General features: G+C 32.3%; 2 protein-coding genes and 2 long non-coding RNA genes across 4 annotated transcripts; 2 read left to right on the top strand and 2 right to left on the bottom strand.

Annotated features, from left to right (window-relative positions):
- Positions 1-79,826: 79,826 nt before the first annotated feature.
- On the top strand, positions 79,827-141,895 carry LOC143047089 (putative G-protein coupled receptor B0563.6). The gene is made up of 2 exons (XM_076220053.1): positions 79,827-80,053; positions 140,446-141,895. Exons 1-2 carry the CDS (start codon positions 80,026-80,028, stop codon positions 141,552-141,554), a joined length of 1,137 nt encoding a protein of 378 aa, XP_076076168.1. The 5' UTR covers positions 79,827-80,025; the 3' UTR covers positions 141,555-141,895.
- Positions 93,282-97,921, top strand: LOC143046231 (uncharacterized). The gene is made up of 2 exons (XR_012969103.1): positions 93,282-94,898; positions 96,462-97,921. It is a non-coding gene; the product is annotated as an uncharacterized LOC143046231 (long non-coding RNA).
- LOC143046230 (uncharacterized) lies at positions 109,795-125,975 on the bottom strand. The gene is made up of 7 exons (XM_076219278.1): positions 125,964-125,975; positions 124,781-124,933; positions 119,113-119,157; positions 118,289-118,347; positions 114,350-114,715; positions 111,874-112,107; positions 109,795-110,971 (listed from the first exon to the last, which is right to left on the bottom strand). The coding sequence occupies exons 2-7, from the start codon at positions 124,818-124,820 to the stop codon at positions 110,783-110,785; spliced, it is 933 nt and encodes a 310-aa protein (XP_076075393.1). The 5' UTR covers positions 124,821-124,933; positions 125,964-125,975; the 3' UTR covers positions 109,795-110,782.
- On the bottom strand, positions 121,535-123,515 carry LOC143046229 (uncharacterized). Its single transcript, XR_012969102.1, has 2 exons — positions 122,421-123,515; positions 121,535-121,827 (listed from the first exon to the last, which is right to left on the bottom strand). It is a non-coding gene; the product is annotated as an uncharacterized LOC143046229 (long non-coding RNA).
- Positions 141,896-144,179: the final 2,284 nt, after the last annotated feature.

The raw sequence follows: 144,179 nt of genomic DNA, 5'->3' as shown, positions 1-144,179 counted from the left end.
TCATTTGCGCCAAATTTTGTTTTCAAAATGTATCATTTGCGCAAATAATCGGAACTCATTTGCACCAATTTACCTGTACACATATCTATCATAAATATTAAAGTATCATATGATTGGAGATATTTCACCATGAAGATGAGCATCTGTAGAGAAATGACTTGAAATGCAGTAGACAGTCCATGTACAGAGAGAGAAGAAAACTTTTGTTTTGCTGAATATTTAATATAAGATATGCCAAAAGAGAAGAAAATATAAGCATTTGCTGATTATGTTTTAGCCACAAACGTTGATAACACAGTGATATGCTCCCACCATCCGTATGGGCTGAAACTCTATCTACCTCAAGACGTATAAGTAATGGAGCAGAATCATTCCACAGGGAATTATTATGAACTGTTTTATGCATTTCATCCTTCAATGTTTGTCTTTTTGGACAATAAAGTGAAGCTACAAGCTACCACATACATTAAATTAGGAAGTACCCATGCAGCAGCAGTAAGAAGAAAGTATGTTTCAGAAAAGGAAACATTGTCCATGTAAACTGCCTGTTCCAAGCCCGAATAAAGGTGGAGGATAGTCATTTTTCTTCTAACTGGCGCAATCGTATGTTTTATTTTTGGTGCAAATGATACCATGTAATTTTAAAACCGGTGGCGCAAACGTATCATTGGGAAAAAAAAAGTTGTGGTGCAAAAGGACGCATTTTTGGCGCAAACGGATCTCTCCCTATCTAACAGGTAGTAAAAAAGATCAGCCACACACACACCAAACCAACCCTCGCTTCAGTATTTGAATGGCCGTATTTGTCCTATTAACGCTAACGCTCAGGATAAAAATCGAATATCACTGCCCAGGTCATGTGTAAATTTCCTACAATCTATGGCTTCCATGAATTATTTCTTAAATAAAGAATGAAAATGAATTAAACGTCAAAGTCGTGTTCAAACAATTGATGTGTATTCGTCAGAAATAAAATAAAAGGAAGTCAAGTATTAACTTCAATGGTATATGTTTACCCGTATCCATAAATTTTTATAACCCAAATGGAAAAAAATCTTAATCTTTTTCTTCTGCGTTATAACTGACATTTCACATAAATAATTTGGAGAGTTGGTAAGATACACCTAGTATTATTCTGTATATTGCAAAATACAGATGATTTTGAAATAACCTTATATTAATGAATTCTAACAAGGGCCGAATATGATATTTCAACTACACATATAACTCTTTGTTTTTTTTGTTTTTTGTTGGTTTTTTTTTTTGTAATTAATATATTTTTTTTTTAATAAAAAACGATGCCGATTACAGGTTATAGCTATATGGTTAATAAGGGACGACATCAAAAGATCGATGTAGGATAAAAAAACTTAAATCAAATAGTGTGTGTGGGGGGGGGGGGTTAAAATTCTGCATGTTTTGTATACCAAAAATCGATTTTTACATATATCCCTATTGGTAAATCAATTTTTCCCAAATTAAGTTAAGAGGGGGCGGGGGGGGGGGGGGGGGGGGGGGGGTCAGTGAAAAAAACTATGTGAATTAAGTTTTTTATCCTACATTGAACTTTTGATGTCGTCCCTAACAGTATAGAGAAAAGCGATATATAGTTGATACAAGAATAACAGAGAGAGAGAGAAACAACCAGGAGTCAATTACTTCAAGGGAAGTGAAGTACTAATGTTGAATATGGTCGATAAAGAGGAACAAAATAAGATGCCATGTAAATGAAATTTAAAATCATAAGTAATTATATAAGAATGATAAGAAAAATGAAGTAAATACAGGTGATTGATCAAAGATTCTATTTAGGAAACATAAAATTGAGGATGTAAATGGGGAATGTATCAAAGAGAGAACAACCTGACCAATGAGCAGACAACAGAAGAGGACTACATATGGGTCTTCAACACAACGAAAATATCCCGCACCCTGAGGCGGGCTTCTGCTGGTCCCAAAACAAAAATGTGTGCTAGTTAAGTGAAAATGGACGTCATACTGAACTCCAAAACATATAAATGAACTAAAATTTAAAAAAAATACAAGACTAATAAAGGCCGGAAGCTCCTGATGTGGGAGTGGAGAAAAAATGCGCCGAGGTTAAACATGTTTTGTGAGATCTCAAACCTCCCCTTTACCTCTAGTCAATGTAGATTGAAAGTGAAAGACACAGCAGTATGCGCGGTAAAGCTCGTTTACATGTTCTGTATTGTGTTTTCAGCCAAGAAGCGCCTGCCATATGCTTTATATGCCCTTATTCAGAAATAGGATATAAACTGAACCGCATTTTAGTCGTTGAACGATCGTTTCGATAAATGTTTGTAGTTGTCATGCAGTTTAAAAGAAACTAATATATTACGGTAAAGTTTTTATAAATTCCTTACTTACTCGAAATTGTTATATTTGTGAAAACAATAACAAGCAAGGCAAATTGCAAGTAGTAGATGTAAATAGGTTCGTTATCTTGAAAACGATTTGAAGGTATACAATTAATCCCATGTACCTAGAAACGACACTGCTACTAAAATATTTACGATACTAACGGCTTACTTATCTAAATGAACCTATGTGTTTAAACAAATAACGAACTAGTGATTATTGATAACACTTGATACAAACTGTAACAGAGGTATACTGATGTATCTAATTTAGTTGTATTAGAAAATTCCCTTATGCCATATCTTCGAGGGTGTAATGTCTAGTACAGTACGTTAACCTTTTAAACTTCGTAGTTCGTTGGTATTTTTGTTTTTGTCTGATGGATGTTATCCGGTATTTTTCTCTTTCCTCTTTTCATTTGTACTATTTTTGTCTTTAAGATCTCCGGATCGTTTAACACGTTATAGACTTGTCAAATAAATATTACTTATTGAAACAACAATGCAGGAAATTGCACTTTGATACAACATTAACTGGATTCCTGCCGTAGTTTCTATAAATTGACCAGGTTGCACCGAGAACAGTGAATGCTTGACAAGCGCGTGGGCATGCTGTCAGGACGGGAATTAGGATATAATTTCATGCGCTCAACCATATATGCAAATCGTCTAACAGTTTTCTTTCAACTTCCCAGAATGTTTGCAAAAACACTGGACATGTTCATCTCTCAATAGATATCTCATGATTTGAAGAATTTTCCCACATCGTAACATTATGAAATAGCAACGTCATCGTTAGAGGACATTATATAGAATAAACTCATCTAGTTCCTCATACACAAATTATGGTATTGGTTTCTTCAATAATAAAAACTCATGAAATCAATGATATGTTATATTTTAAATATGTTATAATTTTCAGTTCTTGTATGTGTTACAAAATCTCAAAATTAAATCATTACTTTATTCATAATGATATTACACCATCTATACTGCAAAGATAATAGACAACAAATAATGATATTGATATGGCCTTACGAAATTTATTGCTATCCATTTTGTTGTTGTCTTTCTTTGATTACCATTCATGACAAGTAACTTTATTGTAAAAAAATGTGGGATTTTAAAATCGTTAACTTTCTATTTTCACTGTTAGTAATTGTGCAGTAATCCCTATTTTGCTGGGGGAGCCTACTTCTCGTTTTAGCAGATATCAGGCTATATTAAAAATAAGCAGTTAAAAGTTTTTGGATTAAAAGAGAGCTGCACGCTACTAAAGTGATATTCAAACTGACAAGTCGAAAACAAACTGACAATGCCATGGAACAAACATGAAAAACGACCAAAAGATATATCATTAGTTCTGATTGCCAACAAAGAAATAAGGGCAATTTACAATTCAAAAGGTCTTATTCCTCTTTTATAGGCAACACAAGCCTCATATAATTCCTATTTTATATTAGATCACGCCGATTTTATTGAGTTAGCTCACTAGGTCCACGGTGAGATTTATCACCGTACATTTTATATTGTCGTCACTGGTGTCACATCATCTGCTTTACATTGTCGACACTTGTATCAAATCGACCATTTCGCATTGTCGTCTCTTTTGTCAATTCATTTGCTTTACACTTTCGTCACTTGAGTCATGTCAAAACCTGTTTTTCATTGTCGACATTTGTCATATGCTTTACACTGTCCTGTCGTCACTTGTTTCAAATGATCTGCTTTACATTGTAGTCACTTGCGTCAATTGATCTACTTTACGTTTTTGTCACTCGTGTTCAATAATCTGTTCTACATTATCGTCACATCACATGTTTAACATTGTCGTCATATGTGTCCAGTGACCTGCTTCATATTATCGTCACTTGTCTCAAGTCAACTGCTTTACACTACCGTTATTTGTATCAAATTACCTGCTTCACATTATCGTCACTTGTGTGCCAATTTTTTGCCAACTGCTTTACACTGTCGTCACTTGTGTCAAATCACTTGATTTACATTTTTGCCACTTATCTCAAATTCTCTGTTTCAAATGACCTGCTTTACAATGTAGTCACTTTTGTCAAATCATTTCACTGTCAATCATTTTCTTTTAATTATATTGTCGTCATTTGTGTTAAGTCAAACTTTTTTTACACTGTCGACACTTGTGTCAAATTACCTGCTTTATACTTTCGACACGCGTGTCAAGTTACCTGCTTTACATTGCCGTCAGTTGTGTCAACTTACCTGTTTCATATTGACGTCACTTGTGTCAAATTACCTGCTTCATATTGACGTCACTTGTGTCAAATTACCTGATTCATATTGACGTCATTTATGTCAAAATACCTACTTCATATTGACGTCACTTGTGTCAAATTACCTGCTTAACATTGTCGTCACTTGTGTCAAATTACCTGCTTCACAATTTCGTAATTTTTGTCAAATTTCCTGATCGAAATTGTCGTCACTTGTGTCGCATTACCTGCTTCACATTGTCGTCACTTATGTCAAATTACCTGCTTCACAATGTCATTACTTTTGTCAAATTACCTGATCTAAATTGTCGTCAGTTGTGTCAAATTACCTGCTTCATATTAACGTCACTTTTGTCAAATTACCTGCTCCACACTGTCGTCACTTGTGTCAAATTACCTGCTTCACATTGTCGTTATTTGTGTCAAATTATCTGCTTCACAATGTCGTCACTTGTGTCAAATTACCTCCTTTACATTGTCGTCACTAGTGTCAAATGACCAGTTTTTCATTGTCGTCACTGGTGTCAAATGACCTGACTACACTGTCGTTACTTGTATCAAATTACCTGCTTCACATTGTCGTCACAAGTGTCAAATGACCTGTTATGCATTTCGTCACTGGTGTCAAATGACCTGCTCCACACTGTCATTACTTGTATCAAATTACCTGTTTTGCATTGTCGTCACTTGTGTCAAATGACCTGCTTCACATTGTCATTACTTGTGTCAAATGACCTGTTTTGCATTGTCGTCACTGGTGTCAAATGACCTGCTTCACATTGTCGTCACAAGTATCAAATGACCTGTTTTGCATTGTCGTCACTGGTGTCAAATGATCTGTTCCACACTGTCGTTACTTGTATTCAATGACCTGTTTTGCATTGTCGTCACTGGTGTCAAATGACCTCCTTTACATTGTCGTCACTTGTGTCAAATGACCTGCTTCACATTGTCGTCACTTGTATCAAATTACCTGTTTTGCATTGTCGTCACTGGTGCCAAATGACCTGATTCACATTGTCGTTACTTGTGTCAAATGACCGGTTTTGCATTGTCGTCACTAGTGTCAAATAACCTGCTTCCCATTGTCGTTACTTGTATCAAATTACCTGCTTCATATTGACGTCACTTTTGTCAAATTACTTGCTTCATATTGACGTCACTTGTGTCAAATGACCTGTTTTGCATTGTCGTCACTAGTGTCAAATGATTTGCTTAACATTGTCGTCACTGGTGTCAAATGATCTACTTTACATTGTCGTAACTTATTTCAAGTTAAACCCTGTTTTATATTGTCGTCATTAGTGTCAAATCTTCTGCTTTATATTGTCGACGCTTGTATCAAATAGACCGTTTTGCATTGTCGTCACTTTTGTCAAATCATTAGCTTTACATTGTCGTCACTTGAGTCATGTCAAAACCTGTTTTACATTGTCGACACTTATCATCTGCTTTACATTGTCCTGTCGTCACTTGTGTCAAATGACCTTATTTACATTGTTGTCACTCGTGTTCAATAATCTGCTCTAAATTATCGTCACTTGAGCCAAATAACCTGCTTCAAATTATCGTCACTTGTGTCAAGTCAACTGCTTTATACTATCGTCGCTTGTATCAAATCACCTGCTTTACAGTGTCGTCACTTGTTTCAAATTACCTGCTTCACATTGTTGCTACTTGTGTCAAATTACCTGCTTTATATTCATTGTTGCCACGTGTATCAAATTCACATTGTTGTTACTTGTGTCAAATTACCTGCTTTATATTCATTGTTGCCACGTGTATCAAATTGACATTGTTGTTACTTGTGTCAAATTACCTGCTTTATATTCATTGTTGCCACGTGTATCAAATTCACATTGTATTTACTTGTATTTTAACACTGTCGCTACATGCTTTAAATGATTTAAAATAGGGTCGAAAGATACCAGAGGGACAGTCAAACTCATAAATCGAAAATAAACTGACAACGTCATTGCTAAAGATGAAAACTACAAACAGACAAACAACAGTACACATTACACAACATAGAAAATTAAAGAATAAACAACACGAACCCCACCAAAAACTGGGGGTGATCTCAGGTGCTCCGGAAGGGTAAGCAGATCCTACTCCACATGTGGCATCCTTCGTGTTGCTAATGTGATAACAAATCCGATAAATAGTCTAATTCGGTAGGTCACATTCATGAATTGGAAGGGGATTGTAGTCACGGCGTAAGGAACATATCTGATATCATTTCCATAACGGTCAACCAACTCGTGATGGCGTCCGTAAAATTTACGAAGGGATAATTTCAACTTCACCATTTGGAACTCTTGGTTTAATAGCTTTCTTGTGAGCAGTAACACTCTATCAAGAAAATCATGTTAGGAAATGAAACACGGGAATATCGTATCAATATGGAGATATATACCCCGTATGCAGATGTTGCTGGAGTGTTGCTACTTAGAAATGGAAAGCTGAAATAATCATTTCTGTCGTAAAGTTTTGTTTTCAATCGACCCTCATTGTCAATTTCTAGATGTAAGTCAAGATATGAGGCCGACTTAACTGTATCTGTAGTATCCTGTATCTATAGTTCGATGGGATAGATGCGTTCCACATAGTCACCACATTTTTAATTATTTAGGGAAAGAACATCATCTTATAGCGGAAAGTAGAGTTAAAGGATATCGCTAACTTCTTATCTTTCTTCCTAAGAAGTTCCTGTATGAAGATTCCCTTCTCATTTAAGAACTATAGTTTTAAAGTTATTACTAACATTCCACAAAACTTGTTAGATAATATAAAAAAAGAATATGTGGTATGTTTGGTGCCAAAGGGACATCACCATCTAAAAATGGAAAATTAACAATAGGGAACGAAAAATCCTCCCTTTTGACGTAAATTTTAGTGTGGAGTTTCCCGTTTAAAACCGAAATATTCAAATCTAGGAAAGGACAATTATTATTGTTTAAATTTGATTTATTTAAAGCAAGTTTCTTGGTATAAATTTCAGCAGTATATTGAGAAAATTATTGATTATTTAACGAAAAAATGTCTTCAAGATATTTATAAACGGTGAGTGTTGTTGAATTTATTAATTAAATGTAATTTCGACGGGTCGTTACTGAGTTTAGTCACACACTGTGATTCGTAACAGTACAAAATCAAGTCTGTTATTAAAGGGGCGCAATTAGTGCTTATAGTGATACCTACAACCTGCCGATAAACTTTGTTGCCGAAACATACATAAATATTAGCAAGGAGAAAATTAACAGCTTTAATCATCTCATCACACCTCCAGTAAGTATATCTAGCATATTTACCTGTCTCATGAGAGAAGAAGGCTTTAAATGAGTTGCAGCAAATATATTTGCATTCAGATTTACCAAACGACCATTTAATTAAATAAGAAAACTTTTGTTTGATAAAATAGTGTGGAAGTGTAGTGGAAAGAGTAGAAAAATCAAAACTGTCAACAGAATCAAAAGGACCATCAAAAGCACGTTATTCATTTAAAACATCCAAAAGAATTTTTTACACTCCAGAAATAATTAATTCAACTATGTTCATATATTTTATTACAATAGTTTATGATAAGCTCTTTAATAGTAGTTAAGGAACTTGTTAAAAGCAATAAAAGATTAGTTGTAGAACACTTACTAGAGGCCGAGATGAAACGGTATTTAAATGTTTTTTGTGTAGTTTAGGTAACCAATACATAGTAGGACCCTTCAAATGTTCAGAAGAAGACTCAAGCTTTGATGTGGTAATAATATGTGTTTTTACTATAAGACTCTCTGTGGAGCGCATGGACTTGAATGTACACGAATCTAAAAGGAGTAGGTCCGGTAAGGGCCGATTATGGCCTCAAATTTCAGGTTCATCTAACGAAAGTTTTTGGACACTTTTTAAACACTTAAAAGAGGGACGAAAGATACCAAAGGGACAGTCAAACTCATAAATCGAAAATAAACTGACAACGCCATGGCTAAAAATGAAAAAGACAAACAGACAAACAATAGTACACATGACCTAACATAGAAAACTACATTAAGTGTCTATTTAAATTAATTCGATTAGTTTGTGTGAAAGATTTTAACTGATTTAGTCATTTAAAACGCTCTGATTCAAGCTTAAATATGAAAAATCTATCAAATATGCCAAAAAACGTCACTCATGGTTTTTGTCAAAAATGAATTTTCAAAGTGGTCGCATCCGTGTTCATCCTCAACCTTTATATATGTTTTGTATTATCATCAAATACAACTTACATTTCAATATTATGAATGAACACGAATGCGACAACTTTCGTTTTAGACGGAAACCGTCTAAAATTTAACTAAAATGCTAAAATTGTGAAGATTTCAGTAATTTAGCATGACTTAATGATGCTAGTACGCGATATTTGTGCATTGTATTGTCAAAAACAGCCAATATTTATGTGGCAGAAGCATTTTACTTTCTAAAACATAGTTTAAAGATTACATTTTCACAATTTTGTAAGACTGCTATATTTTGGGACCAAAAAGGGGTCTTAATGAACCATTCTTAAGAACGTCCGTGTAGTACTTACGGCATTCCACCACCACATTGTAATATGTTTACTTTTATCTTCATAGTAAATGATTCTATAACTGTTACAGTCAATATTGCCATTGGGGAAAATAAGTAATTTTTACAATTTACTTTTACGTGCTTAAATGGCCACAAAATATGTTCCTTTCCAGCAAATGAGTGATAATTGGGTTAAATATACCAAAACAAGACAATTTTATGATACGTGAAGTGTTTCCAAACGAAACTATATAAAATGAAGTTAGCAAACAATACTTTGTCATTAGCAGTTCTGTGTTTGTATTGGAAACGTTTTGGCTACTCGAATATTTATTGCAATCATTACTGTAACCTTATGTTATCAAGTTATTTTATAAACCACTGGTATACTACTTCAATTGATCTTCGTGATTGGTCAAGTGTATGGTTCATTTTTACTACCTTAGTGATTATCATATACAAATCTCATTGGCTAATCCATTCTGAATTTATTTGATTTTCTTTTCCATGTTCTGTCCACAAAAATGCCAGACATCGAGATAATAGCTAAAATTACAGCCTTGTGGCACCGTTAAAGTCCACAATTCCTCTAAAGTCCACAACACCGCTAAAGTCCACAACAATTTTCCGTTAAAGTCCACAACGCTGTTAAAGTCCACAAACTTTCCGCTAAAGTCCACAAGAAAACACCGTTAAAGTCCACAACAAGAAGTTCCGCTAAAGTCCACAAAAAAGCACCGTTAAAGTCCAAACATTTTTTTTTATTTTCAAAAGATCAATTTCTGTTTTTTACATGGACTTTTTTTCTTAGAAAGTATATCTTGTCAGCATAAATTATATTTTTGGTAAATGAAAAGATAATACTATTTGCTTTATCACCATAAATGTGATCTTTGTGTTGCGATTTTTTATCAATCAAACAGACAACATTTCTGAAAAGTTATCTAGCTGTTACACTCTTTTTATTCTTTAGTAAACATTTGTTCATCCACAAGAAACTCCAACATAGCGTTCCCTTTATGTTTATGCTGGAGACATAATTAGGAGCCTATATTTGACATTTAAATTTCCTTTGCAAATATCTATAAAGCTAGGTTCACACTGCCGCTCAGATCAACTCGATGATCCCGATTGTCCAAATTTCCACGACCAAACTCAACCAAATTCTTGATCGGGCCTGTTTACGACTTCTACCTGACCGCCATCCGACTTTACACGACTTTAACTCGACCATTCACGACTCCTTAATGACTCCATCACGACTTCATCTCTACAAAAAATTAATAATATTCGATAATTCCGATCAATTCACGATCTTTACACGGTCTTTAATCGACTATCAAGACCAAATCAACTATTCACGATCTCAGCCTGATCTCGACCAGACCAAATCGACCAGATCGTATATGGGTCGTAGGGATAAACGGGATTTGGCCGGGTATGCATAATTTTAGTATAAAATCGTCCGAAATTTTTATCCCCCTCCGCTTCGGGGTGGGCATTAGGTGTAACCATTGTCCGTACGTACGTCCCAACAATATTAGTTTCCGTTCTCTAATTTTATTTTGCCTCAACCAAATTTTATGAAACGCCGTATACACAATGCTTATTACCATAAAACACGGATCAAATACGAATTTGGGTGGCCGTTCTTCTGTTATAATACTTTATAATGTTATATATACTTGCTGGACACATTCTCCGTTTATTTGGTTATATTCAGTAGAAAATCCGAGTAAAATCATACATTTATAAAACATCTCCATAGAAATAAGGCAGTTGGATATGTGGGCAAGGTGGTAAGAGCTCAGAGAGACAGGTAAATAGTAATGACGGAGATTGGAAGAGTGCATAGAAGAGGGTGTAGACAGAAACGGGCGCTGAGAAATCTAGGTGAAGCAGTGGCTGACACGATGACCACTATGTGTGGGCAGTATGCGAGACTTGCACTCACTCAACAAAGAGGAATCCGATGCTTATAAAAACTTTCTTATATAGTTGACACTGATATGTAATGGTAGTTTCATTGCTCTTTTTTTAGAAATGACACCACAAAATGAGATTTGTCTATGGATTAGCACTTATGATAGACAGCAATATACATAAACTTTACCACCCCCTTGTCCTTGCTATCTTACATATAAAGCGTACCGTTTGTGTCACATATTGTGCATACGTATGTAATCAGTATTTTTCATAGATTTGATATCCAGTAGCTAAAGGGTTAAAGCTAGATATTTCTTTTTCTTTTTGCTGTATGGCAACAACCTGCATGTATTTTCTAAACAATATTGCAAAAGAGGGCAAAGATGTCACATATTTCCCCAAAATTTTATCAAAAGCAGAATTTCAATCCCCTGGAGTGATACCTTTTCTGAAACTGTTACATATATCTATCAAGAGATCGAGAGTGCATTTCTTTCTAACCAAAGTTTGGTAAACGTTGTGTGCCGTTTAATGCATCGTTTAATCAGAGTTTGCTTACCCTGTTTGAACTGTCAAAAACGCATGCACATTTAGTTGTTATTTGAATTTTTACGCGGGGAAAGTAGCCTCCGTAGAAATAGACACAGAAGACATCGACCCTCTATACATATTTAATTAGGTCTTTCCACTTTTCGTGGAAAGACCTTTTGTTTTTCTTCTGATTAAATTAGGTCTTTCCATCTTTCGTGTGGAAAGACCTATTGATTTTGTTCTGATTATTTTTTTTTTTTCCGCCTAATTTTTTTCTTGCGGTGTAAAAATGTTTCAAAAGATGTCGCTTAGTTTTTTTGTATATGAGATCATACAGTCTATACGCTTTTGAAACTCACCCTGTTTAACCGAACACTTTTCTTTGTAAGAGTTATCTCCCCAAACACTGTTTTTCTTGTTATCAGATCTCCTCCGCAACCGTAAAAGAAAGCGACAAATTTATTTTTCCAAATTGCTCGTTATATCCTCAGGATGTTACGTTTTATTTTGACCGAAGCTTTACGAAGACCCCATATGAGAGTAATTTCCCCTTTTGTATTGAAATAAGTGAAATAAATTTGTAACTGGAAAACCATAAGTGATAGAGGCCTAGGGTCTTTTGATTTGAGGCCCTTGCTCAAAAAGTATGAAAATGAGGTCAAGGTCAAAGGTCAAGGTCATGTTCAAATTTTTGATTTTGGCTTGTTATCTCTTATTTTCAGAAATCATACACGATATCGACAAAATATTTTCACACAATTGTTAGTTACGACATGTCGTAACACATGAATTTTAGTCGAAAGGGTACGAAGACATTTGACGCGAGTTTTCACCCTTTTTATATCTAATATCATACGTATGGTAATATAACTCATTAACAATATAAAGTAGAGGACTAGAGTCTTTTGATTTGAGGTCCTTGGTTTATGACCTTGAAATTGAGCTCAAGGTCATATGCTAATTAAACGTTCTAGATTTTGACCTTTGCTTTTGCATTAAGTTGTAAGCAATGTGACCTTAAAAAACACAACCGGAAGTGACCTTTTGTAAACCGGAAGTAGCTATTTTTTGTACTAAATCAATGTAAAAGTATATAGAACCATATATTTTTGGAATCAGTGTCAAGTAAACTATCAAACAATACCGGAAGTAAACTGTTTAAACCGGAAGTAAAAGATTATCTCCCTTTAATATATATTTTTTTTTATAAAAACCATATATTTTTTTAATAAGCTTTCAAAAAGCAGTCATTTGGCGCTAAAATTGACATTTAAAACCAAATTTTAATATTTTCTTAAAAAAAAGGTCTTAACTGGTGGAAAGACCATCAATGGTTCTCTGAACAATTGGTTTTTAATTTTTTTTTTTCTTCTGCCGTCTGAGATGCTTTTTTGTCTTACAACATATCGAATGGATTTTTTGGCCAATGATGTTGTACAGTAATGGGGGTTTCAAAACTCACCCTGTGTGACCGAACACCTATTCTTATAGGAGTTATCTCCCCGCGCCCCCTTTTTCTTGTTATCGCTATATCTCTAAAACCGTAAAAGATTTTAGCAAACTGTTTTCACCAAATTGTTCGTCTACTCTTGAGAATGATTTGGTTTATTTTGACTTGAGTGATCGGAAGACATCTTATGGGAGTTATTTCCCTTTGAAAATTTAAGATAGACGATTTGTTGGATAAATTCATACGTTTTAAGTCGTAGAGGCCTACAGTCTTTTGATATGAAGTCCTTGGTCCATTTGAAGGAAATTGAGGTCAAGGTCAAAGGTCAAGGTCATGTTCTAAATTTTGAATTTTGCTTGTTATCGTTATTCCACAGAAACTGTGACAGTAAATGATATGATGTGTTTGCCAAATAACTGTTTACAATTAGGCGCAACTTCAACCTATTTCAGTGTTTTGGTTAACCCTTATAGGAGTTTTCTCCCCTTATGTATTTCTAATCAATATTTCTCGACAACCATACAAGTGATTGACCTCCGGTCTTCCGTTTTGAGTTCACTGACCTATGACCTTGAAATTGAGATCAAGGTCGAAGGTCAAGGTCATGTTATAAATTTTGTGAATTTTGCTTGTTATCGTTGTTCAAAAGAAACTGTTACAATTAATGGTATGATTTGTTTGCCAAATTACTGTTTACAAAAAGGCGCAACTTCAACCTATTTCAGTCGAAGTGTTTTGGTTAACCCTTATAGGAGGTTTCTCCCCTTATGTATTTCAAATCAGTATTTCTCCACAACCATACAAATGATTGACCTGGGGTCTTTTGATTTGAGATCACTGACCTATGACCTTGAAATTGCGATCAAGGTCAAAGGTCAATTTGACATTCTAGATTTTGACCTTTGCTAAAAATGATTTTCTGTTCATAATAAAACAATTAAGTCTTCTGCATATACCTATTAATCTTATATTTTTATATCAATTTGAAGAACCAAATTACATCAAAAAGGAGTGACATTTTCTAACATCAATTTTTAAATTTCATTCTTATTATCAAGGTGGAAAGACCTTCAATTGTTCTCTGAAGAATTGATTTTTAATTTTATTGGCAATTCTTCATCTTAATCAGATGACTGATATGATGGTCAGAAGTATTTGTCACCTACAATTTGTTGTTATATATATCATGAAAATCTACGTTTTTTTTTCATAACAAATATTTAGGGACTATTTCATGTAAGATTTTAATAAAAATTAGTACCAATAGAAGCAGAACTCTCATAACTTTATTTGGTAATATATCTATTTTGAAGCGTTAATTATCAATTTCTGATGACATAACAAAAAGTTTATGTTTTATCCAAAAATTTGATTTGCACCAGGAAAAAAACAAAACTTACCGAAGAAAAGTATGAACAAATAAACAAATATATATTCAGACAATTCAAATGGTTTGTGAAAATCCAACTGTAAATGCTGTCAAATGTATTTTGTTTTGTTTTTTGCATTCACTTGCCGATGTATTTGTGTGTTAAGAAATCCAGAACTAATATAAATATGTGTCTATGGACATTGGAGGGTGTGGATATAGGATAAAGGCAGGGTGTGGATATAGAATAAACGCGATAGGAAAGTTCATCTTGCATTGAGCCCGAACACCAACAATTGTTGAACTATCCTAATAGTCATATTGATTGATAAAATGTACGTCACATCAAAGTTCACGGTATCGCTTTCAGAGTTAATTTCCTTTCTTTATTCTCTTTTGAAGATACTTTTTTAGTATTTTGAAAAAGCTAAATGGAAGACTAGTATGAAGTTTTAAGCAGAAACTTTTACGAATTATATCAAAGAATGTTTTTGTTCATTTCAATACAATTTTATTGGTTACTGTAGAACATATTTAGCGTTTTGTGATTTTATACATATTAATCTTGTGAGTAATTTTACATGTGATTAAAACACTTTACCAAGATAAACAACTAGTGTATGTATAAATTTTTTAAGCCCCATTTATGGGCGTTGGTTTTCCCGTTTGAAGGGTTTTATACTTGTAACTTTTGGGGACCTTTATAGCTTGCTGTTCGGTGTGAGCCAAGGTTCCGTGTCGAAGCCCGTTCCTTGACCTATAATGGTTTACTTTTATAAATTTTAACTTGGATGGAGAGTTGTCTCATTGGCACTCATACCACATCTTCCTATATCGATCAAATCAGGTTTTATTGTGACATTTTGATAGAAACCCATTCAACGCATCCATTTCCGATACTAATCGATAAAAATGTTATTTAAAGCATAATAGATCTTTTTTTTTATTATGGCTTCGCAACGAAGTTGTCGGTGCCATAAAGTTTTACCCTTTGTCCGTCTTTCCGTAATTCCGTCTTTCCGTCTTTCCGTAATTCCGTCTTTCTGTAATTCCGCCATTCCGTCATTCCTCAACAAACCATTATACGGAGTTTTTTTCTAAACGACTTCAGATATTAGGCTGATTTTTGGTATGTGAGTTAACCATACGATGAGTTACAGATCAAGTTTAAATTTCGTTCAGCTCCACTAATTTTTGCCGAAGTTACGAGCTTTGGACTTTGAGAAATTGTTGAAAATCACAGTTATACGGACTTTTTTTCTAAACGCCTTCAGATATGGGGCTGATTTTTGGTATGTAAGTTAACTATGATAAGTTACAGATCAAGTTTACGTTTCGTTCGGCTCAACTAATTTTTGCCGAAATTACGGGCTTTGGACTTCGAGAAATTGTTGAAAATCACAGTATTACGGACTTTTTTTCTAAACGCTTTCAGATATTGGGCTGATTTTTGGTATGTGAGTTAACCATGATGAGTTACAGATCAAGTTTAAGTTTCGTTCTGCTCCATGATGAGTTATAGGTCAAGCTCCACAAATTTTCGCTGAAATTACGGGCTTTGGACTTTGATAAATTATGGAAAATCACAGTTATACGGATTTTTTCTCTATTCCCCTCCAGATTTTGAGCTGATTTTTGATATGTGAGGCTACCATCATGTTTGTGTCCACATGTGTTTATATTGAAATTGCAGATTTTTCAACTTTTTGGGACGGGGCCATTCGTGTTGCTTTGACACATCTAGTTTAGAATTTTTCATACCGGCTTCATTTTTCCGTTCTGAAAATCATAACACATTATTTTTTGTTGTTTTCTATAGCGAACAAAGATATTAATAACGTTAGATATATTTGGTTAAAAGTTTTGCGACAGGAGAACTTTGGGAATTCATAAACTTACTAGTTTTTTTGTTTAATGGTATAATCTAGATTGTTGCCTGAATGAATGCCGTGTAAATGTTATAGATTATGAGGCACCTTTGCTTTGTACATTAATTATGTCAAAAAGTTATTAAATGTTAAGGATAAGAAATAAAGTACTTGTAGAATGCAGTAATAATATAACTAACGAATTTACAAACTTTTTAAAAATGATGTCCAAATTGGCCATCATCATCATAATACAAAGATCAAAATTAATGGAACAAAATCATATACAGATACTGTACTTCTTTCATGTATCAAACTGGTGCTTTGTATTGTACTAACGGGATAAAAATAACGAATAATATGTCTTTATTAATAAAAAATGGTGTGGACTTTAACGGTGCTTTTTTGTGGACTTTAGCGGAGGTCATTTTGTGGACTTTAGCGGAAAGTTTGTGGACTTTAGCGGCGTTGTGGACTTTAGCGGAAATTTGTTGTGGACTTTAGCGGTGTTGTGGACTTTAGAGGAATTGTGGACTTTAACGGTGCCACACAGCCAATACATAAATGAAAAAAAAATCAGTAAGTTTTTTTTTCCATTTTAGATGGATTTTTGCAAACTATAATTACCTATTTTACACATGCTTGATACATGGATGACCTAAATTTTAGCGGACTCCCAATAGTCACGCATACAAGCTTCATTTCTTAAGTATTTTTAAACTTTTATTTGTCGTTTCTTAGCTCTGCGTTTGTCCAACATAATATCTACGAAATGGCAATACATAGAGCGTTTGTAAATAGTAATAAGACAGTTGAGAGTACTATCAAGTAGAAAATGGCCTTTATTGACCTTTTGGTACACTTTCGGTTTTTCGCCCTGGATTATTGTTATAATTGTCATGGAATATTAATCTAACACGATATAGAATCAATCAATCGAAGTGATATTTTGCATGATTATAATTGATTATAAGTGTTTATAAGTGATTATAAGTGTTTATAAGTGATTATAAGTGTTTATAAGTGATTATAAGTGTTTATAAGTGATTTCACTTGCTTAAAACTTCTCTTGAGATTACTCCGAGAATCATGTCTAGAATCCACAAGTTCATATTAGTATGCAGCTGATGAACGATGTTATATGCGGTATGATATAATATAAATAAACATATGGATCATTTCTGTCAAAAGGAGGATCATAAAAGAAATATCTTCAGGCTTCAGTTTAATGGAAAAAAACAAATTAACTACTCATTTATATTCTTGATGAAGAATAGAAAACATCGAAGGTCGAGTTACAAAAAAACTAAAGACCTGTGTTCATCTCAATAAGATTGTCCAGAAGTGATGTAAACAAACGTATTCGGTCATTGCTCCACATTTTCACAATACATTTTGTAATTAAAATATTTAACTACTAATTCGAAAACGGAAACTATTTTTTGATCGGTGCGATTATTTGTTTATCAATTTCCGGAATCAGAATGATTTAGTGAGTTTGTTTTTATCATATTTTTTTTTACTGTGAAGAGTTTTTTTAATTGTTGTTTTCTTTTTGCCGGTTTTTATTTTCGGCTATGATATTGTCTGTTCTCTCTTTTTTTTGTACTTGTAAATTTTATTGGATGTTATAGCCGTTAAGAAGATTCTTGTCTCGTTTTTATGTCGTCTGCGACCTTGTTGTCGTATTTCGAAACGACCAAAGCGAGGTTCCGATCAAACTGTTAAATATCCAACAGTGAACAACTATCAATTATGGATAACGGACTCAAAAAGAGTAGATTTTAAATTCTTATGTTGAGAATCTGCAGACAAAAATGAAAATGGGAATGTGTCAAAGAAACAACAACCCGACCAAAAAAGAGCAGAAAACAGCCGAATGTCATCAATGGATCTTGAACACAGCGTGAATATCCCGCATTCGGAGGCGAGCTTCAAAAGTTTTATCTTGTTTATTTAGTTCAAACAATTGTATATTGTTTTTAGTAATACTGATTGTTCTTCTTGGGGTGTCTTCCCGATTGTCCCACTTTTTAAAATTACAGGTAAAAAGGTAATGAAATTTTGTGGGACAATTGGGAAGTTTAAATGTGGGACAATTGGGAAGTTTAAATGTGGGACAATTGGGAACTGTTTTTATAATGATTAATTTGTTTTTATAGCGTGTTGCAGTTAATCAAAGGTTACTTATCAATGTAACTTATAAAATATGAACAAAATAAGAACAAATAATAATATTTACATATTTTATTTTGCTCATAGTAGGTACAATTGAAGTATAATATAATATAATATGAAGTCTTTTAAAAAAAAAAAAATTTTTTTAGTCTAAGATGCATATTTTAAAATTTTTTTTTTATTGGCTTTGAACTCGCAGTCAGTACTGCGAGTACTCTCAGATCTATACTTAGTGTCTTTGTTGTGGTGATGTCCCAAGCCAGGAGCCTGTAAGTCAGTAGTTGTCGTTACCACATCTTCTTATTTCTTATGGAAGTCTGGCTCTTCTTTATAATTGGTGAAGAGTCCTGTTAACTGCAAAAACAATGGGAAATTGGAAAAAACAATCTTTAATAGTGATTCTTGGAAAGGCTGATCTGGAAAAATTCTAGACAGCAGCAAATTTAGAGAAAATAGATATGGGTACAAGAAATGATTTTACCAGAAGTATGTGCATCCCATATAAAAAAAAATCTTTCAAATTTCTCAAATATGTATTTTTTCAATCAATTATAACAAAGAAGTTGAAATAATAAGATTAGTGTTCTAAAAAAAGAGAAAATTCCAAAATTGACAAATTGACAATTCTAGAGTCATATATAATAAACCCAAAAATCAGGTTCTGAAAAAAAGTTTAATTCAAGACCTTAAAAGATCTATTTGATAAATCAGAAATATTATATTTTTTTAATCAAAAGTGTATCAATCTAATGATTTAAAAAAACATTTTTTTTATACTTTTATAAAATTACTATTAAATGTGCAATAATTAATTCTTGTTTATTTAGCAAAACAAACAACAGTTACCTTGTTTATCTAAGAACATTTTACTACATAAAATAATGTGGGACAATCAGAACTTTTCATGTGGGACAATCAGAACTCTAAAATTTTAAAAAGTGGGACAAACGGGAATAAACGACAATCGGGAATAAACCCTTCTTGGTGATTGTTGCCATGTTTGAATATCAATAATGTGGTCATTTTTATAAATTTTCTGTTTAAAAAACTTTGAATTTTCGAAAAACTAAGAATTTTCTTATCCCAGGCACAGATTACCTTAGCCGTATTTGGTATAACTTTTTGGAATTTTCGATCCTCAATGCTCTTCAACTTTGTGATTGTTTGGCTTTTTTAATATTTTGATATGAGCGTCACTGATGAGTCTTATGTAGACGAAACGCGCGTCTGGCGTACTAAATTATAATCCTGGTACCTTTGATAACTATTAATTTACGTATCTTAGACTTGTATCTTGCTTCCTAGATAATTGCATGGTGTTGCTATAAACAAGAACAATAAATGAAGCTGAAATAATGAAGATTTTGTTTTTAAAATATGTGTAACAAACAAATTATCAAATAGATGTATGCGTTTATTCATTTATTATGGAAATTATGAATATTAAAAGTGATTGTAAAAGGTAAAACGGACGGGACAAAAGGGCTTATAGTAATTTAAAAAATTTAACGCCATGTAAGATGCAGTAAATAACTTTTTAAGTCGTTATCCCTTTGCAGTGTCACTATTTATACATAACTGTTTTTTTTTCAATTTCTAATCATTATTTGGTTTTTCTCAGTGTTTCGATTAGGAAATTTGTTTTACTCTGCTATTTTCATTTATTTGTTTGTAACATGTATCGACGATACCAATAATATTGTATCAGATCTATGGCATCAATTAAAAGTAGACGTACAAATGAAAATATTTTAAACTAAAACATAAAATGGAAAAGATTACACTTCTTATGACAAAATTACCTTATAAGTAAGTTAAAACCATTGTGTTAGAAAAATATTAGTGTGAACAATGTGTAGGCGTAAAAAAAACCTGGTTATACAGATGTCGCGTTTAATAACGACAAACTGGACCCAAACCAAAGATATCACTAGATCTTTTCAATTCTAGTGTATACTGTTCAAAATGCAGAGAGGTATTCATTATATCTGAATTAGCCGTTAAAACTTGAGATATGAATCCATATACATTGGTATAGTCTTGATATAAAAACTTGACACCTAACCGGGTTTTCTGTGTTGTGAACGTAATAATTTATGGACTTTTAAAGAAGACAGATAACTAGGAATGACATTGCTGTATTATATAAATATATGACGCTTTCAGGTCTGCCACGTTTATACAACAGTCTATCAATATATGTCCGAAACAGTTAAGGTAAAACTAGAAAATATCTATCATCAATCTTTTCACCAATAACAACATATTGAAATTTGAAAAGCATTGGCTGAAACGTTCATACTATGTTGTTCCACACAGACAACATTAGTTGCTGCTTGTTAGTCTATCAAAAGCATAACTCTTGAACGGCAAAAGTGTATAAAAATCGTCAATTCAAACTTCATCGCGATTTTGACATCAGTAACAACATGTTTTAGCTTGAAAATGATTAGTTGAACGGATCTGGAGTTATTGAACGGTTGCTGTCAGTCGTACTTCACCATTAACAAAACTTTTCCTTCAGAAAAACAGTTTATAAATGAAAAGAAAATGTTGTTTTAAATTTCATCGAAAATAACGTTGTTAAAGAAAGTTCTTTAATTTACACTATATTTTAAAGCGCGCTGAATATTTTAGCAAATATTGTTTTGTGTGTTTCTTTAATGGAATTTTTTTTGACTGACAACTTAAATCATGCAAGCATTGATAATTACGAAACATTAAGCTATTATGATAAATGATTGGAATTACTAATTCCTAGATAAAACAATGTAACTCACTAAATGCTATGATTGTGGAAATAATCCGGTGGAGAATAAGAACAAAACCGAATGAAAAATAAAATGTCTTCTGATCGGCATCCCTCATATTATATCTAATAAGTAAATATCATAAACAAAATCAGTCGGACAATGTTTACACGAAATGCAAAGTACAAATATAACAAGAACATTTAATGGACTTAAAGTAATTATAGGATTATACAAAAAAAATACAATAAATGTGACTTCTTTTGCAATTATCACGCTTGCTCATAAACTTAGAATACCGAATTATTATCTATAAAAGTTAAACAGATTTATTTATGGTCAATGATATGAAAAGAAAGTAGATTATCAAACATAAACCCGTTACAGAAAAAAAAAGAAGCCAATCAGTCTTTTTTATAATGTACGGAACTAGTAATTTATCAGATGAGTCTTGACTTTCGATTATTTTTTTAAAGTTTGAACTTTATGTACTACTGTTACACCAATGTCTGAGGTAAAACGAGGATTGAGCGACATAGTTAACCATGTCACTTTATGTGGAGGGGCGTAAAGGGGGTATCTGTACGGAAGAACGCAAAATAAAATTTCCATTTCACGATGCACGGACAATAACAAATGTTTTGCACGTTGATTTTTTTACGGATTTCACGAAACACGGCGATAACGAAACATTTTCACAGCTGCACGGAGATAAAAATGGCAAAACAAATCAAATCCCTCTGTATAAAAAATGGACTGAAAAGGGAGTCTGCCGGGCTAATAAATGATTTGATTGATAATGATGGACATTTAATGAATTGGCAGAAATTTAAAAAAAACCATCTGATATTGATACCAATTTTCTTATATTTCAAGGAGTAATGTCAACTGTTGATTCCTATATGAAAAGTCAGTGGCGTAGCCAGGGTTGAAATGATGTGGATGTTTCGCCGAGCGGAGCGAGGAGAAAAATATTTTGGACCTTTTTATGCAGAAAATAATTTTTTATTTAAGCACATGTATTCCCCCAGAATCCGACACTAGTTAGATTTTTGTTTCAAATCAAAATACCCACGGGCACCAGTTCATATAGTTTTATTGTTAACCAAATTTTATTGTTTCCTCGAAACTACCATCATTCAATTCATAAACATTTGATGTAAAGTTTCCCACCCAATCTCATATTTGACATATCAAAAACGGACCCCATTACAGCGGCACTTCTGTATAGTTTAGGAACTTCGGAATATAGGAACTGAAGTGCTTTCTCTTTCCAGGAATTTGAGTCTACAACCTTGGGTTCTTGATTTTTGATTACTGAGCTAAACGTGTTGCAGGAGACATAAAAATACAGGGCATCCGATCGTCCGGTCTTGTTACATTGTAGCACTCTCATGTGTACAATTCTTGTCATTAAGTGAAACTCATATCATAAGCAATGTCTTTGACAATTTGGAAAATAAGTCGTAATCAGATATTTTTATAAATAACCAGTTATGACCCTTTGAAATATAAATTGTAATGAAAATCCCATTTCGTTTCCTGTGATGCATTTATTTCTCTTAAGATATTGAAAATAAAAAAGATAAAAAAAAAAAGTGATTCTCTTAAAAAATTGTTCCTTGCCCTTTGATAGATAAAATATGACATGTAATTGTGCATGGCGGGGAACATTGGATCTTTGTTCTTTACTAATTAAAAATAAAATTAGTATTTGAACCCAGATAGAAACGGGAATTCATAAGCCTAGGACTTATCACGATCTATTACAAATTGATTTTTTTATCACGTCGTTTACCATATCGCAAGAAACGATATCAGGATATAGTGTTTTAGTTGTCAGTTGCTATAGTCAAATGAGAAGCCATCTCTCCACTAGGTTCAATTTCAGATGAAACATGTCAACGGGTCTGCGTATCAGTCCTCTCTGCTTGCCTTAGCCGATGACTTTTTTTACGAACAAAAGCTAACTTGAAACACTATACTGCGATTCAACTATCTTGTTTACATAAACTAAATTATCCTAAATGAAAGACCGGGCATGCTGCTTCGAAAATGACTGGACGTTATCCCCATATCCTCAGCCTTGTTACATTTGGACACTTCCGAATTAAACTGCTGCTATTTTTTTTGTTGGTCAAAATGATGTGGATGCTTGAGCATCTGAGCATACATGCAAGCTACGCCACTGAAAGTAATCAGCTTATAAAGCCTTATGGGCCAATTATATCAACTACTATTTCTATATTTATGAAATCTACAAAAGGATCAAAAGACATGTACAATGTTTTAAATGAAAAAAATGACAAATATCACTTTACAGGAAAAGGGGTCCCTAATCCTAAATAGACTTAATATTATTTGGAATAAAATATACAGACTGCCATTTTACATTACTAAAAAAATCAAAATTACAGAATTTTGGGAACTGATAAATTACTCTACAAAATTGAAGTCTCACAAAACAATAAATGCACTTTCTGTACGGACTCAATAGAAACTATTGAACACATATTATGGACATGTCCAAAAGTGTTTGATGTTTGGGAAGAACTTAATAAATGGATATATTCAAAAGTCCAAATTGAACTACCACTTAATTTAGATATTGTCTTATTTGGGATATTAGAAAAAAAAAAGAAAAAAACTACATAAGAAATCTCATAATACTATTAACTAAATATTACATATACAAAACAAAAATGCAATGTGGACAAGTAAATAGTGTAGCCTTAAAAAATTATCTTAAAGAAAATTTATTTATTGAAAAAAATAATATTTTATAAAGATAAACCATTGCAAAAAGCGTTCACCTGCTGGAACCCCTGGCTCCAACTAATAGAATGATTTTATAAGTCAACTTTCACGAATAAAAATATACCCAATCCATGCTACCTCAGATTAAGAATTTTTGTTCTTTTTTAAAATTATCATTATTAATTTTATACGTTTATAGAAGGATTCAAAACATCAACTTTATGTACTTATCTCGATTTTGCTGATGTACTATGAACTTATTTACTATTATTATTATATATGTAGTTCTTTGCCAATAAACGCATTACAAAAAAAAAAAAAAAAAAAGAATCTATCAAATATTATATTAGCATTACTTTTCAGATATAATGTGAACATGACCCCTCATTAACAAGAAGTAGTTTGTAAAAAAAAAAAAAAACCACCAAATTATCTACTGTGTCTCTTTTTATGTAACATATGAACATAACCCAATATATGATAGTCTGCCTACACTGATGAGAACATAACCCAATATATGATAGTCTGCCTACACTGATGAGAACATAACCCAATATATGATAGTCTGCCTACACTGATGAGAACATAACCCAATATATGATAGTCTGCCTACACTGATGAGAACATAACCCAATATATGATAGTCTGCCTACACTGATGAGAACATAACCCAATATATGATAGTCTGCCTACACTGATGAGAACATTACCCAATATATGATAGTCTGCCTACACTGATGAGAACATTACCCAATATATGATAGTCTGCCTACACTGATGAGAACATAACCCAATATATGATAGTCTGCCTACACTGATGAGAACATAACCCAATATATGATAGTCTGCCTACACTGATGAGAACATAACCCAATATATGATAGTCTGCCTACACTGATGAGAACATAACCCAATATATGATAGTCTGCCTACACTGATGAGAACATAACCCAATATATGATAGTCTGCCTACACTGACGAGAACATAACCCAATATATGATAGTCTGCCTACACTGATGAGAACATAACCCAATATATGATAGTCTGCCTACACTGATGAGAAATCATCACTTTGCTTCCAAGTCTAAGTGGCATTTGACATTTGTCTTTATTTATAAAATCACGATTTATGATACATTTGATAAATGTGTGAAAAGTTCTCTAAATGTTTGGTTTTGATTTCTTAAATTAAAGAAATAATATTCTGAGACCTCAAAAATTCTTTATTCTTTCTTTGGATTGCAAACATACAACAAAGAGGACAATGAGCAAGTCTTAAATCAACCTGTTTAGCGACACGAGACAAGACTAATCTCTTTCAGTTTGAGATCTTTATGTGAAGGCATTTTATAAATTACGGCAGCTTTATTTTTAAGCATTGGAAAAGAAAATAACAAATAGTATAGTAAATATTGTCTGCCTAATTCTGCTTATGGGTTGTTGTACCACTTTACAAAATAGATATACAAAGTGAGAGGTTCCGCTAGATATAAAACCAGGTTCAATTCACCATTTTATACATAAAAAATGCCTTTATCAAGTCAGGAAAAAGATATTTGTTTGCCATTTGTCTGCCGTGTTTTAGCTTTTGATTTTGTCATTTGATTAGGGACTTTCCGTTTTTAATTTTCCTTGGAGTTCCCTATTTATGGGATTTACCTTTTTGGACTGTGAAACAAACCTTGGTTAGTTGTGATAATAAATTACATGCGAACACTAAATCTATTCGAATGTTTAACAAATATGGTTATAGATATTTAAGGCAACAGTAGTATACCGCTGTTCGAAAGTCATAAATCGATTGAGAGAAAACAAATTCGGGGTTACACACGAAGTCCTTTATAGGATTATACCATTTGTCAATTCGGTGACTAGTATAGCTTGTGATGTGGGATGGAATTAACTCATTGTTGAAGGCTGTATATAGTTGTTAACATCATTTAGTCTCTGTTAGAGTTGCCACATTAGTATTTGTACCTCATCTTCATGTTTGTGACGATGGTATTTCTTTGAATGTCCTCTGAGTTTTATTGATTGTCGTAAATGTCCTGTTATACAAATGTATACCTGGCATTGGAATCTTTTTTTTTTGCTAAGATTGTTTAACTACGCGATAAGTGATATTCTTCAGATATAATGAGAAAACATGACCCCTTGTTTACAAGAAGTAATTTGTAAAACAAAAAAGATTTTAAAAATCGACTGTTTAACCTTTATTTAACGTATTTATATAAACATTTCCCAATATAGATGATAGTCTGCCTACACTAATGAGAAATGCATCGCTTTGCTTTCAAGACTAAGTGGCATTATACATTTGTCTTTATTTAAAAAATCACGATACACGATATATCAATTGTTAAATTATGAATTGTAAACTAAATGTTTACTAGAAATTTCTCAAATTAAAGAAATAGTATGCTAAGACTCTAAAATATCTTTATACGTTTTGTAGATTGAAAACAAACAACTTCAAAGAGGACGATGAGCAAGTCTTAACTCTACCTTTTTAATAGCGAAATGAGACAGTACTAATTGCTTTCTGTTGAGATCTATATATACGTGCAGGCGTTTTAATTTATAATGTACGGTAGTTTTGTTTTCAAGCATTGTAAAAGAAAATAACAAATAGTATAGGAAAAGAATTTCTACCTAAATCTGGTTATTGGTTGTTGCACCACTTTGCAATATTTCTATACTGCTCTGTGGCACAAACCTTGATAAAGAGATATATAACATACCAACACTTAATCCCCACGAACATTGCATGTTCACCAACTAGTGTTGTAGGACAGATATTGCCCCCATTATACAAAATACTATCCATTGTAAAGCCACACTTTGCTCTGTTAGCTCATACATGCTCTTTGCGTTACCATAGCTGAAAAATCCGATTGCTAAAACTTGTATATTAAGTTGGTAACTAATTGTAACATAAATATCATCTATATTGACTGCTTAATGAGAACCGCCATAATACGCCCTTTTCCTTCTGAATAGCCTTCCCCATCGAGTCAAACAATAAAAGCATGATGATGGACATATCAATGGAACTTCTATATTGAGAAACAGACAGTCCTTGGATACATGTTCATTTTGTAATTTGTCTTGTTCTGGACCAATACCACCCTCCCCCAAAGAAACAAAGAAAAAAGTAGAAAGAACCGAAACTGGTTAATTCAATACCGTTCCTTATGACCAATATATCCCCCGTGTCTCAAATTTCCAATATCCTACTTTAAGTTTTGCAACTGAAATGTGGTTTCCATGCTTAACATGCTAGTTTTCTCATAATTCTGTCCACTTCGTTGTGGTATATGCTGGTGCGTTAGCTATTTTAAAGATTGATTTCGTTTAACTTCCAATTTCACGTTGAAGGTGAAAAGTATGTCTTATTCATATACACCAAAGGATTTTTTTACGGTTTTCCTTTATGTTTTAGTACCAGTAAGAAGATTATGACAATTGCAACTCAGATTTTTTAACCGCTTTTGACAAAAACAATATCTCCAAGTTGTTGGAAATTAGGTGCCATATTATTGCTGCAGGAATGCCCAAAATCCAAATATTTTATCAACAAAGATAAAGTTTTATCAACATGGATTTATTTTAAAATTTAGGAATAAATCTCCCTAATGCATAGATCTTGTTCGTTGCTCGGCTTTTTAAACATAAGATGAGGAATAATTGACAATACGGTAATTCTCACCAGAGACCTAAACTATTATAAATTATAATGCTAAATATAAACTAAGGATTTTCTTGTCCCAGGAATAGATTACCTTAGCCGTATTTGGCACAACTTTTTGGAATTTTGGATCCTCTATGCTCTTCAACTTTTTATTGTTTGGTTTATAACTATTTTGATATGAGCGTCACTGATGAGTCTTATGTAGACGAAACGCGCGTCTGGCGTACTAAATTATAATCATGGTACTTTTGATAACTAATGCATAGATCTGGTTCCTTGCTTGGCTTTTTAAACATAACTGTTCCTCTGTTGTTTTGTCAGCTCTTCGACGTTTGTTTTAGATTTAAAATGTCAGACATTTGACCACGAGCATTACTGAAGATAAATACGCATCTGATGCAGTAGGATTGTTGCCGTAAATGTTTTTAGTATTCAATCTACCTAATTGAGGGATTTTTAACATAATTGATATCGCGTGTTTTTAGTTTCATGTTTGTTTACTAAAATAACAAACAGCTCAAATGAGACTTAATCATTTGTAATTGGACTTTACTTCTTAATCTTGTATAAATTGCTACTATAGTTGATGTTTTCCGTGTTAATAGTTGGAAATTGATCTTTCTTTCTTTCTCCGTGGGCCATTGTCTATCTAATTATTCGATGTGATGTATGATCAGATTACACGCTTTTAAGGGGAAAAAAAAACTAAAAACAGATATTGCAGAGTTAAGTGCTTCCATTGAACTAATTTTGATCGTATGGTCATCATTGTACCGTTTGACATTATTACTGATCGAGATATACAGGATTTGTTACACACGGCGCACTAGGTTCCCTGGACTCAGGTGTTGTTATAGGGTTAAGACCTTCATTAGTGTTGAATTTTGTATGCTATTATCTCTGTCTTATGGTCATGTCAGATCTTGGGTAATTTAGTTGCAACTAGTTTTGTGTAAAATAAAAACCTACTGATAGCTATACATATTGTACAAACACATCGTTGTAGATTTCTCCTGATTAATTGATGTCTTTTTCTGGTTTTTCTATGATTTTACATTGTCGTCTTATTAACGAATATTTGACATCAATCTTTATCATAGATATCATCTAGAGTTTGGACAATAAAAACGTAGGAAATCTAATATAGCGCAGATTTTTAACCCTTTTTAATCGCTTATGCATACTACATGTATATACATACTGATCTATGGTACACTTATTGGAACTTAAAATTAAAATAAATAATTATGATTTCATTTTCATCACATATTCTATGAAATAAAATGTCAGTTATGGTATAATAGGTTAGGAACATGTCGTTCAATTGTGTACGGTTTCTTAGTTATATTAACTTTTAATCAGTAAATTCGGCAAATACAAAACATGATTTGATTTGCAAGTTTATTTGTCCTAAGTGGAATTTGAACCCACGTACTTAGGTCTTTTAATCTTATTTATGTATGTTTGATTAAATTTTTCTTGAGATATAAAATGACTGTCATCTGATGCAGAAGTCTGATAATGTGTGAACATTGACAAATATTTGTTTTCCTGGTAAGAAGAACTTAATGGCACAAACGACTTATACATTCGGATGAATCTGTTATTATGCACTTATGGTAGAAGCATCGTTTTGGAATAAAGAACGATAACTCTCTCTACACGACCCATCTGAAAAGTTTCGTCACTCTCGTGAAATCTCGTACGATTATTGTTTTTTAAATGGCGGCCGAATTTAATGTTTAAACGCGATCTTGAAAAAACGGGACAGATCGAAATAATTTCGATGTTAAATACGACATGAATTTTTATTTGTTTGCAAAAACAAGAATTCAGAAATTATGTAACTTATTTAAATTTTATTGTACCACGGAAATTATTGAAGTTAGAACAACATCTGACGCCATGTTTCGTCTGCTTCAACATTCCATTATCAGTAAGGTTAAAACAAATTACCTAAATAATCACAGGTACTTCATTTAAAAGTCACAAAATCATAGTTAAAGGTAACATATTTAACGTAAAAGTTCCGTCCAGCCATGGGAACACAGAAAAAACCTCTGCAAGCAATACATTTCGGATTTTTTTTTATAATGGCCATGCGGCATGCGGGGTAAACTCCGGTGCACTGGTTGACCATGACTACTTATGTAACGTTTTGTTCATCTGCCACATTATTCCCCACATCAAGGAACAGTGATAATTTTACTGTTGAATGTGATCACGGTTATTCATGAAGTCAATGGCGAATCCAAAAAAAAAAATCATAAGGGGGCCCGCTGACGGGGCGCTCCAGTCATGCGTCAGTGCTTCCCTATATAATCAACAACAAAAAAATCCCAGGAAAAGGGGGACCGTCCCCCTCTGGATCCTATGGTAGCCCACAGACTAATTCAAAGCTTACCAAAAGTTTAAAACATAAAATTTCATAAGGGGGCCCGCTGACGGGGCGCTCCAGGCATGCGTCAGTGCTTCCCTATATAATAAAAAAATAATTTCCAAGAAAAGGGGGACCGTCCCCCCTCTGGATCCTATGGTAGCTCACAGACTAATTCAAAACTTACCAAAAGTTTAAAACATAAAAAAATATTCAAATAATTCACAATCTTCTAATTCTGTACTTCCTTTGGCAAACTCTCAACAAATCTTTTCATTGATTATGTCGCACCTTATACAGTCCCAGGAGATGGAAACTGTTTTGTTTTCTCACAAAAGGAGACTTGAGTCTGAGTAGTACATTTAGAACTGACTATTGTATATATTGTATGCTTCCATATTTTCCAAAATTTGATTTTATGGTAAGATAGAGTTATAATGATAACCCATGAGAATACCATGTCTTTAATAGGTATATACAGGGCATGTTACTTGGAAGTATGTGGGCTACATCCTTTAAAATTCAAGCTGCAGAAGTCGCCTGCGTATTTTATGCAGCAGTTTAAACCTGATCAAAACATTTTCACTCTACCAAGTACTTTATCACTATATCACTATCAAGTTCACATTTCAACCTATTTAACAATACACACTTATGGCTATATAACATCACAGTACCAAAATTGTACTCAGTAACCAAATTGCACCTATTCAGAAAAAAAAAAACCTGCAAAAATCTTACAAGTTTTCTTTCACCATGTGAAGTTATCTTATTATCATCTTTTTAAAATGAGCAAATAAAATTTGTTACCAGCATCCTTTTCTTAAAAAAATATTAGTTAAAGCATGGAATAATGTCATATTGTTCGAAATATTTGAAGAAATAAAACAAAATCTCTGTTTATATCCCAGTTTTATGGATTTGAAATTAACCATACATGTAATGATGTATGGAATTTGGGTACTGACCTCATTACAGTATCTTGGATTGTTTGGATTTAATTTCAAACCCATTTTTCAATGACTCTACATGGACTCAAAATTAAATTGGTGTAACTAAATTGTAAACAAGGATAGTATACAAAATAAGCACAGAATAAACTTTTGTCTGGTACATTAAAAAAGTTAGTAAAAAAAACCTGACAATTTAGGTGCAATTTGGGTATTCTCATGTTAGCAACTTCACGACAGAACTACAAATTTTTTTTCATGACCAAAACAAAAAAAACCCAGTACAAACCTGAAGACAATAAAATGCTTCGCCACGCACAGCCTGATACAACCACAGATGTATATTTAGCATATAAAAAACACCAATTTTTTTTTTTATGTCAGTTGAAATCAAACATGTTTTAATTTTGGATCCTTTAAACTTCAATATGGACTAATTTGAAAACAGGTATCAGGTGAACCCACATATTTCTATTTAGCAGAAGTCTCTAACTACATATCTTTTTAATTTCATATGATAGTAAGTCCTACAAAAATATTGAAAATGTGTACATTTAATTTTTTTTCTAGCTTCTCTTAAGTGAAAGCAGTACCTTTTTGGCCACTATTTATGTGTTGCGTCTAAATAAGAATTGTAACACTTTATAGTGACTGAACAGGTTAAACAAATACTTCTCAAGAAACCGAAAAAGAAGACAACTTGAAACAGCATAAAAATAAAAACTCAGACCAGAATAGCATGTTAGTTCTATGTCCTTGTGAATATATTGTGAGGAAAGTTATCAACAATTCTGCAGATAATGCAATTTTCTCAAGTGTTTTGTACATTTTCTGTTAAAATTTCACACAATCAGTGAAACATTCAAACAGGCTAAACTAAAATTTTATTACTGAAAGTTTCAAACAATGACAAGTGTTTTATTTACCGTGGCCAAATAACTCGTGTTTCTGTGTGAGAAAAAAAATCATATGCAATTTTTGGAATTAAAGGGAAAGAAGATCCTTTTACAGCGCACTGGCGCATGTCAATTGTGAATATGTACTTACCAAATATATTTTCTTTATCATGATACTCACATCGACATTATCAAGAAGTACATATGATAGGAAAAATGCACAAATAACAGATAAAATATTTAAAACATCCTATTTTGAGTGCATCTCCTGCCAAATCAGTATTTGTTGCATCTATTTATACTAGATGAGTATAATCAATGTAAATAAGGTAATTTTTGGAAGAAAAACCCAAAATTTTTAAAAAAGCACCCCCAATAATGTTATACCATTACCCCCAAATCAATTCTGATCTTCCTTTTGTGTATTGAACCTTCTAGTAAGATTTCATAGAGACCCATTCACTTATAATTCAAAATTCAGTCTTGGTATCTATGATGAGTTTATTTATACTCAAGTTATTGTCTGGAAACCAAATGTGTCTTCTTGAAAACAACTATGACATGATTAAGCATTACTCGAAAGCAAATTTTTGACATGCTTGTATTTCCCATTTCCATTCTCAATTGTATTTTGCCGTCATATAAAAACTTGAAAAGTAAGCTACATCATGTACATGTAACAAAAAAAAAATATGCAAGAAATGACATAAAACCGACTCTGAATTAGTACATGACATTGATGTAGAACTCACAAACTGAAGATGATCAGAAATGCAAATGTTTTTTTATTCGAGTCAGATTTTTTTTTACCGAAGCCCTTCAGCCCTATCAATTAACATTATTTAGTCAAAATTTAACACTAGTATTAAGGTTTATCATAACAAATTGGCAAATACGGCCTTCTTATCACCTAAAAAACTACTGTGTACATATTACATGTGCGGTTTGGGAAGGTTTTATATTTTTAGATATATAAAAGTTAAATTTATTTTGCATATCTGAAAGATAAAATCATTTTTGGTGAAGATCTGGATTCAAAATATTTTTTTTTGTCCTATGCTTGAACAGATTTTTTTATTCATCAATTTCGGGAATCAAAATATTTTTTTCAGGAAAAATACCACAACCTCTCATGCCTTTTCATGTTCAATGTTCGTTCCCTAAACATTTTCTATCTGAACTTGTAATTTTATTTTAGACATAAACAATATGTTAATGTAGCCTAGAACATTCATTCTGAACATGCATGAAATATTTGCCACTGGACGTTAAACAACCAACAACCAATCAATATATAAGACATTGTCTTAGTATAAAGCTGGTATTTAAGGTAGCGCCTTCCTCGTATTAAATTCTATATACGCCGTATGCCACACAGTAACTCGCGCATGTAACATTAAAAATGATGAAATATGTTTAGTTGTTTTAGATATACTAGAACACACCCGCGAAATCACGGGGAAATAGAGCGTATGTAAACTGTAAAAAAAATTATAACTGGAGAATTCCAGGAGAGGTATCAAAAGTCAAAAGTTCTTTGGGACTGGGCACATTTTTTTTTTGCCCTCCCCCTTTTTTCCAAATACCGAATTTTATTCTTTCTGTTTTTCTGTATACTATGAACATACATATACATATACTATAGTTACTATATAAAACGGTCACTGATAATATTAAAAGTCACCCCAGTAAACTATTGGAATTTATAGTAAATCATAGTATATGTATCAGTGGTGGATCCAGAAATTTTCATAAATGGGGGCCCACTGACTGCCTTGGAGGAGGCCCGCTCCAGTCACGCTTCAGCGATTCCCTATATAAGCAACCATTTTTTCTAAAAAAAAAGGGGGGCGAGACCACTGCCCCGAGCCCCCCCCCCCCCTAAATCCGCCTCTGTGTATGTAGTATACAGAAATATTTCAGTGACCACTTTATCTATAGTATACAGAAAAACGCAAAAAAAATTGTCCTGTCTGAAGGCTAATTCAAATTATGTTTAATTTCAAAACAGGCCTAAAGGGCAGCGGAAGTCTTTTATATTTCTCAAAAAGTCAGTCCGATGACGGAAACAATATGTGGACGCATTTATTTTCGTTTTCCTCCCAATATAACCCAAACTGAAATACTTTAAGCAAGGATGATAAATGCTAGAACACAGCCGCGAAATCGCGGGCATCCAAGGGTGGTTGAAAGTATGTAAAGTTTTGTGGGATGAATTTTTGTAAAAAAATTAATGACTGGAGAATATTTCAGGAAAGCTTATAAAAAGTTATAGGTACTTGGGGACAGGACAATTTTTTTTAACCCCTTCTCCTTTTTTCCCAAAATTTCCATTTTTTTGTTTTCTATTTATTTCAATATGAACATACGTTTAGTATGTTATGAACATGCATTACTATAAATAAAGTGTGTTTGCTTTTAACTATCAATTCTCAGTTAACTAATCAATCAACGGCGGTCATTGATATATTATATAGACCCTCTCTATTTAATATACTTAGTGACCCGATGAATTTTTGTAAGAGACTTTATGACTGAAGAATTTCAGAAAAGGTATCAAATGATTTAGGTACTTTGGAACATGACAATTGTTTTTCTAGCCCGGCTCCTATTTTTTCCTCCTCAGAAACTCCTATAATTACTCTTATATTGATTTCAATAATGTAAGCGTTTATCCGGCTGTATATTATGAACATACATTACTGTAAATAAAGTGTATTTGCTTTTTACTATCAACTCTCAATTTACTAATCGATCCACGGCAGTCACTGGCATATTATATAGAACCTCTCTATTTAATAAACTCAGTGACCGCCGTGGATAGTTAACTTGAAAATGATAGCAGATAGCAAATACACGTTATTCATGAGGCCCCTCATGGGGGGGGTCCTAGTAATCACATAATCACCATTTTTTTGCCAATATAATCACATAATCATTAAATATTTGCTTATCTTTAGTAATCAAATAATCATAAACTAAAAATACAGTCCTAGGTAATCAAATAATCATGAAATATTTGGCTTAATAATCAAATAATCATTAAAAAAACGGCCAAGTAATCACATAATCAAAAACCCCATGAGGGCCCTCATTCATAGTCTTTGGTATGTACAAAGTACACTGAGACGCAAACCGGATGTCTAGTCTGACTTAAAATTTCGTCCAATGACGGAAAAATATCCGGACGCAGTTATTTTCGTTTTTCTCCCAAAATAACCCAAACTGACTAGTCAAAACAATGGATGACAAATGCGACAATATATGGTACCTATAGGACACAGAGGCATGATGATTAATTTATTGTGGAAGGAAGAGAAGCGACACACAAAATGAGGTCTTCTCGTTTAATAGTATAGATGTATTAGTATCAGATAATATAATCAATGTTGCATGGGGAAAAGTTAAATTACAAAAATACTGAACTCCGAGGAAAATTCAAAACGGAAAGCTCATACCCATCAAACGAATGGACAACAACTGTCATATTCCTGACTTGGTACAAGCCTTATGCACAAAATGGTAGATTCATAGCTAGAAAACTAACCACCAGCCAATATATTACATATTAGATAACAACTATAGGTCACCGTGCTGGTTTCAACTCAAACTAGACAGTCAATTATAAAATGCCTAAAATGACAATGTATAACAGTTATAACGAGAAAACTTACGGCCTGATTTATCTACAATGTATAACAGTTATAACGAGAAAACTTACGGCCTGATTTATCTACAATGTATAACAGCTATAACGAGAAAACTTACGGCCTGGTTTATCTACGACAATGTATAACTGTTATAACGAGAAAACTTAGGCCTGATTTATCTACAATGTATAACAGTTATAACGAGAAAACTTACGGCCTGATTTATCTTCAATGTATAACAGTTATAACGAGAAAACTTACGGCCTGATTTATCTACAATGTATAACAATAATAACGAGAAAACTTACGGCCTGATTTATCTACAATGTATAACAGTTATAACGAGAAAACTTACGGCCTGATTTATCTACAATGTATAACAGCTATAACGAGAAAACTTACGGCCTGATTTATCTACAATGTATAACAGTTATAACGAGAAAACTTACGGCCTGATTTATCTACAATGTATAACAGTTATAACGAGAAAACTTACGGCCTGATTTATCTACAATGTATAACAGTTATAACGAGAAAACTTACGGCCTGATTTATCTACAATATATAACAGTTATAACGAGAAAACTTACGGCCTGATTTATCTACAACAATGTATAACAATTATGACGAGAAAACTTACGGCCTGATTTATCTACAATGTATAACAGTTATAACGAGAAAACTTACGGTCTGATTTATCTACGACAATGTATAACAGTTATAACGAGAAAACTTACGGCTTGATTTATCTACAATGTATAACAGTTATAACGAGAAAACTTACGGCCTGATTTATCTACAATGTATAACAGTTATAACGAGAAAACTTACGGCTTGATTTATCTACAATGTATAACAGTTATAACGAGAAAACTTACGGCCTGATTTATCTACAATGTATAACAGTTATAACGAGAAAATCTTACGGCCTAATTTATCTACAACGTATAACAGTTATAACGAGAAAACTTACGACCTGATTTATCTACGACAATGTATAACAGTTATAACGAGAAAACTTACGGCCTGATTTATCTACAATGTATAACAGTTATAACGAGAAAACTTACGGCCTGATTTATCTACAACGTATAACAGTTATAACGAGAAAACTTACGACCTGATTTATCTACGACAATGTATAACAGTTATAACGAGAAAACTTACGGCCTGATTTATCTACAATGTATAACAGTTATAACGAGAAAACTTACGGCCTGATTTATCTACAATGTATAACAGTTATAACGAGAAAACTTACGGCCTGATTTATCTACAATGTATAACAGTTATAACGAGAAAACGTACGGCCTGGTTTATCTACAATGTATAACAGTTATAACGAGAAAAACTTACGGCCTGATTTATCTACAATGTATAACAGTTATAACGAGAAAACTTACGGCCTGATTTATCTACAATGTATAACAGTTATAACGAATAAACTTACGGCCTGATTTATCTACAATGTATAACAGTTATAACGAGAAAACTTACGGCCTGATTTATCTACAATGTATAACAGTTATAACGAGAAAACGTACGGCCTGGTTTATCTACAATGTATAACAGTTATAACGAGAAAAACTTACGGCCTGATTTATCTACAATGTATAACAGTTATAACGAGAAAACTTACGGCCTGATTTATCTACAATGTATAACAATAATAACGAGAAAACTTACGGCCTGATTTATCTACAATGTATAACAGTTATAACGAGAAAACTTACGGCCTGATTTATCTACAATGTATAACAGTTATAACGAGAAAACTTACGGCCTGATTTATCTACAATGTATTACAATTATAACGAGAAAACTTACGGCCTGATTTATCTACAATGTATAACAGTTATAACGAGAAAACTTACGGCCTGATTTATCTACAATGTATAACAGTTATAACGAGAAAACTTACGGCCTGATTTATCTACAATGTATAACAGTTATAACGAGAAAACGTACGGCCTGGTTTATCTACAATGTATAACAGTTATAACGAGAAAAACTTACGGACTGATTTATCTACAATGTATAACAGTTATAACGAGAAAACTTACGGCCTGATTTATCTACAATGTATAACAATAATAACGAGAAAACTTACGGCCTGATTTATCTACGACAATGTATAACAGTTATAACGAGAAAACTTACGGCCTGATTTATCTACGACAATTTTTAACAGTTATAACGAGAAAACTTACGGCCTGATTTATCTCCAATGTGTAACAGTTATAACGAGAAAACTTACGGCCTGATTTATCTACGACAATGTATAACAGTTATAACGAGAAAACTTACGGCCCGAGATATCTACAAAGAACGAAATGAACACTTAAATTATGTATGTATGTGCCTGTCCCAAGTCAGGACCCTGTAATTCAATGGTTGTCGTTTGTTTATGTGTGACATATTTGTTTTTCGTTCATTCTTTTATATAAATAAGACCGTTAGTTTTCTCGCTTGAATTGTTTTACATTGTCATATGGGGGTCTTTTATAGCTTACTATGCGGTATGGGCTTTGCTCATTGTTGAAGGCCGTGCGGTGACCTATAGTTGTTAATGTCTGTGTCATTTTGGTCTCTTGTGGACAGTTGTCTTATTGGCAATCATACCACATCTTCTTTTTTATATTTAATATTGTTCATATTTGCAGTTTCTAACTAATTTCGAACGAATCTGACAACGTTTTATTTAAACATATAAAAAACACACACACCAAACCGGAGTTCATTCATAGCCAAAAGCAATCTTTTATAGAATGTTCATCCATGAATTGCTTTTCCAGTAGATTTAAATGCATTTTGGTCAAGACACTATTTTAAAGTATGCTACATGTATATTGTATCAAAGCTGTTTTAAAGCAATATGCAAGATAAAATGTAGCAGAAAGTAATGCTATTAGATTCCATATCGGAAACCATATGGTAAGATTATACAATATCATTTTGACAACTGCTACTCCAGAGAATTCCACAAGTTGTTAAAAAATACTTCTTCTCTCTTTGATTTTAAATGCGTTTAATTATTCTCCCAGCCCGGTATTTTTTTCAGTTTCAATCGTTTTTATAACTTAAGTTATTGGAAAATCATGCTTTGTTAGACAGTGTTGTATTATATTTGAACATGTAGACTTCTAAATTAACACTAATAGTTATTAAAGTAAAGATTTCCCGCACACACTAGTCTGATATGGTTTCATTTATTGATCTAAATACCTAAGTAGGTCCATGACTTACTTTTGTCTCTTTATAGAAGTTCCTTTGTGGCTTTCTATTTACAACTCCTATTGAAGCACTAGTAAAACAGGTATGCCAAAAGTCTGATACGCAATTGCAGTTTTAATGATTAACCAAACACTCCATTTGCATACTAGGGAATGCATTAAAGATTTGATATTTTCTGTTTAGTGTATTCACAACTTTTAAAGTCTTAACAATTTACAGCTCGATACAAATGTATACTTCCGTCTATTGTTGAAGTCTGAATGTTTCCGCCTAGATGTCTTTTTTGTCTTTTTTTTGTCGTTGTCTTGCTGTCTTATTGATTGATACCCTCCTCTTAAAATATACATATAGAATACAGAAAACATAAATTAGAAGAGAATTGGGGGTTCGCAGACATGCTAAACCTATTTCATGGTGTGCAGATATCAATTCAGGAAACTGTAATTAAGTTGCTGTCGTTGGTTGCTGTAGGTTAATTTTGTTATTTGTTCTGTACATGAATTAGACCAGTTTTTTTTTCTCTCTTTTGAATTTTTTACATTTTGTCATGTCACGGCCTTTTAAAGATAATCAAACAGTATGGCTTTTTTTAATTTTTAAAACTTTGAATTTGTCAAAAAACTAAGAATTTTGTTATCCCAGGAATAGATGATCTTATCAGTATTTGGCACAACTTTTTGGAATTTTGGGTCCTCAGTGTTCTTCAGCTTTGTATTTGTTTGGTTTTATCAATATTATGATCTGAGCGTCACTGATGAGTCTTATTTAGAGAGCACGCGTGTCTGGACTAAATTATAATCCTGGTACCTTTGATAACTATTTAAGGTAATACTGTTTCCGATTGTTTTTTTTTTCAATCTACGTCGTTTGATTTCTGGTGGATAATTGTATCATTGGCAATCCTATTACAACTTCTTATTTCTATATACATACACAACATGGAAGGAAACAAATTTTGAAAGGGAATTTAAAATTCTATTGTTTCGTTCAGGCTCGTATTTCTATACTCGTATATACCGTAATTGTAAGATAAAAAAAAAATAGAAAAGACGTTTAGGGAGCATGGGTTTATGAGATAAGAACACTGACAACTGAGTTATAATTAACTTTAAACTACCGTTTCGGCCTTTCTTAGTCGTTTTCTAATCTTATTTGTGTATGATTATTTTCCTTCCATTTCCCAGAAGAGAATGCTGCTTTCCAACTGATATATGTAGGAAGTAAACAAGAAAATTCACATAAACAACTCGGAATGCAGTGATTTGTAAGGCAGTTGCTTTTTGTCTTCATGCTTTGGTGAAAGTGTTATCGAAGACTGGATCCTCCCCTGTAAAGACTTATTGATATTGATAATTATAAGCATTTATAACTTCACATAAAAGATATTATATATTTATATGAATAACAATTTATTCAGTATATTTTTATGAATTAGGAAAAATTTGCATATATAGTTCATAAATTTTAGTAAGAATTATCTTTCTTTTTTTCAGACAATCATAATTAGAATCAGAATATTCCAAGCAAAATTCTCTTTGTTCCTTTTTTTTTGCGGTTGTAGATAATTTAGAATTATTGAAAGAAAATTTAGGTAAAAAAAACCAAGTGTCCTCCTCCGTACACCGTGATATATCTCCTATATGTCTTATAGCTACAAATATGGTTTCAAGCCAACATTTATTTTTGAAGCAATTTAGTATTTATCTGCATAGTCTAAACTCTTAATATTGTCTTTCCAATTAACAGACACTTAAAAGTTTTCTAATTAATAATAAGGTATTTTCAGCCTAAATGGAAAAGTATCAATCTGGTTAATGGTTTCTGTCTTCTGGGAACGACATTAAAATCAAATAAAATCAATTATTTTTCCAACTGAAGAGGTTTTATCACGCAGGTGGGAACCTATATGCTGCAAGTAATTTAAGTTTTAGATATGAAAATTTAATCAGTTCGTCAATTTAAGTACAGCTGGTACTGGAAGATCGTTAATAACTTTCAAAGTACAGAAAATAGTCATCTATTTACTGAACTACGTGACATATGTTTTATTCCTTTAATCCTTTGAGTTTTGGTGAATGCCCCTTTATCTTAGATGTCTTCTTAATTAGATCATGCTAGCTTTCCCCCTTTCTTTTACACACTAGAGGCGAACACAGTCATTATTTTTATTAAAAACTTCATAACATAATATTTTGTGAAAAATAAAGAAGATCAATAATTTTGTCTATTTGTGTTGCCATTGTGTTGTCGTTTTGTCTGTTTGTGTTGCCATTGTGTTGTCTGTTTGTCTATTTGTGTTGCCATTGTGTTGTCTGTTTGTCTATTTGTGTTGCCATTGTGTTGTCTGTTTGTCTATTTGTGTTGCCATTGTGTTGTCTGTTTGTCTATTAGTGTTGTCTGTTTGTCTATTTGTGTTGCCATTGTGTTGTCTGTTTGTCTATTTGTGTTGCCATTGTGTTGTCTGTTTGTCTATTAGTGTTGTCTGTTTGTCTATTTGTGTTGTCATTGTGTTGTCTGTTTGTCTATTTGTGTTGCCATTGTGTTGTCTGTTTGTCTATTTGTGTTGCCATTGTTGTCTGTTTGTCTATTTGTGTTGTCTATTTGTGCTGCCATTGTGTTGTCTGTTTGTCTATTTGTGTTGCCATTGTGTTGTCTGTTTGTCTATTTGTGTTGCCATTGTGTTGTCTGTTTGTCTATTTGTATTTTCATTGTGCTGTCTGTTCGTCTATTTGTGTTGCCATTGTGTTGTCTGTTTGTCTATTTGTGTTGCCATTGTGTTATCTGTTTGTCTATTAGTATTGTCATTGTGTTGTGTGTTTGTCTATTTGTATTTTCATTGTGTTGTCTGTTTGTCTATTTGTGTTGTCATTGTGTTGTCTGTTTGTCTATTTGTGTTGCCATTGTGTTGTCTGTTTGTCTATTTGTGTTGCCATTGTGTTGTCTGTTTGTCTATTTGTATTGTCATTGTGTTGTCTGTTTGTCTATTTGTGTTGCCATTGTGTTGTCTGTTTGTCTATTTGTGTTGCCATTGTGTTGTCTGTTTGTCTTTTTGTGTTGTCAGTGTGTTGTCTGTTTGTCTATTTGTATTTTCATTGTGTTGTCTGTTTGTCTATTTGTGTTGTCATTGTATTGTCTGTTTGTCTATTTGTGTTGCCATTGTGTTGTCTTTTTGTCTGTTTGTGTTGCCATTATGTTGTCTGGTTGTCTATTTGTATTGTCATTGTGTTGTCTTTTTGTCTATTTGTATTTTCATTGTGTTGTCTGTTTGTCTATTTGTATTGCCATTGTGTTGTCTGTATGTCTATGCCATTGTGTTGTCTGGTTGTCTATTTGTATTGTCATTGTGTTGTCTGTATGTCTATGCCATTGTGTTGTCTGGTTGTCTATTTGTATTGCCATTGTGTTGTCTGTATGTCTATGCCATTGTGTTGTCTGGTTGTCTATTTGTATTGTCATTGTGTTGTCTTTTTGTCTATTTGTATTTTCATTGTGTTGTCTATTTGTCTATTTGTGTTGCCATTGTGTTGTCTGTTTGTCTATTTGTGGAACCATTGTGTTGTCTGTATGTCTATTTGTGTAACCATTGTGTTGTCTGTTTGTCTATTTGTGTTGTCTGTTTGTCTATTTGTGTTGCCATTGTGTTGTCTGTTTGTCTATTTGTATTGTCATTGTGTTGTCTGTTTGTATATTTGTGTTGCCATTGTGTTGTCTGTTTGTCTATTTGTGTTGCCATTGTGTTGTCTGTTTGTCTTTTTGTGTTGTCAGTGTGTTGTCTGTTAGTCTATTTGTGTTGTCATTGTGTTGTCTGTTTGTCTGCTTTGTTACCATTGTGTTGTCTGTTCGTCTGTTTTTGTTGCCATAGTTTTGTCTGCTCGCCTTCAGCTTTTTTAAAAATTGTGGTATTTTTTTTGGTGTCTTATAATTTTTCAAGTTTCAGTAGGTTTATCCCATCAGTTTCTTTGATTATGATATCGTTGAATGCGAATGATCATTAAATGTGTACCTACGACACGATGGGTGCCACTAGTAGATAGAGCAGGATATGCATATCATTTTGGAACACTTGAGACCACCATGTTTTGTTATGGGTTTACATTGCTAAGTTTTAAATTCTATGAAATATTTTGCAGACTGATCGTCTGTTCTTTTGCTATAATATAGTCTGATTATTATTCATATATTCTTCGACTTCGAATGTGTATAGTGACTGTCTCCTTGTTATTGTCTGTCTCTATTGTGTTGAGTTCTGTAAGGTTAAAAAAATAGCTTTCTCTGCTTATTTTTGCATACGCCTTTTTGAGTGCATTGTTGTCAACAGGATTGGTTGACCGAATAAACAAATAAACTTTACAAAATATCCTATGAGAGAATATTTAGTACAACGATTTATCTTTACTCCAAATCTACTATAAGACAATAACAATCAAAACCAAGGAGTAAACAAAGACTCATAAAACCAAAAGACATTTACATCAACAGTTATAAATATTAAATAAGAAACAACACGAAATCCACTAATAACCGGGAGTGAAATCAGGTGCTCCGGAAGGGTAATCATTTCCTGCACCGTGTACGGCACCCTTCGTGTTATTTCTTTGTTCAGTTCGGTAATGCTATAAGAGTCACATAGCGCTTAACATATATTTAGCAATCTAGGATTATTTAAATTTAAGAGAGTTATATTAGTAATTACTATGAAATTGTTAGGTTAAAAGATAAGCAATATAGAATTAAAAAACAAATTCAAAATGTACCTAAATTCTTTTAATTAACATCCTTTTCGTGTAAATAAGTTTCAATGGTAACGTACCGTTTGACTTTCGGCCAACATAAGAAAATATACCCGATATAACAACACCAGCTATAAACAATTAACAATAACAGAAGCCAAATAGTGGGGTAAAAACCTCGGGAAATATAGGGAATTAATCATAAAATGTCAGACAATTAAGGACATAAGAACACGAAAATAGGTTAATAGAAAATGTCAAGCACTAAATGATATACAACAAATGGACTTGTTCAAGGGAAAACAAATTATATTGATTAGCTAAACAGTATATTGTTTCTGACAAGCTTATATATATCAGAACAAATAAAGTATCAACACTTGACAGTTGTATCATCCGCTAGTAGTACAATTTGATCATTTTTCTTTAAATGATAAGTTATAAATGAAACAGTACCTAAATGACACCGAGAACGCAAATTGCCTTAATTCTGCAAAGTAAGTGAAGGATATCTTATAGATTGACATCGTAAAACTGAGTGAAATACACAAAAACATTTCTTAATTGTTATTTCATATTTGTTCATTTGCGTCTCAAAGATAACATTGATTTAACAATAAGTATGGTAGACTAACATATTATGACTTTAACAATAAGTATGGTACACTAACATATTATGACTTTAACAATAAGTATGGTAGACTAACATATTATGACTTTAACAATAAGTATGGTAGACTAACATATTATGACTTTAACAATAAGTATGGTAGACTAACATATTATGACTTTAACAATAAGTATGGTAGACTAACATATTATGACTTTAACAATAAGTATGGTAGACTAACATATTATGACTTTAACAATAAGTATGGTAGACTAACATATTATGACTTTAACAATAAGTATGGTAGACTAACATATTATGACTTTAACAATAAGTATGGTAGACTAACATATTATGACTTTAACAATAAGTATGGTAGACTAACATATTATGACTTTAACAATAAGTATGGTAGACTAACATATTATGACTTTAACAATAAGTATGGTAGACTAACATATTATGACTTTAACAATAAGTATGGTAGACTAACATATTATGACTTTAACAATAAGTATGGTAGACTAACATATTATGACAAACATCAAAGTTTGTGAATGATATACTCATTAGTTTAAGCTTGCTTTAGTATGTAAGTTGTTTTGGTAATGTGTATAAGGAGAAAGATTTCAAAACGACATTTAAACTCAGGGTCGAAAACAGACTTATAACACCCTGGTAATAACAGAAAAAGAACAAAAGTCAAACAACAGTAAACATAAAATCAACATAGAAAACCATAGACTGAGCAACACAAACCCCATCAAAAACCATAGACTGAGCAACACAAACCCCATCAAAAACCATAGACTGAGCAACACAAACCATATCAAAAACCATAGACTGAGCAACACAAACCCCATCAAAAACCATAGACTGAGCAACACAAACCATATCAAAAACCATAGACTGAGCAACACAAACCCCATCAAAAACCATAGACTGAGCAACACAAACCATATCAAAAACCATAGACTGAGCAACACAAACCCCATCAAAAACCATAGACTGAGCAACACAAACCATATCAAAAACCATAGACTGAGCAACACAATACCCATCAAAACCCGTTTCCGATTTCAGATATCAGGAAAAGCACAAACAGAAAAGTTTGAGAAAACCATTAAGACTACAGTGAACTTTTTGATCAAGTATAATTATATTTTCTCAAAGGAAGTAATCATCACTAATCAGTCAGGAGTTTAACAGCTATTGAGGTAATTGTATACCGGCAGCAAGAATCGATAAAATATAAGATGATTGAATTATCTCTAGTACTATTGCTGACCACTCTAGATCTGTTTTGGTAAATTAAATTCTTAATTATGTCGGTTACTACGAAAGAGTGAATCATCTCTTGTATTTATGTTGACCAATCTTTTTTTTCGTAAATTAGATTTTCAATCATGTTTGTTTCTACAAAATGAAGAAGTATCTCTTGTATTTTTTGTTGACCAATCATTTTTTTTTAATTAAAGTTTTAATCATGTTGTTAATAACATACATTTCCATTTTTATTGATTGTAAATTGATAAATATATAGTAAGTGCTCTTACGATTTGAAAAATTAATACTTGATAAACCACTGTCCTTTATATTGGTTTATTTGGCAAATTTGGTTTATAGTATCATACTATATACTTGACAAAAAAGAAACGTTACATTGGCGTTTAATCAAACAAAATCACAAAAAATATTCAAGTTAAAATTATTGACCTGAATAATTTATCCATCAAATTTACGCATTTGTAAAATAATCGAAAATAATAGAATTTATGTAATATACATAAATTCGGTTATTCTAGTGGAAAGTTTTAATCTCGGCCGTTGCAGTGCTTTCCTTTATAAACTCATATGTAGTCGATAAGATGTATAGTGGTGACGTCAATTTGACGTTAGCGTTCTTTTTAACTTTGAGCTGCAAGTGAACAGACGTGTATAATTACAGAGAGAAGTATTTTGAAAATATCAAGTAGATTACTATAGTGGATATTAAAGTTGGTATTTTATATATGTATAATATGCAAAGAGATATATGGATAATACAAAAAATTGTTTAAAAAAAAAAAAAAATAATTGTAAAATAGTTAGAAATTGTTGAATTTCGAAACGGCGTGGCCGCCACGTGATGCCGAATATGAAATAAAAGAAAATTTATTTAATCACAATACGACTTAAATTAAAGAAATGATATTTTTGTTGTGACTTTATATTTGGTGAATAATTCACCCAGTGCGGAAGTAATTACTTCGTAGAATACGACATACTATCAATTCAACAAAAACGATACACACATCGTTTGAACGGCTACAGCTTTAAGATATATTGTCATTGATTAAAGACTTTTGGTTACACACACAAACAAAACGAATAAATTTGAAATAAGTAAATAAATAAATTTAATAAAAATAAATGAATAAATAAATCTATTTGTGAGTTTCAGTATGTTGAGAAGAGGTACCAGGAAGCGTACAGCATCAGCGAGAGCTGGAGTAAGAAGGACCCCGGTGGTGTCGAAGGGAGTTTCGTCACGGGCGTCAGTACAATCATCTATGACGGTTACAAGGCCTGAGGCTATCTATACATCTGGACATGACGGCGCTGCCATACCAACAACTGCAACAGTATCAACGACAAGAATGTTGATGCCAACATTTTCTAGCAATCAGGACAACTCCGTCCACATTCCGGACATGATACCATGGCAACCAAGACGAGCAATAGACCTCCAGTCAACTGTTGATAACACACAGTTTGTGTCACAAACAGGTAATGTGACCAATAATGATTATGTACAAATTCCCAATAGAATTGAAAGTGTTCATGAGAATCTAGGCATAAATGTAACACAGTCAATTAAAGAAAAAATATTGAAAGGGGAATTCATAGATTTAGCTTGTCTATTAAATAATTCAGTCAACACGGGTTCTGACAAACAAAAGTTGACATGGGCTCAAGGGGAATTCATTTTACAACCCATTTCTCAACAATCAAAAATTACAAATATTGAAAAGTGGACATGCTTTCATCATTTTTATTTATATTTATTGTGCTGTGCACGTAAACCGATTTAAGGAACTGTTAAAATACATGCACACAATACGCCTTGGGGCTCAAAGAAACCAAGGTATGGGTTGGAAAAATTATGATGAGCAATATAGACTAAGAAAAGCTCATGAACCATCCAGTTTATGGAGTAATATAGACAATGAGCTTTGGTTGTTATATATGCAACCAGTGAATACTATCTCAAATGTGTCCTTAAATGTATCTAATAGTAATATTCAAGACAGTAGTGGTCATGGGAACAAATGCTATAGTTATAACTATAACGTAACGTTATTTTCGAAATTCAAACAAATCAGCAATTGTTCAAAAAGTTACCTGTTTAGAGATGGAATTGGTTTGTCCTTTTGGTCATTAATGTATCAAACATTATTGTTACCAAATAAAGGTCGCATTAAAAAATTGAAAAAGGGACACGTAGGTCAATGCCCCACCTTCGCCAAGGTGAAAGAGAACAAGATATTGGAATGTTGGCAGCAGAAACGACTCAAATGCAGGTTGCAAATCATTTCAATGTCTCAAGAATGAATATTGCAAGGCTAAAGACTCGTCTTAGAAGTACTGGCACTATTAAAGATCGTCCCGAAGTGACAGCCACATCCGCATTATTCATCCCTGGAATCGATTTGTAAATGCGTCACAAACGGAAGTAATAACAACAGAATATATGCCCAAACAGTTCGTAACCTATTTCGTCAAGTTGGTCTATGTGCTCGTTGTACCGGTCCTACTTAAAAGCGCCAGGGAAAAGAAAAAGCGCCCGGGGGAAAGAAAAAGCGCCCGGGGGAAAGAAAAAGCGCCCGGGGAAAAGAAAAAGCACCAGAAGAAGGAAAATTAGTGCACGGAGAAGAAAATTAGCACCCGGGAGAAGAAAATAATTATATTTTATAACAATATTTTTTTCCTTAAAAAATAACTAATCATTGCTTGTTTTGTCCTTAATATAAATAGGGATATGTACGATGCTACATTTAAAGTGTTGTTGTACTTTTACATTTCAGATTTCAAAATTGTATATAAGTAAGTAAATAAATATAAATAAGAGTATATAGAAGAATCATGAAAGACATTGTCCTCGATCAAAATGTATATTTTGTAACTAAAAATAATCGATGCCTGAGGTCTTATATTTTCGCAACTGCATGGTGAACACTGTTTCAATGGCTATGGTTATCGGGGTTTTAATGCTTAGACTTAAATTTAAACCAAACACCTGCTTTTTACCCCCTTGTTTTAACTACGGTACATGTATAGTACTGCTTTTTTTGCTGATTTTTTATGTGTACCTCTTTTTATTTTGATTAAATTAATATTTATCTGTGAAATTTGTCTTATACATTTTTCATTTTGATATCGATTTTGAAAAACATGTCTTTTGATATCTTACATGTTATAAATCTTCCGCATAAACTGTGATCCATTATTATCAGTCTTTCGAAATAGTAGTCATATATTATTGTTAAAATTGAAATATTCATACTTGTTTTTGTGCTTTATTACAAATGTCTATTATCTGAATTTGCAAATTACTTGTCTAAAACAAAAAAAACAACAAAAAAAAACAATGTTCATAACTTAATAAAGTTGTCTCATGCACAATGTCAAAGTTGTCTCATGCCAATATAATATCTATATATTTTACCTGGGCGCTTTTTCTGTTCCCCAAGGACTATATTTTCTTCTCCGGTCGCTTTTCTTTTTCCCCGGGCGCTCCCGGGCGCATTTTAGTAGGACCCCGTTGTACGTTGAAGGGACCTATCCTTATGCAGCGTCACAGGATGACGCGACTTCAATTTACTCATGTACGGTTTTGATGGAATTGGCTTACATGTAGATAGGTTCTTTTTCTCAATGAATCGAAATTCAACTTTCAATTTAACGACAGGAGGACCAGTATTTTCGGATGCATGCGTACAGCCGTTTTTCCGAAGTCATCGTTTTAACCGCGTTTTTCAGCAGGAAAATGCCCGTTGTCACGTAGCACACATTTCGATGAACTTTTTGGAGAATAATCAAATTCGTGTGGTGCCTTGACCAGCAATGTCTCCAGATTTATCGTCAATCGAACATCTTTGGGACGAAGTCGGACTGCGTATTAGAAATAGCCAAAATCCTCAGGAAACGCTCGCCCAGCTCCGAACAGCGCTTTTCAGGGAATGGAACATACACGTTTTTAACATTTTAGCTTGGAACTTGTACCCGTCCTTTTAAAGGTTTCCGAAAATATACAGTCTCGTTTCAATTAGAGAAAATTGTTATTGTTCTCTTCACAATGATGCTAGCTAACTACACTCCATAAACTTGTTATGAAAAATACAAAGGATCTTACAAACATGTAACGTTTCTGTTTTTGCTTAGTTTATTTTAAGTTCAATAGTGATTAAATCAAATTATGTCAGCTAATCAAGACGTCGAAGAAAACTAACCTCTAGATATCGCAGTGTAACTTCTAACTTCGAATTCTGTATTAAAAGCCGTATTGTAATAGCATTATGCCTTTTGTTTTACACTGAGGTTTCTATCGAATGGTAATTCATTATAAACATCAGAATTGTTCTTACTATCCGAGCCATTTATTACTAGCAAAATTACTGATAAACTGATGATCATTTTTAATCTTGATAACGTAATCGTCATTTACTAACTAGACAGCTTAGATTGGATCTAAATATATAAGTCCACGATAAACATGTCGCCAGTTAATGAAGACAGAAACACATTGTTCCGGCCGCAATCTCGTGATGATGACCGTCAAACGAAGATTTCTGTCGCTTTTTGTTAAACACCACAAAACACTCTATATGCAAAATATATAAAATCGCCATGAACACTACAGCTGCACGTAAATATCGTACTTGGTATTCAGCTTGAAGATGGAATATTCTCATTCTTCTTGTTAAGGTTATATAAAAAAAGTTGTGTTTCGTTGTTTTCCTCTAATAGTTGATGTGTGTCCCTTGGTTCTAGTTAGTAACCCGGATTTGTTTTCTCTCAATCGATTTATGACTTTTGGTATACCACTGTTACTTTTATTTTGTATACCGTTGTTCAATAGTCTTGAATCGATTAATGTTAAACAACCCCGACTTACAAACTAAAACCGAGGAAAATACATCCAATATTAGTGGAAAACAAAGTGACAACAGAAACAGTGACCTGCAACAAAAACAAACACTAACATACAAAGAAACGGACTATTTGAAAAAAAAACTGCCATTTGCCTGACTTTGTGCTGTACATTATAACAAAAAATGTTGGCTTGAACCTGGTTTTAAGGCTAGACAAACCTCCCGCTTATATAGCAATTTTAAAAAATACCATTAAATTAGTGATTAAGATGATAACATAATGTTGACTGCTGTACCCTTGTACCTGTTTTTTTGTTCACACATCGTTGTCATTATAATGTAATTTTATGCTACTGTCATACAAACGAGAGGTCTAGCTAGCTATAAAACCAGGTTTAATCCACTTTTTTCTTCATAAGAAAATGCCTGTACTAAGTCAGGTATATGACAGTTATTATCCATTCGGTTGATTTGATATAGCTTTTGATTTTACCATTTCATTAGGGAATTTCCTTTTTGAATTTTCTCGGAGTTCAGTATTTTTTTTATTTTACTTTTCACAACACTTTTAGTGAGAGGAATACAAAACAAAGGTTCTTATTCTGGGGACGATGTCAGCTGTTGTTGGTTTTAATCATTGCATTAACTCTATTTCTATTATTAGCAATCTGATAAAATGTAAAAGCCTGTAAAGCTAAGGGAAATATTTGCAGGAAGGTTCAAGTATCCTTGATTAATTCAAAATATCCATCTACACGTGGGTAGATAGCGCTTAAGGTACATGTAGTCACCAAGTAATCCATTCATTGCTTTATACGGTAGATATTAATCACAGATGTACCAAACGTATATAATTATCTTTTATTGTCGTTACATTTAAGAGTTTTTCTTTATCGAAGGACAGAAACCAAATATGTTTTTAAATTGACGAGTTGGAGTTAAAGAACGGTAAAAGTTGAAGCAGAGATAATAATACCATCAGACACTACGAAAAAGATAACTTTTGAAGGAACACACCATTCCAATAATTGTATGGAGATTTTTTCAATTTTCGAAATGATGAAATAGAAGAAGGCCAATTAGTTTATTCCATTGAATCGTTGTCCAGCTACTTCGACTTAGATCGGTGATGTTATTGAAATACCGTTGTCGGTCTGTCCGTGTTACACACCTTACACAATAGCTATCACATGATATGCTTTTGTTGTATGAACGCATTCAATATTTGAATTGGCCGGAAAACATTTCTTTCTATTAAAAATGTGTTTTGTATATTCATCAATAGTTACAGGTCTTTAAAAGTCAGATTTAGAGCATTTTTCTTCTTTTAAAGTATGCTTTGACCTATTATTGTTTACTTTTACAAATGATGACTTGGATGGGTGTGGCACTCATACAACATCTTCTTATATCTATATTTTATATCATATTACTTTAATTAACATGCTTTCATGATCTATAAATGCATATCTGATTTGGCATTTCAACAGTTTCATTAGATTTAGATCGAGCGTTACTGACGATTATTGTGTAGACGAAACACGCGTCTGGCGTACTAAATAATATGCCTGGTACCTTTAATGAGTTTTTTACTCAACGTTAGTTTTTCAAAGAATACTAAATAATTTTCCATATGATTAATTTACAAAATTTCAGGATTCTTGCTCCTGATTATTCATAATTGCTTTTTTCAATTTATTTTTAACATGTCCTACTCTTACACTGTTATACTCGAATTGATTTGATTAATGAATAAGCTTCCTTTTGTTTTGAATTAAAATCGGAAATTGTTTCTCAGACGATCTGCCACCAATTTACTGCAGTGGTAAAATTGTGATTTTAACAACAAGTGGCATCGAAAATGGTCTCAGCAGTAGCTGTAACAATTGATGCTGATGAAGTTCCGTCTTCGTCATAATTGAAATGTTTGCTTTTAATCAAGGTCTGTTATATAAACAAACTGGACAACTTAACTGATAAACTGAAGGTATTGCATTTTGAAAAATTGAGTCAGGTAACAAGTTTACATAGCAATAACCGCATAAAAATAGGGTTTATTTTTTTGTCATTTTCAACCCAAACTTTTTTTTTTTGTTTACTTCTACTTCTTTGAACCACAGAAATCAATTCAAATGTTCATGTATCGCGCATAAAAAAATCACAAAGAAATCTACAGATTGTTTAATACATGTGTGTTGCAAAAGTATTTTCGGCATTATGGTCTGTCGAACTAACAACAAAAAGTATTAAATTCTAACAAACAATTCTAAATCAAGTTTTTTTTTTTCAACGAGAAAACATAAAAGTCAGGGGAAAAGGTGATTTTTATAAATAACATAAAATTGAGAATGGAAATGGGGAATGTGTCAAAGAGACAACAACCCGACCATGGAACAGACAACAGTAGAAGGTCACCAACAGTTTTTCAATGCAGCGAGAAATTCCCGCTCCCGAAGGCGTCCTTCAGCTGGCCCCTAAACAGATATATATACTAGTTCAGTGATAATGAACGCCATACTAAACTCAAAATTGTACGCAGGGTGCATTTCTTTCTATCACAAACGATGCAAACGACTAAGCGCGCACATGTTTTGATCATTTGTTTCTAACATACGTTTGTAAAGTTTACATAATCTTTGACAAACGATGCAACCGCTAAAGATGCGTCTACATTTGTCGTTCGTCGTTTGTTAGTACAAACGCTACATTTGTTTCTAACTTGAACTTGATAAAACGATATATGTTTTCTACGTTTGTAAAAAATCTGTTTACCAACAACATGTGCATGTATAATTGAAAGTTCAAACCGGATCAGTAAAGACTTATTAAACATTGTATTTTTTCTACTTTCGTAGCGTTTAGAAAACACCAACAAACGCCACAGAACATTTACAAAATTTTTATTAGAAAGAAATGCAGCCACAATAAACTGAAATCAAAAATAATACAGACTAACAGTCTATTGAAAGATTTTACAGGCGACTTTTAAATGTCAAATCTAAACGTAAATATGAAAAACAATGCAATTATATCTTTCATTTTAAAATTTGTAATATAAGAAATTAAGATACAGTACTGACATTTACAGTTTGACGTAAACAAAGAAACGTCTTTTAAAAAATTACAATATACAAAAAAGAAAATGAATAAATTTATTTAAATAGTGTATGGATAAATGAAAAGAACTCTTTTTAATCAAACGATCCAAATAAATAAAGTAAAGTTCTTGATTAGTGAAATTCTGATTTGTAGAATTTGCTTTAATTGTAATGTTTGTGTCGTATATTAATTTTATACAAAATTAGCAAAGTCATCTCCTAGGAGTTCTAATCCTTATCTTTAATAATAACAGTGGAATATAATTTTGCTACGACAAATTAAAACGTCTACGAAACCAATCAAGTATTAGTTCGACTTTTATATCAAAAAAACTTGCAAATTACTGTGATTAGTTTTTTTAATGTAGGGTATTTGAAAATAACTTTAAACTGTGGCATCGAAAAAAAGTGACGAATATAAATTTTTGATATAACTTCTGTCATTTTTGTATTCTTTGGAATCGTGCGTCACAGATGTGCTTTCAAATACTAGAAACACACTTTACTCAAAATAATCGATAGAAAAAGGGAAGTGAAAAAAAGGGACGAAAGATACCAGAGGGACAGTCAAACGCATAGATCGAAAATGAACTGATAAGGTAATGCCATGGCTAAAAATGAAAAAGACAAACATTCAAATAATAGTACACATGACACAACATAAAAAACTAAAGACTAAGCAACACGAACCCGACCAAAAACTAGAAAAAGATATCAAGGCGGTATGAAGAAAATATAGTATTTTTTTTTAGATTTGAACTATTTATCATTGCTATCATTTAATTAATTTATAACCATATGTAGATCTTTGTACTATGAACATCAAAATTATTCAATTTCTTCTTAAATCTGTACAGAAAGTTCTATTTAGCTCTAATTGTATAGTTTTATTGTTGATATTCACCCATATGTACCAAATGTTAGATTATGTTTATTTATATTGCAGAACTTTCTTGGTATTTTCCCAATAGAAAGATTAGTATACGTAACGACAAAATCATTTTTATTTACATGTGTAAAATATGAAATCGTGTTTTTTTTCTTCAAAAGTGAGGATATTCTACAAGTTGTTAAGTATTTCACAGTTATATCTTACCATAGAATTGAGAATGGAAATGGGGAATGTGTCAAAGAGACAACAACCCGACCAAATAAATAACAGCAGAGGGTCACCAACAGGTCTTCAATGTAGCGAGAAATTCCCGCACCCGGAGGCGTCCTTCAGCTGGCCCCTAAACAAATATATACTAGTCCAGTGATAATGAACGCCATACTAATTTCCAAATTGTATACAAGAAACTAAAATTAAAATAATACAAGACTAACAAAGGCCAGAGGCTCCTGACTTGGGACAGGCGCAAAAATGCGGCGGGGTTAAACATGTTTGTGAGATCTCAACCCTCCCCTATACCTCTAACCAATGTAGAAAAGTAAACAAATAACAATACGCACATTAAAATTCAGTTCAAGAGAAGTCCGAGTCTGATGTCAGAAGATGTAACCAAAGAAAATAAACAAAATGACAATAATACATAAATAACAACAGACTACTAGCAGTTAACTGACATGCCAGCTCCAGACTTCAATTAAACTGACTGAAAGATTATGATTTCATCATATGAACATCAGGCACAATCCTTCCCGTTAGGGGTTTAGTATCATACCATCATAACATATATGAGAAGAACATAACCCGTGTCATGCCAACAACTGTTTTTAGAATAAATGTGTTTAGTTCCGATGCAAAGACCTTATCAGTGACTCAATATTAACGCCAAAATATGCAATCTTTAATGACTTGACAACAGTATCGTAATTATATCTCTTCTTAATAAGTCTATTCAAAGGTTTTGTAAGTTTCTGAGGTGAATACTGACACCTTTGTGCTTTATTAAGAATATTTCCATAAAAAATTGGATGTGAAATACCTGAACGTATTAGAAGTCTGCATGTTGAGCTATATTTACGAATGATGTCTTTATACCGATGATAAAATTTAGTAAATGGTTTGACTAGTTTGTGATATCGAAAACCCTGGTGTAATAATTTTTCAGTAATACATAAATTTCTCTCGTTAAAATCTAAAACATTGTTACATACACGAGCGAATCGTACAAGTTGAGCTTTGTTTAAACTTGTTTAACAAAGTCATCTGTACCAAGTCAGGAAAATGGGCATTGTTACATCATAGTTCGTTTTTATGTGTGTAACATTTTTACGTTGTGTTTCCGTTGTGTCGTTTGTTTTCTCCTATATTTGAGTGTGAATTAACATTACTATAAGACGTGTCACGGTACTTTTCTATCCCATATTCATGTATTTGGTTTTGATGTTATATTGGTTATTCTCATCGGATTTTGTCTTATGCTTAGTTCGTTGCTATGTATGTTACATTTGATTGTTGTGTCGTTGTTCTCCTCTTATATTTAATGCGTTTCCCTCAGCTTTTGTTTGTTTTCCCCGATTTTGTTTTTTGTCAATAGATTTACGATTTTTGAACAGCGGTATACTACTGTTGCCTTTATTTATTTACTTTTGACCTTAAATATTTATCCCTTAAAAACTTTATTAACTATGTGTTTGCATTCAGGCATCCCAGATCAAATTTATTCGTTCATAGTGTGTTAATTAAAGTTTTTTGATTGAGTTAAGCCTTCCAATTGATATTTCATCTTGTGTTTTTCTATGTTGTGATGTTATACTATTGTCTCAGAAAAAGGGAGAAGGTTTGGTACCATTAAAACGTTTAATTCCGCTGCAAATGGTTGCACCTGTCCTAAGTCAGGAATCTGATGTACTGTAGTTGTCGTTTGTTTATGTGATTTATACGTGTTTCTCGTTTTTATTTATATAGATAAGACCGTTGGTTTTCCCGTTTGAATGGATTTACACTCGTAATTTTGGGGCCATTTATAGCTTGTTGTTCGGTGTGAGCCAAGGCTTCGTGTTGAAAGGCCGTACCTTGACCTATTATTATTTACTTTTATAAATTGTTATTTGGATGGGGAGTTGTCTTATTGCCACTCATACCACATCTTCCATCTCTAATTGATGCAAAATTAATCATTTGTGAAATTCAGAAAGTTGCAAGAAATACCATAATTGTTTAATTTTCTTATTTTTACGACTCAGCTGAAATCGGTGAGGAACATCATTATATTTTGTCATGCATTGTTTCAACAAATGAAAGAAACAAATACTTACAAAAATTGTAATAATGATGTACATGACATTAATTTAAAAGGTATATTCAAACCAACATTGTGTTAAATTTTAGAAACTGTGCGTGTTTCTTGAATTTATTTCTGTGAAAGTATGTTTATGGGTTATGAGAATAAAGATCATTCATTTATTCATTTATTCATTTAGATGGTTTCGAACCAAAGAACCAGGATAGAACCAAGGTTCAGAACCAAAAAAAACCCAGATGGAACCAAGGTTTAGAACCAGAGTGCCCGGATAGAACCTAATTGCTTCGGAATTCTCATGACTTTTTATGCCTTCAACGTATTTTCCAAATCATTTATTTATTTAGTATTTTTATACATATAAAAAAGAAGATGTGGTATGATTGCCAATGAGACAACTATCCACAAAAGACCAAAATGACACAAACATTAACAACTATAGGTCACCGTACGGCCTTCAACAATGAGCAAAGCCCATACCGCATAGTCAGCTATAAAAGGCCCCGATAAGACAATGTAAAACAATTCAAACGAGAAAACTAACGGCCTTATTTATGTAAAAAAATGAACGAAAAACAAATATGTAACACATAAACAAACGACAACCACTGAATATACAGGCTCCTGACTTGGGACAGGCACATACATAAATAATGTGGCGGGGTTAAACATGTTAGCGGGATCCCAACCCTCCCCCTAACCTGGGACAGTGGTATAACAGTACAACATAAGAACGAACTATAAAAATCAGTTGAAAAAGGCTTAACTCATTAGATGGTCAAAAATATAAGTGGACGTGGCCGGGTACTTATACATCCCGACACAATGAACAGATCTGAGAGTACTCGCAGTTATCTGACAGCTAGTTCAAAGCCACTAACAACTAATAAAACAATCATGCATCTACGACTAAACTATCAATCCGTACACATCCAACATCCAATGGATTTAGTGTAAAGACATCATAAACAGCCAGAGAAAAACATGACCTTGTGCAATGCCAAGTTACAGGTATCGACAGATTGTAGATCCATGAATATGTATATATATATCACACTAGTAAAATTTAGTTAGCTTTTAATCTACTGATAACAAAATCAATATTTATTCCAATAAAAACAATATTCAATGATCTTATTACGGTGTTGAATAGGTAACCTTTTAGAATAAGTTTTTTTAAAGGAGCGACAAGTTTACATGGATCATTTCTAAATTTCCGGGCACGGTTAACAACATTTCCGTAAAAATGAGGATGTGCTATCCCGTTTGAAATAAGTTTTCTACAGGTACATCCAAACTTCAAAACCAAATCTTTATATCTATGGAAAAATTTAGTAAAGGTTTTCAGTAATTTATGGTAACGATATCCCTGGTTTAATAATTTACCAGTAAGACATAGGTTGCGTTCGTTAAAATCAAAAACGTCACAACATACACGGGCATAGCGAACAAGTTGTGAAATATAAACACCGTAAGATGGTGCCAAAGGAACATCACCATCTAAAAATGGAAAATTAACAATAGGAAACGAAAAATCGTCTCTTTTGTCGTAAATTTTAGTGTGGAGTTTCCCATTTAAAACCGAAATATCTAAATCCAGGAAAGGACAGTTATTACCGAATAAATTTGATTTATTTAAAGTAAGTTCCTTGGAGTAAATTTCAGCAGTATATTGAGAAAATTCTTGATTATTTAACGAAAAAATATCATCAAGATAACGGTAACTGTTGTTGAATTTATCAATTAAATGCAATTTCGACGGGTCTTTACTGAGTTTAGTCATAAACTGTGATTCGTAACAGTACAAAAACAAGTCTGCTATTAAAGGGGCACAATTAGTGCCCATGGGGATACCTACAACCTGTCGATAAACTTTGTTGCCAAAACGTACATAAATATTATCTATCACACCTCCACGTAAGTATATCTAGCATATTTATCTTTCTCATTAGAGAAGAAGGCTTTAAATGAGTTGCAGCAAATATATCTACATTCAGCTTTACCAAACGACCATTTAATTAAATAGGAAAACTTTTGTTTAATAAGATAGTGTGGAAGTGTAGTATAAAGAGTAGAAAAATCAAAACTATTAACAGAATCAAAAGGACCATCAAAAGCCCGTAATTTATCTAAAACATCCAAAGAATTTTTTACACTCCAAAAAAAATGGTTTATACCACTATGTTCATATATTTTATTACAATAGTTTATGATAAGCTCTTTAATAGTAGTTAATGAACTAGTTAAGAGCACTGCCAGATTAGTTGTAGAACACTTACTAGAGGCCGAGATGAAACGATATTTAAATGGTTTTTTGTGTAGTTTAGGTAGCCAATACATAGTAGGGACCTTCAAATGTTCAGAAGAAGCCTTAAGCTTTGATGTGGTTGTGATATGCTTGTTTACTATATGACTCTCTGTGAAGCGGATGGACTTGAATGTAGATGAATTTAAAATTTCATTCTTAAGAACGTCCGTGTAGTATTTACGGCATACCACCACCACATTGTTGGCTGATTTGTCGGCTGGTTCAAACACAAACCGCTTTGAAAGTATTTGAAGTTTATTTCTAATTCTGGAAATAGGTGTATTATGTACTCTATTATTTACTTCTAAATTATTTTCAAAATGTGATATTCTCTTATCTACCACATTCATACATTTATTCAAATAAGAATCAAGAAATTTTTTATCAGATTTTTCCCGTTTACACCATTTTTTACAAAACGAGGAAAGAGCATCTTTGGTGACTTGACGACATTCTTTCCAATCTATTTTAGATGGAAGACGATATTTTGGTCCTTTTTTCAAAAAGTTTTTAACCTCTCTGTCCTGGACGATATTGAGGTCCCCTGTAATAACATGGCCATAGGGAACATATCTAAACCTGAACGATTCACAGTTTCAAGTTAAGAGAGTATTACTATCTATATTCACGTCTGATGTAACCGACGTATAATTAAAAATTAAACTTCTGCTTGTTTTTTTATATGTAATTTATTTATTCATTTATTCGTTTACTCATTTATTCATTTATTCATTCACATATTCATTTATTCATTCACATATTCATAGAATGTACAGAAAAGTTATAATGTAAATAAATAACTTAAACCAAACTCTTTGTAACAACAAACAAACAAAGCATTAATATCAGTCATAATTTCACGAATGGAGTAGGCCAGAGTGTGTTTACCAGGTTAACAAATCTGCATGCGTCACTCACCATGCGATTGCAACATCATATTCAATGACTACGGTCAAGAATAAAAGTAAGCAATAATGTAAGATGGAGTATAATAACTACTTTTATAAAGTAAAAAATTTTGACTGAGTAACTGTAACATTTTGAATATCTAACAATTGGTCGACAATAAAGCCTATATGAAGATAGTTTGACTTACGTCGCTGCCATTGAAACCTTCATAGAGCATACATGTGAAAAATATCAATACACAAATAAAAAAATCTAAATAAGACCTTATACTAGTTATAGTTTAACTTTTGTTTAAGATAAAATAACAGCAAGTAGACAAAAAGAACAAAGTTTCAATTTAATTTCCGTGGTATGTTTATAAGTTTGCTTATGGTTTAAAGGAAAGAAGTATCGATTAGTGAGAGTTAAGAATGTTATCATTGTTATTAGTCTGAAGAGATATACAATCATCCGAAAACAGGACACAGATATCATCTACTGAGTTAGGATACAGTTGTAAGTACACAGTTTTCACCTGAGTTAGGATATAATTGTAAGTACACAGTTTTCTATTCTAAAATGAAGTACTTCACTTTTTCAGTTCTGTGAGTGTTAGTTTTATGTAAAATATAATTTGTTTCTTTATGAATTAAATATTTTTTATTTTGTATTAAATAAAACTTGAGATATTACTGTTTAACATGGAAGTATTTTTTAGTTCAAAACACTAATCCATAATTATTTTTTGAATTTTAACTGATGCATAATCTAGACAGGAACATGATAGTTTGATATGAATATAAATCCAGCTTTGTGTTAGACTTAAGCACTGAACTGGATTTTTAACGTGTTAGTTTACATGGCAAACAGCCCAGAAGAAGATATGTAGCCATACCCGGACACATTATTTGGACCGAGTCCAATTAGCGTTTGCTCTCGCTCCTTAATTCCACGTGCTTAGGTGAGATAGCAAGAGTTAGTATCAATCAATTTTCAACTCTTTAGCTTTTTTCTTATTTAGCCATGGCGTTGTCAGTTTATTTTTGATCTATGAGTTTAAATGTCCTTCTGGTACCTTTCACCCCTCTTTATTTGGGCCTTGACACAACCTCCGTCATTTAGGAGAACACTAACACGGGATCAACGAGGCGGTGACAGGTATGACAAAAAGAGTTCAGAAATGTTCGATAACACAGTCTGACCAATATATCTATTCTATTTCGAAAAAGTCCATTAATCTTCAGTGATCTATGAAAAAATATATAATCAATAACTAGTAACCACTTTGGATTAATATTGCATCAATTTCAACTATGGATTTGATATTTCAATTTATTACATTGGTTGCAATGAATTACATTGAATTCCCAGTTGAATAAAGACCGATAATTTCACATGTGAAATAAACGTGGTTATTTCACTCTCTGACGTCATACAACAATAGGCGTTGTCAAGACGTCGATAACGTCGGATCAAAACAAATTGTCAATGCGTAGGAAAAAGATATAGCTCCTTACATTTTCTACATTAATTTCATAAAAAAAGGCATTTGCCAATGTAATAAAAAGAATAACTAATCGCCGTATTTAAATATCAAAAATAAGACAACTTGTGACCGAACGCCGCTATGGATTAAACTCGTGCTGCGCACTCGTTTAATCCATGCGTCGTTCGGTCACGCGTTGTCTTATTTTTCATATTCAAATACGGCGATTAGTTATACTATAATTATTTTAACGAGAAAAACATATTTATTGGAAAAACAATTCTTTAAACAGATACTCATAAGCAGGGTGACCGATTAAACAATAGTTTTTTTTTCTTTGATAATGTCTAAAGATCTAAAAGGCATTATTAAAAAAGTTTTTTATATGAGTATAAATCCATCGTCATTTTTTTTTGTTCTACTAAAGGTTCATTAACTAACTTAAAAAATGTATTCTGATAAAAACTAATAAATATCAGAATTAATGAGCTTATATAGATTAACGGCGATCCGTTAAATATCAATCTATGGACTATAAAGGAATTTATTGTGTCTAGAATTCCAACGTACCAGGTTTTTTTCTCAATTATTTTTTAACTTTAACTAATCATCTGTCTAATTGGGTTCGGAGTTTATTAGACAATAAACATAAGTGTAGGCCATCGTGATCACAGAATAGTTGTTTCATTAATACAGTTTATTTCGTGCAAGTACGTAGACTTTTAATGTCGCTGCTTCTTGAAATATCGTTATGAATAGACTGGAAAGCAATCCTCCACAACAACTATGACATAATATATTGATAAAAGTGTAACGAATTCGTTAGACTAATAAGTTTTCAATGATTTGATATGTACTGTGTTCGTTGTGATTCCATTAGAAAACAATACTGCGTTTTCTAATTTAAAGTAAGACATTGACATTTCAAATATGTCTTACATATAGTTCATGTGGTGTTTGTTCTGAGGCTGAAACCGAGTTTTTCTCAGTTGCTCATGATCAGTAAGTAGAAAGCGGTTATTTAAAGTCTGTCTTATATGTAGAACATAGTATGTTATTTACAAGGTTTGCCAGAATTTAGAAAAATACAACGTTAATAACAGTTCATTTGAAAATGACACACACATTGATATATCCCAACCATATTTTACCAAAAAATCATGTAAGCGCAGTTTATATAACATTTCAGTTAAACTAATTTATTATATCATAAAAATAATGCTGAAACCAATGGACTCCTTAATTTTTACAACATCAAACAAACAGACTATTCTATTTCTAATCCTACCAATTTTACTCTAACTACAATATTAAAGTCTTGCAATTTACCCGGAAAGATTTTGCATCTATAATTTGCCTCCATTGAGGCGATCAGGCTTCACGGGATCAAGGAGGCAATGAAACGTATACCATAAAGTTTCAGGAACGTTAACCAAATAAATTCAGTTTTTGTTACCTATTCTGACATCGGACTCGGACTTCTTTTAAACTGAGTTTTACTGTGCGCATTGTTGTGTGTTTTTTTCTATATTAACTAGAGGTATAGGGGAGGGTTGAGATCTTAAACCACATGTTAAACCCCGCCGCATTATTGCGCCTGTCTAAAGTCAGGAACCTTTGGCCTTTGCAAGTCTTGTAGGATTTTTGATTTTAGTTTCTTTTATATATTTCGGAGTTTCGTATGACGTCCATTATTATTGAAATAGTATACATTTTTGTTGAGCGGCCAGCTGAAGCACGAGTCCTGGTGCGGTATTTTCTAGCTGCATTGAAGACCCATTGGTGGCTGTCGGCTGTTATTTGCTCTTTGGTCGGGTTGATGTATCTTTGACAAATTCTGCATTTCCATTCTCAATTTTATTATTTGAAAATATATTTTTTAATCAGAATTAGAACAATCAATAGTGGGGCGAATAAAATGAATGTACATTAAGGAATTTTAAGAAAACGTGTTCATCATATCTTACATGCAGTGATCTGTGAAGGAATATACTGCAGCAAATTACAAAATTACGAAGAGTGATTTACCATTTCGTAAATACTTCATTAAAATTAAAAAAGCTGATAATCAAAAGTTTTTAAACATCAATGCTGTAAACGCTACTGAATATTATCTATATTCCGATCTAAAGATTAAATCAATTTTCAATTTGTGTTTCTCAACTGACAATTTCTAAAGTATTGTTACCAATTTTTGGTTTTTATTTCTTCATTAAAGCAGTGTATAAAAATCATCCTATAACATGTTCATTAACGTTTTTGGATTAAAACTAATGAAATTATAGAGCTGATAATCATAAAAGACAATCCCTTAAATATTAAGATAAGGACTTTTAATGAGTCTGTCAAGTATTGAGTTACCAGTTCCAGTTTTTGTTTTCTTGTCTTATTGTATAATAGCGTGACTAGAAATAGACAAAATATTAGCCATACTTTTTTTAGCCCATCGTACGAAATCTTAGCACATCATGCAGCATTAATACAGATTATTATTTCTCGTTCATGTAAGTTCTTGAACTTTCATTGTTATCTTTTATTAAAATGAACCATTTAACAGACTAGAAAGCAATGTGAAAAAACATTGCAACATAGACACTACGACATCATATATGTGTCTCTTTAAAAAAAAAATCATATGAAAAACATTTTCACTAACAACTTGACAGTTAATTTGTTTTAAGGCCATCTTCCAAAACTGAGTCCTCATTAAAATTGGAAACTTTAAACCTAAAATATCTCTATATCTAGAAAATAGTACATATCATTTACAGCCCAAATAACGAAATAAAAGAGATAACGTCTATGATATGCTTGTTTGAGCCAGACATGTCAAGAGCGTTACCCAATAGCACATGTTAACTACACATGACTGTAAGTGCAACTGGTATAGTTTTCCGATTAAACTTTATTAGACTCAAATTGTCATACTGTCATACAAGATAGTGTATTATAGGAAATAACTTATTCGTCGATTTGCCCTCCAAAAACATAATTCTGAATAATGAAATAATAATGACATTACCTTAAATCTTAAACCAGGGAACTTTAATAAGACTGTCAAGTCTAGTGTGTCAAGATTAAGGTTATTTTTACTTATATAATTGTATAACTTCGTGATTCTTCATTAGACATAAATTAGACTCATTTTTAACGCGTATCAAAAATCATTTAAGCTGATTATGCTCTATCGTGCTTGTAAGTACTTGAACTTTCAATCTCATCGTTTATTAAAAATGGACTATTAAATATACAATATTTAATAAATAGATATATAATACTGTTACTTTAATTATTCATCCATTATGTTATTGATTTTGTATTTACATTATATCATAGATAAAATTTCTTTGTTCGGAATATGTCCACTTGTATTAATATGTCCTTTGATTGCGTAAACCCATTTCACTCGATATTTTATAGTGTGTTTTTCTATGCTGTGATTTACACTATTGCTTCAGATAAGGGTAAAAGTTTGCTACCATCAAATTGTTTAAACCCGCTGCAATTGTTTGCACGAGTTCTAAGTCAGAAATCTTATTTTCAGTAGTTGTCGTTTATTGATTAGACCATCTGTTTTCCCGTTTTGAATGGTGGCACATTAGTAATTTTGTGAGGCCCTTTATAACTTGCTGTTCGGTATGATACAAGACTCCATGTTAAAGACCGTACTTTGATTTATAAAGGTTTACTTTTATAAATTGTTACTGGGATGGCGAGTTGTCTCATTGGAACTCATGCCACATTTTCTTATATGTATACGACAGTAATAAAAGAGGGACGAAAGATACCAAAGGGATAGCCAATCTCATAAATCTAAAACAAACTGACAACACAATGGATAAAATGAAAAAGACAAACAAACAACAGCACACAAGACACAACATAGAAAACTAAAGAATAAACAACACGAACCCCATCAAAAAAACTAGGGGTGATCTCAGGTGCTGCGAAAGGGTAAGCAGATCCTGCTCCACATGTGGCACCCGTCGTGTTGCTTATGTGATAACAAATCCGGTAAATAGTCTAATTCGGTAGGTCACATTCATGAAAGGGAAGGGGATTGTAGTCACGACGTAAGGAACATTCCCGATATCATTTGTGAAACGGTTATTCCATAACGGTCAACCAACTCGTGATGGCGTCCGTAAAATTTACGAAGGGATGATTTCAACTTCTCCATTTGAAACTCTTCGTTTAATAGCTTCCTTGTGAGCAGCAACCCTCTATCAAGAAAATCATGATAGAAAATGCAAGCATGGGAATATCGTATCAATTGGGAGATATATACTCCGTATGCAGGTGCTGTTGGAATGTTGCTACTTAGAAATGGAAAGTTCACAATTGGAAAGCTGAAATCATCTCTTTTGTCGTAAAGTTTTGTGTTCAACCGACCCTCATTATCAATTTCTAGATGTTAATAAACTACAACTATACATATGGTAACTGTTAAAATAAATTGGTCATTATTACTATATGTAATCAACCTATATATTCATCAGTAAAAGTTTCATAGGTACACTGTATTGTGTTTATTCTAGCACCATCATTTTGTAACGTTTGGCACACATTGCATTTTCTCATTTAAAGTTGAAAATTGACAATTCAAATATGCATTAGAACATATGGTGCGTATTTAATTACCGTGTATTTAGAACCAGGACATTTAAAATGTGTCATATATCTAGAAGAAAGTGTTTTGATCTACGGTGTGCACACATACAAACTAATGATAAAGTAAACATTTACTGAACAGCTGCATGTGCAATATTCTCCTTTCAGTTTTTTAGACAGACATTTGGTCAAAATCAAATGTTAATATCTAATGCGGCATTTTTTTTTGGGGGAGGGGAATCGACATAAATCCTCAAATTATGATCGTAACTTACCAACTTAATACAATGCAACCTGATAGTACGCATTCATGAAAGTAGCTCATAATTTTTTATCACAATTTCCGTTAAACTCCTTCTTCAATTAGACATATTTGTACTGTCTACTGATCTAACTAATGTGAAATTAAGATTAACGAGAGTCAGTTCCTGTCATTAGCGACTACAAAATTCATATATTTCATTGACATTTAAATTCAAGTTTCTGGAAATTATCTTGAAATTACTAATGGTTAGACATAATGCGTCGTTTGAAAAACGTTTTGATCGGACAATTGATATATTTTCAGACTAATTATATATTTTTTTCTGAATAACAGACCTTATTATAAGTAAGGATTAAATGAATATCCATCTTAATGACATTTTAATGACTTGTAATTTAAATTATGATTATAGAATAGTAAAATCCTTGTAAAATTCCTTTTTTAAAGATAAACGAAATTACTATCTTGCGTGTTTATGTAATACAGTATCGTTTCGTTTAGTTCAGTATGAAGTTTCTCAACATTTATGGTCGTTAGGTTGCATCTCTGTAGAAGAAAACAACAACAACATCATTGTAATGAGTAGTAGGTTGTAGTTCAGTGACAGGAATGTTTACATTAAAACTGCCCCTTTTAGATTCTTCTGAATTAAAAACAAAAGTAAATACATGGTTAGATTCAAACTTCTTTAATTACAAATTATCTTGAAACGACATATAATTAGGTATATTGTGTTTTGTAAAAACATTTTCGATCGGCGAAAAATAATTTCCAACTTATTACTTTGTTTTCTGTAGTTTGCTGAATGCATTAATATTAACGCTGAGTCAAAAACACACGTCCTAATATTTTCCCGTGATATGTATCTATATAAGTAAAAAGAGACTTGGAATGATCGCCAATGAGAAAACAATCCACCAGGGACTTTTGAACGAGGAGGTAAACAACTAACGATCACCTTTTGACCTTCAACAAATATATTTGTTTTTCTATTTTGTTACTAAAAACTACCCTTAGTTTTCATTTTTGAAATTCTGATTTTTCATGCTGATGAAATAGAAAGATTTTTTATTCACTTTTGTAGGCTTTGAACTAGCTTTCAGAAACTACAAGAACTCACAGATTTGTGACTTTTGTTATAAGTTCTGATTTGTATCGATCTGATAAGTTAAACAATTTGAACTGATTTTCATATTTTTTTCATATGGTGTGATGTTACAAATATGTTCCAGGTAAGATGGGATGAGAAAAAAAAAAGAATGTTTGGCTCCCAGAAACATGTTTACCTCCGCCTCATACTTCATATGCCTGTTCCAAGTACAGAGCCTATACTTTAATGGAACTTTGTTTATCATGTTGATTTTCGATCATTGTTTTGCAGAGTTTGTTTTTGAGTTATTCTATTGTTCCACTATCCCAGGTTAGGGGAGGGTATGGTGCCCTTTAAATTGTTCAACCTCGCAACATTCTACATGTGTCAGTCCCGAGTCAGAAGTCAATAATTCGATGGTTATCATTTTTTTTTATGTTTATTCCTTGAATATAAATCGGGTCTTTAGTTTTCTCGTTTGAATTGTTTAGATTTCTAATGTCAGTATATTTTATAGAGTGTTATCCAGTAAGAATTTTGCTCATTGTGATGATTTTTTTTTATCTATTTGGTATCTGGTGGACAATTATACCCAATCTGCATATGCCACGTCTTGTTATTTTTATGTACAAAGTTGAAGTTAATCGTCTTTAGAAACATGACCAAACAACGGGACATAATATTTTATGTTTATTGAGGAAAAAAAGAGATAAATTTTAACGTATTGCTATCTGGATGCAAGCTATTTGGAAGGCAAGAATGTTTAAACGAGATTGGTGGTACCTCTTTGCACAATACACATTTACCTTCATTTGTGACTCTATCCTTGTTGATAATTATACATCAAGTTTCATTATATGTTATGTATCAGCCGCGATGTATATGTAGTTTTTAACATTTTTGTATTCATTTTTGTATCTTGAGTTCTGGTATCTTATCTTAAAAGCAATCATGTTTTATGACGCTTATTTATTTTAAAACACACACATTATGTCCTTGCTGTGCAAAAATACTTTGAAGCATTCATTGATATACTTTTGTATGAACTTAATATTTAGACAACTTGAATGTCAGATACACTAGTTCGCCCATTCCAAAAGAACATGATTGGTTTGTTGAATTTAATTGCTACATGATGTGAAACACGGAATAGGTCGATAACTCCACTTCAAAATTAATGAATCAACAGTTATAAAATTCTAAAACATGTTACGAATTGAAATTTAATTGACATATAAAAGTACAATTGGACAGAACTTAAATACTGTCTGAACTTATCAACTAAAACTGATGTCATTATTGAAAACTCAATTGTTAAAAGAACTATTCGTTCTGTTTTTTTGTTGTTGTTGATTTGAATGTATTTTGTAGGTATAGATATACCATTATTATTTTCTAAAATTTAATTACACTTGTAAACGCCTGATTGAATAATAAACGATAGTATCTTGAAATTTATTTAAGTACAAGGATCATCTAATATCAAATAACATTTGGTAAACCGTGATGTTGTTTCATCTATTGAAATTGCAACAATCTGGATTGAATAAAAAGTTGAGTGAAACTATTTTATGCAAAAGTAACAAAATATTGTTCTAGGATGAACGATTTTACAAAACTTCATTGTTAAAATGCCTTAGTTGTACTCGTAAAAGGAGGGTACAAACATTCCAGTAGCACATGCAGTACTTCTGTATTGACATAAGAATAAGTATTTTTTGTTAATAGTGTCTGCAATTGATACAGCAAAATGTTAATCTTACCGTAATGGTTATAAATTACCCAGCACGTAGACTAAAAATTTTTTGTTTATTCTATATTTATAATATGCTAATTACTCTCAATGACGATATAGGTTGCAATTCTGTGAAAATACACAATGCAATTTTCCATACAAAATCCTTTTACGAGTAAAACTAAGGCATTTTAACAATGAAGTTTCGTAAATAAAGGCAACAGTAGTATATCGCTGTTCAAACTCATAAATCCATGGACAAAAAACAAAATCGGGGTAACAAACTAAAATCGTTCATCCTAGAATAAAAGTTGAGTGAAACTATTTTATGCAAAAGTAACATAATATGGTTGTGTAGCATATTGTTAACATGTAATGACACGCCTCCAACTCATACGAGTTAGAAATTATAGTGAGTTTCTATACTACCCATCCTCTTTACTTAGAGTCTTCCCGAAAAGTCATTTTGAAAACTATCGAATAGTCTTCAAATTAGTAAAATTCACCATATGTATCTCTCTATGAAATGAAATATAAATACCTTATCTGGAAATAATTAGGTTACCAATGTAACATATCTATAAATACTAAACATATCCCTAAAACATTTGTTTGTGAATCGGCTATATTTTCAAAAACAACGTTTAACAGGATATTCAGTGAACATTGTGAGTACTATATCCACTTTGTATGTCCGATTATTCAATCATAGAAGTGACAGTAGTTAACTACCCCTGACACAGTTTACCCTAACGGTGTTTATCAAACGTTTTCGGAAAGTTAGATTCTCAATGCCCTTCACCTTCGTACTTGTTTGGTTTTTATTCCAGTGTCACTGATGAGTCTTTTGTACACAAAACACATATCTGGCGTACTCATGTTAAGCCTTATATCTAGGATGAGTTAATTTGCAACTACTGGTCGACGCCACTGCATATGATAATGTCAGCGCATGCTAAGTAAAAATCCGACTAAAAGTTTTACGATGAAAGGAGATTGTGGATACCACAAGTGGAACAGATCTATGGTCATGTATGATACATTAGAAAACCAAATGATAATGACTTCCGTTAAATTTTCCAAGGGATAAGTTCCTATTTATCATTTGGAACTCTTGATTAACAGATGAAACCCTTTTGAACAACCCTCGTCAAGGGAATCGTGATAGGAAATGCAAGCTCGGAAATCAAATCGGAGAAACATACATCATATACTAGTTTTACTTAAATGTTGCTTGTTAGAAACGGAAAATTTACAAAGTGAAAATTGAAACATCTCTCTATTGTCGTTAAGTTTAGTCGGAACCAACCTTTTTGTCTATTTCTAATGCAAAGTAAGATAAGAAGCAGACTGAACTGTGCATTTGTAATTGTATTACAACATGTATCCTTTAATTTAGTTAAATAAATAACCTTAATAAAAAAAACAAGAATTATTCAGTGAGAGAAAATCCTTGTTTTGGCAGAAATTAAAAAAAGAGTTTTTTTTACACTGTAATTCAGTGGTTGTCGTTTGTTTATGTGTTACATATTTGTTTTTCGTTCATTTTTTTTACATAAATAAGGCCGTTAGTTTTCTCGTTTGAATTGTTTTACATTGTCTTATCGAGGCCTTTTATAGCTGACTATGCGGTATGGGCTTTGCTCATTGTTGAAGGCCGTACGGTGACCTATAGTTGTCATTTTGGTCTTTTGTGGATAGTTGTCTCATTGGCAATCATACCACATCTTCTTTTTTATATTCCTTATAATCAAATTTTTTACATGTCTTATTCATGAATTCTAGGAAAGTTATTTTTGCCCTTTTCATGTGCCGTTTCAAAATTATATATAATATATAAATGTATGTCATTTACTTGTTATTTCAAAGTTCCCTTTATCATGTTTATTATTAAGTTTTCTGTAAATTGGATTTGAATTATTCACGATTTACAACTCAGCAAAAATACTAGGCTTACAATTTTAATCACAAGTAACGTGTTTTGTCTAGATAAGACTTGTTATTGCCGCTTGAATCAAAACTGTTGAAAAGACAAATTAGATTCGAAAACCGTTAATTCTATACAAAAACAGGTAAAATGGTTGCGGTTTGAAATATATTTATTCTGCACCTGTTCAAATTGATAATTTTACAACATAAGTGGTTCGTTGTTCTCTAATGATTTTTTTGCGAGATAACTAGTACTACAATGTTCTAGCAGAAACATATAAAATAATCAAACTGTTAATATGATAAGTATGTATACCAATACACACACTGATGATGCAACGATTTAAAAGGTAAATTAACAAAAATGCTGAATTCCAAGGAAATTATAAACGGAAAGTCCATCGGCAAATGGCAAAATCCAAAGCTCAAAGACATCAAATGAATGCATAACAATTTTGACTTGGCATATCCATTTTTTGTTTAAAAGTAGACACTTGTGGATTAAACCTGTTTTTTGTAGCTAGCTGAACTTCTAACTTATATAACAGTCGCATAACATTTCATTATATTGACAACGATGTGTGAACAAAATAAACAGACACAAAGGGTAAAAATGTCAAAAATAAGGATACAACAGTCAAAATTGTGTGTTACAATCCTCACCACTACAAAACAAACACATGTCAAAATGAAACACAAAAATTCATTTTTTTATACAAATTAGACCGTTAGTTTTCTCGTTTGAATTGTTTTACATTGTCATATCGGGGCCTTTTATAGCTGACTATGCGGTATGGGCTTTGCTGATTGTTGAAGGCCTATGCGGTATGGGTTTTGCTGATTGTTGATAGTTGTTAATGTCTGTGTCATTTTGGTCTCTTGTGGACAGTTGTCTCATTGGCAATCATACCACATCTTCTTTTTTATATATATAGACATAGAACATTACCAAAAACGAAAGACAACAAAACAAAAATTTACCATAAAACAATCACATAATGACGGAATGTAAAAGTACCGAGCTACGTCAAATGACTGTTGTCAAAAATAGACAAACAGTTTATTAATAATTAACACAACAAAAAAGAGTAGTAAAACACGTAAGGAAGATGATAAAAAATGTCAGTACCTATAATCTATACATCCAACCGTCCTGTATTATTTGTGAAGTTAAAATGAAACATTTATCATCAAGGTCTTCATATCTTCCGATTATTTTTTTTTTTTAGAAAAAGACGAGACGTTCTTTGACATAGTTTTGGTTAATCAACTTTCACCTCAGACACTTGTGACGTTTAACAACCAAGAATGTCTAAGTATAGCAGCTGCGACCTCTTAAATACTGAATGAGTTGGGAAATGTGTATCCCATATGCAGACGAATTACTAATATGGGGAAAAATTGATAACTTCAAAATTGAAATCGTCTGGTTTGTCATAGATTGTGACACTGACATAATCGCTAATATCAAATTCGAGGTATAAGTCTAGAAATGAAACGGATGAAGCCGTGTCTGTTTTTTCCTTTAATTTCTAGTGTTGGAGAATAACTTGATTGAACCAATGCCGATAAAAAAAAAATTGTCAATGGAAAAAACAGGAAAAAAATCAATATATCTGAATGCGAAATAAAACGATCTGGCTTCTTTGATTTTTTTGTGTCTGAAGGAACTCCATGTAATATGTAAAAAGGTCTGCAATGAGAGGCGCACAGTTCGTTCCCATAGGAATGCGACAATTTGTTGAATTTTTTTACCTCAAAATTCAACAAATATGTTGTCAATTATAAATTTCATTGTACGGATTACTTGTTCCTTGTTCCTCTGTGTAGCATGTTTTACATGCATCGCTCATAACAGACTTTCACACGAAATTGTTTTTCTTCACAAAATACGCAAATAATTAAAGACTGTTTTTTCGTCGATTTTGTATTTGGCCATGACGTTTTCTACTTTATTTCTACTAATGATTGTTTTATTTGTCTCTTGGTATATTCTGTTTGTTTTTAATGTCAGTTCACATATCCGTAAGGTATCATTTCAAAACTATACAAAGGCAAAAAAAGGTGTATATAATAAAAAAAGAAATTAATAGCAAATAATATGTAAACAAAAACTTGAAATATTCTAAAAAAAAAGATGCATTGTATTTCATATGTTTCCACAAAACCAGAATTCTAATTAATCCAGTTAACGTTTTGATACATACTTGATATAAACAAGACTCAAAGAATTGGTCAAGATCATTCTTTTGAAAAAAAAACTATTACGTTGTTAAACGGGCATTAGCTCCGAGTTCTATAAAAATTCTATTGTATTATTTTTTTTGCTCAAACATTAATGAAATGCAAATAGTGAAATAATTATTCACTTTTAGCAGCCAGTATGGTTTAATTTTGTCAAAATGAGCTAAAAAAATTATGATTATAAATTATGCACTTGCAAGTGAATAATTCGACCTCATTAAATCCGTATTCAAGTGAACTTCAATTTAACCTCTTAGCTTGAGATGGATAACACGTGAATTGTATGTGTAAAGTTATTTAAAGGAAAAGAATGGCAACATTGAAAGAAAAACAATGTAAATCATTTGATTGAAAGACTCGATTCACAATAAAAGCATTCTTATAAGATAAAAACGATGCTAAATAACCTAGAAAAATCCAACATCACCAGTTTGCTTAATCTATATTTATGTTTACATACTAACATGGTCATCGAATGACTTTAGTGGTCAACTCGATGGTAAATTAGATGGCGTATAGAATGAAATACACACACATACGTATTTTCATGCCAGTGCCCTGTTTATTGTTTATTTTAGACTTTTGATAGTTTGGATAAATGTTTTACATTGTTATAAATCAAATATTAGAACTTGATTAAAATTGGTGAACATGAATTTGACAGCTAGTGCCCCTATAAAAAGAAGAGACACATAATATTTTCTACAAAATTGAACAATATCGCAGTAATTGTTATCATATAGATTTTCAATGTTCGATTTACAGCTATTACATTCTGTAATCGGGTGTTGTAATAGAATGATGTCCTGTATATGTTTCTTCATTATACTTCACCGAATTGGACGTCTTAATGAAATTTTACTTGCCATAATAAGCAAGATGTTGCCTCGAGTAGAGCAGGAATTACATTCTCTTTCAGGAAATCCGACTGCGAAGTAGGTCTTGCTGGGATCTGTGTTACTCAATGTCTATTTTTTGCATGTTGTGTCAGACAACTTTTGTCTTTTGCTTATTGCATCTTTTTTTTCTGATACTACCGCTAATTTTTTTTTCTAATTGTGTGGTGACAGAAGAGTAAAACGTCATCTAGATTTCGAGTTTAATCTGCCCAAATAACACACGGCTAGGCTAGAAATAGTCTTGACTTAAAGACAAATATATATTCTTTATTTTCTGCCCTGTCGTAAACATTTTGTAGGGTCATATTTTTCTAAAAAGTCGTTTTAATGACTAGTAGTATATTGGGAAATTTTCAAACCCACTTTTTCAAAATGAAAATTTAAATAAATTTGCTTACATTTAATTAATATATTTTTTCCTTAGCTATCATCACATGTCAAAATATTCTATTCAGTATTTAAATTTCTTCTAATCTATAAAAAGTTTTGACTGTTTAAATGTGAGGTAATTTTTATTGCAAATTCAGCAAACTTCAGTTTCTACTTCAAAGTAGTAGTAAAAGCTATTCCATGATATTTTGAACATACCGTACTTCATAAAACTAGTTACTGATAAAAATTTCAGAACCACAAGAAATCGACGGGAAAGAGTAAAAAAGCTTTAATTTCAACACAAAACAACATCCCTTCCCTTCCATCACATTTGTATATTATAAAGCCTGATTATTTGCATTTCAAGAAATAAAATTACTACCTTTTGTCGCTTTTATATACAAATATTTTCAATCAAGTAAACTGATATATGATACAAACTTTTTGTTAAAATTCCGCGACATCTACGATTCGTTGAAAAGTCGGGAAGATAATATTGCATTCCACTGCGAGTATACCTAGAAAATAAACTGAACATCTACAGATTTCCACAGAAGAGTACCCAATCTCTGATGAATTGTCTCTTCCTACTTTAATTCATTCTATTGCTCCATCTTTATTACAATTCATTTCATTATTACTGTATAATACTGCATACAATCAAGTCTATAATCATGGAATGGCACCAGAAGAATTACGTAAATGCTTGGCAATTGTTGAGTCAGTTATTTCTTTTGTTATAAACAGTTTTACTACTTTTTATTAGAGATTGGCTTTCCATGTGTAACATAAGTTTGGTTTTAAACATCTTGTGATGGTTGATTGTAATAAAGATAAGGCTTGATTTTATAGCTTTTTGTATTTGACACACTGTTCCAGATTAGAAATCACCAGCCTGTAATGCAGTCCTTGTCATTAATTTCTATATTTTCAATATTTTTTGGCAATATTTTGTACATAAATCAGGCTGTTATATTTTTTGTTTGAATTGTTTTACATTTGTCATTTCGGGAATTGTAGAGATGACTCTGCAGTATGGGTTTTACTCATTGATGAAGGCCTTATCGTTATCGTGTGTTTTTTTATGTTGTGATGTTATACTATTGTTTCAGAAAAAGGGAGAAGGTTTGGTATCATTACAACCCGCTGGGAATGTTTGTAACTGTCCTAAGACAGGAATCTGATGTACAGTAGTTTATGTAATTTATACGTGTTTCTTGTTTCTCGTTTTTTATATAGATTAGACCGTTGTTTTTCCCGTTTGAATGGTTTTACACTAGTAATTTTGGGGCCCTGTATAGCTTGTTGTTCGGTGTGAGCCAAGGCTCCGTGTTGTAGGTCGTACATTGACCCATAATGGTTTACTTTTATAAATTGTTATTTGGCTGGAGAGTAGTCTAATTGGCACTCATACCACATCTTCCTCTATCAAGTTAATATGTTCCTGGAATAAGAAAAAATCCATAGTTTTTCGAAAAATTCAAAGTTTTGTAACAGGACATTTATAAGAATGACCATACAATTGATTTTGATGTCAAAGCCAAAGTTCTAACTACTGAGCTGGTGATACTTTAACCTTGTTTTTTTTTCTGCGCGTGTTCAAAGTCAAGATTCGCAGACCTTTGTTACTATATAAGTAAGTAAAAGTAAGTAAATTATTTATTATAGTGACATGTGTAAATATGTACAGATTATAAATTACAATATATGATAAATATTAATGCACCCGGCCCAATGGACATATAAGTCAAATGAAATTATGTAATTCTATATGTTTTTTTTTAAATTTTAATCCATATGTATGTTTAGGAGTGACGTTCACTGAACTAAAATACTTTATTGTTTAGTGGCCATATGTGGCCCGAGGGTTGAACGTTTTTCGCTGTGTTGAGGCCCAATGGTGCATGGTCTACGGTGTATACTACTCTTCGGTCGGGTTTTTGTTTCTTTGACGCACTTCCCCTGTTCATTCTCAATGTTATGTTACTCGGCAGGAATCGAATAATATAAAATAGGAAAAGAAAACTGTAATAGTATAAACAAATATAGAAGTATTTAAAACCATTTTTTCCTTCAATATTTTTTCGAAAAGAAAACTTGAGACGAATCATTCTTCTGGCATATATGTACTGTCAATATAATCGAATAAATAAAGTATCAGTTTGGCAGTTAAACCGTGTTGAGGGGTATACGTCTGGCTCGGTGGGTGTACATAAACATGGCCACTTTTGATTGGCATGAGAACGTTGATTAAGAAGTAAGAGTATTTGGAGATTATCACACACTCTTATGATAGTAAAACGAAAACACTAGCTCTAATTTTGGAACGGTTTGATGCTGACCCTAGACAGGCAACATTTTTATTTCATTTTTCCCCATCATCGACCAAATTGTTGGGCAAACTTCATTAGTGTATTGTTTTAAAATATGTATTCTTATTATTAGTGAACTTCTTGGTACTATAAACGAGATCGGTTGTAAATAAAACTTTACGACAAAAAAGAAGATTTCTGCTTCCGCGTTGTGACATTTCCATTCCAACAGCGACTGCATACGAAGTAAAAATCTGTCATTTGATACGATATTAGAGAAATTGTGTTACCTATGATAATTTCCTTGATAGAGGTTTACTAGGAATATATTATACCAAGAGTTCCATCCCATAATAAATTTTACGGATCCCATCACAAGTTGGTTGAATATACTTTTCACAGATGATAGCGGATATATTCCAAATTACAATCCTGTACCTTCCCCCTTGCATATGAACTCCCGGAACACATGAGATCACTGATTGTGTTGGGTTTGTGATGCTCAATCTTGAGCGTTTTTTATGTTCTGATATTATATCATAGTTGTATGATTTTTAAAAAAAATAGAACAAGCATTCAAGTACCGATAATGGCGCGAAAGGACATAGAGAAGACAATTAATACATTAAAAATGAAAAGACAAATAGCAATATGTTTATATTTTTTTCTGAAAGAAATCTAGATTAATTTTATTGACTCACACTTTTAATTACCTCCACCAAGACAGTCGTTTCAGTAGACAAAGTGTTTTTGTTTCTGAAAAAAGAAAATCATTTGGGATTGCCTTTGGAACTTCAATCAAATAAATTGCGCCTTTTTTTTTTTATGTTTTATGTATTATTCTTAAAAAACGTCTCCTGTTATTCATAAATAATGGATTATCCGTTAGCCAAGGTTGACCCAAAATGATTTGTCGTACAAATTATCCGGTTTAGTCTAGACTAGCTTTTGAGAGTAACCAAAAGATAAGACATGAAAAGGAACTAAAAATGTGTCTATAAGGTATAAAGGTATTTTTCTATTTCTGGAAATTATAATTAATTCGTTATTGACATTTTAGACAAAGCGATAAACAAACAGTGTATTGATGCAGGAAAATACACCAGATTGACAGTAACATTTAACAAAGATTTAAAGTTTGACGGCAATTTGGCAAACGACAGATGTACGTTGCTTTTTATTGGCGGTTCTTATGGTTTCAGAAAATTGTATTACAGGTAGTAAAAATGGCATCAAAGATGAATTTTTAAGTCGTTTATAGTTAAGCGTATATGCTTACAATAATTTTTGGTTGGTGTTGTTCACTAATCGTTGTCAATATAATGGAATTTTTATGAAACTGTCTTACAAGTGAGAGGTTTAGCTAGCTTTAAAACCTGGTTTGATCCACCACTTTCTACATAAGAATATGCCTGCACCAAGTTAGACATATGACAGTTGTTGTCCATTCGTTTGAAGTGTGTGAGCTTTTGATTTTGTCATTTAACTAGGGACTTTCCGTTTTGAATTTTCATTGGAGTTCAGTATTTGTGTGATTTTAAATTTTGAACTTACAATTTTACATGGTTTTAGATTGAGAGCACATGTCTTGAGAACAAACTAAACTAACTAACGACAATTTAACCTCGCCTTAGGTTGTGGTTTATTATTTATGTCCTCTGTCTACTCAGTACCGAAATTGACCTATTTCCGAATCTATTATATTAGTTAGATGAAATGTGCTCAATATTACTAGCATTGTAAAGTTTGGTGTTTGGTTCTCAGAGTATCATTCCAACACGCATTTTAATGATCTATCATTTATAATGGTTGTTCTGAGATATTATAATATTTGATATGTAGAACTTTTTTAAGAAATAATATTATTCCAACCATAGTCACAGTCACTATCCATGTTATGTTAAATGATCATAAATTCAGAAAAAGTGGTTAAAAGACGTGAAGTAACAATTTGAGGGATCGATCCGATGAATGTACGATATTGCACTATTTTCTGCTTCACAGAAAGGAACCTCAAACTATAAAAAGCTAATGTCGAGAAAACCAAAACTTGATAATAAACTTCGGAAACTCATCTTCAAGATGTAAACACATCATAAAGATATAATGCCGTTTAGATGTAATAAAGATTGTATTTGGATTTAAAAAAAATGATATAAAACTTATTGACCGCCAAGAACATATAAATTATCAATGATAGAAATAAAGATATTTGGAGTGCAGTGCTTTTTACCTGTAATAATATTTACTCTAATAATAAAGAATTTGTTCTTCTCTAGAAAAAAAAAACTCAGACAAGATATCTGTATTTATTCATCAAAGTTTGTTACTTACAATTCTTTTACTTAAAGGGTTGGTACATTTCACATTTTGAAAGTATTTTATTTGGGTGAACACATTCATGACGAATACTTTCATTATACTTACACATCAGTTAATTTTGCGTCCAGCATCTAGAGATTTATCAGTTGAACAAATATGCCTAGTGGCGTTGCGTTAACCGCTCAGGCAATGCTTTGATTCCTTCATGGTTTTGGATTGCTATTGGTCTTTTTGTTTTGGTCTATAACCTCTTTTTTTATATATAAAGTTTTTGATTTTTTTTTATATATTTTGACCTCGAACATCTTTAAGAGACATTGCTATGTATTGTCGAATTGGACATCTGGTGCAGATATATCGGTACCGTTCATGTTATTGGTGTTCAGATGATATTTCCAAACTTTAAAGCTTAGTTTGTCGTATTGCTGAAGACTGTATCTTGATTTCTAGATGTCTATTTGTGTAGTTTAATTGTATCATTGACGTTAACCTGCATCTCTCTTATTCGTCCGATGTCTATTTGTGTAGCTTAATTGTATCATTGACGTTAACCTGCATATCTCTTATTCGTCCGATGTCTATTTGTGTAGTTTAATTGTATCATTGACGTTAACCTGCATATCTCTTATTCGTCCGATGTCTATTTGTGTAGCTTAATTGTATCATTGACGTTAACTTGCATCTTTCTTATTCGTCCGATGCATTGATATAAAACCATTTTGTAGCAAATAGTAACAAATTAAAGAGGAGATGGGGGAATTACTATAAAGTGTTACCAAGTTACACAAAAATGTTGTATATATTCGTTTATTATTCATGCTAGACATCACAACGATATGCATATATAAAATTATCTGATTAAATCAGAGACGAGATCTGTAGCATAATATTTTGATTGGAATAGATACAACCTTAATGATAAACATTCGTCGGGCAATCTTTAATGTGATCGATCTAGTTGATGTTTAAGCAGTTTATTTATTGGTACTAGAAAGAGTAAATTTAGGATAATGTTTAGGAATATATCTTATTTCTTTGGTAAGTTTTTAGCATTATTATTTATTGACAAAAATATGTATTCAAATAAACAGAAAATTAATTGATTCTTTATAATATACGAACAGCCTCTTCTCGTTGTATTTGTTTAGTGTTTTAATTTCCATTTATTTGTTAGTTAGCTTGTTTTGTTGGTAATTGGGTATGTAATTAATTCGTGTAATATCCATAAGAGTCAGATAACTATTCATTCTTTATATAATTATATTTTTATGATTTGTTTTCATTAATTTTTGTGAGACGACGTATCGGATAATGCGATTTTTTTACATTAAAGATCTACGATACTGAGACACTAGGCAGTTTTAGACCAAAATGTGTGTACTTAAAACCGAACAAAACTGATATCCAGTGTCTTTAAACTGTCATTTGACCACCAGTGTCAAATATTCTTTTGAAACTACTTGTTTTAAAGTATATTATAATGTATTGTATTAAACAAAACAAAACAAAAAAGTATGCTGCAGAGTTTTATTTTTTCATGTAAGATACGAAACACATTTAGTTGATGTGTTTCCCTCGGGTTTGCAACCCAATTTGCTTTTTCTCAATCGATTCATAACGTTTGAACACCGGTAAATTACTGACGTTGGTTATCATCTTAATAACGTGTTATAGTATTCTTTTATTTGTCTTTATTAATATTACTTGTACTGTTAAGTCAGTTTTTTTAGATATTCTTTTGAAGTGACTCTGTGGTTATGTAAAACATCATACTCTGAACGACAAAATTATTTCATTTATTAATATTGCTTTTACTTATGGATCTTGACATACTATGAATGACAAAACTATTTTATTCAATAATACTACTTTTTTTGTTAAGTCTGTTTTTTTTTTATGATATACATTTGACGTGAAACTGTTCTTATGTATCCCGTCATACTTTGAACCATACAATTATTTTATTTATTATTATGACTTCTACTGTTAAGTCTGTTTTAATTATATCTACTTTACGTGACTCTGCATTTATGTATGCCGTCAATCGAACGACAAAATTATTTTTATGTCTACCTGTGCGAATTTCAAACGCGCAATTTTACACCAGTACTGAAAACCTTCTATCCTTTACGGGTAGACTTTACATAGATAAATTAAGTCGTATAAGAAAAGCAATATGAGTATGTTAAATTTGATGTATGCCTTTTTGTGCTTCTTCGTTACATTTGTTGTTTTTATAGTGATATTAAGGTGATAACACAATATTGACTGCTGTACCCCTATTTTTGACATTTTTACTCTTTGAGTATGTTTGTTTTGTTCATGCATCGTTGACAATGTAATGGAATTTGATGCGACTGTCATACAAGTGAGAGGTTTAGCTAGCTATAAAACCAGGTTCAATCCACCATTTTCTACATTAGAAAATGCCTGTACCAAGTCAGGAATATGACAGTTGTTATCCATTCGTTTGATGTGTTTGGACTTTTGATTTTGCCTTTTGATTTTGGATTTTCCTTTTTGAATTTTCCTCGGAGTTCAGTATTTTTGTGTTTTTACTTTTTACTGTTGTATTTATTTTGAGCAAAGTAACCGTGCGTGCACGCTGAATCGAGGTAACAAATCAGACAGGTCTGACTGCCCTCATCAATCTGACTGGTGTTTTCAATAGGAAATTATATATTTAGGAGCAATATACAAATTTTAAAGTATGTAATAAATATCTGTGTATCATATTGCACTAATTTCTTTTGATCATTCTTATAATTTGTAACACAGCAGGTCTTTTAGTTATAAATTGACGATTATTGACATTTTGATCAAATGTTAGCAAAATTTAAATTGCTGATTTGTTTTAATTAGAATTAAGTACCATTCAATGTTCTGTTGTAAGTAAATACATATATGTATATAGTGCAAAATTTTAAAAAAAATCCATAGAGCAAATAATATAGATAGGTCGACGATTAATTTTAATAGAGTTTTATATATTTATGATTTGATTTTTATGAATATACATTTATAATAAGTCATTGTAGATACTACATACCATTACACAAAGTATTTTTATTGGACGTTTGTTGACATTTTCGCACTTTGGATTATACTTTTGTCTAGCATAACATTTGACATTTTAGCGCAATTAACCATTTCACCTTAACATAAGCAATCGTACTGTAGATTGAAAAAGCGTTTATTATGACTCGGCCTTTAATTAGCACGCATTTTAACACAAGTTTTAACAATAATCTTGTGTTTTTCATCTAAGAAACGAGCGCTACAGGTACAGGCATTTTCTTATGTAGAAAGGTAGAGAGATAACGTACGTGAAGATGTTAGTGATTAAAGCGCTAGTCTCGTATTACTAAAATAGTCTCATGTATGTGATATTTGTTGGTAGATATTAGGAATTTTGACAACTCTAATATGTTTCAGATTGTGAATTTACGAACATGGTGATAATCAGCTTTTATACTTTTTACTGTGAGAGCATTTATATTTTTCTTTTTTATTATTATATTGAAATGTAGTTTATCATGACACATTTTTGATCTTATACAAGTTTTTATTTGATAAACAAAAACGTCATTTTATAATCATTATGGTTCAGTGGTTCGACAAACAGTAAATCGAGATCTTGAGTAAAACTTTAATGTGAAAAAATCAAAAATGAAACATGCTTTTATTAATTAAATTTATTTCTAACTATCAATGTTAACATTCAGTTTTGTATCTGCCATGATTTGCGAGTGTCGAAATTATATGACTCTCCCTACATTCGATATCTCACAAAACATTTTTAATCCCGCCGCATTTTTGCGCTTGTCCCAAGTCAGGATCCCGGAGCCTCTTGCCTTTGTTAGTTTTATAATTGTTTTAATTCTAGTTCATTTATATGTAGATATGGTCTGAGCGCCAATGTGACAACTCTTCATTTCAAGGAGTTCGCTCCTCAGTTTCAAAATAATTAGCTTTTCAACACACTAATATATATTGATAAGGGATTGATTAACTCAAAAGAGCCAAAAAAAATATATACAGGTCAATGTGCTTGTTTTTGAGATATAAGCCTTTGAAATCTTGACGGGAAAATGTTTTCTCTTGACATTCATAGCTTTATCATTGACAAGTTTAAGTTCTAAAAAACTATTGAAAAACAATTAAAATTTTATAAGACTTTTACTGATGGCTTATCATTATACATGTAAAAGGTTTATAAAAAGAAAAATTGGGGTTAATGGGCAAAATTTTTTTAAGGTATTCAAACGGATAAAACCAGATAATTTCGAAAATCTGACAAAAATTCTAAAACATGACAAGCGAAAATTCTTAAGTCACAGTTAGTAATAGTAAACCATTATATGTCAAAGTACGGTCTACAACACGAAGCATTAGGTCACATCGAACAGCAAGCTATAAAGGCCCCCCCCCCCCCCCCCCCCAAAAAAAAAGAAAAAAAAGTGTAAAACCTTCAAACGGTAAAAAACATCGGTATAATTTACATAAAAAACGAGAAACATTTCAACAAACGACAACATCTGAACACCAGGTTCCTGGCTTTTGACAGGTGCAAACAAATACAGTGGGCTTGAACATCGTTTAAATAGGTACCAACCTTCACCCTTACCTGAAAAAAAAATGTACACATTATTTTTAGATGACAGCTGAAGCCCATCTTCGGACGCAGGATTTTCTCGCTTCAAGACCCAGTGGTAGACTTCGGCTCTTATCTTCTCATTTGATTTGTTGAGTTGTTGTCTCTTTTACATACTAGTTTTTCCCATTTCTACTCTCAATTTGATGTTATTTTACAGTGTTGTTGTCATTTGTTACCCTTGTATTTATATTTTATTTAATTTGTACTTTTATCGAATAGGTATGTGCTGTAATAACAACTGTAAACACTATTTTCATCAGCGTCTTTGTCATTATAATAAAACTTTAACATTTTGTTGCTGGCGTCTTATATTTTTTAGTGACATTAAGTATTAACTACTTGTACAACACAACGTGTTTGTTATATGACAATGTATGTTTGTTTCAGTTTGTAAGTCAATGATCTGTATCTCAATTATTGTCATATTTACCAAAGACATATCCGTTTATATTGCTCATCCAATTGTTCAATACAACTATAGACGAATGTCATACTAGTATCAGCTAGCTATAAACCAGGATTAGCCAAATCATTTTCTCATTTTAATCGTTTCGTTGATTGATAACCTTTGATTTTGACCGTGTGTATGGACTTCCTCTTTTTAAATTTGTCATAGAGTTTGGTATGTTGTGTGTTATGTTTTTTTATTAGTTTGGAATAAACATTAAAATGATTAAAATTTCTTAACTATTTAGATTTTTAACAACACGATATCTGTTGTAGCGATTGTACTACTAGTCTTGTAGATGATAAACATCATTTACATGTTTAAAATATGCTTGCATATTGACGTGTTACTCAAACAGGTGCACGTAGTTTGGAATGAACACCATTCGAACGGATGCTCTCCGTTTTCCGTACAAACCTACTAGATGGATGCTCACAGTTTACCACTGACATCTACACGAACGGATAAACACAGTATACCACCGAAACCCACTCGTACGGATGCACATAGTAAACAATCGATACCTACTCATGCGGGACCATGTATTCCGTTTACGACTGAAATCTACTCGAACAGATGCACTCAGTTTACCATTGAAACCTACTGGACGGAATGCAAACAATTAACCACTGGAACCTTCTCCAAGGCAGGCGCACAGTTGACTACTGAAACGTACTCAAACAGATGCACTCACTTTACTATTGGAACCTTATCGAACAGAAACACCCAATTTACAATTGCAACTTACTCGAACGGATTAACACAACTTCACCTGAAATCAACTAACAAGGCATAATATCCTTTCTACTGTAGGTGTTACTTGGTTTAACGAGTAAACAAAAAATTCGAAGAAAAAAAGATTGACAACATTAACACAAATGTATGTTGTGAATTAATGACTTGCGACTATCTATGTACCACGATCTCTACCTGGTAGCATATTATAGGCCGTCTGACGGCTTGAACTAGCACTTTGACAAATATCAATGCCCTACAATAGCTACAAAACGCCCCCCTCATATAGCCTTTTTCTTCTCTACATGAATATTTCGAAATACGCATCTGGTGCAATGAAATCGTACTTGTTATTGATATGAACAATGTGGGTCAAAATAATTACTTCTACAGAAGACCTTCACAGGTTAATAAAGTTGTAAAAAGGGAACAAAAAACGTCTCCGTTTAATTATTAAACTCAACTAGTGTTGATATACTCTATTGCAAAGGTTCACTATATTAAATATATGATAGCTAAACAAACGCTTTGATAAAAACAACACATCCATTTACAATAATATTATTTGACAGTCGACTTCTATTATTGTATATCTAAGGTCATATATAACTTTACGAATAATTCAGATAGAAAATGGCAAATTCACAAGATAATACTCCCATCATTCTCAATAATGCAAGAATTTATCTTTGAAATGAAGTTAAGTTTTGGAGATAAATAAGATATTGTATATTTAGTTAATTCGTTCCATTTATGGATTCTTTTCTCCCTCTGTAATACTATATACTTGTTCCTCTTTACAATGCATGTGGTCCCATGAGATTTTAATGATATTAATTTAGCAAATGTCCATATTAAATGATTAAAATGAAACGATGGCTGAACTCTCACGACGGACCTGTTTATTATGTACTGTTATCCCAATGGAAATATCTAAAAGGTAACAGTATCAACTTGTATTGGTTGTGTGTTATTGAAATACAGGATACAGGACGTATTCCGTTGCATTAAGTTATAATTGTAATTACATTTGGACAAAGAGATACCCAAATCTTTCAGTTTTTCATCCCTTGGTGACTCTCGCATTAAGGTGAGGGAAAACATTATGTTTGTGCAGTTGTCAGTTAATTTTCAATTTATGAGTTTGACTGTCCCTCTTGTATCTTTCGTCCCTCTTTTGGCACAAGCGGGTTAAAATATTGTCTTAAACCACATGTGCCTTTTTTTGTCAGTACGAGGTCGGTCTACTTTTCTTTTTCATGTTCGTGTCCTGTTGGGAGCTTCTTTTGTTGTTCATCCAATTGGCATTCTCATAACGTTATTTTCTTGCATTTACTTATTTCCAGTAAATTTATGTTTAGCCAACATATTTAATTTTAATTTTGGTTTGACAGTTGTAAAGTTTTAAAGTATTAAAGATATTATACGTATCGTATGGAACTTTGTATAATTTTCCAGTAGTCTAGTTTTGTGTCAGGGCTGTTGTTTAGACTTCAAGATGAGTTGTTGACTTGCAAATTCTAAAAACCCCTCGAAAGTCTGCATTGGATGTCTTTCCAAGCTCCATTGTCGATTCGGTAACTTTCCAATGTATTGTCAACATGTTCAAGTGGTTTGATATTGATGGTAATCTGATCTTGTAAAGAGGTGTTTATGAATATAGGTTTTGACGTTGTAAAGAATGACTATTTGATTTTTCCGACTGGTAAAAGCTCACAATAAACAGAGGTGTGCAAAAATGAAAATTTTTTTTTGCCGGCGGCCCAAAATATATCCGTTGCAGCAGATTATAACGAATAATCAATCTGCAAAAAAAACCTACTCCTGTTCCCCTCTCCAGAATGTAATATGTTCATCCCCTATTGTCTATTGTCGATGCATCTATCAGTGGCGGATCCAGACATTTTCATAAGTGGGGGACCACTGACTGACATAAGGGGGCCCGCTCCTGTCACGCTTTAGTAATTCCCTATATAAGCAACCAAATTTTTTCCCAAAAAGGAGGGGCCCAGGCCCCCTGCTCCCCCCCCCCCCAAATCCGCCTCTGTCTATGTTCAAAGGTTTTATTTGCATCCGTGTTTAGTTGTTGATACTATAGGGGCGTCTTAATTAACCTTGAATTTGACTCAAATAGAGAAACAATTTGAAAGCAAGAACCTACGTAAAAAGTAATTTGTTTACAAAGCAAAAACAAAACAAAACCAAATTATCGGTTAATTACGTACTATGTCTTAAATTAACTGAAGGATGTTGGCATTACTTCTGTGCACTCGTTTGTCTCCACTTAACATTATAATCGATAAATAAAACCTTTGTTAAAAATACTTGCCCAGTGGGCATTTAGTGACTTAGTTGGGAATTTAGAATACATTATCATACATCAAAAATACAAAGATGTCCAAGATCTAGAATCAGATACAGAAATGAATTGATTAAATTAGAATAAATATACTTAAAATTTAGATCTACATTGTAAAACGCTGCAATATTATTGACTGTTGTGCAATAATGAATACTTATTGACTGGGTATGAGTGGAATAGTAAGTTTATTGTCCCGAGGAGCAACTATTGTCCTGAGGCGTAGCCGAGGGCAATAGTTGTATCCGAGTTATAATTCCTCCTGGTGTGCCTTAATTTCCTCTTGTGACACTTTCGACTAAGTGTAAAGAACATGAAATATAGATATACCGAGTCTCAATTCGTTTGAATTAATGCGCTACCCTGTTTTGTTTCTCTCTTGGTTTTTATATTCCAATTGTTCATCAAGTTTGGATGTTGATGCATTCTTGTCGCTAATACTTGATCATTTTTTTCTTTTTTAACCTATATATGTGAATCATAATCGATTTAATCTTCCCTTACAAAGTAGGCTGATTATTAATGTCTCAACGGTAGAACTATCTTACTATTAAGATAGCTTATTTTGCGATATATGTTCTGTTCATTGTTGAAGTCGGTAACAGTGACATGCAGTTACTTATTTCAACATATTTTGGTTTCTGAGAGGTGACTCATTTTCACTAGTATATAATCTCTTTATTTTTATATTCAATAAGTGTTGCCAGTTATTTCTGTGTGAATAAGAAAAAACGTTCCAGATTAAAATATAGATATGGTATCGACTGCAGTGAGTACAAAAAAAAAAAAAAAAAAAAAAGAGCATAAAAAAAAAAACGGTCAAAATAAACACACAGCAGGTCATGCATTTTAATATTGTGGAAAATAGCTGTATCCAGTATGCTAATTCAATACAAGTGAAATAATGAAATTCCTAAGACATACCAGATCTTTTTTATAAATTTGATTCAAATTTACATTTACTATTTATAGATTTCTAATTACTATTTATATATTTCTAATTGTGAAATAAATCCAAAAGTGTAAAATAGGAAATTAAATACTTTATCAGACTTAACGGTAACAAAAACCTTTTACTCATTGGCATATCTGATTAGAACTGCTTTATAATAAGGATTTAATTTCATTAAGTCCCGTCTTGATACAATAGCTATACATAATTTATTTCGTTCAAAATAAGAGGTTGATATCGAATTGTTATGGTTAAAATAGTTAATCAGCTTTTTTATTATGGTCAAGGAAAATAAAATGCCTCATCATTCCATAATGATGTATTAATGCATTGCATTGTATTTCCATAATATGCTTTTATTTTTACGGTAGTTGCTTGCTTCTTTCTTTTTTTTTGCAGTCGATATACGTCTGGTTATTACATGTATTATATAATTTGATAGAAATCAGATATAGTTTCATTTAAAATTCAATTGCATAGAATCAAGTCGTTTTATTCGTGATATTGTTTCATTGAAGTATACCGCTTGTCAAATATACAATTTTTATATATCTACAAAACTAATCCTATCAAATTTAAATGGATTCAATATGTAAAATCTATATTTGATGATACAGGTCTTAGTTTTATATGGAACGATCAATTAGTTGTAAATATTGATTGGTTAAAAAGTATGGTTAAACAGCGATTAACAGATCAGTACTATCAGCATTGGTTTTCGCAGATACATAATGCATCTAGGGGTGAATTCTATTCTTTATTCAAACTCGAGTTTGGTTTGGAACCGTATCTATTGCGATTATTACCCAAGGACAGATATTACATATCTAAACTTCGATGCTCGAATTTGAAGTTACCTATTGAGACGGGTAGATGGGCGGGGATCGCGAGGGAAAATAGAATATGTACATTATGTAATGAGGGAATAGGGGATGACTTTCATATATTGTTTACCTGTAAAAATGCTGATGTTTCTGCTCTTAGATCAAAGTTTATACCAAATTACTATGTAATGAATCCAAGCAAGAACAAATTCACTGGCTTGTTGTCTATATGTAACGTACAAGTTCAAAGGAAATTATCAATTTTCGTGAAGAAAATCATAAAATACTTAATCTAATTATACCAATTGTCTTTTAAAATATACTATGTATTTGTGTTTCGTTTGTCCTGTCTCGCTATGTATTATCTTAATATGTTTGTATGTATTGTCCTCTTGTACACAAGTATGTGTCTGAGGTTATGAATAAAATCTTGAAAAATCTTGAAATCTACATGTTAGCGAAATAAATAAAGAAATGTAGTAAAAAATATTATGTTCAGTAGAGAACAAATGCCGTCACATTCTGTATCAGGTTTTTAAACAGTTGACTTTTAAACAGAAAAAATAAAAAGTTAAATAACAAAAATACTGAACTCCGAGGAAAATTCAAATCACATATTTCAAAATCAAAAGCTAAAACACATCAAAAGAATGGATAACAGCTATCATATTCCCGACTTGGTCATTGAGAAAGGGGTAATGACCAAATAAGTAAACTAATAGAAAAGAAATAAGGAGCTGCAGAATAATTGTCAATGAGACAACTATCCACCAAAGTTCAAATGAAGAGGATGCATTTTTTACAACTGTTTCTGTGGGCTTTAAAATTTAATTGAAGGTGCAAAAAGTTAGGACCTTAAGTGTCAAATATATGTAATTATACCTGTTTTACTTAAACTATTGTATGGAGTTTTGACAAATTTCAAACTTTTTAACAGATATACACAAAACAGTAGGTTGTGGTAGGTGCAAAAACATGTAAATTTTCTTGGGCATAAATATAAATTCCGCCGATTAAAATTCAACAGAAACATATAAGATTGATTTATTTAAAGCATATTTACGACGTAATTTCACTTTTCTATGTTCTCTTTTGTAAAATTTCCCCAACAGAAAGTATCACTTTAATGGTTAAGTGCATCATATGTAATGTTATCTAAACGCAATATTTTTTGAAAAACAATTACATGTAGCGGCGGACGGAATATCCTTTGTCGCATTCAAGGTGTAAATTAATGAAAAAAAATGCCTTTTTACAATTGTTTAATGTGCGATATAACATCTAAAATGTGTAAATATTTCCGTTCTGAATTTTCCTCGGGCGTTCGGTATTTTTGTTATTTTACTTTTTAATTTTGAACATATCATTGACATGAAGAAAGGTATAACCCTTTTTGTAAAAGTTATTTTGAATTTTGAATAAAGACACGCCATATTATTATACGTCACGTTAAAATGTAAGATTTTGATTGGACATAATTTACTCTACTATATGGCCCAGGAGAGAACAAATAGATTAAACAAATGCAACAAGTATGTAACGATATTTCTCGCCTTGAGACTGTTGAATTTTAATATTCAAAGCGCGAGGCTTGTGTCTAATGATTTGTATCTTTCCTTTTTAAAGATTTTCAAAAAGTTGTGTTCTTTTTAAGTGACGTCATCAGGCATGTATATGGTCGCCCTTTTTTATGACGTCACAATAGAAAAATTCAGAAGAAACCGAGAAATGTTGACATCATAATCAAATTACGACTAATCATTTTCCGAAAACAGATATTTTACTAGTGAGGAGAAATATTTTTCTGACACCGCTCATGAAGTGTAAAAAAAGCACAAAAATAAGAGAAATTCTTATTTTTATTACGTACAGACCAATCAGAAATCGATAATTTTACGGAAATGAACATCACTTATTGAAGAATAATTGAAGAAAATGTTCCAATTTTACATTTTGTCATTTGAACGCCTTCACACACTATCAAAATAAAAAAAAATTATATGTCTTGCTTCTATGGTGGCCGGATGCGGCCATTTCGCCTTTTCGCGTTTTCGCGTTTTCTCCTTTCACTTTGCAAACGCGAAATCGCGAAATCGAGAAATCGGGAAATCGAGAAATCGAGAAATCGAGAAATCGAGAAATCGGGAAATCGGGAAATCGAGAAATCAAGAAAGCAAAAACGCGAAATCGAGAAATCGGGAAAGCGAAAACACGAATCGAGAAATCTATTTCATTTCCCGTTTTCGCTTTCCCGATTTTACGGAAGCGTATATTACCCTCGTTTTAATACTTATAATCCAAGATGGCGATATAACTTTTAGCGAGAAAATGCTTTATTTCTCATTACTGCGATTTATTTTTTTCGACAAAATGCCTAACAAGGCATTTAGGCGCTTTGTTTTTTATCGCCTTAAAAATAAATCGTTTTAAATAACGCGACATATTATCAAAACGAGAAAAAAAATTACGATTAATTTATAAGTCAATAAAAATATCATGCAATAATAATAAATTGCTTTTTTTTTCTTATTACTGCGATTTATTTTTTTCGACAAAATGCCTAACAAGGCATTTAGCCGATTTGTTTTTTATCGCCATAAAAATAAATCGTTTTAAATAACGCGACAAATTATCAAAACGAGAAAACATTTTAAGATTAATTCATAAGTCAATAAAAATATCATGCAATAATAATAAATTGCCTTTTTTTCTTCGATATATTGTTTTATAAAGCAACAAATTGTTTTAAATTAAGGCGAGCAACGGGAAAGTTTTCAGCTAAATCGAGATAAATATGGCACGATTTTAACCTGTTCATTTTCATTTTGATTTTGGAAGGATCAGGTCGCCATCACATTTGAGCATTTTATTTCAAGCAAATGGAGGTAAGATAAGAAACAATTTATTAAATGATATCTCGCCGCGATATAGCCTTGTTGTGCTCATGTGGCGTTAAACAAACAACAATCAATCAATCAATCATTAAGTTATTGTTGTAAAAAAACTTCTATAAAAAGGCTTTTCCACGTGTCTGCCGTAGTATACACACGTTATGGGAATTTTGTTTTTGATGCAAAAAAAAAACACAACCCTTTTTCTCCAGCTGTGAAAGTAAAATGGTCGCCTCATAAAATAATCAGGTTTAACTATAAATTAACATAGGGTGTCACGAAATTTACGTTGGAGAGAGCCAGTCGAGTTCTGATTTTTTTAATTCACAGTTGCGGCAAAATAAGATCCTTTGATGTTTTAATACTGAGTCACTACGAGTTCATTTGAACTATATAGACCCCCTCCCCCTATATAAAGTTCCAATGACTGTTCTTGTGACTCTTGTTACTTCGAAGTGTTCAGCGAGAAAAAAAATCTCGTGCAGTACTGAAAAAATGAAGGGGCAGATTAATTATAATTGTTCGGTTAATATAAAAAAGAAGATGTGGTGTAATTGCCAATGAGACAACTCTTCACAAGAGACCAAATGACACAGAAATTAACAACTATTATAGGTCACCGTACGGCCTTTAACAATGGGCAAAGCCCCTACCGCAATGTTTTTGTGTGTGCAATAAACAGTACAAAGACGACAAATTTTGTCAACTGTTTTCTGTTCTTTAGTCAGGTTGTTGTCTCTTTAGCACATTCCCAATTTCCATTCTCAAATTTAGTAAACAAAAATTTCCCTCTATGATCTATCCTTATTTTCCATATTTTTTTTACAATAAATACTGACATGACGTATTGTTAACTTCGTATTAAAAATAAGCTGTTTTAGTCCGCCATACCAGGAATAAATAAATGACTGTCTAATCATGTTGAACATTACAGCCATCGGATTTGACTATGTACGTTCAATCAAAAACTTTGATTACCTTTCTTGCTGGCTGAAGCGTAACATCGTTCTTAGGTTTACCTTTACTACCCTAATTTGAGAGTGGACTAATCAATTTATCGTCTTTTGGACTAAACTACTTCAAAATAAGGGTAATAAAGGTAAACCTTATAAGCTAATAACGACTTTACGCTTCAGCTAGCAAGGTTGCTAACAAAAGATTTTGTTTGAACCTGTACATACTCAAGTCCGATTGCTGTAATGTCTGTATTATAAGCTAGTTTAAAAAATGAGGGAAATTTGATGTCACACGCCAAGCTGACAAACTATGGCACTTTATAATGTGATTAAATCTTTTGATCTGTTCTTGTATTTTACAGGTCAGCTTAGAGATCCCTTGCAACTACTGTAAGTATAATATGTGTATGAACAGAGATGTGGTAACGTTATATCATCGTATATGGCAAGCAGTTCTCGTCAAAACTATGTTTAAAACATTTTTCGAAAAATTAACACACTGAGAATTAAAAAAAACCACAGATTAAAAAACCTGAAAACACACACTAAGAATAAAAACATACACATTGAGATATCAAAAAGACGCACTGAGATTACAAAAATATAAATAACACACAGTGAGCTTTGAAAATTACACACTGAGACTTCAAAAATTACACAATGAGATTTATGTACATGTTGTGTGCAAGTTGTAAAAAGTAAAATAACAAAAAATCCGAATTCCAAGGACAATTCTAAAGAGAAAGTCCTTATTATCACATGGCAAAAACAAGGGGATGGCTCAAACACATCAAACGAATGGAGAGCAACTGTCATATTCCTGACTTGGTACAGGCATTTTATAATGTAAAAAATTGTGGATTAAACCTGTTTTTAAAGTTTTAAATACATACAGATGCATTAGAACTCTCGAGTTTCCTAATAATGTCAATTAAAGATACAGGAGATTTAGGGAAATTCTTCACATCTTTACTAATCGTAACTTAAACAGACCTTGGACTGCTGATGACATAAACTTAATCGAAATAACAATTTGAGCCATGAACTCAGGCTACAAATTAAAAGCGAGTTCTGTCTCCTAGTTGTTTAAGATTGTAATAGATACAGATTAGATATGCAAATTAGATCTGTGCGCAGAAAAAGTGCGCACAAATCTCATTGTGTAATTTTCAATTCTCAGGATGTGTTTTTCAGTTTATTTCATCTCAGTAATTTTCTTTCTAATTCTCAGTGTGTAAATTTTTCGAAAAATGGTTTAAACATACTGAGTTTTGACGTGAACGGCTTGCAATAAACGTGGCAATTATGGGTATCCCATACCTTGTTTCCATATCAAACGTGGAATATTAGTAAAATTAATTAACATGAAAAATATACATAATTAATTTATCAATATCTAAAATTGGTGAATGTTGCATACTCATTTCTGAGTAATTTACCTTTGAACCATGGTCTCCAATCATTGGAGTTTTTTAACATAAAGTGTCTTGAAACTTTATGTGAGTCACTGAGTGGCTTGATATATATTTCAGTGCAGATATCTAGCTTCTACTTCTTTTAAAAACAGCGACAAAAAGACTCAAGTCAACATCATTGGAGGTTTTATTATGTTATATTTTCCATTTGTAAACTCAGTTAAAATGTCAAAATATATCTATAACTTTTGAAGCTATTGATACATTTTAATTTTGTTTTAATTTATAAAATGGCAAATATAACAAAACAACGCTCTTCGGTCTTCACCTGAGCACTCGTACATATAGAATAAAAGTATATTAGATTCTTGAAAAAATAAGTATGACATTTATAAAATATAGGTGTTTGCAATAATTCACTTGTTTAATATTTTCAGCTAGTCTATTAGACCTTCCTGAAGAATTAGTGATAATGGTACTTAGTTATATTCCTGTGTCGGAGTTACTTTATACAGTCTGTAAAATATGCAGAGGTCTAAAGGATGTTGTGCGAAAAATGCAAAGCTTGTGGACTATTGTAGAATTTGACGATTCCTATACTATAGACATTGCAATGATGGAAATGATCGTGAAAAATAATCAGCTTGTATGTCTCAATCTAAGTAACCAAAATATTACTTTTGGGTCACACAGATTTACCAAATTGATGCTAAAGCTTACTCCTACTATTCAAGAATTGTATGTAGCAGAAACACCGCTAAACAATCTTGCATTTGTAATGTCCTTGCGAAATTTAACCACCCTTGATATAAGTGGGACATCAATAAATGATAACCAAGTAGTAATATTGTCACATGCTTCACAACTGAGACACCTTTATATTTCATTCACTAAGGTTACTGCTGCAACCATTGCAGATTTGTCTCGAAATTTCAAATTTCTTGTCATTTTTGATGCATGCCAAATTTATTTTATGTTTACTGATATTTGTTTGATTGTATCATCATGTGAGCAACTTAGATTTTTACATGTTTCATTCTTTTCACAGTTTGACATAGATCAAGCTGTTCAGTATGTAAATCAACAGCTTTCAATTGAAAGACAATTGAAGCTGACTGTATTTTAAGTTATATATTGTCGCATATATAGGGTATGAACTTTAAGTTTATATATGTACAGTGTATAGACATATTTTGACAACAAATAAGTAAAACTACGCCACTACTCGGTTCAAGTAGAAAAATATGTTTTTTATGACGTTTTTAGACACATATCTTCTTGCACCAGTTGATACAAGTTTATCTTTTAAAACGTATCAACCCTATGTTCTTACTTCAAATCCTAGCATTTAGTGCTGGTCGTTTTGTCCTAAAACTGCAAATACAGATACTTGAATGGTTCAAACAATATTTTTATGTTTACCAAAATACTAAAATCATATGATATGAATCAAATATCATTTTTTGCATTTATATTTTTTTTTAATTGTCGAAGTTCAAATTATTTGAAAATATTTTTATATGGGTATTTATCTGTGGTCACTACGATAAAGATATATATGTGTATAGTGCATATATCTTAAATGTGTTGCATCAAATTTGGAGAGAGGAAATCTCTTATTTTTTAATTTTATTAACAAAAATGCATTGTTTGAAAGAATTCACGGCAATTTTTGAAAGCGTGAAATAAATTATGAAAGTGCTGCTCAGAGTAGGATTGGGAATGATAATCTAAAATTCAGATTTTCAAGATATTGTTTCTCCTTTATTAGTTACAACTGCATTTACTGGTAGTATTAAACTTCAGGGATTTTTTCTATATGTTTGTAAGATGTATGTAGATATGTTTGCTGAATTTGTAAATAAACCAAAAAGGTAACTTCCATGTTCGTTGGCTCATATTTTGTTTTCTGCAAAAAAAGTTGTGAATTTGCGAGATCTGCAACATATTCAGAAAATAGTAATGTAGAAGGAACTGATAAATTAACAAGGTCATAACGAAAGTATTTAAGTACGTGCAGTTGCGTCAACAAAAAGTCATCATGAAATGTACAATACAATATGAACCCCTAATTTAAATAGAATGAAAAGTTGAACTTAAAAATGGCTTTATTCTCAATCTGTGACCTCCAACATGCTTGCCTCATTATAAGCATGTTTTAGTTACGATTTTGCTTTTGAAGTATATAACCGTTTACTTTTTTTTTCAGAACATATTATAAAATGGCTGACACTGTAAATCCTTTGCGTTACCCAGGTGACACTGCTTCAACGGATGAGTTAGTTGCTTATTATTTTACTTCTTCATATACGGCTAAAGAAATAGCTGGATTTTTACTTTTCGTTCATAATAAATTTGTTAGTGTTAAGACAGTCTACAGAATGATGAAAAGACTTCGACTGAGAAGATATGGTGCAGAGAGTCCATTGATTAATATCGTTCAAAAGATAATTCAACTGCACAAACAAGGATACTCTAATATTGGATATAGAGCAATGTGGAAAATACTTAATTCTTGCTGTGGCATCAATGCTACTCAGGAAACGGTGATAATTGCACTGACAGCTATACATTATGATGGTGTAGTTGCAAGATCTCGACGTCGACTTGTGCGAAGAAGATATTGTAATCTAGGACCAAATTTTTGTATTCACATAGATGGATATGATAAACTCAAACCCTTTGGAATATCAGTGCATGGAGCAATCGATGGCTTTTCTCGAAAAATCATTTGGCTAACTGCAAGTCATACGAATAAAAACCCACGTAATGTTGCGCTTAATTTTGTAGAATTCCTTAGACAATCCAAGCGTGTTCCACGATTGGTTCGGTCAGATGCTGGTACGGAGAACGTTATTATAAGGTCGATACAAATAGCGTTACGTGCAGTTCACAATGATAACATGTCAGGGTACAGAAGTTTTTCTGAGGGGCGATCAACTGGGAATTAAAGGATTGAGATGCTGTGGAGTTTTCTGTGTCCTTACTTCACCACATTCTGGAGAAATATGTTTAAAGACATGATAGATAACGGAGAGCTCAATAACACAAATCCAGTTCATCTAGAGTGTGTACGTTTTTGTTTCCTGCCAGTTATACAACAACATTTAGATATTTTCAAAAATATGTGGAATAGTCATAGAATTCGGTCACAACGTCAAGTTGATCAAAACTATGGCGTCCCGGATGTTATGTACAACCAGCCACTACTTTATGACGCTGTCGACTATTCCTATGACATACCATGTGACGAAAGTTTCTTTGATGACATTACTAGGCTCTACACCAAACCAATGCTGCCCAGAGGCTGTTCAGAAGAGTTCTGTCAATTCATCCAGCAAATTACAAGTGTGAATCTGGATGATTTCAACGTCGTGGACACACCACAGGAAGCAAAAACACTATTTTGTATGCTTACTTCTGTTCTCCCTTGAGATACGAATCATAAACCTTTACTATTTTGAAAAAAAAGTGTTTATGAAAGCTGTGTTTTGCTAGGTTTTTGATTATTGATTTTAGTTTATTTCTCATCAACGTGTGAAAATGTTCGAGATATATATGAATTCATGGATATCGACTTTTATTATTCTATCAGAAATCAGTTTATTTTGGAAAATTGTTAACCAACCCACATTTCTGTTTTCAATAGTGAAGAATTAAGTAAACTTATATTATCGTTATGAAAATTATTTGTTATTTGCCGCTGTAAGTAAAACAGCAATCAATTTAATAAAGACATATAAATCTATAACAAAACAGTTATCGTTATGCCACAGACCGTGATGACGACAGCCTAATACATTCCATAATGTACAAATTGTTATATAATTAAACAATATACTAGGTGTCTAAATCGCTCATTCGATGAATCTCTGTTATTGGGCTGTGAAATTGAGGCCAAGATAAGGTCACACTTTAACGATTTCCGGTAATCTAACTTTACTCATAGGAGCCTGAATCGCTAACCTGGTTTTAATAGCTATATATATATATATATATATATATATATATATATATATATATATATATATATATCAATTTGCAGGAATTGACCGAAAAGCAACAAGAGTGGACACACTTATATTTGTCGCCTGTTCTAATATTCTCATTTTAATTTATGTTGATAATACAAAAAAGATTTTTTTCTTCAAGCATTACTTTAAATTAACATGTAAGTGATAAATGTAATGCATTAAAGTCGAACTAAACCCTTTCACACAGACATGTAGGCTTTACAATCATTCCTAACATCGAATTCCGTTAGCATATTGCTAGAATTTTCTCAGAAACAAACCTCATAGAAAAAAATGAACCATGAAATGATGTCAAGGTAAAATGACACATGCCGGACAGATTGGTACACCCTACAATTATTAAATACGCCATACATAGTTTGACTATCCTAAAGTATCTGAAAAACAGACCAATTCAAAGAAATCCAACATTGGCATATGAACCATGAACGTAAGGTAAAAGTTCGACGAAACAAAAATATTAATTTTAAATTACCCATTTAGGTTGCAAAATCCCGGCAATTTTCCCAGGAGTAACGAGAGTTATTGCCTGTTTTATGTATACTAACAGCATTACATTTTTATCCTATTAAGTATGCAAAAACAGCGTTAAAAATACACAATTCCAATACTTGAAATTCAGCTGATTGGTTGATCTGTCGTGATCCCAAAGATTCACAAAGATACATATAAATACATTTCCTCCGCTGAAATGTAACTCCTCAGTGAAGCTATTGTAAAGGTAATATATTAATGTTGACGTAATCTTCAATATCAAATGACGCTGAAACTGTATACCAAGAGAAGAGAAGACAATGAAATGGTTAAAAAAAACATGAATGAGACTTCGTAGACTTGAACCATTGTGCACCTCTTATTGGATCTGCTTATCCTTCCGGAGCACCTGAGATCACCCCCAGTTTTTGGTGGGGTTCGTGTGTCTCAATCTTTATTTTTCTATGTTGTGTTAAGTGTTGTTTGTCTGTTTGTCTGTGTCTGCTTCTTTTTTAACCATGGCTTTGTCAGTTTTTTTTTTTTTTTAATTAATTATGAGATTCAACGTCCCTTTGGTATCTTTTGCCACTCTTTTTCTTATTTCGTTTTAGTTCAATATAATTTTTGGGATTTCTATTTAAAAAACATGGACTTTGCCATTGCCTAAAAATGAGGGTACCAATGTTGTATCCGCAACTTCTCCTGAACCACTTAATATTATTTGATAAAACTTTCTCAGATTCTTCATGATGTAATGCTATTGAGCACCTCCTATTTTGTTTTTGCTCAAAATAATTTTTGGGTTTTCCCCTGCAAAACCATAGACTTTTCAATTGTCCAAAAAACAATCAATACCCAGGGATTCTTACATAAGGTGTAATTAAGAGTAAAATTCAAATCGGAAAGTCCCTAATCAAATAGCAAAATAATAAGCTAAAACACATTAAATGAATGGATACCACCTGTCATATTCCTGAATTGGTACAGGCATTTTCTTATGTAGAAAATGGTGTGAACTAAACCTGGTTTTATAGCTTGCTTAACCTCCCACTTGTATGACAGTCGCATGAAATTACATTATATTGATAACGATGTGTGATCAAAACAAACAGAGATAAAAGAAAAAAATGTCCAAAATAGGGGTACAGCAGTCATTATTGTGTTATAATCTTAATCACTATAAAAACAAACAACTATGTCACCAAAGAAGCGGGAAAAGACATACAGACACAGCACACCAGCAAAAAAGACAAGCATACAAATTTCACCAAAGCACAACAACACTATATGACGGGATGTATAAGTACCGAGCCACGTCAAATGGCCATTATCAAAAATTAACTAAACAGTGAAGGTAACAATACACAGTTAGAAGATTAGTTTCGCATTTTGGCCATGTGTAAGCATAAAAGATTTTGTACAATAAAATTGAATTTAGATAGTTGAAGAATAATATAGCCTTCCAATATAAAAAAGAATATATGGTGTAATTGCCAATGAGACAACTCTTCACAAGAGACCAAATGACACAGAAATTAACAACTATTTGTCACCGTACGGCCTTCAACAATGAGCAAATCCCATACATCATAGTCAGCTATAAACGGTCCTGGAATGACAAATGTAAAAAATTCAAACGAGAAAACTAACGACCTACAAATAAATGTACAAGAAACATATATGTAACACAGCAACCAACGACAACCACTGAATTACAGGCTCCTGACTTAAGACAGGAACATACATACATAATGTGGCGGCGTTAAATATGTTAGCGGGATCCAAACCCTCTCCCGAACCTGGGACAGTGGTGTAACAGTACAAATAAAAATCAGTTGACAAAGGCTTAACTCGTCAGATGGATACACATAGAAAAAACAAAAAAAGAGTGATAGTGGCTGGGCACTTATACATCCCAAAAACAAAAAGGCCATTAGTAAAGATCTGAGAGTACTCACAGTAACTGGCAGTAGGTTTATATGTCTAGAATGTTTTAGCATGTTTTATATGCTATTTTGATTTTCACATCCGTACCGCCCATAGGTCCGGAAATTACTGTAGTATTTTTCAACAAAAATTTGACCCTCGATCTTTTCAATTCAATTTTATGTAAAAACGGGGAAAAAGGTATAGTTTTTTTTTACACGTCTATAAATAAATGTCTATAGTTTCAGGAAAGGTATCACTAAATAATGGATTGAAATTCAACTTTGAACCACACTTTGGAGACTTGTTCATCCCCTTTTTGCAATATTTTGTATTAAATAGATGTAGATTGTTGCCATAGTATCACCAAAAAGAGATTACATTTCACCATTATAACTATGCATAAGAATAATAGTTACGCTAGGTCATCCAACAGAAACGGTTGAAAATGTATATCTAAGCGAAAAAAGTACATTATTTCACGAACGTTACATATAGTTGATACAGGGTAAACAGAATAAAAGTGATATTTTTGCAATATTCGTGCATAAAACATTTTAAAAAACATTGTTATCATTGTTTCAAACTGCAAAGAAAAAAATGTAAAAATTAGAAAACTTTGAAATCTGCTATCCGCTTACAATTGCATTGGGTTACATCTGGTCACCTTATACACATATATATATATATATAAACAAGTCTAAATTGAAAACAACGTTCAAACCTATGATTGCGTTGGATAAAAACCGCAATTTTTATACGTGTGCATGTAAAACAATTTCTTGGTAGAGGGGTCTAAATACAGCACAAACAACATTTTCCAAAAGACCAAAAAAGTGAGAAAGAATATTTTAACAAAACGCATTTGACTAGCAGGTCGAACAACTGATGTTCTTAAACTCTGCTGACTGCCATTGGCGATTTCCAAATAAACGGATCACCAGGTGTTACAAAATGGATCTTATTATTAATTTATTATCAAACAGAAAACAACAAACTTGCGGAAAAGATGGTATACCGCAAACATAAGGTGCAAAAATTTGTACACCATATCCGGATTTAGACAATTGATGTCTCTTCAGTGATGTTAGGAATCGAAACGGTATTTGGAAGGCCATAAAACTTACCTCAATTTAGGATAGACTCTTGAATTTTGAAAGAGTCAAAATAGGATGAACGGATCATATAAACCCGAAGGCAAATATAATACAAGCCCAAACGAAAAAATATAAACAAGTCTAAATTGAAAACAACGTTCAAACCTATTTATATATATATATATACTTTGGTAATCTGTGGTCACCTTACACATATATAGACTTTAGTTAAATCTGGTCATCTAACACAGCTATAGTTTGGGGATACCTCTCGTCAAATTATACAGATATATACCTGGGTTATCTCTAATCACCGTACACAGATATACTCATGGTAACATCTGGTCACCTTACACTGATAAAAGACATGGGTTACGTTTGGTCACCTTACACAGATAAACACATGATAACACCTCACAGAGATATAGTCTTGGGTTACCTCTGTTTACTGCACACAGATATAGACATGGGTAACATCTGGTCACCTTACAGTAATATAGACTTGGGTTATCTCTGTAACCTTACACATAGATAGTCCTGGGTTATCTCTGGTCACAAAACACATATATAGTCTTGCTTTACCTCTGGTCACCTTACAAATATATATAGTCTTGGGTTACCTCTTGTCACCGTACACATATATAGACTTGGGTTATCTCTTGTCACCATACACATATATCAGTCTTAGATGACCTGTGGTCATCTTACACATATATAGACTTGGGTTACCTCTGGTTACAGATATAAGTCTTGAGTGACCTTTGCTCACCGTACACATATATCAGTCTTTGGTGACCTTTGGTGACCTGTGGTCACCTAACACAAATATAGTCTTGGGTTACCTCTGGTCAGCGTACCAAGATGACCAGAGGTCACTCAGTTTATATATGTGTAAGGTACATATGAACGGTGACTAGACGTTACCTAGTATTTATCTGTGTCTGTATCGAGATCTATGTAAGGTGACCATAGGCAACCCCATTCTATATCAGTGTAAGGTGACCAGATGTAACCAGTCTATATACATGTAAGGTTGCGATAGGTAACTTATGTCAATATCTCTGTAATGTGACCGGATACACCTGAAGTCTATATCTAGAAATGTGTAAGGTGGCCAGAGGTAACCAAGGGTGTGTTTGGATATACACCTGAGGCGGCCTATGGCCTTTATGGGTGTGTTTGGATATACACCTGAGGCGGCCTATGGTTACCAGTAAGTACCTTTAGTTTGATATTTTATACACAAAATATCAAACCATAGGTACCTATGGGTAACCATAGGCCGCCTCAGGTGTATATCCAAACACACCCTGTGTATAAAATATCCAACCATAGGTACCTATGGGTAACCATAGGCCGCCCCAGGCGTATATCCAAACACACCCCAAGTCTATATATATGTAAGGTGACCAGAGGTAACCACAGTCTATATCTATGAACGATATTTAAATCTGTGGGTGTGTTTGGATATACGCCTGAGGCGGCCTATGGTTACCCATTGGTACCTATGGTTTGATATTTTATACACAAAATATCAAACCATAGGTATATATGGGTAACCATAGGCCGCCTCAGGTTTATATCCAAACACACCCTGTGTAAGGTGACCAGAGGTCACCCAAGTCTAAATAAGTGTAAGGTGACCAGAAGCAATCCTTCTATATATATGTTAGATGACCATTGGTCACCCAAATCTATATACAAATAAGGAGACCACAAGTAATCAAGGTCTATATCGGTGTAATGTGACCAGATTGAATCCAAGTCTATACTTGTGTCTTTATCTAGATACGTGTTAGGTGACAAGAGGTAACCAGGTCTTTATATGTGTATGTTGACCAGAGGTAACCAAGTCTATATATGTGTAAGGTGACCAGAGGTTACCACAGTCTATTTCTATGAACCGTGACCAGAGGTTAACCTAGTATATATCTGATTCTTTAACTAGATCTGTGTAAGGTGACCAGAGGTGACCAAAGTCTATACTTGTGTTAGGTGACCAGAGGTAACCCAAGTCTATACTTGTGTAAGGTTACCTGATGTAACCATAGTCGATATACATGTAAGGTGACCAGGGCTAACTAAGTATATATATGTTAAAGGTGATCAGAGGTAACCCTTGTATATATCTGTGTAAGGTGACCACAGGTAACCTAAGTATATATCTGTATTGAGTAACCAGGGTTTATCTTATTTTATATATGTATCACTTAACCAGATTTTGATAAGATGTTTTGATATAAGACCAGACATAACAATATATCGTCTGTTTCTGTGTCAGATGCCCAGATGTTGCCAGTCCCCCCTTTATTGTTAAGTTAAATGGTTGTTTTAAAATAATTTGCTGTTTATATGATGAAATTAAAGAAAATAAATATATAGCTGTGTAAGGTGGCCAGAGGTAACCATAGTCTGTATGTGTTAGTTGACGCTTTGTAATCAATACTTTGAAACATCATTTGGTTATACCTTTCTCGTATGATAAAATGGTTATCGTTTAAAGGGATATACAGACATTGACTGGTTATCTGTTATCTCCAAACACCGATTATTTTTTACATTGCCCTTGCTAATACACCGATATTGACATCGGTTACCTCTGGTCACCTTACGGCAGAATTCTATTTTTAGAACCTTAATATTACTACGCAAATAGCACTTTTTCAGAGGTGACCTGTGGGCACCTTTCAGCGTAACTATTATACACGTGTATAACTATTGGAAATCTATGGACGATGCTCTTTCCATAAATATACTTAACGATTGAATGCTTCTATTTGTAAATGCATTGGATTGTAAAATGCGTATATTTTGTATGAAGCACGCTTCCTTCTATAAAAATGTGCGCACGGTCAACGCTTTTACAACTCTATAGAACTACTAAAAAAAGCATTCAATACTTCTTATTACATTTTTTTGGCTCGGATCATGAAAGTACAATTTCTATCAGGTTCTTTCTTTTATTTATCTGTGCACTTTATTGTGGAAGCCAATAGCCTACATATACATTCATGTGGAAGGTTATGACATCATGAATGTTACATTTCATTTTGAAATGAAGGTTAATTTCAGAATAATTATAAAAAAGGAAGATTTTGGTGTAATTTCCAATGAGACAACTCTTCACAAGAGACCAAATGACACAGAAATTAACAACTATAGGTCACCGTACGGCCTTCAACCATGAGCAAGCCCATACCGCATAGCCTGTCAGCTATAAAAACACGAGATTGCTGTTTGCTGATCAAATTAACGTATTATAATGAAATACTAGAACACACCCGCGACTTCGCGGGCATTCTATCACATGAATAATTTTAGCGCATATCTGTGTATTATGAACATTCATATTACTATAAATATAAAGTGTATTTGCTTTTTACTTTCAATTCTCAGTTTACTAATCGATCTACGGCGGTCATTGATACATTTCACAGACCCTGTCTATTTAATTAACTCTGTGACCGCCGTGGAAATGATATCAGATAGAAAATACACTTTATTCGTAGTATATACATGTATGTTCAAAGTATACTCCCTGGAGGTAACCGTAGCCAGTGCCTATTCCATAACGGTCAACCATCTCGTGATGGCGTCCGTAAAACTTACGAAGAGATGACCTCAACTTCACCACTTGGAACCCTTGATTTAATAGTTTCCTTGTTAGCAGCAACCCTCTATCAAGAAAATCATGATAGGAAACACCAGCCCTGGACTAGCGTATCAACTGGGAGATATATACTCCGTACGCAGGTGCTGCTGGAATGTTGCTACATAGAAATGGAAAGTTCACAATTGGAAAGCTGAAATCATCTCTTTTATCGTAAAGTTTTGTTTTCAACCGACCCTCATTGTTAATTTCTAGATGTAAGTCAAGATATGAGGCAGACTTTACTGTATCTGTTGTATCCTTTATCTCAAGTTCAATGGGATAGATGCGTCCAACATAGTCACCAAATTTTGAATTATTTAGTGAGAGAACATCATCTATATAGCGGAAAGTAAAGTTGAAGGATACAGCTAACTTCTTTTCTTTCTTCTTAATGTGCGGCTGCATGACTATAAGGGGATGTGTGACATCTTTAAATGACCTTTGTGTAACCTTAACCTTCTACATCATGGTCAAATAATAACCTCTTAATAAAGTAATATATAGAGACGTTATGTTTTAGTCATCTAAATAAGTGTTCTCTAGTTGTAGTAAATATTTATCACTTCCTGAAAGTTGACGTTTACGGATTAATAACTCCTACAAGGGTTATCATAGAACCGGGCCCAAATAAAGATTGTAAAGCTTAAAAAGAAAGGTCTCCTCAATTTTCCTTTATATGCAATTGTTTGAGATTTTTGCAAATAACTCGAGTTTCCCACCTATTTTGGGGAAAATAAGGATCTCAGAATTTACTGTTTGTCACTTGCTTAACCACAATATTTTCAATATTTTCTCAGAATCTTTTATAAAGAAAATACCATACCCCTGTCCCCCCCTTAAAGTAAGATGGTCGGTCTTTTAATACATTGTTACTTGGATGGTGAATTGTCTCAATGGCACTCATACCACATCTTCTTTTTATGAAAAAAGATCAAGGATTAATGACACATGTCAGACTAATGTGAACTAGTGGAGCATCTGTATACCAAATATTAAAGACCATGCCTCATACTTCACGAGATATGGACCTTAGCAATAAAATTAGATGCAACAGTTATACCACCATCGTCAGTAAAACAGTCCTATGTATTGTAGGCGAGACATAAACCATTGTACTATCAACTGAATGGGGACTTAAGTTTAATTCAGTATTAATACCCTGTCAAGTGAAAGAAATACATACATATTAAATAAAATTACACAAATAATATCTTTATTATCGTGGTCTCAAAACAATAAAATAAATGACAATTTCTCCTTGCACTAAGGGGAGTTTTTCTTTTAAAAACTCAAAAAAGTCAAAGCATTAACAGAGAACAATATAAAATATTGCAAAAATGTCTTTCAATACATGAATAAACTTCTAATTTAAAAAAGAAACCAGAAATGATCCCCTAAACATTTTAAAACATTTTTTCATTCAGAGACTGCTTGAGGAGCAATAACATTAACTTACAAATAGAAACTTGACATGAATATTGGTAGATATCAAAACCTAGTGTACAATTGTTTTAGATTTTAATTTTATATATACCAACTGTCAATCTAATTGTCTTATGCTCATCAGGAACAAAACATTCATTAAACCAAAATGTGTGGTTGTTATGATACACAGCTTTAAATAAATTTTTGATAACTGTTCAGACATTTTATTGGGTCTTACAAGTTCAAACTAATATTTGAAACATAACCATGTGTGAAATATAGATAAGGATGGTTTAATATTGGTAAATAGCATTATGCTATCTAATAATTATGCAAAATATAATGTATTAGTTTAAAAAGTTATGTGAAAAAAGTCCAAAATCGAAGAGGTACATATATAATGAATCTGATGAAAAATGAAATTTAGATGAAAGTGACATGTCAAAATAAACGGTCAGTGAATATGTTGTGCAAATGAATTAGTTAAATATCATTAATATTCTTAAAACAACTAATAACAAGAGGCTCTCAAGAGCCTGTATCGCTCACCTGTAAATTTTGGCTTAAATCTTTCATCAATGATTATTTTTGAATTTCAATATATATCAATGAGTGCTTAAAATTGACACATAACAGTTTGTATCTTTCATATTTTCTTCAATTTTAAGCAAAAAACTGCATTTGACCCCTATGTTTTATTTTTAGCCATAGCGGCCATGTTTGTAGAAAGATCAAAATTTCGGATATAATTTATAAACTAGATACTCTAAGGAACATTCATTTTAAGTTTGGAAGCATTTGGCCCAGTAGTTTCAGAGAAGATGATTTTAAAATGTTCACAAATAAGATGAACAAATTGTGTAAAATTGTCTTTAAAGGGCAACAACTCCTTCAGGGGTCAATTGACAATTTTGGTCAAATTACTTTTTGGTAGATTTTACTTTGCTGAACATTTTTGCTGTTACAGTTTATCTTTATCTTCAATAATATTCAAGATAATGACCAAAAACTGCAAAATTTCATTAAAATGACCAATTATTAAAAGTGGCAGCAACCCAACAATGGGTTGTTTGATTATTCTGAAAATTTCAGGGCTGATAGATCTGGACCTATTGAACATTTATACCCTATGACAAATTTGCTCTAAATGCTTAAGTTTTTGAGATATAAGCCAAAAACTGCATTTGACCCCTATGTTCTATTTTTAGCCATGGCGGCCATGTTTGTTCATGGATCAAAACTTCGGATACAATTAATTAACTAGATACTCCAAGGAACATTCAATTAAAGTTGGAAGTATTTGGCCCAGTAGTTTCACAGGAGAAGATCTTTGAAATAGTTTACAACTGACGACCACAGACAACGATGGACCACGACGGACGACGACTGACGCCAAGTGATGGCATAAGCTCACATGGCCCTTTGGGCCAGGAGAGCTAAAATACCTGACAGACAAGGACCCATCTTTTGGCCCCTCGAAATACCCCTAAATAGACCCCAATACACAAACGAAGCTCCCCTAGACATATTAGTCTAACATTTTATGGGCAAAAACAATAAGTCATCAAACTTTGTTTGGGAGACTAAGATATTAATAAAGAATATCTCCTGATATGTTATACTAGATAAATTACCTAGAAATTAATCATATACAAATAAGAAGCCTTTTAAAATCAACAAAATAAGTTTAAAGGTGTTTTGTTTAAAATGAATACAAAGGCCTTTGTATTTGGTATGAGGAAAAATATGACAATCAAATTTGAAGTTATGGACTGGTAAAAATTTCTCAAGGCATGGGACTGGTGCAAAATTAAAATGAGCTATAATAAAAGTTGAAGTCCCATGGTTATACAGATGAAAAAATGTTGATGTCCCATTCTTTTTTGCAACAAAAAAACTTGGTGTCCCATGTTAATTCATAAAGTATATCAAAGATGTCTTTTGCTCCAGACAGCATACATCATTCAAATAAAACTGACATGTGATGTGATGACAGTGCTGTTAAAATGTGTTGCAAAATTGTTTAAGACAGCCATGTTTAACAGGTTAAGTAACTTCATATTTTGTAAGGATTAATGAAACTCCAAGTTAATTTTAAAAAGTTATAGAAATTTTTAAAGGTAACAATCTGAATTATAAAGTCTGAACTGAAAACTGTACCTTTTTTTTAATCTATCAATTAAAACATTGATGTCAAGTTTTATTTGAAAAAGTTATAGAAATTCTTTAAGGTGACCATCTGTATTTAGTCTGTATTGAAAATTGTTGCTTTTCTTAACCATTTATTAAAACCTTATAGGTTTGACAGTATTTGACAAAATACTAAATAACTTTGTTATTTGTAAGAACAGTATATAATTAAGATAATAATCAAGTTTATGAAAATCAAAGTTGATTTGACAAAGTTATGGATTTTTTTACAGGTGACCATCTGTATTTAGTCCATACTAATTTTGTTTTAGATTTTTAACTATTTATTAAAACATTATAGGTTTGACAGTAATTAAACAAATATTAAATAACTTTGTTACTTGTAAGAACAGTATATGATAAAGATAACTTTCAAGTTTAATGAAAATCAAAGTTGATTTGACAAAGTTATTGATTTTTTAAAGGTGACCATCTGTATTTAGTCTGTAATGAAAATTTAAGCTTTTTTAGCTATTTATTAAAGCCTTATAGTTTTGACAGTAATTAACCAAATACTAAATAACTTTATAATTTGTAAGAACAGTATATAATTAAGATAACAATCAAATTTTATGAAAGTCAAATTTAATTTGACAAAGTTATGGAATTTTTTAAAGGTGACCATTTGTGTTTAGTCAGTACTTTTTTTTTAGCTTTTTTAACTATTTAAAAAGCATTATAGGTTTGACAGTAATTAAGTTAACCAAATATTAAATAACTTTGTAAATTGTAAGAACAGCATATAAAAAAAAAATAACTGTAAAGCTTGTTGAAAATCAAAGTTGATTTAAAAAAGTTATAAAAATATTTAAAGGTGACATCTATATTTAGTTGGTACTTGAAGTTAATATTTTTGCTTTTTTAACTATTTATTACAATATTGTAGATTTGACAGTATGTAAGCAAATAACTTTGTAATTTGTAAGAACAGTATCAAGTTTTAAGACGATCAGTGTTGATTTGAAATAGTTATGGAAATTTTTAAAGGTGACCATCTGTATTTAATCCGAACTGAAAATTATAGCTTTTTTTTACCTATTTCTTAAAACATTATAGGTTTGACAGCAATAAACCAAATTCCAAATAACTTTGTAATTTGTAAGAACAGTATATAATATACAAAAAAGGCAAGTTTTATGACAATTAAAGTTGATTTGACAAAGTTGTGGATATTTTTAAAGGTGACCATCTGTATTTAATCCGAACTGAAAATTGAAGTTTTTTTTACTATTTCTTAAAACATGATAATAGATTTGACAGCAATAAACCAAATACCAAATTACTTTGACAGTATATAATTGGGATTATAGCTGTCAAGTTAAATGGAATTCCAAACTGATTTGAAAAAGTTATAAAATTAAAAAAAAATTACTATCTGAATTTTGTGCAAACTGAAAATTCAACCAGACAGGAATTTTATTGGGAGAGTTTTCATGATTATCATTTCCTTGCAAAGAAATATGTGGAACTATCCTTAACCTTGTGGCTGTGCAGTCGATTATACATAGTTTACAGTCAGAACTTTTTTTAATTTGATTTAATAAAAGAAAAGTCAATGTCCCATGCAGATCTTAGATGAAAAAAATCTTGGTCCCATTGAAATTTTGCTTTTAAAAAGTCCATGTCCCATGCTAATTTGCACCGGTCCCATGCCTTGAGAAATTTGACCGGTCTCTTTAAACTACATATTATTATTTCTCAAAAACATTGTTTTGTGTCCAATATCTAGAATTTAACAATAAAATATTGAGCGGACATTTTCAATGTTGCCTCTGCATATTGGGCATTTCCTGCCATGTTCTTGTATCTGTAGTCCACATACCAGACACAGGCTGTGGAAACATGGCTGTATGACGGCATCAATTTCCCGATCAGCACATATGATACATTTTCTCGCCGTATTAGGTAGTTGCATGGTTACCTGTTAAGATAAGATTAAAAATGATGTTAAGTGCCAGTCTATGAAGAATCAGGCAAATAATTCAAAAATTGAAACATGATGAAAAAAAAGTATACTATTTTATAGTAAATAACCTCCTGAGTTAGAAATGTTAAGTCTTTTGTTTGGAAGTGTCTGGTAATAATAATTAAATAAGTTATAAAATTGGTTAGAAGGACAGCAAATAAGTTGAAATTACAGAGTTATTTCCCCTTATCTGTTCATTTCTAATGCATTCAACCAAAATGTATCTTCTATTACCAAAACAGAATACAGAAACACATGTTATTTTTGTGTATAACTACATATGATAAGGTAAATAAAATAAACAGCTGTGCCTACAGTGCATGATACACCTGTATTGCGCATATAGAAATTGGAAAAGACAGCATTAATAATTTCCTTTAATTCACATTGTTTAAGTCCTGTAACTCCAGAACAACAAATAAATAATAAAAAATCAAAAGGGAGCTTCATTATATCAATCCCAACAGTAATGTAAAGTTTCAAGGAAATCAGGAAATTTAGAAACACTACAGAAAGTGTGAAAAATGGGGAAAATTGCCTGAATTCAAATTGTTAAAAATTCTAATTACTCTGAAACAACACGGCAATTGCTTTTTCTAAATCAAAAGGGAGCTTTCTTCTGTAATTCCTAATGTTGTGTTATTATAATGTGAGGAAATATAAGGTTAAAAGGAATTTGAGCTATAGTCCGATAAAGTCCCATTAATCCAAAACACATAATATGAAATTATATGATGAACAACGGTATACCATAATATGTTCCGTCTAAGACAGGCCTATAAAAACACCAAGCAACATGCAATGATGCAGAACATACAAACATTGAATTTATTCTTGTGATTGTAACAAATACTTACTGTTGGTGTACCTGCATGAACAAGAATATTAGAGCTTGTCTGAGAAATAGGTGTGGATGTTGCAGGTGAGGTTACATGTGCTGTGAACTGTGGTGCAGAATTCGAAGGAGTGGAACATGTTACTGTAGGCAGGGTAGATGAAAGTAGGTTTTCTGTAAACTGGGAACCAAGATCTGGCAATGATTCCTCAGAATCAGAAGTAATAGAAAAATCTAGACTTGTTATGTGCTGAGCCTATGGGAAAAGTGAAAGATACACAAATAAGTCGCTCCTTTATAAACATTTAAAAAAAAAAAAAATGTTTGAAAACAAATATTCTTGATTTTTCTCTCAACAAATTATTTGTTTACCAAAAAATTTAATTTCCTGTAACTTATAAAAAAAAATGTAATTCAGTGGTTACTTGTTTTATGAAAGAAACATAGCCTTTTCACTCTTATTGTCATGATCATGATTCATTTGTTATATCTGTATACTTATAGCTTAGTTTACAGTCATAAAAATTGAGAGTTTTACACATATTTAGGATAATCATGCAGCACATCTTCTCTCAGATAGGAAAATCCAGTATAGCAGGAGTGATTGTGGATTAATTTGGTTTCATATTGTTTTCCATGGTTTCAGGGAAGATACTTGATAAAAAGTAGATAACAATATGCATTAACTTTCTTCTATATGTTTGTTATAAATTTCTTGAAATGAATTGAATGTGTTTATTGCTGTGCAGAAATTACTTTGAAACAGATTTTTTAAAAAACATGGTTTTATATATGAAAAAGATAGTGAAAATTGAAAATGATGAATACTTTTGGCCACACTAGTTATTTTTTGACAAATAGGAAGTTATATTCATCTTATTTACAGCAAACATTGCTTGCATAAAGTATACAAATGCCTATTGATTAAATGATTTTTTTTTCAATACCACTAGTTCAATTATTTAGATTGAGAAAAATGCAGCTGATTCATCAATATTTAAGCATAACTGCACAAGTTATGTAATTTTCTTGACAAGTTTAACATCATTTTGTAACTGGAATATCTGAGCATACATTTCATTGATAAATTTATGGATATGTTCATGGATAGGATGTTTAGAATGTTATGATCAATGCAATATATTTTGTGTATCTCAAAAGTAGTGACAAGCCTTGAAATATTTAGATATCAAGTCAGTCCCTAATAAGATTTCTTAAATAAAAAGAAATCTGACATTTAAATCACTTTGTAAATCATGATTAGCTTAACAATTTGCAATGAAAATTATGGCTCTTACTCTACCAGATGTCATGATATTCCCAAAATCATTTCGAAAATTTGGGAAATTGTTATAAGAGTGCACACGCTGAAATGTCTTGCCTTCTTTACTACTAATTGATATTATGTTGATAGTCCTAAATATATACTATCACATTAACTAAATATGATCCAAGAAATTGAGGTCAAGGTCAGATAAACCAAATTTGAAATACATATACACCCTACAATCATAGTCCATACACCAAATATGCTTGAAATATAGTTGAACTTTTTCACATCCAAGAAACAATTTTAACTTTACCAGGAAAACTTATCTTTGATCAATAAACCATGAAAATGAGGCCAAGGTCAGATGAACCCTGCAAGGCAGACATGTGCACCTTACAACACTTTACATGCTATAAATATAATTAACCTTTTGCATTTAGTATCTTAGAAACTAACATAACCAGAAAAATTTAAGATTGACCAAGGAACCATGAAATGAAGTCATGGTGAGATGATAATTGCCAGACACACATATAAACCTTACAATCATTCCATACACCAAATATAGTTGACCTATTGCCTATAGTATTAAAAAAACAGACACAAAAAAAACCAACTTAACATTGAGCAATGAACAATAAAATGAGGTCAAGGTCACATAAAATATGCCAGACTGACATGCACATTGTAAAATATTATTACACTACAAATAGTTGACATATTGCATACAGTATTTGAAAAAAATAACCAAAACACAAAAAATTAACTTTAACCACTGAACCATGAAATCAGGTCAAGGTCAGATGACAGTTGGTGGTAATCAATTTACCAAAATTAGTATACACCAACCTAAAGATGATGTGTATTGAGTTTGAAAGCAATCTCTTAAGTGGTTTCAGAAAAGAAGACCTTTAAAGTAAAGTTTACCACGGACAGAATCTGAAAGCAAATGATCATGCAACAGCTCACCCTGATCTTTATTCAGGTGAGCTACAAATAGATGTTTTTGGAATCAAGAAGTGAGCTCATAATAATTAAATTTTGTATTTACAATAACTAGTGTAGTAATCACATTGTCATAAATTTTCTGAAATGTCTCTATGACAATATTCTGCAGCAAATTAAAATTACAAATACTGCTATAAAACTGAACACTCCTTGATTATGGTTAAGTGATAATTCAATGTTGTATTCCTGTTAAAAAGATGGACAATTATATATTTTTTACCTTGATTTTTGTCAATAAGTAGATTCGTTTCTTTTGTGTCTGACAACTTTCAAAATATTGTTTTGCAGTGAACCCATCCCTACTGATTTCTCTCCCTGCACTATTACCAATCCTCAACTCCATTTCACTAATTCTGCCTTTAAAGTTTCTGCCATTTTTGAAAAAAATGTCTTGTAAACATTGAAGAGTTTCTTCGTAGTCTTTATTATATGCCAGGTTGATATCATGTGATGGAATCTGCTTATTTCGGGAGCTTCTTACTTGGTGATAAGATGAAGTGTTATAGGAATAATGCTGCCAACCGATACCTAGTTTAACTATATCTGGTTTTGGCAGTTTCTGTGCAGATGTTCCTGGTAAATTGGTCTGAAACAATATAGATAATACAACAGTTTGAAAAGTTAAATTATGAACATTGCACAGTTCGTACTGGTACCTACCGTCAACTTTTCCACCCAGAGCAACTGGTTACAGGAAAAGAAGATGCCGCCAATAATTACGCTACAGGACATTACACCATCAGGAAAGAAATTGTAGATTTAGTACAAGCAATCTGGCATACCATGAATTTAGCTTTATCAAATTTTAATCTCATACCAAAACAAACAGAGTAAAACTAGTCCATCTTATTCATACTGACAAAAGGTGCAGATACTTAGTTCAGATAAATACTAACTGACACTATTAAGAGATTTTTTACCTGCTTATGATGTGACATTACTACATATGGGATATAGGTTTTACATCTACTGGGGGGTAATCCGAAGTAAATTTGCTCTTATGTCACCTTTTAAGATAAACTGAACATTATTTTCAGGGCTGTTCAGGGCCAGTCACTGTTAAATTCCAATTTGGCAGGTAGAAAAATTTTGTCCAACTTATCATTTTTGTTTTAATATCCAATCTTTCATCTGCTATGGATTTGGCGATAAAAGCCAAAAACCTAAACGAAAATGTCATTTCAAGAGGCACAACTCCTGAAGGGGTTGACAGATTGTTCTATTATGAAGCAGGGAAATAAATTTTTCCTTCAGATAATTTTGTGTTGATCATACATTTCATGTATCTTCCATAGATTTGGACATAAAAGCCAAAAGCCTCAAATAATGTGATTTCAAGAGCAATAACTCTTAAATGGGTTGTCTGATTTGTAGGAAAGATAGTGGGTTGATAGATTGTATCCTTCTGGTCATTTTTGCATTTCATAGCTTTCATCTATCTTCTATGGTTTTCCAGATAATAGAAAAACACTTCAAACATTTGTCAAAATTTAAATTTTTAAAAGGGACAATAACTCAAACATTTAGTATACGATTTTTCTGAAAATTTCAAAGTAGACCATCTTCAATTTCCAATCATTTTTACCTAGGCCAGATTTACTATATCCGATTCAGTTTTATTGAGCTATAAGCAAAAAACTTAATTTTACCTCAATGTTCTACTTTTAGCCCTTGTGACCAATTGCTTTTTTTTTTACAGAATTGAAATTAGGAAATTTTGCAAAGGATATGAAAAAGATCATCACTTTAAAGTTTCAAAACATTTGGCTCAGTGGTTATAGAGAATACTATTTTTTTTCTAATCTAAATGATGGCAAAAGCTCACACTGGCTTTTAGTCAAGTGAGCTAAAAAGCAGAAGAGTTAACAATATACTGTCCATTCTTACCTTACTCAGTATAAATGGAAAATATATCAGTCTAACAGAATTTTAGTACTTAAGCTTTGTTTTGTGTAAAGTAATGGTAAATGTTTATCTGGCAAATTTATACTTAACAAGAGCTATCAGAATGACAGCTAAACCAGATTTTTTACATGTATTTGTGTCCTGGCAATTATCAATATCACAAGGACCAAAACTCCTAAATGGTAAAAGTTACAATCACCAATATCAAACTTGACCTCAATTTAGTCATCAGTAACAACATATTAAAATTAGATAAACATTGGTTGAACAGTTCAAGAGTTAATGCACACACACACACAACAGGAAACGCCATTTTTTCAATATTTCAAGAACTGTAACTCGATCCTTAACGGTAAAAGCAAAATCGTCATAATTGAACTTTACCTCCATTATGTCAGTAACAACATATTAAAATTCAAAAGACTTGGTTGAACAGTTTATGAGTAAATGCACGGACAACATTTCACTGCAACCAGCCTTACCACATGCCTTACATCCCAAAATCAATAACGTTTTTTTCCTCAACAATCCGGATAAAAATGTGTATTAACATTTATGAAACATTCAATCAACAATCATGTAAAAAGAAGAAAGATTTTTTACAAAGGCATTATATTATTTATAATTTAAAGCAAGCCTACATTGTAACTGGAAAAACAAAATCTCACAAGAATCCTAAGTACTAAGCCTCACAACTCTACAAAAGTCAACTGATAAAATTTTTCTGGATATGCACATTAACATATCATGTCCGCATTAACTTCAAAGTTTCATGAAATTCTGTTATGTGGTTTCAGAGGAGTTGCACTTACAAATTGTTGCAGTTGTATATTTAGGCCAAAACTCTAAGTTCAAAGGGTCATAACTCATAGAAAAACAAGAGTGGACACAGATGAGTGTGGAAAGTATTATGCATTATGAGAGTACCCGGGTATTGCATAAAACTGTTAGTCAACTCACTAAGGATACTCCCCATGCCATTATTGCATATTTACTACACTATATTCAAGCTTGATACAGCTCTGAATTTGGATTGAGATTAAATAATTAATACATCATTGATTTCTGACACACAATGAATGTGTCACTACTATTAATGACTTTAAATAAAGGGAATATGCATACATTTACATATAGCTATATTAAACTGACAGAACATTTAAAATTAATAATGATTAGAGTAATCTATCTTTGCATATTTTAAGTAGTGTGTGGAAATAAATATAACTACATCTATATAAAGTAAGTTCAATTATCTCCCTTTAAATACTTCAGACAAAGAAAATCTTCCTTTATGCATATTCTCTGGTCATGTATTCAACTGTGTAAAGTGTCATTAATATTGCTACAGCTATTTAGGAGGAGTTGTGCTTACAAGACCTATTGCCAAATACTGTGAAATTTAAACTAAGAAATCGCAATTATCTCCCTTGTAAACATCTGACAAGAAATATCTTCTTTCATGCACATCTTCAGGTTGTATACAACAACAGTGTAAAGTTATTTCAATATTGATAGATCTGTTAAGGAGTAGTTGCGCTTAAAAGACCTGTTGCCATTTATGGCTATATAAAAACAAAGTTAATTTAATTATCTCCCTTAAAACAATTTCGACCAGAAATTTTTTACTTTAAGCACATTGTTACATTGTGTACTACAACTGTGTAAAGTTTCATCAATATTGGTCCATCCGTTTACGAAATATAGACAGACAGACAGACAGACAGACAGACAGACAGATAGACAGGCAGATAGACAGACGGACAGGCAGAAGGGAGGACGGTTGTACAGAATTATTTCTATATACTCCACAAAACTTTGTTTTTTCTGTCGATATGTACACCTACATAGTATGTCCTTATTATATACAAAATTTCATAAAATTCGGTTGTGTGGTTTCATGAAAAGTTGCCATGACAAACTGTTGCAGTAGCTAGTATATTGAAGCCAATAAGTTCAAAGGGGCATAATCATAAAAAAAATGAATCATAATTTCCTGTCGATATGCACATCTACATAGTAAGTCCTTATTATTATCTACAAAGGTTCATGAAATTCTGTATTGTAGTTTCAGAAGAGTTACGATGACAATTACAGGACTGACAGACTGTAGTATATTGAGGTAAAAGGTTCAAGGGGGCATAACTCATAGAAATAAAATTTGATCATAATTTGCTGTCAATATGCACATCTACATAGTATGTCCTTATTACAAGAACAGGACTGACAGACGGAAGTATATAGTAGAACTTACACATTTTCTTTTTGAAGCTCTGGCTTGTTCAATGAAACCCATTATTTTTGAGGTAGACACTGAAATAGAAACGAAATGGAGTTAAAAATGTGATTTAATTACAAATCACAATAACTAAGTATAACAGTTACTTTAGTTGGAGCATCTCTTCTTTTAATGAATAAATAAAATTCTGCGGATCATGGTGCACACTAATAATTTCAACCACATGCATCAGAATCACATGTTCTTTTGGAGATGTGAGCTAAAAAGTATTCTCAAAATATATAGTGGCTATTAAAATGACCATATTTGCAAAAAATGACATATTTTGTAAACCAAAAAGCAGCTCAAAATGGTCAATATTTTGACATTTTTAATTCAAATGCACTACAATTGGTTCTTTGTTGAAATATTTTAGGATTTTAAGAAACAAGAGGCTCTCAAGAGCCTGAGTCGCTCACCTGTAATTTTTTGCTTAAATATTTTATCATGATTATATTTGATGTTTATATCTTTATCTATAACAATTTTCTAGACAATAACCAAAAACTGCATAATTTCCCTTAAACATGTTAAATCATTAACAAGCCACAAAAACTGCATTTGACCCTTATATTCTTTTTTTAGACATGGCAGCCATGTTTGTCGATGAGCAAAACTTCAGATATAGTTCATAAACTCAATAACCTAAGGAAAATTCAGTTAAAGTTTCAAAGTATTTAGCCAAGTTGTTTCAGAGCAGAAGATTTTTAAATGTTAGCAAACATGATGACAAAATTGTGTAAAATTCTCTTTAAAGGGCAATAACTCCTTAAGCGGGGGTATAAAAATATTTCACTAACCTTCCATGCCTGGTGCTGATGTGTCTTGCTCTCTACCACTGGATTCTACAATAAATTGAATGTTTCCCATCAACTGTGTTTTAGGACAAAGATGTTCGTGTTTTGTTTTTTTATCTTTTTAGTTTCAAGAACTGTACCCAGGAGCTGGCAACTTCAGTAATGACATTTAACACATTTTCAGTTATGAACTGAGTTTCTCAATCAATCAGTACAAAGTTGCATTTTTAATGCTTAAAATAAATATTAATTAAAATTTTGTCTGCTTAGACTCCCACAAAGTCAGTATGTACCTCTCTGTTCCTTTAATTGTTATTTGGTTTTAGAGAATAAACTTATCCACTCTATCTTATTATCTATATATATATATATCTGTGTGGTGACACAGTTGACAATCACAACATTCTCACAGCTCAATTAAGTCTGACAGATTATTGGTGCAACACATCTGTTGAAGTTATGAAATATGGACAAGCTTTAATTGTAGCATAAGGATAAAACAGTTTTTTAAACATATACCTGTATATGCAGGGGTCTTTAACGTATTATATCGTCCAACATTAATGTCATGCTGCCCCCCCCCCCCCCCCCCCCCAAAAAAATAAAGATTATGAGAAAGTGTCAAATTGATGCTATGAAAACGTCACGCAAGTGCAGACGGCATTTGACAGTTTTTAGTGTTTGATTTAACATCGCTAATTTCTGTCAGTTTCATTAGAATGGAGATAACAATATTGTATTTTAATGCTCGACGGCATCAATTGGGGATGTCTCTGCTAACATGTTGCCAGTAAACTCCCAATCCCAATTGATGCTGTCAGAGCTTTTAAACATCTTATAATTCTCTGTAAGAATCACCCAAATATGAAAAATGTTGGCCACATTTTTTTTTTCATTATTATACTTTTTGGGTTCAAATTAAAGTATTCAACCATAAATAAGGTCATGAATCTGACCAAAATTTTCATCCCTGTGGTCTCCTTGCCATGGTAACAAGACTTTCCTTGGTTTCAAAGGTATTTTTGCATATATTCTAGTAATTGACCTATTTGAGGAATAAAATCAGACAATTAAAACAAACAAGAAATTCCTCGACAGAAGTTGGGTTGTGGATAATATTGGTGTAATATATCCTTAAAACCATATTTGATAAAATTTTCTGTCTAATTATAAGATTTAAGGCCCGTTCTCTATATTTTTCTAACTGAAGAAATAGTTGAATTTTGATAATTTTGATAATTTTGAATATGGGATTAACTGCAAATGCAGAATTCCCCTCAAATATCATTATGAAAAATGAAGAAAAGGTTGTTTTCTTATCAAATTCACCAAAACATTTTTTTGGGTAAATACCCCTGAAACCAACTACATGGTGCTTATTAATAACGCCCTACAGGCAAAAACAATCCTTTCTGTCCTGTCAATTTATGCCAAAGCTGACCGAACAAAGAAAAAATGGCAACATAATGTATTTTGGGCTTTTTTTTAAGATGGCAGTGCCTACTATCACATAGTAAAAATCCCCATTTAGCCAAGTTGTCTTTTATTTTGGTTATTTTTGGGGTAAAAGTCTGGTTTTTCACCCAAAATCGCTGAAAACCGGAAATTTATGAAATTCCTCTAAGTTTAATTGCAACATAATGTTTTTTTGGCTCATTTTACAGCTGAAATTGCCCACTATCATATATATACTAAAATTGCTACACTAATCTTGGTAGTCATTTTTTGTTATTTTGGAGGTAAAAGTATATTTTTTAACCAAAATTGCTTAAAACTTGAAATTTTTTAAATACCCCAAAGTTTAATTGTAACATAGGGTATTTGGGGCTCATTTTTAAGCTGGATATACCAGGTTACCCCCTATCACATTCTTAAAAACGCAATCAATACCTATTAGAATTGATTACAAATTTTATGTTTACAAATAACGGTAATAAACTAAAAATCTGAAAATGGACATTAATGAAAACCCTCGACGTTTAACCCTTGCAAGAATCTATTGGGATATCCTGGGATATCCCAAGACCTTCCTGGGATTTCCTGAGATATTTTCTTGGGATATCCCAGGACTTCCTGAAATGAAATTTCAAGACTTTTCAGGAATTTTAGGGAGAGTATTGGAACAGGACTTCCTGGGATATCCCAGGAAATCCTGATCCTAAAAGCATAGGACCAATTGGGACATTTCAGGACTTTTCAGGACTAGTAAACCTGAAATATCCCAGGATTGTCCTGAGAAGTCCCAGGGTTTCAGGACTTTTCAGGACTAGTAAACCTGAAATATCCCAGGATTGTCCTGAGAAGTCTCAGGTTTAAAAAACTTTTCAGGACTTGTTTACATGTAAATTATTTTAATATTGTCCTGTGAACTCCTGGGATGTCCTGGGATATTTCAAGACATACCAAAAAATCAACAAAAAAAAGCCATGGGGATAACATGGACTCTTATCCTTTTAATCTATGAAAAGACAGTATTCATTCTTCCGACTTTTTTCTTCACAGCACATTTGATGGCATTTTTAAAATCAAATCACTTGAAAACAAATTTATTTTCTATAGTACAGTCACTGTTTTGTTCATTGTTATCATCTTCTATTCTCTCAAATTTTCAAAAAAGCCGTCTTGTCTTGACTAGTTTAAGATGGTCACATAAATGTATCTTGGCCCTCACTATAGTTTTTTTTTATAAATCAGAGCTGCTGGTCTTTAACAATAAATCTGGAACAAAACAAAAGTTTTGGATCTAAAGTTTGATAAAAAAAATTAAATACCAAATCTCATGCATTAGTATGTCAGATTTGTTTAAGTCAACATGCTTTTTTCTTTATTTAAATGAGTACATACATGTATATATTTTGTGTATAAATGTACCCTGCCATTAAGGACCAAGCCATTTGATTCATTCATATATCATAGACTTTAAAATATCTCCTGACAATTATTTTTAGCATTTTTCCTCCTACTCAATCATTTATTTAAAATTTGTAAAATTAAACATGTACTAGTATTCCAGAAGTATGTATCTTAATGAATTAAGCAACTTATTTCAGAGATATTGCAGCAAACTGTTTGTGGTATACATCTTAATGTGAGTTTTTTCACTGTTCTATGTTTAAGTTTTTTATATTATTATTAAAAGCATACCTATACAATTTAAATATTTTTTCATTATAAGTAATAACATTGTATTGCTAATTCCTTATGATTGTGATGAAAGTAAATCTTATGTGAACATTCTATAACTGTTTTCTTTACTCTTATTGTAACATGCACATATTCAAAATGGTGGAATCTAATGTATTTGTACTTACCAAAAGATATTATCCAAAATGCATGAAATCATCAAATTAATGCTCCTTAAAATCAAAGTCATGTCACCAGAAGAAAACATCTGCACTATTAATATAATGTTAAAATATAGAACTGTTGGAACTTAGTTAATTTCATTTATCTCCATTCATTTTGTGTTTAGGATATAAGACATCTTTGCTTGTTGTCCAAGTTCAAATTCTAATTGTGTCAGGGGTTATTTAAGGAGTTAAATTTCTATTTTCTTTGAAAGGTTCCCTGGTTGAATAAATTAAATTTATCTTAAATATTTGATATATATATTATAATAAAAAAATATCCATTTATTGTTTATTTACCATCTTAATGTTTAAAGTTATAATAGTAATTGCAGAAAATGTATAATTTAGCCATATGTGATCCCCTGCATTTGGCCTCACACTTCCTGTCCAGTGTCTACACTAAAATAAATATAAACCAGATGGCACATTTATACATTTCATTCACTCTGGCTCACATTTCAAAGATAAAGAATTAAAGCATGAAAATTATTTGTGTGTTCATTTAGATACTCGCAATTATATAAATTTAACCTGTTTACAGTTAATCTATTATCTTGGGTATTACATCTATGGTTGTATGATCATGATCTTTAATATTGGGCTTTGAAAATATTAATGTTTAATTAAAAAAAATCATGTTGTGTTGTTCATGTTGTTACTCATATTTTGGCTTTCGGCATGTGACATGATTTGTGATATGTGAGTTTTGCATTTTCCAAAATTGCGTCCTAACATTTTTCATCAATATGATCATATACAAGTTGAACTGTGCACAAACAATTCTTGGAACTTAAATTTTAAATGGAATTGTAAATATACTTAAGTGGAATTCAAATTGCAAAAAAAAGACTAAGTTTTGAAAAGAAACCCATATCTTTAAAGTCTTGAAATATCCCAGTAATTCCTGTTAATAATCTAAAGTCCTAAGAGTTCTTGAAAAATCAGGATAAACCCGTGTTCATCAAATATTGTAAGTCCTGAAATATCCCCGAAATTCCTGAAACAAATTTAAAGTCTTGGAAATTCCTGAAATATCAGGACAACAGATTTCAGGACTTCATGGGACTTCCTGGAACACTTGAAATTTCAGGATTTACAAAATTACCAGTGCTGGGATTTTTCAGGATATCCCAGCACTCCCTGGGATATCCTGAAAGACAAGATTTTTTCAGGACACCATTTTGCAGGGGTTAATCGCAACATAAATGCAGTAATTTAGTTTCATTCTTCTTATCTGATCGAAGTTTTAGACCTTCACCTTTGATCCACAGAGTTGTACATACATTAAAAAACATTTTCTAGTGGAAATAAATATATATGCAATGTATAAAATTTGTAATTATACGTGTGGACATGATGTGTTATGGACATAGGCAAGGATGGACATACTGGTCTTTTAAGGGCGACCATTGGCCCGCCTGCCCTTTAAAATTTAGCAATATATATCATTGTCTTAGGCCAGAGTCCCATACTAATGCAACAATTAAACCATTAATTCATTAATGTTAGTAGCATGAAGTAATATTTGGTGAATTACAGATCTCTGTGAAACAGTGTGTTAATAATAACATCATGTTTGTGTGAAAAAGGGGGGTTGTGATACCTTTTTTAGCAATATTTTTCTAAATAAATGTGTAAATAAAAGGTGATTCCAAATGAAGTTAAAGTCCTTTATGGTCTACATTTCTGCAAAAAAATATTTAAGGGTCAAAACATGCCCATTTTCGGCCAAATTAAACTTATCGGTTTAGACCTGACTTTGTGTCATGTATACTTAGTTAAGATTTCACAAATATCAAAGTATCTGTATGTTTTATTACGAATAATACCATGTTGTTCATCACTGATTATCTGTTTTTAACCTTAATTGCAATTAAAAAATAGTTTGACCATATTTAGAATATCAGTTTTGAGTAAAATTTTTTAGCTGGTTGCTAAGGTAAAATTTGTCCCTAGCAACAACAAAGAAATCATGATAGAATCAAATTTTCTTCTTTATTTCTAGTGATAACACAACTATATTGCATGGAAAAATACATTTTCAAGTTTTCTCAATTTTTTTTGGTGGCCACCTGTTGGTTGATTCTTATAGAGAATTGATGTTAAAATACAATACAATAATGTTATCCCCTAAGTCTATAAACAATGCTAAGGACATTTGTTTATGGTCGTACAAAATAAAGAATTGGATGCTTTTAGTGTTTGTTCATCTTTACAACAACTCCATGCTATAATTAAGCACATTGGAAGCAATTATAACATCCATTTTGAACCTTTTAACCATCTTGATGCAAATTTACAACAAAACTTAAAAATCATACCAAACTGCTTGTTCCATGTTTCACCCTCGTTCAAAATCATGAGGATTGTGTTTGGTGTGAGAGTTGAAAAAAATTCGTCATCTATTTCCACACCATCTTCATTTAGAACAAATGTTATATGGTTGCCCTCTGCAATAGTAAACTTTTCCTTACCTAAAAAGAAATGACTTTATTCATATAAATGTGATTATATTATGTAAATTACAGCAAATGATCCCAATTCCAAAAATTAAACAAATGACATGCTCATTTAATATTTAGTAATTTAATTTTGACAGACTGCCACACAGACCTGTGTTGCTCCTACCAATTTACTTACTTCATGAACAATCTTTATCCTAGATGGATTTTGATAATTGTTTCATTAGAATTTAAGACAATCTTTATATATATTGTGTCCTTTTTCTTTCTAACAGAGTTGTAAAAAATGGAAGAATGTGTCCATTGGCCACAGATGCCCCCACATGTAAATATATTTGTTTTTGTTTTTTTTATGTTTATAAAGGGGCATAACTAACCAACCAGTAAATTTGACACTCACATATTTGGAACTTTATCTGTGTGTTTATCTGTGTGTTATGATAATGAGTATTGTGTATAAGTTTCATAATATTTGATTGAAGCAAACTTAAGTTAGAGATCGGAAACTTAAAAGTTATAGCTATTTTTATGTTTATAAGTGGGTATAACCCAAGAACGATAGAAGTGGCACTACTTGATCTGTGTATTATGGTAATAAGCATTGTATGTAAGTTTCATAATATTTGGTTGAGGCAAACTACAGAACGTTAGAGATTGGAAACCACAGATTTAGCAATTTTTATGTTAAAAAGGGGCATAACTCAGTAACAGTTAAAGTGACACTCTCCAATTTCGAACCTGATCTGTGTTTAATGGTAATAAGCATTGTGTACTTTTTCACATCAGGACAATAAAAGATTTTGAGTAGGCAGCTATTTTCTAGCTAGGTAGCCTCACTAGTAGGGTAGGGCATTTTTACATTTAGGTATTTTTAATGGACTCAGAGGTTTCACAAAAGAAGAATTCTTTAAAGGAAAATTTGCAACAGATGAGACAGTTGGACAGAGGACAAAGTTGATGGCAATACATCACCCTGGATGTCCAGCTTCTTGTTTTGTTTATTATTACTATTCAAATTCAAACCATAGCAGTATAAACTTACATTTATTGACCATATCTGTAAATGAAGAGGCAAATACACCTTTTCTTATCCTCCTGTCATGCGTAAAAATCTTTAACGGTATTTTTGTCTTCTCTGTGTCCTTAAAAAAATGCAATCAAACTCAGGTATACTTTATGTATGGACTTCTATGTATAGAAACGTGATTTTTGTATGATAATATAGTCTTTAGTCAACTATGAGTATGGATAAATGCGATTCAGAGAAGATCCAAGATCTTTGAAATAGTTTACGACGACGGACAACGGATGACAGACGACGCCAAGTGATGGCATAAGCTCACATGGCCTTTTAGGCTAGGTGAGCTAAAAATGCATTTAAAAAGTTTTTATTACTTTTAAACACAGGGATACAACTTTTCAAGCTTTTTTACTAAGTTGAAAATGAGTTCAAAGTAATTTGATAAAATGCTTAAAAGTATGTAGGCTTTATATTAGAAGTTCTTTATAAAAGGCAAAATTAGAAAAATTAAAATATCTAGCAAATTCTACCTTCAAACACTATTTAAGGGGACGACCATGTTGAGGGCCAGGAGGATTTTGAATAATAAATAACTTGTCCTGAAAAAAGCTGAAAATAACTAGATATCAGTGAGATGGCCATTGGGAGCCATCACTGTGGGCCCGCTGTCAATAACAGACACAATCTTTACCATAGGACATGGGATTCCCAACTGTAAGTGTTTTACCTTGACCTTTGACCTACAAAATTGTTGCTTAATAAACATGTCAAGTACAAACTTATCCTAATGGTTCTCAAGGTATGGAGCGGACAGGATCTTTCCCATAGGTCATGGGGTTCCATAATAAAATCTAAATTTTTGACCTTGACCGTTGACCTACAAATTTGAACAAACATTATGACACAACTCTTGTGTTGGTTAATATACATGTTAAGTATAAACTTTGAAATCATAATGGTTCTCAAGATATGGAGCGGACAGGATCTTTCCCATAGGACATGGGGTTCTATACCAAAACCTAAGTATTTGACCTTGACCTTTGACCTACACAGTTGAACATACATTATGACACACTCTCTGGTATTGGTCAATATACATGTGAAGTATAATTTTGAAATCATAACAGTTCTTGAGATATGGAGCGGACAGGATCTTTCCCATAGGACATGGGGTTCTATACTAAAACCTAAGTTTTTGTCCTTGACCTTTGACCTACAAAGTTGAACATACATTATGACACACCCTCTGGTGTTGGTCAATATAAATGTGAAGTATAAACTTTGAAAAAATAACGGTTTTCAAGATATGGAGCGGACAAGATTTTGTTATGGACGGACGGACGGACGGACGGACGGACGGTACGACGGACAGACGGACTGATCACTATAGGGCGACCCGCCTTTGGCGGGGCCCTAATAACTTGAGCCCAATTGTCAGGAAAAAAATAATCTGGCATGACAAGAGGGGAATTAGTTTTAAATGAGGTTGAAAATAAATGGTCGTGTGCACAAAAAATAAACCACCACGCAAAAAGTGAAAATAAAAAACTCATCCCAAAAAATTCTTGAGACCCCCTACCTCCCTCTTACAGTACAACCCAGAGTACAACCTGGAACAAACTCTTAGTATATGGTCAACATCTGCTATAGTCGCATCAAATGGTGACCATTTATTTGAGGGGTCATAAAACCTGGGATGTTGGCCATTTATTGGGGTCATAAACCATGGACTGGTGGTCAAGCTAATCAGTTTCATTATTTTTTATCTATTTATTTAAAAGGTGTGTAAATGTTATCCTGCATCAGTACTTTACCTGTACAGGTGAATTGTTTTTTTTCCCATTGAAGTTGTCTACATGTGTATAAGTTTTGTTTAAAGATTGAAATAGAATTTTTGTATTTCTTCATTTCAAAAGGTTGGAAATCATCTACATGTAAAGGCCACAATGTATTATTATTTATTCTCTTTACATGTGATTCTTTTTTTCTTATTCTGTATTTTTTGGGATGCAAATAAATTCCCTCTCTCAAGCAGTTTCAAGTGTTTATATTGCAGAAAATTCAGTTCAATCTTTATCACAATGCTTAAATGATAAAGAGCTATAATTATTCAGTTTAAGATAATTTTTCCCTTTACAAAAGAATACAAAGTTGAACAACATCTTATTTATTAATAAAATCAAAAAGAAATTTAAATAAAATAAGTTTTGTAAGAAAAAGCAGACAAAATATCTCAAAATAAAGTTGTGACTTTTTTTCCTCTGACTTTTTATCCCTGATTTTTTTGTATGTGACTTTTTTCCTGTGATTTTTTTCCTTACATTCGTTTTTTCCCAATTTCAGTGTATGCTATATAAGAATGGGTACAGTTTTTAATGGCAAAAATGGCACACTCCTACCAAATAAAATCGAAGTTACCCCCCGTGGCCCCCAAAGACAGAAATCATACTACTATATATATATATATATATATTCTCTTGTGCGCCCTCCTTCACAAAACAAAATATTCGGATATTCAATTTATATACATATATGTTATTTATTTTGTTATTTTTATAGTAACTAAAATATACCTGATTATACATATCTACTGTAGCGCATTTGATGGAACTCACAGAGGAATATTCGGTGAAAGGGGAATGAAACGATCTGTATTGACTGTCCCCAGGTACGATCATCCACATGATCCATATCATAGGGGCCGGTAACATACTGTTTGAAAAAAAAATTACACTGATATGTAATAATATACAATTATGGCCTTCATCAAAAGTTTTAATATCCAAAATTATTAAATCGAGAAAAGAGTTATTTTCCTCGAGGTCCGTAGGACCGAGGGAAAATAATCTTTTTCGAGATTTAATAATTTTGGATATTAACTTTTATAAAGGCCATAACTGTATTATTATACTGAACTGAACGTTAAGTTGTTATTTGAAAGACGTCGTGCAAATTGCCACCAAATGAGTTATTTTGCCTACGCGCTCATTCCCACACAGTTATTTTGCATACGCGCAGTTGCCCGCGGGAAATATGGGGTTATTTTGACAACGTGCATATTCCCTAACAGTTATTCTGCCTATGCGCAGTTACCCGCGGGAAAGAGGGGTTATTTGTGAAGGTTATTTTATTATAGTGGTTACTATAGTAAAGTATAATAATACGTATTATTACATATCAGTGTAAACATTTTTTTTTCAAACAGTATGTTACCGGCCCCTGTGATCCAGACATGTATATATGGCGGCACAGGCACTTGTCTCAGAAAACGAATCCTATATTATGTAGGGTTATTGTATGAATATTGGGGAATTGTCCGGAGTAGAATTTAATATTATTGCACGACCTTGTGAGTGTACAAGGGACAATATTCCCCAATAGTCTTTTTGTTGTTGGGATGTATAAGTGCTGAGCCACTCTGTTTTTGTTAGATGTATTTCTATCCATCTGATGTGTTAAGCCTTTTTCAACTGATTTTTATAGTTCGTTCCTATATGTTGTACTGTTACACCACTGTCCAAGGTTAGGGGGAGGGTTGGGATCCCGCTAACATGTTTAACCCCGCCACATAATGTATGTATGTGCCTGTCCTAAGTCAGGAGCCTGTAATTCAGTGGTTGTCGTTTGTTGTTGTGTTACATATTTATGTTTTGTTCATTGTGTTACATTTGTCATTTAGGGCCTTTTATAGCTGACTATGCGGTATTGGTTTTGTACCGTACGCGTACGGTGACCTATAATTGGTAATTTCTGTGTCATGTTCTTTCGTTCTTATGTTGTACTGTTTCACCACTGTCCCAGGTTAGGGGGAGGGTTGGGATCCCGCTAACATGTTTAACCCCGCCACATTATGTATGTATGTGCCTGTCCCAAGTCAGGAGCCTGTAATTCAGTGGTTGTCGTTTGTTGCTGTGTTACATGTATTTGTTTTTCGTTCATTTATTTGTACATTAATTTGGCCGTTAGTTTTCTCCTTTGAATTGTTTTACATTTGTTATTTCGGGGCCTTTTATAGCTGACTATGCGGTATGGGCTTTGCTCATTGTTGAAGGCCGTACGGTTACCTATAGTTGTTAATTTCTGTGTCATTTGGTCTCTTGTTTAGAGTTGTCTCATTGGCAATTACACCAAATCTTCTTTTTTATATATATCATAGAGGGAAATTTTTGTTTACTTAATCTGAGAATGGAAATTGGGAATGTGTCAAAGAGACAACAACCTGACTAAAGAACAGAAAACAGCCGAAACACTGATAAAATTTGTCGTCTTTGTACTGTGTATTGCACATACAAAAACATTGCGGTATGGGCTTTGATCATTGTTAAAGGTCGTACGGTGACCTATTATAGTTGTTAATTTCTGTGTCATTTGGTCTCTTGTGAAGAGTTGTCTCATTGGCAATTACACCACATCTTCTTTTTTATATTAACCGAACAATAATTAATCTGCCCCGTCATTTTTTTAGTACTGCACGAGATTTTTTTTCTCACTGAAAACTTCAAAGTAACAATAGTCACAAGAACAGTCATTGGAACTTTATATAGGGGGGAGGGGGTCTATATAGTTCAAATGAATTTGTGGTGTCTCAGAGTTAAAACATCAAAGGATCTTATTTTGCCGCAACTGTGAATTAAAAAAATTAGAACTCGACTGGCTCTCTTCAACGTAAATTTCGTGACACCCTATGTTAATTTATAGTCAAACCTGATTTTTTTTAAAGCGACCATTATACTTTCACAGCTGGGGAAAAAGGGTTGGGTTTTTTATGCACCAAAAACTTAATTCCCCTAACGTGTGTATACTACGGCAGACACGTGTAAAAGCCTTTTTATAGAAGTTTTTTTACAACAATAACTTAAAGATTGATTGATTGATTGATTGTTGTTTGTTTAACGCCACATGAGCACAACAAGGCTATATCGCGGCGAGATTTCATTTAATAAATTGTTTCTTATCTTACCTCCATTTGCTTGAAATAAAATGCCCAAATGTGATGGCGACCTGGTCCTTCCAAAATCAAAATGAAAATGAACAGGTTAAAATCGTGCCATATTTATCTCGATTTAGCTGAAAACTTTCCCGTTGCTCGCCTTAATTTAAACCAATTTGTTGCTTTATAAAACAATATATCGAAGAAAAAAAGGCAATTTATTATTATTGCATGATATTTTTATTGACTTATGAATTAATCTTAAAATGTTTTCTCGTTTTGATAATTTGTCGCGTTATTTAAAACGATTTATTTTTATGGCGATAAAAAACAAATCGGCTAAATGCCTTGTTAGGCATTTTGTCGAAAAAAATAAATCGCAGTAATAAGAAAAAAAAGGCAATTTATTATTATTGCATGATATTTTTATTGACTTATAAATTAATCGTAATTTTTTTTCTCGTTTTGATAATATGTCGAGTTATTTAAAACGATTTATTTTTAAGGCGATAAAAAACAAAGCGCCTAAATGCCTTGTTAGGCATTTTGTCGAAAAAAATAAATCGCAGTAATGAGAAATAAAGCATTTTCTCGCTAAAAGTTATATCGCCATCTTGGATTATAAGTATTAAAACGAGGGTAATATACGCTTCCGTACGATTTCTCGATTTCGCGTTTTTGCTTTCTTGATTTCTCGATTTCCCGATTTTCCGATTTCTCGATTTCTCGATTTCTCAAAACGCGAAAAGGCGAAATGGCCGCATCCGGCCACCAGTTGCTTCACTTCTACCTTCCTAATAATTGCAAAGTTAACGTGATGTCAATTTAAGATTAAGCAGTGACAAACCTAATGATAGAACATCATGCATGATTTATATAAGTCAAATAATACGTAGCTGTGAGGGGGATAAAGTGGATTGTTAACCCTCGCAAAAAAAACGTCAATAACATAAACGGTACCAATTTATCTGCACCAGATGTGCATTTCGACAATCAATGTCTCTTCAGTGATGCTCGAAACCTAAATATTTGTCAACTTGTCATCTTGTAATAATGTCAACCTTGGCATTGCCTCAGTTTTTCATGATTTCTTGGGGTAACACTATGCCCTTCCTCCCTTCTACGTGTTATTTAGATAATATTGGGAGTAAACATCTGCTTTGTTATCCTGCCATACAAGGTAAGTTACGAATCTTAACTAATAGTTGAAAGCTCAAGGTTTCTCTCTTAAATCATTTCTTTGAATAATTGACGAATAACCTACTAGGAAAATTACCAATTAACGAGGATAAATGAGCGTTACTCTTTATGGCCAGACGTCACTGTTGCTTCTCCGTCAATCTCGTTAATCAAGCCCTGCCGAGAGAGAGAGAGACTATCACAATACTGTTTTATTTATCACTTTACAATTCCAGATAATTACAATAGCTTACATAAATAACAACATAATAAAAGTAGCTGTTAGGCTGTCTGCAATGGTACAAAATTGATCATTAGTTATGAGCTCTGTAGTATTTCATCTTCATAATTCATAATTCTTAGGAAATTGTAGAAAATCACTGGTCTGACAAATTAGAAAGTTGTTATTTTCATATTTGTCCTTCAAGCACTTTCTAGTGCTGGTACGTCATAAAGATTACTCGGTGTTGAATCTTTAAATGAAGTGCGATGATTAATCTACAAATTAATATCCCATCATACTGCATTATTGGGGAGAAGTATATTCCTGGTTGTTGGCCAATTAAAACTATCCTTGATTTTCAGGTTAACAACACCTCATTTTCTAATTCAAAAAAAGAAATCAAATGGGCAATCAAAAACCCATTTATCGGATCTAACAAAAACTCCCGTGGCGTACTTAATATTCATGAACATCACTTTTTTCTCTTTATTTTTCAAAGTTGGTCTTCTAAAGGCTTAATTAATTTTGCATTTGTTTTCTGGTTCCTTTTAGAAATAACTCATCATAGATATCACTGCATCATATCAAGATCTGTATATCAGACGCCCGTTTCTTCTACAAATGATTATGTAGCCCCTAATGATTGCTTTTAGTTATTGTTAACATTATGATTAACTCATTCGAGACACGTATCAATATAGCTGCAAAGTTGTCTATTCACTAATCACTAATCATGTTAAATCAATTATCAGGGCTTTATTTATGATTTTCCTTATCTTTTTTTCCTGTTTTATTTTTAAAAGGACAACGTTGATGGCATCGATATGAACAAATGCGTTAAATTGCAAAATAATCAGTCATCTATTAATCAAGTGATCTTATAGATTGGTTTTGTGGCTTGCTGAGATGTTATACGAAAGAAAAAACATAGTTTTGCGTGTATACATTCTAGCATTGCCTTCAAACGGAACACTCCTCCCACGGTCGAGAGAATAATAAAACTGACGCAAAGAATATCACAGGATAATACAGAAAGTAAACTACAAGTACAGTTACATTAGACATTATAATCTTATTTACCAAACGGGAAAAGGTTTAATTTAAGGCACTAATTTCGATTTATAGATACTACGCATAGACATTAAGTGCTGTTTGACAAAATGATACTGTTAGCTGTAAAATCTTTGATAAAAAATGTTTTGTTTTTATGGACATTAACGTTTGATTTTAACGGTTTATAAAGTTAATAAACTATTAACAAGATACAATTCTGATATAACTATAACGTATACGTGTATATTCAATTCAAGAATCAAGTTTATGTGATTAACAATATCTCTTAGAATCAATAGATACAAAACGAAGCGATGACATATTTCTTATGTATTCTGTGTGATAGTAGTCGGCGATGCGTCCATACGTCAGTACGTCAATCCAACACAGCAATACAGTTTTTAGCGGTTGATCACAAGTAAATGTGATAGTATGAGAAAGGCATGATGTCATATAGACACATATTTTAATCTTGTTTGGTTAACTATTTTCTCATTTTTGGGAAGATGTAACGGAGTATTTTCAGTATTTCTTTTAATTTTTGTGATTGTCCATTTTTGAATTTGGTATTTATGTTTTTTTGTTTTGTGGGGTGTTGGAAAATGTGTTAAAATAGTTCTTTTTAATCCCCCAGTTTTACTGTATGATAAAAGTAGCTATCGTTTTAGTGTTAAATATAGATTATCACATGGGTGCCAGTGCACAATCGGATTTATTTAATCGAGATATTATATACATGCACCCACAAGTCAACTGGGAAACATATTCTCACAACGAGGAACCACTAGTGCATCATCTTTAAGGGAAATAAGGATTAAAAGTTGCGCTTATGACTTGGTATGAATACGAATGAAAGAGATTCGTGTAAAAGTTTTTGCGACAGCAGTTTGACGGCGCAAAAGTTAAAGAAAACCTTACAGTGTTTAATACATAGTGACACAGAATAAATAGTCCATTGCATAAACAAATACTTTGAAACTTAAAATGTTTTTCTGATAAAATGAAACGGAATAAGTAAAAATGATATCTTAGACTTTTATATGGTATGTTTGGTTTAATTAGGTCATATAAAAATAAATAGTCGATTAATTGATATTAAAAAAAAAAGAATCAAAGATAGCAAAACTATAAATGAACAAAATCATTACGTGTTTCAATAAAGAAGACATTGATGATACCAAATCAAAGAGTATAGGATGCATAATTAATACAAAGGAGGATCGTTTAGAGCATTTCATTTTCTCAATAGCTATCCAGTACACAGAGTATCTAATCAAACTGTCATATTATACTTAACAGGCTGTAATGAGAGACACTGTACAATATACGATATAACATAACACTATCATCATGTATGAAATATCATTGCACTGAGCATTTATATAAAATTTATCCAATATAATCTGGAATAGACTTATATCATTGGAACTTAACGCCTACCGTATCATGATAACTACCTACTTATCACGTATTTTATATACTAATGCCGTATAAGACAAAAGTTAAATTATTTAGTTTATTCATGTATGTGGAATTTCACATATTTCAAATAGGACATGGACAGAAACTCTTCTTTAATTAAAATGTTTGCAATGTTATGCAGACGGCAAAACGTATCATGTAAGTAATTTTATACTTATATTCTTAGTTTAAAATAAAGCTTTGTTGAAAGGCTATGTGAAACGTAAGATGCTGTTCTTGTTCTTTTCGTTTGATTATTAAGCTGCTGTTTATATGATGTATACCCTCATGTTGTTTTAGTAATTGCTATTTAATTTATATGATTTTCAGGGAGTTCCGTAGACAATTATAATGATTTAATGACTTATCATAAGATTATTCATGTGTAATTTTTAAATTGTATTTTAGATATTCTATTTTTATTTCTCGTTGGTCTAACGAAAATTTGCAATTGTGACGTACTTCTTTTTGTATAAATCTGATAAGATGAGCCTTTTTCAATTAATTTTAATAGTTTGTTCTTATGTTGTACTGTTGCACCACTGTCCACGGTTAGGGGAGGTTAGAATTCAGCTAACATGTTTAATTCCGCCACATTCTGTATGTATGTTTCTGTCCAAAGTCAGGAGCCTGTAATTCAGTGGTTGTCGTTTGTGTTACATCTTTGTGTTGTTTTTTTTTTTTTTTTCGTTCATTTAACATGAATTAGGCCGTTAGTTTTCTCGTTTGAATTGTTTTACATTGTCATTTAGGGGTATAGCTGACTAAGCGGTATGGGCTTTGTTCATTGTTGAGCGAATGAAGGTGACCTATAGTTGATAATTTCTGTGTCGTTTGATCTCTGATCTCTTCTTGAGAGTTGTTTCATTTGCAATCATACCATATCTTCTTTTTTTTATATAAAGAAGTAAAACAAGAAACTATCTGAAGAACTGTCTCTAGAACAAGTTAATGTATTCACATATTAAGACGTATTGATATAATATGTAAAACTTGCAGCAATATTTTAGACAAAAAACAATGATAAGAACTTTCAATTACTTTTATTGGACATTTCATGTATATAAAATATCTTTTTAACAAATAGTTTAATATACATGTCCATTTTGTACTTCTTATAAGAAAAAAAAACTATATCATTAAGGATTGACAGCGTTCAAAAACACCTATTTATTTTTAAATTGATACAACACTGAATGACAAAGACATTCTGAAAATTAATTACAAGAAAACCTTTAAAAAAAAAAATAAGCAACAAAAAAGGGTGATATAAGGAAACAACTCTGTATTTTAAGAGTTTATACAACATTATAGTTTTTGCTAAGTTAACTTTTTCACAGATGCCCCTAATGGAGCAGGATCTGCTATCCGATTGAGGATATGAGATCCCTATTTTTTTGGGGGGGAGTGAAGGGTGGTTCGTACTGCTCTATCTTAAGTTGTTGTGAAGTGTTGTGTTTACTGTTGGTTGTGTGTTAGTCGTCTCCCTTTTAACCGTAGAAATTGCCTTTGGTTTTTTATTCATGGACTTTTGATGTATGTAAAAAAAGTATTATTCGCCTACAACAAAAGTACGATTGTTAAAATGAACCAGGTAAATTCTGATAAAAAGTCAAGACAGGAAAGCTGTAATTATTAAGACGAGCCAAAAAAAAGTTAATTTTGTTTTATTTTTTTTGTATCAGGAAATATATGTATCTTTGTTTATATATAGATACATAGCATTCATGCCATTCAAATTAAAGTAACACCGCTTTCCAACATAAGGTGAATTTACCGCTCATATAAAAAAGAAGATGTGGTATAATTGCCAATGAGACAACTGTCCACAAGAGACCAAAATGACACAGACATTAAAAACTATAGATCACCGTACGGCCTTCAACAATGAACAAAGCCCATACCGCATAGTCAGCTATAATAGGCCCCGATAAGACAATGTAAAACAATTCAAACGAGAAAACTAACGGCCTTATTTATATAACATAAAGATCACATGTTTAAGACCGTGATATGTATATGCCTGTCCTTAGTTATAAGCCTTTAATTCAATGTATGGTTTTTGTTGCTTATTGGTGTCACACCACCAATTACTCCCTCCAATTTAGAACGTATGAAAGTAGGCCTACTTGGACAAAAAATAGTGCATTTGATGTCATTGTTTACTTAAACTAACCAACAAATTGCCAGAAATAAAACTGTTGGTGAAAGAGATATATATTTAGACCATTTTGAGCCAAAATTTACATGTCTATGAGTTTGCATTAAAAATTGAGGATTAATGCGCTCCATAGTATGCTAATTTAAGATTTCCAGAAAACCAGGGGTTGTTTTTGGAGTGCCTCTCTTTGAAGGTCAGTTTTTTTGTTAGAAGGCTTTAAAGGTATGTTGCAAAATTGGCATGCAGAAAGCTGATACATGTACAGTTCAGGATATACCTGGTTTCAATGAAGTTAAACTTAAGGTAAAATATTTAGAAAGCTGTGAAAATTGCAAAATTTGGTTGAACAGATAGGGACTTTTAATTGGTTGTCTGACACCTATTGTTTGCAATATTTCATTTGAATAAATTGTTTAAGCATAAGTTCGATGGCGGGTTTTCTCTTTTTTTTCTCGAATTTGTTCACATTTTGTCATGATGTACATTATCGGTTTTGTTGCACAGAATGATGAGATGTTTCTTCGTGCTAATTCGTTCAGATGAGCAAATAGCGATAAGTAATTCCTCTTTATTTCGAAAAAAATAAGGCTAATGCATTAATTTTTATGATAACTTTCAAAGATGATACGGTGGAAATATCTATTTGTAAGATGTTTACTTGACAAAAAACGGAACTAGCATCATCATATAAATATAAGATACGAAAACATTTTTTTTAAATACATAAACAAATCAATTGAAAATCACGTCATATAAACAACATAAAAAGCATGGGCCACATCGCGTTCACTAAACCTTATTTCAGTTGCTCTTGACTAACTATATTGTTCAGAAATGTATAATTATTTTTAGAAACAGAGTTAAAAATATATACTATTCAATGTTTAAAACGCTACGCAAAAAAATAGGATTTTTTCGTTACACTAATGATTTATTATATAACTGATTGGCGATCGGGTAAGATTAACATTTATTTTTAATCTGATTAGAAAAAAAATATGCTTCTAGACTAACCGAGTAATACTTATTTTAAGTCACACCAAGGAAGATAACTCTCTTGACTAGGTTTTGCCTTCTATAGTTTATGTATCGGAATGGTTCCTTTCCTATTTTAAACGTTATGACCACGCATTTCTGACTTGTTACAGTAGATTTAAAGCTCCGTTTTTTCCTTATGTTTGATAGATAGATTGGCAATCATTTGATTTATTTCTAGATGCGACACAAGCAAATAAAATTAAAAAAAAACATGAAATAAAGAGGAAAGAAAGATAGAGCCGAAATGAAAGAGAGGGGAAGTATATGAATGGATAAAAAAAATAAATGCCGTTGATACAAATCAGAATAAAGAAACTGAAAGGGTCTATCAATACCCATGCTACGTCAATCTTTAGAGACCTAAATGTTGCAAAACACCTATCCTACCTTCATGACAAATATGCTGTTGTCCCCGCAGATAAAGCCCCAAACAACATCGTTTTTGTGTAAAACTCATTACATTAACTGCTTGATAAACGAATTAGGTATTGACAATTCACTTGGAAACTCAACATATACCCTCATGACACTTATCAAAGAGAAAATCCTGGATAATCATAGGTCTGTTCTGTGTTCCTTTGGAATTTCAACCAAAGATGAAGAACTGGATCTTCCATCACTGTATTGGATACCTAAACTACATAAGTGTCCTTACAAACAACGGTATATTGCTGGGTCTTCCAAGTGCTGCACGAAACCTCTTTCTAAATTATTAACATCTATTTTATCAGCATTCAAAGACGGGCTTCAAAGTTATTGTGAAACTGCCTATTCTAGAGGGGGGTGAATCAGATGTGGATACATAAAAATTCCAAAGATCTTTTAGAGTACATACAATCTAACTCTCTTTCATCTTGTAACAGTATTAAAACATTTGACTTTCCTACTCTTTACACCAGTATTCCACATTCCAAACTAAGAGACAAATTAAAAGAGTTGGTATTGATTTGGTTCATAAAAAAGAATGGCCAACGTAGATACAAGTATCTTGTCTTAGGGAGGGATAAATCCTACTTTGTAAAGGATCACACTGATTCAAACAAAAAATTCTCTGAAACTAGTATTATCAAGATGCTTGATTTCTTGATTGACAACATATTTGTTACGTTCGGAGGACTGTCGGCATTCCAATGGGAACAAACTGTGCCCCTCTACTTGCCGACTTGTTTCTTTATTATTATGAGGCTGACTTCATGCAGGAACTACTTAGGAAGAAAGATAAGAAGTTAGCAATATCCTTTAACTCTACTTTCCGCTATATAGATGATGTTCTTTCACTAAATAATTCAAAATTTGGTGACTATGTGGAACGCATCTATCCCATCGAGCTAGAGATAAAGGATACTACAGATACAGTAAAGTCGGCCTCATATCTTGACTTACATCTAGAAATTGACAATGAGGGTCGGTTGAAAACAAAACTTTACGAAAAAAGAGTTGATTTCAGCTTTCCAATTGTGAACTTTCCATTTCTAAGTAGCAACATTCCAGCAGCACCTGCATACGGGGTATATATCTCCCAATTGAAACGATATTTCCGTGCTTGCATTTCCTATCATGATTTTCTTGATAGAGGGTTACTGCTCACAAGGAAGCTATTAAACCAAGAGTTCCAAATGGTGAAGTTGAAATCATCCCTTCGTAAATTTTACGGACGCCATCACGAGTTGGTTGACCGTTATGAAATAACCGTTTCACAAATGATATCGGATATGTTCCTTACGTTTTAACTACAATCCCCTTCCCTTTCACGAATATGACCTACCGAATTAGACTATTTACCGGATTTGTTATCACATAAGCAACACGACGGGTGCCACATGTGGAGCAGGACCTGCTTACTCTTCCGGAGCACCTGAAATCATCCCTGGTTTTTTGGTGGGTTCGTGTTGTTTATTCTTTGGTTTTCTATGTTGTGTAATGTGTGCTGTTGTTTGTTTGTCTTTTTTCATTTTTAGCCATGGTGTTGTCAGTTTGTTTTAGATTTATGAGTTTGACTGTCCCTTTGGTATCTTTCGTCCCTCACTCTTCTATAATAAACTTCAACAACTTTTTGCAAATACTAGTTAATAACAATTGTGACGTCGTAACAGATTTTAATAAAATCGCAATAAAACTGACTGTTGCCCAAGTGGTCTTCATTTTCGATGATAATGTTATATAAAAATATCGATAAAGTACATTGGTACCCAAAAGCAATGTAACATTCATCAGTTGAGAAAACCGGGTATTAAATGGCAAACATAAAATATGAAATAATTTAATATGAATAAAAGAATTATTAGAAATAAATAATACTTATTTTACAGACAGACCATAAACAACCATAATAGTGATGGTTGATCCGGATCTGTCGCTGTATTTGAAATAGTAGTTGGATCATTAAAAACAAATATTCATCAGATAGATCTAATAATAGAAATGTATGATTTTCTAAAACCAAGCTTTATTTTTACAGGTGGTGATGAACAGAAAATGAACGAAACTGTGGCTGCTTTTCTTAAACATATACTTCAAAGGCACTTAGAACGAAAACAAAACAGAAGCGTCGTAATAATGGAATCGGCAGACATCGTTGATTATGTTTGTAACATGTACATAGGACCGGCATTGTGCATACTTGGAATATTTGGAAACATATTCAATATATTTGTATTATTTCGTGGGAGGTTACTGGATTCGCCGTACGTTTACCTGAAAGCATTGTCCTTTACAGATATGTTTGCTTTGATCTTATCTTTACCTTACTTGCTTTTTACCAAACATTCGGATAACTTTTCCCCTAATGTTTATAATGCGTTTGTTTTCCTGCCTGTTGTGAATTTACTGACAGCAGCCAGTGTATGGATTACAGTTGGAGTAACTATTGATAGATTCATTTTTGTCAAATTTCCTTTGTTAGCTAGAAGTTATTCAAGTGGATCAAGAGTGAAAAGACGAATATTTACTATTTATACATTCGGTATACTCTTCACTCTTCCAAGGTATTTCTGTTATTCTTTAGTGAATGATTTAGGAGTGTACCGAATGGAATTTACACCCTTTCGAGATTCGGCTTACTATCGTGTCTATGATATTGTATGTATAATTATCTATCATTTTATTCCATTGGTTATTTTTGTTGTGATAAACACCTACCTCATCGTCGCTGTGTACAGGGCCAGATTTTTAAGACAAGAGTTAGGCATCAGAAACAACAGAGAACAAGACTGGCAGGTAGAGCAAAGGCGATTTACAATTACCCTTATCGGGATAATTGTCATATCGATAGTCGCAATTTTTCCATCGACTATCAGTGACTTCTCAAGACTGACAAATTTATCTCTTCATGAGTATAAACTTTTACGTAATATTAGTAATTTGTTACTTCTTTGTAACTTATCGATGAATTTCGTTCTATTTTGTGCATTTAACAAGCGATTTGTACGCGCAATCAGAACTATTTTCAACAAAAGACGCAACAAAACAAGGATTTACATCTCCTTTAAAAGTCGTACTAGATCGTCAAGATCTGACACATGCGTGGTGACCAGACAACATTCCTTTATCAGTGCTTGTAAAATGTGAACTCAAAAGTTCTATCGTTACAAAAAAAAGTGCTCAATTTTTTATTTGTTTTTTTTATATATATTTAATGTTACAATGTTCAATATTGTTGGTATTTATATGATATTTATAACCCACAAAGACTTCTTCATCAGTCACAGTTACATAGCAGGTTTAATAAACATTATTGTGAAGAAAGATTTCAGATTCTAATTATGTCAATCCAAGACAACAATGCGAGTACATCGAAATAACTTCCTCTAATTATTGTTATAATTAAAATATTGAAAAAAAAACACGCTTGTGTCAGGAATTATCATTCATGTTCGGATATTTTAGATGATAACAAATTACATTTCAAGACTTTATTTTTAGGCAATCAGATAATAGGCTACAACAGAACATCATAATTTTTAATTGAAAGTTAAACACATAACTCTATTTTTTAACTAAGGAAAAATTCATGATTATGTGAATACAATATGTAGTGAATAGATCCATTAGGGAGCATGACACTATACAATTCAATAATAAAACTCGAAAAAAACGATCGAAATAAAGAAAGGTCTGAAGTTAATTCTCCTGTTTAAAATGGTGAAGTTGAAATCATCCCTTCGTAAATTTTACGGACGCCATCACGAGTTGGTTGACCGTTATGGAATAACCGTTTCGCAAATAATATCGGATATGTTCCTTACGTCGTAACTACAATCCCCTTCCCTTTCATGAATGTGACCTACAGAATTAGACTATTTACCGGATTTGTAATCACATAAGCAACACGACGGGTGCCACATGTGGAGCAGGATCTGCTTACCCTTCCGGAGCACCTGAGATCACCCCTAGTTTTGGTGGGGTTCGTGTTGTTTATTCTTTAGTTTTCTATGTTGTGTCATGTGTACTATTGTTTTTCTGTTTGTCTTTTTCATTTTTAGCCATGGCGCTGTCAGTTTGTTTTAGATTTATGAGTTTGACTGTCCCTTTGGTATCTTTCGTCCCTCTTTTAAAACTGTTGGGTAAGAAAAGGTTACATTTCAACTTAGTTAAAGATGATATGATACATAAACCTTCGAACTAGTGATTACCAATGGATCTGCAGAGAAATATTCATAAAAAAAATATCATCGAATATATAAAAAAGAAGATGTGGTATGATTGCCAATGAGACAACTGTCCACCAAGAGACCAAAATGACACAGAAATTAACAACTATAGTCACCGTACAGTCTTCAACAATGAGCAAAGCCTATACCGCATAGTCAGCTATAAAAGGTCCCGATAAAACAAGGTAAAACAATTCAAACGGGAAAACTCGAAGTTACTTTGATAAAAAAAAAGTTTTATATTCTACTAAAAACAAACTCTGTAATTTTAACATTGCGAAACAATCTTCTGATTGCTAGACCTCAATGGTATGCAGGATTGGCTGCTGTTGTCCGAGGCAGGGTATGGCAATTCTGACACGTGTTTTGAATACTAGAAATTGAATTATGCATTGAAAAGGTAATTGAAAAAGAACCAATGAATTCACAATGAAATTTTTATGGTTTTGACTGCACACTTGTTTCTTTATTGTTTTGGTTTTTTGGGGGGCTCCAGTAGTATTCTTACGTATGCGCTTATATATATATATAAAAAAAATAAGATGTGGTATGATTGCCAATGAGACAACTGTTACGTATGTGCTTGCATGCTTCTCGATAGCATCATTCCGGAAAAAAAACATGTCAATTGCAACAGTTATTACTGTTAACCTGAATCGGGTGGGAAGTCTAGATATAGCTTCAATATTGCATAGAATTGCACAAAAATCCTAACGTGTTTTAAGTAGCTTTTACATTCGATGTTTTTACTGCCAATTAGGAACAACGATACACAGTTTTTATACGCCCGTCAAAAACCATTAATGATTGGTATCCTTAGAGAATATGTACATCGATATGGACCAATTCGTGAAAAATGGCTTATATCTAATCAGGTGCTCCGGAAGGGTAAGCATTTCCTGCACCGTATACGGCAACCGTCGTGTTATTTCTTTGTTCAGTTCGGTAATGATGGAAGGTTATTATGACTGAGGAAGAATATCAGATATGATTTCTGACACACTTTTGTCATAATGGCCAATCAGCTGATGATGGCGAGCGTAAAATTTCTTGAGTGATGACCTTAATTTGATTGACTAATAGCCCTGCCTTAGCAACTTTTGAGAAAGCAGTATTCCTCGTTCAACAAAATCAAAAACTCTAGAGTAACGTATTAGTTGAGACACATATACTCCATATGCTGGTGCCGCTGGGATGTTGCTACACAGAAATGGAAAGTTGACTATAGTAAAGTTAAAATCATCGCGTTTGCATCAAATTTAGGTATTTATAAAAATCATAATGTTTAAGTCATTTAAAAAAAAAAATAATAAATGTACATTCAATTTTTAGAATGAGCATTTGCACGTTTCTTTCATATATACACCACATATAATTGTTGAGAATAGTAGTCAGTGACGGTATATAACATGCAAACTGCGTATGTACGTTTTAACATTCTTACATTTGGTTTGTGTACATTCACATTCTTGTTTTACAATGACTATTACCAAAACACAATTAATGGCTCACTTTGTTATGTTCTGTTACGCCCGGCATTACC

The sequence above is a fragment of the Mytilus galloprovincialis genome, chromosome 9, assembly GCF_965363235.1.
Source record: "Mytilus galloprovincialis chromosome 9, xbMytGall1.hap1.1, whole genome shotgun sequence".
NCBI lineage: Eukaryota > Metazoa > Mollusca > Bivalvia > Mytilida > Mytilidae > Mytilus > Mytilus galloprovincialis.
The sequence above is the reverse complement of the archived record's forward strand: the minus strand, read 5'-3'. Positions and strand labels throughout refer to the sequence as shown.

Coding starts and splice junctions, on each gene's coding strand:
- LOC143047089 (XM_076220053.1), top strand. CDS start 80,026: ATGTTTAGGAATATATCTTATTTCTTTG. Junction 80,054..140,445: donor GAATATATCTTATTTCTTTG/GTAAGTTTTTAG, acceptor TTATTTTTACAG/GTGGTGATGAACAGAAAATG.
- LOC143046230 (XM_076219278.1), bottom strand. CDS start 124,820: ATGATTTTGAACGAGGGTGAAACATGGAACAAGCAGTTTG. Junction 114,716..118,288: donor GAGCTTCAAAAAGAAAATGT/GTAAGTTCTACT, acceptor ATATTGTTTCAG/ACCAATTTACCAGGAACATC. Junction 112,108..114,349: donor ACTTATTGACAAAAATCAAG/GTAAAAAATATA, acceptor CTTTTCCCATAG/GCTCAGCACATAACAAGTCT.